General features: G+C 51.3%; 1 protein-coding gene across 5 annotated transcripts; it reads right to left on the reverse strand.

Annotated features, from left to right (window-relative positions):
• Window positions 1-23,415: 23,415 nt before the first annotated feature.
• On the reverse strand, window positions 23,416-120,661 carry KIRREL1 (kirre like nephrin family adhesion molecule 1). 5 transcript variants are annotated; one of them, XM_060297711.1, is made up of 15 exons: window positions 120,628-120,661; window positions 41,078-41,227; window positions 39,111-39,260; window positions 34,047-34,204; window positions 31,952-32,102; window positions 30,804-30,909; window positions 30,507-30,655; window positions 30,189-30,316; window positions 29,321-29,495; window positions 29,130-29,230; window positions 27,265-27,463; window positions 25,865-25,972; window positions 25,560-25,699; window positions 24,896-24,973; window positions 23,416-24,644 (listed from the first exon to the last, which is right to left on the reverse strand). In XM_060297711.1, exons 2-15 carry the CDS (start codon window positions 41,094-41,096, stop codon window positions 24,168-24,170), a joined length of 2,139 nt encoding a protein of 712 aa, XP_060153694.1. In that variant the 5' UTR covers window positions 41,097-41,227; window positions 120,628-120,661; the 3' UTR covers window positions 23,416-24,167. The 5 variants fall into 5 exon arrangements, with proteins under 5 accessions (XP_060153694.1, XP_030698141.1, XP_030698140.1 ...); XM_030842281.2 differs by lacking the exon at window positions 120,628-120,661 and adding an exon at window positions 120,272-120,564 and having other exon boundaries at window positions 29,321-29,447; XM_030842280.2 differs by lacking the exon at window positions 120,628-120,661 and adding an exon at window positions 120,272-120,564.
• Window positions 120,662-121,896: the final 1,235 nt, after the last annotated feature.

The raw sequence follows: 121,896 nt of genomic DNA on the forward strand, positions 1-121,896 counted from the left end.
GCACTAATAAAAATCAAGATGCTTTCATATTCCATCAGTTGCCGCCAATCTCTTGAAATATCATTACACTCATCACAACCTGGAAATTATGGTAGTTACTAGATCTGCTGCTAGACCTGGTTATTAAATGCATTGTTAAAGTAGGTGGTAGATTACTATGTCACAAATTTGGTTTTTGTGACTCTTTCAATAACAGTATTTCAGAATAATTGGCTTCCTTTGTAATCTTATGTATGTCAGTGTATGCATTTGGGAACGTTGTGAAGAGGAGCCCGAGGACTTCACCAAACCGACAGAGGGGTCCTGTGCACAGAAAGGATCAGGACCCCTGACCCACAACGTTCCTCAGAGTCCTCAAGGATGTCTGTGTCCAACCAGGCTCACAGCACCGAGCTCCCTGCCTATGGAGGGACACTGAAGAGAGGGCAGAGGGTGAGGTACCTCGTTTCTCCAGCCCCTACAAATACCAAGACTTGCTATCTTTAACTGTCACAGGGATTCAGAGAAGATGATCATATTCATATTTTTTCTTTTTTTTTTTTGCAGTACGCGGGCCTCTCACTGTTGTGGCCTCTCCCGTTGCAGAGCACAGGCTCTGGACGCACAGGCTCAGCGGCCATGGCTCACGGGCCCAGCCGCTCCGTGGCATGTGGGATCTTCCCGGACCGGGGCACGAACCCGTGTCCCCTGCATCGGCAGGCGGACTCTCAACCACTGCGCCACCAGGGAAGCCCAATATTGTGCATATTTTAAAGAGGAAGTAACAAGAGCCCACCCCCTGCTCCTCTGCCTTCAAGAGCTAGAGCTCCACGGAGCCCCACCCCATAACAATGAAGAGCTGGGCCTCAAGTCAGGCACAACCAGCTGTGTGACTGAGGGCAGGTCGCTCGACTTCTCTGAGCCTCCGAGGACTCACCTCCACAGTGCGGATAAAAACACCCGTTCCACGGGGTTTCCTTGTGGGGCTCCATGAAACAACATGTGTAAAGACCTTAGTGCGGTGCCTGGATCCGCTGGCCCTACGTACAGTGGCTGCCATCACTGTTACAGGGAAGAGACTCAGTCACTGCACTGTGCTTGCCTTACAGTCCATTTTAGAAAGTACAGGCAACTCTAAGGCCTCTCTCCCACCTCCAACTCTTCTCATCAGAAATGGCCAAAAATGTGTTTTTCTTTCTTTCTCGGCAACCACGACTTCTTAGAGGCCAAACGGATCTCCCCCTTCTCGCCAGCAAGGAACTCAGGCTGAAAGATGAAAGCAAACGTGTCAGGGCCGGGAGGAGGGAGGATGCGTATCTGGCCGGCGGGGGCCGCAGTGCAGGTATCAGCAGTCCTGGGCTCGCCTGAGCAGAGCTTTTCTCCCGGAGCTGAGCCGGCTGGGGGTGGAGGGCAAGACCGTGCCATCCGTGTCTCCGTGTGTATGTAATTTATTTTCTTGCATGGTTGGTGGGAGGTGGCTGAGGCTTCACAAGCTGTACCTGACAGATAATTACAGAAAGACAAATTGTGCCCTGCCTTCCCCTTCTCCCGGTAAGGGTCTCCAGACCCTGCGTATGGTGGAGGGGAGGAGGGCGCGGGGGTGCGTGGAAGAGTGGGAGGGGTGATGCTGAGCCCGGCTGACCCATTACTCATCCACAGCTGGGAGGACAGTGGAGCCAGGAGGGACTGCGGCGGGCTCTGGCTGAAGCGCAAAGGCTTTTCTGGACCGTGTTGTGGCTCTCTTAGACGGTGACAGACGCAGGGAGAGTCAGTGCCCTCCCGGTGCCTGGTCCAAAGCTAGTTGCTCTATGGGAAGCCACAGGCCAGACCCCCAGGGGCCGTGCGGACCAGACACAGGGTGCTCTGCTGCGCCCCCTGGAGGAGAAGACACCCACAGCCTGGAGGGGCCTCAACTGGCCCCCCTGGTTCTATTCTGGGAACTGATGAGAATTCCAGTTTCTCACGGGGGTGTCTCCCCATCTCCCAGGTTCCTGCCTGCATTCTCCCCACTCCCACTCTCTTCCCCTTTTTCCTTCCCCTTCCAATTAAAACCATTTCTATTGCATGACAGGATTTTTTTAAAATAAATTTATTTTTTTTTATTTTTAAATTTATTTATGGCTGTGTTGGGTCTTCGTTGCTGCTCACGGGCTTTCTCTAGTTGCCGCGAGTGGGGGCTACTCTTCGTTGCGGTGCGCGGGCTTCTCATTGCAGTGGCTTCTCTTGTTGCAGAGCACGGGCTCTAGGCACACGGGCTTCAGTAGTTGTGGCTCGCGGGCTCTAGAGCGCAGGCTCAGTAGTTGTGGCACATGGGCTTAGTTGCTCCGCGGCATGTGGTGTCTTCCCCGACCAGGGATAGAACCTGTGTCTCCTGCATTGGCAGGCAGATTCTTAACCACTGTGCCACCAGGGAAGTCCCGGATTTTATTTTATTTATTTTTTAACATTCACAGGAGAAAACGTGGAAGGCAATGTATATAGCCTACGAACTTCTCACACTTTTTAAAAAATATTAACATGGTAGTGATTTTCACTGTAATCTTGAATTTATAATTATTTTATTTTGACCAGGATGGAAGCTAATAAAAATAAATCAAACCTATGACCATATTAAGCTTTTCTTTTCTTTCTTTTTTTTTTAAAGAAAGAAAAACAGACTGCTCAAGCCCAGGGAAACTACGAATTTAGTTTTAAATTCTCTTCCCAAAGCTGAGAGAGAGCCTCGACTCCCTCGTCAATAAAATTGAAAAAAAAATTGTCTTCCTTGGAGGGGTCTTGCTTGGTGCAAGGCACGCTGCTTGGTTCAGTTATTTATTCATGGAGCATCTGTGGAGCACCAATGGAAGGTCTGGCACTGGGTGTGACATAGTTTGGTCTGTATCACCAAAGAGCAGAGCAGAATATGTGAGCGTCCCCTGGGCGGCCCACCAAGGCAAAGTGATTGACTTCCTCTGCTGAGGGGCAGGGAGAGCCCTCGTGAGGCTTCTGTGACCAATAATTCTCTCTTGGGCCACGTTCCTTAGCATTGAGCTTGGCCTCCTTGGCACCTCAAAACAGATTGCTACCTGCCACACTCCTCCTCTCACTGTATCTATATAGTATATCTAAGTCTTTTGCTCATTCTTCCCTGCGGCCTCCTCTGAAACCCCAGGCGAGATTAGCAGCTCCCCCCCACCGCCCCCGCATCTCATAGTGGAATTACCTGTGGTTGCATCTGCTCCTCTACCCTAAAGGCCAGAACTGCCTCTTCCTTCCCCACAGTGCCCAGAGCAGGTACACAAGTATTACTGAGCTGAACTGGGCTCTGTCATTCTCCTACTTGCCCTCTCTCTTCCAACCGCCTCCTCCATTTGGCGTCTCTCTCCCTCCGTGCTGTGCCTCCCCCCTGCTCCTTTGTTCTCTTTCATCCTGGTCAGGCCCATTCATTCTCCTCTCGCCACTGCACGCAGCCTGGGCCGGCTCCTGGTTCTCAGCCCTCCCTTGACTCCTCCCTCTTTCCCCAGAGCTGTGGCTGGACTCTGGCAGGTACTCGCAAGTCCCACGCAGCCCCAGCAGCAGCCCCATTCCTGCACAGTCCCCTGCCCCAGCCCAGGCACACCCCATCCCCTACACAGGCTCCCCTGTGCACACACTGGCCCCCACACAAACACACATGCCCAGGGTCTTCCTGACTTTCAATTAGAAGCCACTTATCCTTTCCTGAGAAGGAAGCGGCGATGCCTTGAGCATAAACCCTCAAGTTCTTTGGAGGAGGTGCCCCTGCACTGTTGGGAAGTCCAGCAAACCTCAGGGGACAGGGTGCTCAGATGACAACAGGCTTGGAGGAGATTCAGCAGCAAGGTCCAGGTCCTCCAGGTCCTCCACCACACAGCTCCCCCTCACTCTCCAAGCCACATGTCCTTCAGGCTCCTGTCCACTGTCCCTGTTCAGTTCCTGGCCTGGGCACCTCTTTGTTCTCTTCTTCCCAGCCTGCTGGGGCCCTTCTGGTTTTTCCTGCCACTCCCTCCTTGCTGCCCAGGAGCCTTTCGACTTCTCCCACACTGAGAACATCACCTGAGGTGTCCTCAAGCTCTGGGCTTCAGCCCTCCACCCCTTTACTTTCTAACCATTGCAGTCCCCACACTCTCTCCCTGTGGCTACACTTGTACCCCAGCTCAGCCCCTCTTCCCCTGCTTCTTTCAGACTCGGATCTGCCCCAGCCTACCCCGCCACCCCCTTCCACTCGTTCAGATGACTCACGGACTCCCCTTGCACAGGGAAACTTTCTGAATCATGAGCACAGAGGACATTCCCCTGCCTGGGGTATTCTGGGATAGTCTCTACCCCTAACAGAGAGTCATGGATTAGCACAGTTTGTAGATCTCTGACTCCATCCAATGCAACCTCCTTATTTTACAGATGAGAGAACTGAGATTCAGAGGGGAGATAAGCCATTAGGAGCACACAGCTCATTCACCTGAATGCAAATAGCACGCACTCACTGTTCCCTCAGTGTTCATATCCTGCTATGCAGATGTCTGCGTGGACACAAGTTCCACTGCCTGACCTGGTGGTGTTGATGGCGCAGGTAAAGGGCTGGGGGTGATGAAATCGGGGAATAATTCCTCATGGGGACCCCTGGGACAGACAGCTTCCAGCTTCTTCCTGAGCCTTGTGGAAGAACCTTACAGCTGAGAAGATGGTCAACTGGCTGATTTAGTCACCCCTCACTGGGAAGAGATCATCCCAGGAGGTGCCAGCTTGCCAGTCTCTCTCTCTCTCTCCTCTCTCCTGGGAGACTTTAGGCTTCAGGAAGGAAACACCTCTAGTGAATGAGGAGGCAATGGGCAACATCTCAGGAGAAATGGGTGCTCATTCTTGGGATCAGTCTTGATTTTCACCACCTGGATATGATGGGCAGGGTGCTGGGGGTGTCTTCCCATGGGCATAAGGACAGAGGTTAGGGTTGGCTAAGAAACTGATAAGGAGTATGCTAAAGGGAAAAAGAGAGGCAGAGATGGCCTAGAACGGGAAGGGAGTGAGACAAACTTCCTGGCGAGGCTGCGTTCCATGCTGGGAGAGATGACTGTTTTAATCATCCCTGTATCCCTCCTGCCCCTCTCACCCCCGGTCTCCGCACAAAGAAGAGCGTGATGGGGAAGAGACGAGGGAGAAGGAAGGAAACACTAAGTAAGGCTCAAGGAATATGAAGCCGAAAGACAGGGGAAATGGGAGAAACAAAGGAAACCGCTTAAGAAGCAAAGAAGGCAGCAGAAAGAAGGGTAGAGAAAAGGAGTCAGCCTCCTCCGCGCCGGCTTCGGGCTCCAGACGGCCGCTGGGGGGCGCTCGGCGCATCGCGGTCCCCGCTCTCCGCTCCCCGCTCCCTGCCCGCCCTGTTCCGGCTCCCCGCTCGCGCCTCGGCCCCGCCACACTCCAGCAGAAGCCATTACAGAGAACAAACTACCTTCTTGTCTCCGAGATGGGTCCCCGGGGCGGAAGGCAAATTGCCTGCCTCGTGCATAATAAACCAGGCGTGGAGAGGCGCGCGGAGGAGGCCGCGGCTGCCGGTGGGCAGAGGCAGCGCCGCTGCTACCACCGGGTCCGCAGCGCCGCCGGCGCCAGGCGCCCCCGGAGCCTGGAGACCCTGACCGGGTGTGGGTGGCTGCACCGGGTGCCCGAGGGGTCAAGGGCGCGGGGGGATAGGTCCGGGAGAATCTCAGAACTCTTTAAATACCGGGTTGCCCCCCGTATGCCCAACCTGCATCCAGTCCACAGACAAGTTTGTGACTGTTGGCTGATCCCAGGAAAACCATACCTAGAGCTCCGTATCTTTGTTGGGCCACTTCTGCCTGGAATGCCTTTCTTCCTGTGAAAAACTGGGCTGTCTTTCTCATCCTTCAAGTCCCTGCTCAGAGGGCAGCAGTTCTCACTCGGAACCCCCAACAGTTACAAGCAATAGCTTTCTCTTTCTGCTAAGGTGGCGCTGTGTTCAGATTCCTAGTATTTAGCAGTTATATCACATATTACATTTATTTGCATACAGATAGGTCTCTGCTATTGGACTGCACGTTTCTTTTTTTCTTTATAAATTTATTTATTTATTATTTTTGGTTCCGTTGTGTGTCCGTTGCCACGCAAGGGCTTTCCCTAGTTGCTGCGAGCTGGGGCTGCTCTTCCTTGCAGTGTGCGGGCTTCCGATTGCAGTGGCTTCTCTTGTTGCGGAGCACCAGCTCTAGGTGTGCTGGCTTCAGTAGTTGTGGCTCGCGGGCTCTAGAGCACAGGCTCAATAGTTGTGGCACATGGGCTTAGATGCTTCGCGGCATGTGGGATCTTCCCGGACCAGGGATCGAACCTGTGTCCCCTGAATTGGCAGGTAGATTCTTAACCACTGTGCCACCAGGGAAGCCCCAAGGACTGCACCTTTCTGAAGGACAGAAAGCATTATTTACTTATCTCCATACCCCAGAGACTTAGCACAGTGTCCAGTACTGAGTCATTGAATGAAAGAATGAATGAGTGTAAAAAATGAAACTAGAGGTCCAGATCAACTCATCACAGGTTCTTCTCCTCCCCTTACTATTGGCTTCCTGCAATTTCTGTTCTGCCCTACCTGAGATTCTATATAGGGCAGAGGGGCTATATATAGATGCTTTATATTAGGTGAAGCTGAAACAGGAGGGAAGGAAGCAGGGTACAACCTTTGGGAGAATTGCATAGCCATAGGGCATGACAAAAACTGGTTGGAACCAACTAGGTCCAAGATGGTGGAAAATTTGACTTCCAGTGGACTTTGAGCCTCATTATATGCTCATTGTAATACATTAGCATGCTAAGTGACACACCCACCAGCGCCATGACAGTTCTGAGGAGGACCATCAAAGACTTCCCAATTCCTGGAAGTCTCCACCCCTTCCTCGAAATAGTTGGAATAATCCTCCCACTCATTAGCCTCGGAAATTACCCAGCCCATAAAAACTAACCATGCCATATTTCAGGGCTTCTCGCCTTCTGAGATGGCCCATACTCTGTCTATGGAGTGTGTTTCTCCCAAGGCCTCTTGCCTTCTGAGATTGCCCACACTACGTCTGTGCAGTGTGTTTCTCTCTAAATAAATCCACTTCTTACCTATCACTTTGTCTCACTGAATTCTTTCTTCGATGAGACATCAAGAACCTGAGCTTCATTAAGTCCTGAGACCAGGTGTGTGATCTCAGTTAAAAGACTGGGGGTTCAAGTCCCAATCTGAGTTACACGGCTTCAAAACCTCCCCAGGGGAGATAAGCCATCCTCAGGAACTGTGTAGGAAGAAGACATTGAGAAGGGAAAAGGATACATGTGGAGTCCAGCCCCTGACTCATGAGGAAGCCATGCAAATAAACAGTGACAACCTCGCGTACTAAGTACATAGAAAGAGAAAAGCAGGGGAGCCAGAGTTTTTCCTGAGACAGACCAACAATCGCAAACTTGTCTGTGACCCTGGGTCCAGGGATGGGGACACAGGAAAGGAGCACCTAGGAGGAGCCCATAATCCAGACATGGGCAGGAGGTAAGAAAATCTCCAGGCAGGAGGCAAAGCTCAGGAGTTAGCTAAGAAAAGGTGAAAGGGGATGGACAAGTATTTCAAGGAGAGAACCCATGCCAAGGAGGCAGGAAATGGCATGGCCCACATGATGGGGAACTGTAAGTAGACACACAAGTGGTCTCCTTAAACCCCAGGAAGGGACTCAACAAGACACAAGGCTGGACAGAGGGGGTCAGCTCATGGAAGCCCTCGACTGACTTGTTAATGGGCTTAATTTTGTCCTGACCTTGACAGGGAGCCATGGAATGATTTCAGGGACGAGAGTATCACATCAGATTTGCATTTTAGAAGGATTATTTCAGCAGCCGAGTCAAGTATGGATTAGATGGGGTCAGGCTGGAGACAGAAAGATTGGATAGGAGGCTCTTATATTAATCCAGACAAGAAGTGAAGAAAGTCTGAACTAAGGCAGCCATAATGGAAATGGGGAAGAGCAGCAAGGCTGGAGCATAAGCAAGGAAGCAGAATCAGCAGGTCTTGGTGACTGATTGGATACGAGGCGTGAGGAAGGGGCAAAAGACAAGCCTGGCTCCCAAGGGTTTAGACTAAGCAGCTGGGTAAAAGGTGACCCCATCCAAGGAAGAAAAGGTGGGTTTCGTAGGTAGATCATGTTGTGTTTGAGGTGCTGGGGGGATAGTAAGAAAACGTAGGTCTGCAACTCTGAAGGAAGCTATGCTGGAGATAGAGGTTTGAGAGTCATCAGCGTAACTTTGGTGGCTTAAAGACAAAAGAATAGATGACATTACCTTCAAAAGTGTGGGTAGAGGGAGGAGGGAGAAGAAGATCCAGGACAAAACACTGGATACTACCTGCATTTAAGGGACAGATAGAGGAAGAGGAGCCCACTTCAGCAGAGAAGGGGTAGTCAGAGAGGTGGGGGGAAATTCGAGGTGACACCACAGAGCAAAAGGGAGAGTCTTAGGAATGGCCATTAGTGTGAAATGCTACAGACAGGACAAGGAAGTATCAGGAAAGACTTTAAAAGGGACTAAAAAGGTTGTTGGATGTCCTGTCTAACTTCCCCATCAAGGTTATCTCTGCTTTTCGTTGTCTATCAGCTATTTTACAACCCTCTAATTTGTAGAAAACCGTTAATGCAAAGGATTCTTGTCCATAGAAATGCAAATCAGTTGTGTATGGTAGAGTGCAACTGATTAGTGCCTTGTGGACAAAAATTCATTTCAGGGGGTTTCCCTGGTGGTACAGTGGTTAAGAATCCACCTGCCAATGCAGGGGACGATCCCTGGTCTGGGAAGTTTCCCTGGTCTGGGAAGATCCCACATGCCACGGAGCAACTAAGCCCATGCACCACAACTACTGAGCCTGCGCTCTAGAGCCCTCAAGCCACAACTACTGAGCCCACATGCCACAACTACTGAAGCTCACACGCCTAGAGCCCGTGCTCTGCAAGAAGAGAAGCCACCACAACGAGAAACCTGCTCACCGCAATGAAGAGTAGCCCCCACTCGCCGCAACTAAAGAAAGCCCGTGCAGCCCGTGCGCAGCAACGAAGACCCCACACAGCCAAAAACAAATAAATTAAAAAAAAAATTCATTTCAGAATTCCTGGTTTACCTATCTGGGTGTGGTACTTTGAATTTTCCTTTGAATCCGTTAAAACATTTTACTGGATCTCTCGTTAATTAATGGATTAAATACACTTTTTGACACATTCATTTTATATTTGTATGCAAGTCATGATTTAACCTTTGTTTAAAAATGATCCTATAACAGAAGAAAATAACTGAAAAGCGCCATTGGATTTGATGACTAGAGCAAGATCTCTTTGGAAGGTTTGGTAGGATCAGAAGATAGACTGTAGTGTGTTCAGGTGGGGAAGTAATAAAAATGAGGAAGCACAGACAATGGATTTCCAGAGACTTGGCTGGGAATGGAAGGAGAGAGATTGGGTATTAGCTGGAGGGCACCATATTTTGGAAAGAAAGAAGTATTTCTTTTACGGCTGGCACCACAATTCCTTTTTAAAGTGTCAATATCTTGGTAAGCTGTGCTGGGTATAAAAACATGACAGAAGCACAAATAGGGGGGCGCTAGAATGGGGTGCTATGGGATGACAAAAAAGGGTCACTTAATTTGACATGGGGGTGGAGGTCTTCCCTGAAAAGATAACTCCTGGTATGAGTCTTTAAATAGGAGTCAGTTGAGTCTTATTTTTTTCTTTTCTTTTCTTTGCTGTGATTATGGAGTCCCAGAAGGAGTCAGAGATGTTGTGCTGAGCCCATGCCAAGTATGAAGGAAACAAGCTGTGGTGGGAAAACCTTAGGGTCAAAAACTTCAATCCTTCCTCTTGCCACTGGTTTGCCATAAATATTATACAGAAGCCAAGGGTTCTGAGTGGAAAATGGTGAGGAGCATGTGTAAATGTACTGCCCTGAAAATCTGAGTTGCTTCATTGCCACCAGGTTGGTATCCATCCACAGAAGACATCAAAAGCATGGAATCCTGGTCGTTAGTGCTTAGAAGGAAACTCAAATATCAGTGGTCCAATTCCCTGCCTTGTAAAAATGCCATTCTGGTCGTGTAAGTTCACTGATTTTTGACAGATAAAAAGTGTGACAGATATAAAGTGTGAAGGTGTTTCCCTGCCCTCAGGGAGTTCATCGTCGTTGACAGACTCCAGCTCCCTGAACTAGAGCTGCACAACTAGCCCACAGGCCTGAACTCAAATATTAAGGCTTTTTGTCCTCAATAGACCAGAATTCCCAATGTTTCTACATTTGCCCTGAGGTTTTTTTCTTCCCCCAATGGAGTTTTTAAATCCAAGAGAAACCCGTGTCCAGTGCTGGAGGTGCTGTGTCCTCCCATAAGGAAGGGGCAATTCTTGAACAATGAGGTTTGTCTCTCTTTTCCTACCCTAGTGAGGGGCTGCCCTTTCAAAGGAGGATCTGAGATTCCAGCTCCTTTCTCTGACATACAGACAGACCAATAAAAAATTATTTTAATAAGTGAAGAGACTGTTAATAACCCTTTGGGTTATTAGAAGGAGAGAGCTGGAGGCCTGGGGGCTCTGAGGCCAGAAGTTTCTTGGGTCTATTTGCTGAGCTCTTCTGAACTGTCCCACTGGGTATTGGGATGGAGGATAGGGGAATTCCCTTTAAGGCCTAGCTTCAGAGGCCCATTCTTCTGAACGTTGTACATAATCACATTTATGAAAGTGCTTGGCACATTTACTTAATAAGTGCTAGCTTCTTCCCTATCCTAAGCACCCCCAAAACTTCAGGTAGTTTCATTGAAGAAAGGGGTCCAGGGAGCAAGAGAGCAAGGTCAGTGGAACTAGAGTGGTTAAGTGACAAAGTGAGGATGGAGGTGGGCAGGGGTCAGCTAAGGTAGGGCCTGCTGGAAATGAAAGGAGTGTGGATTTTATTCTAAGTGGAATAGGAAGCCATAAGGCCCGGAGCAAAGGAGTGAAGTGATGTGATTTACATTTTAAAAGGATTACTCAGGTTCTGTTGTTTCAGTTAAAGTTTAATTTTACAGTATTGATGGTGAAACTAAGAAGAGATTCTTTTTTTTCCCCAAGTAGGGTAACAGTTCCTTAGGGAATCACTATCAGTGCCCTGCTGTGGAGAACAGACTCTAGGGGCACAGAGAATGGAAGCAGAGAGAACACTTAGCCACTGCAAGAGTCTGGGCAGTGCCGAAGGACCATTGGACTAGAGGAGAGCGGTGGAGGCCATGTGTTGTGGTGGGTGTGGGGAAACATGCTCATTTAATATCCAATTGTGCCAGCTCTTCCCTCGGCTGATGAAGTAGCATTATTATCTCCATTTTATGGATAAGAAAACGGAGACTCAGAAAGTTTCAGTAACTTGTCCAAGGTCACATGGTTAATAAATGGAGCGTGGACTAGAACCCATATCTCCTGATTCTCAAATGGTACAGTTGACAGATCTAGATCCTGGAAGCCAGGTCTGGGACACTGTGATGCCAGCCATTAAAAAATTCCAAGTAGGCCCATCACACAGAGCACTCCAAGTCTTGGGACACCAAAGAACCTAGGCTGAGGTGCCAGATATGGCGATGGCCGAGCTGCTGGACCTGGGAACCCCTCTTATTCCATCTCCTGGGGATTTTTGTCTGAGAATCTGGCACTATGTCCCACGGCAGTGGAGGGGATGGTTCTCAGGGCCGTTGGAAGATCAAGGGGCCCCCACTCCCTCTTGAGGAAGAGCCAGAAGACAGTGTCTGTACTTATTGATGGTTAGGAGGTGAAGGAACGCAGAGAACCCTACTGGGTTGAGGTGGAGAACGCTCCCTCAGACTAGTGGGGTGCAATGGGGAAGGTTGTTTCCTACCAGTTGTTCAGAACTCACTCAGAAGGCAAGATGTGGAAGAGACAGGAAACCATATCATAAGAGAAATGGTCTGAAGAATCATAAGTATTTAACTCAGAAAAGAGGCATCTCAGAAGAGACATGACATCATGATAACTACGTTTCAATATCAAAAGGGTCGTTTGGGCAAAGGGGGTGGCGACTACAGACAGCATTGCCCTGAGGCAGAATTATAGCCATTGGGAGAAAACTGCAAGGAGGCAGATACATGCTCAGTAGAAGGAAGAAATGTCTTCCAATTAATCCTGCCAAAATAATAGAAAAGCCTGTTTTGTTTTGTTTTTAAGTAATAATAATAAATTAACAATACTGTATGTTTACATCTATTAGGTTGAACCATATAACATTGCTAATGTTCGACCATTTCTGATCTACAAAAACAGCAATTTCATATGGCTTGACTTACTACATTTTCCCATCTCAGAATAATTTCCAAAGTCCTTTTAATGGCCTACAAGCCCTCACAGGATCTGTTCGACCCCACCTTTCTTTCTAATAGGATTTCCTACCACCTCTCTCTACTCGCCCTGGACAGACCCCTTGCTGGGCCTTGAACCCTCTAAACTCATTTCTTGCCTCAGGGCTTTGCAGCTGCTGTTCCCTTTGCCTAGAATATTCTTTTTCCAAGTTTACCTTTCCTTTTATCTTAGAGGCTTTCTCTGACCACCCAACATAAAGTCAGTCCCCCACTGTCCCCTGTATTCCGCTCTGAGTCTCTTCAGAGTACTTACCTTTATCTGACATACACCTATTTGTTTATTGTCTATCTCCCATCATTATAATATAAATGCTACAAGAGCAGGGACCTTGCATTGTTCCCTGCTGTACCCCCAGGGTTTGGAACAGTGCCAGACATATGGTGAATGTTCAATAAATATTTTTTGCATGAATGAAGGAACGATTTTTATCAACGAGGAAACTGAGTCCCGAAGAGGTCAGATGATTTTCCCAAAGGCATAGAGCTGGTGCCTGGAAAAGCTGGAGGGAAGCCCAAACATTCAGATTCCAAAGCCCAGACTCCATAAAAAGCCACCCTGCTTTTCAGTCCCCTGATGGCCTTGACGCAGAACCCACTTGTCTCTGAGGCCGAATGGTGGCTCCTCCTTTGAGTCCACAGTTGCAGCAGATGGCCCCAGAGATGTCTTCAATTTCTGAGATTCTCTTCACCACAGGTAAGCATCTATTTTAGTGAGGGCTCTGAGAAGAGCAAGATTTTGGTCACCCCTCAGGCTATAGCATCACTGAGGATCCAGACTAGGAGGGTTGACACGATACTGTTTGCAAAGAAATCCTAACCTGTGTCTCTTTTGGGGAGTTGGAACATTTATCTGAGCCTCAAAATATGAAATATTCCCCAGTTTGCAAATGAATGCAGGATGTGTTTGCATAGCGACCGCCAAGAGAGCAGTATTATGTGGAGAGGAACAGAAAGACAAAGCCCCCGGGTTCAGTTCTGGAAACTGACAGGCTCTGCTCTCCCCGGGAGGTTGTCTCTGTGTAGCTAATTACAATGAGTAAAGGAAGTGGGAGAGTAAGTGCCGATGAAGTGATCATTCTCCTCCCCCAGGTTCCTGCTTTGCAAAGAGCTGGTCTTTTGGTTTTAGAACCCTGGGGACCATAAAGATGTTCTCTATTGTCCCAGCTGGATGGGCACATTCTTCCAATAGCAGGTCACTGTTAAAGCTGCCAGTATCTTGTGTGCACGTGTAGGGTTGGGGGGTACGGTTGTAGGAGCAATGTGTGTGGCATGGGATGCTGCTGAGTGGCGATGGTGTGGGGTGGGGGTGGGATGCTAGCGTGTTAATAGATCCAAGTAATCAACTCACATTTGAATAGCATTTAGCAATTTGCAAAGGGCTTTTGTGTACCTCATCTCATTGTGTGTTCACAACATTTTACAGATAAAGAAAAGGCAGCTCAGAAAGATGTGCCTACCTGCCCTGAATCCGAGTTCCAGGAGGCACTGCTGGGATTTTTTTTTACAATTTATTTATTTATGGCTGCCTTGGGTCTTCGTCGCTGCGCCCGGGCCCTCTCTACAGCGAGCGGGGGCCACTCCTCGTTGCAGTCCGCAGGCTTCTCATTGCGGTGGCTTCTCTTGTTGAGGAGCTCGGGCTCTAGGAGCACGGGCTCGGTAGTTGTGGTGCACAGGCCCAGTTGCTCCGCAGCATGTGGCATCCTCCCGGACCAGGGCTCAAACCCGTGTCCCCTGCATTGGCAGGTGGATTCCTAACCACTGCGCCACCGGGGGAGCCCCAAGCACTGCTGGGATTTTAACCTAAATCTTCTCATTCCAGATTCCATGCTCTTTTCATACCCCCTGGGCAATTGTTGACATCTTTAGCGATGTCTCTAAGGAGAGGGGCAAAGGGGAGGGAGGCAGATGCCCACTGTTCTTTCTCCAGGCTAACTCAAGCTAACATTTACTGAGTACCCAGGTGCTGGGAACTTCGCTAAGCACGTTATATGGGATAGGAAGTCTTAGTCTCTTTCACAGGGAGACAGGTGCGACACAGAGAGATAAAGGAACTTACTGTAGGGGAACAGAATTTGCCACCCTAAGATATGTTTTTAGCCTATTGTTATTTTCTGTGAAACAGTAGACTTGGGAAGGGCTCTGAAAGCCGAGTAGGCGTTGCCCTATTGTAAGAAATACATCTGTAAGGGAAATCTCCATTTGTCGGGATGCCTCCCTCCCTGTACCAGGAAGAGGAGGAGGACCAAATCTCTGGAAGTTCTTACCAAAGAAGAAGGCAAAGACTTACATCTGCATCACAATCACCCTTGTTTGCTGGGTGATTATAACCTCCCATAGCCGACTCTCCCCACACTCAACCTCGGTTTTTGTCTTTAGCTGAGGATGGTATTTAAGGGAAGGGCTTTGGTCATTTTGGTGAGTTACTCAGTTTTCCTGGGTCTCTCTCCTGTGTACGTTACTAAACTTTTGTTTGATTTTCTCCTGTTAATCTGTTGTTAATCTCCTGTTAATCATGTCAATTTAATTCTTAGACCAGCCGGAAGAACCTAAAAGGGTAGAAGAAAATGTCTTCATCCCCAACGTTATCCAAGGTCAAGCAGGAGCAAGAGGTGAAGCTGTGTATTAATCAGGATAGGACACACTATGTTGCAGTAACAAACAGGCTCCAAGATTTCAATATCTTAACAAAGATTCAGTTCTCCCTCAAGCCACATGTTTATCATGGGTTGTCAGAGGAGCTCTGCTTCACATCATCACTCAGCGGCCCAGGCTGAGAGCGACTCCACTTTTATGAAGCTGCACCATCTGGAATAAATGAGTTCCTGTAGCTACGGCAGGTGAAGAAAGAGCTGGAGGGTCTCACACTAGCAATTAAATGCTTTGGTCTGGAAGTGACATGTCATTTTTGTTTATAGAACACTGGCCAAAACTAGGCAGGCTGGCCTTGTCCAATAGCCAGAGGACTCAGATAGAGGACTCAATATTAGTGAGTACTGGTAATGTCTATCAGCTTGGCAGACTGACTTGAGAGCCCATGTTTTAATCACCACGCCATCCCACTTCCTCAAGGATGGACTCCTCCAGGGTAAATTCCCTTTATGCGTCATGTTTGTGGGTTTGGTTCCCTTCGCTCCATCCCTGCATTCCTTTAGCACATATTGAGCAACTATATGCCAGGGACTCTGTTAGATGATGAGCCTTCCAGTGCCCTTATTTTAAGAGGAAAGTACTAGTGTGTTATACACAAAACCCTGTGATCAAAGCAAACAGTTACAAATGAGATCGGTGAGAGGCAGCTCACCTGTCCTGAGACTTGCTAGGAGGGAGAGGAGGTAAGTACATAATGAACCAGGCAAGGCTTCCTGGAAGAGATGGCCTTTGAGCTGGGCCCTAAAGATATGCAAAATTTGGAAATAGGAAGGTAAAGGGACATGGGCATTCCAGGCAGAGAAAAGAGCTTAGACAAAAATCACAGAGGCAGCAAAGCGCAGGAGTACGCCAAATAAGGCATGATTCTGTCAGACTGTCTTGAAATGTTGGGTAAGTGAAAGGGAAGGCTGAACGGTCTGATCCTTTGGAAAGGTGATCTTGGGGTAGGTCTCGGAGGACTTTGAAGTTCACCCCTTTGGTGTGAAGGTACAGATGAGCACATTTGGGCCAAGGGCAAGAGCTCCTGCTGCGAGGCAGGAGACCTCCCAAGGAGGGAGTAGCTTGTTAAACTCTGCAAAGAGTGGTGATAAAGGACCTGTTGGTGTCATTACTGTTAGGGGAACAACTGACTGAAACCACCCGCCCTGGCCAGGCACCGTAGTAACCACTTGCATGAATTATCTTAAACAGGAGGTCCTGGTAAGGAATTCGGAACTAACAAGCTACCACCAGCCAGAATAATTCAGGAAAGGTCAAAAGGAGAGAGGAGACACCAGTCCTACCAACCTCCCAGAATCCTCCTCGCTGGAATCCATCTTGGCTGAGTGATGTGCACGCCACCAGGAAGGACCCTGAGTCACAACGATTGGCCAGAGACAGCCCAGAAACTAAGCCCATCACCATAAAACCCGAGACTGTAAGCCACGTGGCAGAGCAGTTCTCCTGGGTCCCCTCACCCTCCTGCTCTCCACCCAAGTGCCCCTTCCCAATAAAGTCTCCTGCTTTGTCAGCACGTGTGTCTCCTCCGATAATTCATTACAAGAGCCCACTCTAGGGACCTGGAAGGGATCCCCCTTCCCGCAACATTACTACTTGTCTTCAGGATGGGGGTGACTTAAGGGAAGGGCTTGAGACCCTGTCACAGGAAGAGGCCTAATACATGAGACAGGCTCCTGCAGCCTATCTAGTGCCTAGATATGAGAGTGGGTTCCCCCTAAAACCAAGTCCCCATCGAGCTTATGACTAACCTCTCCATCTAAAACTTTATTCCGTTTCTTGTCCCACCCCTGTTCCCCTCAGGATTGGGGAATATCAAAGAAAAGTGGGAATTGAAACTGAGCAAGACCCTGCAGGACGCTCCTGGGTGCAGAAGCATTTCTGTGTCCCTCATTTCTTATGTGTGGAAAAAAGCTTTAGTCTCCTAGGTCTTCCCTGAGTTCCAAAGAGCAGACTCAAGCAGTTACCAATTAGGGAAGTGAGAGGATGCAGAAACAAAGGAAAAGCAGTTAAGAAACAATAGTTCAGTGATAGACAGAGTCCTAGTTCCTCCTCGAGGGGCACACCTAACAATTTGGCACACATCTTTGAGTTGTTCTGTGGGAACGAAGATGCCCACCCAGGTGGAGGATGGTGACTACATGCTGACCACAAGTCCATAGACCCCAGACTGGTTGGAACCGGAAGGCTGATGATTAAGATTCCCAAAACACGACTCTGTTATCTCACCACCAACCAAAAAGAAAAAAAAGTCACGTTCCCTGCAACAGTCATCCGAAAATGCTGCCTTTCAAAACCTTACACCTTGGCCAGTCAGTAAGATGAATCCGAGAAACGTCTCCCATCTTCTTGGTCAGTGTCCTCTTAATCCATAAACCTTTCTCTGCCCCAAACTCCAATGTTTCAGTTTGTTTGGGCTCACTGTATGTAGGGCACATGAACTTGGGTTTGACAACAAGTATCGTGTGGTGCCCTGTACAGCTCACAGACTTGTCCCAAAGTACCTGCTGGCCTTGGGCTGGGCTCTGTGGATGCAGAGAGGAATACAATTCCTCCCAAGCAGATACAAAGCACAGGAAACACCCCATCTAACACTACTTGGCCTAACAGAATTCACTTGGCCTCCATGTTTGCACTAACTTGCTTCTTCTCCTCTCTCTCTCTCTCTCTCTCTCTCTCTCTCTTGAACTCTGTTTGCTTCTGGAGTCCAACTATCATGCCATATTTTACCTATGCCAGTTCAACTTACCTGGCTGTAGCCTTGAGATTCACCTTGCACGGAGGCCTCTTACTCCCATCCAGGTTGGACGCCCCTTGAGCTACCTACAGGCTCTGGTCCAGGACACACTCCACGAACAGCAGCCCCCACTGTGTCCTGCCCCCCCCCCGTAGTAGCTCTGGGTTGTGCCCTACAACATTCTTGGAAATGGGTTGCATTATCTCTAAAGTATTTTTTTTCAGCTCTCTTACATCCCCAGCTCTGACTGTGTTCTGTGTCCCTTGTGTACAAAAAGGCTACTGTGGACCATCTTTAGTTTGCTGGGTTGTTAACTGGATGAGGGAAACAATAAACCCTTGTATTTCTTTAGTGATTTATAGCTTTCTAAAACATTATCTGAAAACAATTTTTTTCCCCCGGTTATCCTCAAACACCCCTGTGAAAAGAGTAAAGTAAAATCTTTGCAAATTCTACTAAACTCTGAGAATTTAGAATTTCTCAGCAGGATGGCCTCTGTGTGTGTGTACCGCTGCACTATCTGAAAACAATTTTTTTCCCCCAGTTATCCTCAAACACCCCTGTGAAAAGAGTAAAGTAAAATCTTTGCAAATTCTACTAAACTCTGAGAATTTAGAATTTCTCAGCAGGATGGCCTCTGTGTGTGTGTACCGCTGCACTATCTGAAAACAATTTTTTTCCCCCGGTTATCCTCAAACACCCCTGTGAAAAGAGTAAAGTAAAATCTTTGCAAATTCTACTAAACTCTGAGAATTTAGAATTTCTCAGCAGGATGGCCTCTGTGTGTGTGTACCGCTGCACTATCTGTTTTTTCATTCTGTTTCACTTCAAGTTCAAAGGGTAGGTGACCTGGTAACTTTGCTTTTTACCCAAAGCACTGCATTTTAAATAAGTGAACTCAGTCCCGTTCATCCCCACACTCCCAAATCCTTCGGGATTTGGATCCCCGATTCATTCTCCCCCCCATTTCCTATCCCCGTAATCAGATTTGGCACAGAGCATTTGGATGTTGTGTTCCCAAAGCAGAGCCTCTGGCTGTTTATCCCTGAACTGCCATAATTGGCCTCAGGCTTCTGCAACAGACACAAACTGGTGAATAAAATGTGTTTGCCCCACAGCCTGGAGGTGACACAAATGTATCGTCTCTGCCATCTCAATCCAAAAATCTATCTTTTCCTCCAACTTAGATCATTTCACCCCGAATCAGGCAAGCTTTTAAGTAAGTAGAGTTGCTCGTGCATTAAACAACACAAAACATGGTACTTTTTAAAACATTTATATTTATATATATAAAAAAATTAAATATATATAATATATAGTGTGCTTGAGACTAAAAATATAGTACATAATATTTAAAAAAAAAGGAAAATGAAAAAAGGCAGAATAGGAAAAAGTGTGAGGGACACACAGATACACATTGCTAAAAATCTACGATGGTTTGTCCTAACAAAAATAATATTTTTTTTTCCTCTTCTCTTAATTATCATCATGGATCCATTTATTATCAGGGTTTGGGTGGAGAAAATTGTACTGGAGCCAGAAGCGGTGGTTGTAATCCCAAGAACAGTGGGGTAGAAAAGGGGACCACAGGGAGCCCTGGGCCTCATTCTGGCGTAATTGGAGGCAGCAGCTGGATCTCCTGGGTCACTATTGCTAGCAAGATTGCGTCGAGAATTTGATTGTATTGGCAACTTGGCTGCTCTCTCCCCAGAATTAGGGGTACTCCCAGGGGGAAGCATCTGATGATCCCCAGAAGTGAACAGAAGAACCCATGGCCCACCAACACTTGCAAAGGCCAGTGGTTGGGGACAGCAAAAAGCCAGGATCAGGGGACAGGAGATTGGTAGGAATGAGTGATAGCTCTATGCAAACAGAGTTATTATTATCATTCTTGTTATTATTTTTAAGGGCAGGCTTGTACCAGAACCACCCAGTATGGCCTGTGACTTCTGCGCAGCAATTATTCCTCCAGGGACAGGGCCTGGAGCTCCCTCACAGTGATGCAAGAAAATGGGATTCTGCCCCCCCCCCCCATCTGCCAGATTGAGGAGTCTGCCGAGCCACACATCTTTCCATCCTCTTCCAGCAGCACAGAAGTGGAAGGTCAGGACCCAGTTGATGAGTGAGGCCAGTGACTTACAGAAAGAGGCTGGCCTCCAGGAAAGGAGAGGCATCATGGGGGGATAAGGGGAGGCAGGGAGAAGGGGATGGGTTATTTAAATGCTAATTTTATAGCCTCTTCACAAAAATAAATGCCTTTCCAATTACATCCCTTGGTCTGTGCACTTCAATGTTCTATTAGCACCTCCTTAGGGGTCAGAAGCTTCACTAACGCCTTCCAGGGGATTCCCTCGACATGCAGAAGGGCCCGTAGGGGCACAGAGTGGTGACCTGACTCGGGACACACAGCACTAAGTTGGCAGAGAAGCCAGGTTTCCGAGGCTGGGCTGCTTGGGCGTGCAGCAGTGGGGAGAGAACCACCCTCACGGCAGAGTGAGGCAGTGACGGAGCCAGTTCAGTGCAACTGGGCTCTTGGATTTAACGTGGTTTTCTCCAAACCCGAATGGCCCAACACCGCTATGTACATGGGTCAAGTACACTGAGAGACCATCTGATTCCATTTGAAGGAGCCCAGGATTTGTGGCTCCCGACAGAACGCCACCCATTTAATGGGAGGGCACCAGGGCGAAAGAGACTCCAGGGCTCCATCCTGTAAATCAGAAAAGGCTGCCCTCAAAATGATAAGGGAAGCAGCACCTGCTGAGACAAGGAGAAGGTGCAGTGCCTGGAGACGGGGTGGGGATGGGGTGGAAATCAAACTGACCTCTTTCATCCCGTGCAGGACATCTGTGAGAGTATAGCGCTGCTCCCATCCCTGGCTGCTTTCCTTTCTGACTTATGGTGGATTTTGCCTCATGCATACTTTCAGGCTAGACTTGGAGGGATCTGGGATTTAGGATGCAAGCCGGGCCCTCCACAAGGAGACTGTGGGTCATCCAGAATCACAAGAACCTCTTCAAGATCCAGAACTTAAGTCAAAAGCTGCCGGACTCCCTCTTCACTCTACCAGCTGCCCTTCCGAACTGCTCCTGCAGAGAGGCCAGCTGTTCTCACGCCTTGCCCTCTGGCTCAAGGCACCTTAGCCTGCAGGCTTCCCCTTGCTCAGTTAAGTGAGGCTGGCTGTCCCCAGGCCGCGGGAGTGTTCCCGAGGACCGGGGTGGAGGGTGGCTGCTTTCATTTCTCCCTGCGGAGAAGGCTGCCTGAAACCTGGGTGCACAGCGAAGGATACTCACCATGCCCTGACCTAGCCAGAGACACCTTTGCAAAACCGTCAGGATTCTGAGTGGGGAGCAGCACAATGGCCAAAGGATAACCCCACATCAGTTTCACTGAGGTTTAGGATATGTTTTTTGTTGCTGTTTGGGATCAAGGGGTTTCTAGTGGAAATTCATTCACAACACTTCTGACAAGGTGATGAAGCCCATAGTGAAAGCTTCTTTCAAGATAGGAGAGACTTTCAATTCTCCCGTCTCTCCACTGCTCAGTCACCATTCCCAAATCCTTGCTAGGGATGGCAGGCCCTTCCACCTCACCAAATGAATGCAGCAAGAGCAGGATAATTTGAGGTTCGTGCAACTCTCCCCGCCTCATCTTAAAGACCAGAAAATAGGGGACAATGAACCTAAAGAGGTTAGGCCAAGGTCACTCAGTAAATGGCAGCTTCAGAACTGGGTCCCACGTCTCCTGGCCCCTTGCTCTTCCCACCGAAACTAAAATGGCAAAGGCAGTCAGGATCACCAAAGTGACCACATCAAGTCCTGAGGCACCATGCTGGGGGACTCCAGCCTCAGATGGCAACCCTCCATGCTCAAGGGCACCTGCCACTCCCCAGAAAAGCAATTCTACTGGCTTAACAGGTCGGTCCCGATTCAGATTCTGGTCAGACCAGAGCGCAACTTGCAGAGGGCAGAGATGGCCTTGGTCGCTGACGTCTCCCTGTGCCTCGCGTGGTGCTTGCTTGATACCCAGGTACTGTAACGTGTTAAGGAACAGAGAACAGGGAAGTGGCTCTGTATCTGGCTTCCAAAACCCATGGTTCCTGCAGTGTCAGCTGAGTTACCGAGTGACCTCAGGGCCTCCTCCTCTACATCAACGGAATGGACCCAGCACTAAAACCAAGAAGGAGTAAACAAGCGAATGTGGCCAAACCCCTAACAAAAGTAAATGTCTTTTGGAATATTCCTGTTTAAAAAGCCACCATCTTTAGATTTTAACTGTTTAGATTACCCATGGCTTCTGTGAAAATCATCAAAACATGCATGAATTTGCACAGGAACCTGCAACCTTAACAGACCTTGTCACTGAGCTCACAGAAAAGGAATCCGCAGGAAGGAGTCAGCTTCCAGGGGTGAGGGTGGAATAGCGCTGGGAGCCTGTGTGATGCCTCTGGAAGGGCCGGTCCTGGGGACTTGCCCCCGGTGAAGTGGAGGAGGATGCAGAGGCAGTTTGAGAGGCTGGAACTGGAACTACTTTCTTCCTGGGTATGAGCGGGTCCTTACCAGCCAAGGGATGGCGAGGAATGTCACCCCACAGAGCCATCGGCAAAGGTGGCGATGGCCCGTGACTGATGGGCATGTAACTCATTAAAGCGAACATGACTAATGAACGGCGACCAAGAGAAAGGGCAAAGCGCATTCTGGGGATTGCAACAGAGGACCCGCCCGCTCAGGGCCCAGCAAGGGGAAGAGCAGACCCTGCTTCTTGGGAAGGGGAGGCCGGGGCAGGGGAGTGAGTTCTCTTTGGAGCGCCGGTTCTCTTTGGTCAGGAGGTGGCGGCTGAGAATGTGGAATGCATGTGCAGGCGTGCGTGCATGCACGTGTGTAGATGGAGGTGAGGGTGGGCGTGGGGGGCCACCTGGGCCGTGGCTGCCTGCAGCGCCCTTCCACGTGACCTTACCAGGTCCGCCCTTCCTCTTACCAGGCCCCCTCACCTGTCTGTCCCCTAAACTCTGCAACACTTGGCAGTGAGTTTGCACTCACAATACCGGCTCCCTGCGCAGCCACCCACCCAGGGCCGGTCAACCAAAGCTGGACACTCAAGGCACTGAAACTGGAAGAAGGAATCTGATTGGTCCAAGAAAAAAACAGACGCTTAACAAACCAAAACCCGTCTAAAGAGAACATCTCCCATGGCCCCGGGAAGGTGGCCTCTCTAACCAGCTGGTTGGCCCTAGGGTAGGACAGCAGAGCATGACAGCCAGGCCCCCTCCCTGTCCTATCAGGGCCCATCGGATGACAGGTCTCACCGCCTGCATGTTTAAAAATGGATTCAAAGTGCTTCGAGATTGAAAGAGTAATGGAAGGTGTTGGGAATCTGGTGAAGAACAGATGCCCCCTTTCCTTTCCACTGGGACTTGTATTTGGGCGGGGGACTCCCTACAGCTTTTTTGCTTTTTTTCTCCAAATGAGGTGTTTATTGTTTTTTGTTGTCTTTGAAAAAGAGCCTATAGCACTCCCACCCTCACCCCACCACTCCCCAGGCATGCTAGAGAGTTAAAGCCAGGAAGTGGGGCAGACTGGGGAGGGGAGGGGGCGTGGGGGGGCTCACTCTAGCGTGGGTTCTGGAAACTGCTATATAGCCCCCTGCTGTCTGGCTAGTGACTCAGGACATGGTTCCTGACCTTTCCTTCTCCATCACGACCCCCTGGCTTATCTGGCCGGCCCAGCACAGAAGAGAAGCAAAAGGGGGCAGCACTACAGGACATACCTGGATCCCTCTGCAGGCAGACAGACAGGTGTCCCCATGGGCGGCCAGGACGACTGGCACTTTACTGCCAGCTGAAGGAGGGCTGGATCTGAACTCGGCGCCAGGACTAAAATAAATCCAAGGTCCTTTCTGCAGTCCCAAGGTGGGAGAGATGCATCCAAGGTATGAACGCAGACGACAGACGGACTGGCCAGGCTATCCCGCTTCCGCCTATCTGTACCACAGCCACCCACCCCTACACTTCATGCCCCCTGGGCCAAAGCCTGTTCATCTCCACATGACCCCCTGTCTACTCACGGGAGATCAGAGGGGTGGGATAGAAAAGGAATGCTAAAAAGTGCCCCCTCTGCTCTCCGCAACCTTCACTTTCCCCGTCCCCAGGCTGGGGCCAGGCGAGAGTGCAGGTCAGAAGAGACACATCCTCCCGAAGAAGAGGGAAGGGCAGGCCCAGGAGGCTGGGGCATGCACAGAGCACCATCCTTGGGACGGGGTGTTTCCGGGAGACCTGCTCCCCGCCTGCCACGGTGGGAGGAGGAAGGCTGGTCCAGGACGGGAGCAACAACGAGCAATGCCCCTGAATATCAGGGAACAGCTGTGAGAGCCTTCTCCTCTGCCCCGCAGAGATGCCCCGGCCAGGCTCTAGCCCTACACGTGCGTCTGCATGCGCTGCTGGAATCTCTGGCCGTAGTCCGAGTGCTGGGAGGTGTAGGAGAATCGCGTGGCAGTGGCGTACTTGCCAATGGGGTCATATGCCTCATACGGGGTCCGCTCCAGGCCGGACGGAGGGCCCTGGGGGTAGCCCAGTCGGTAGGTGGGGTACCCTGCTGCCCCGGGGAAGGGATGGGAATTGAACTTCTCATAGTTCTCGTAGGACAGCTGGCTGGTGGTGTCGGTGCCAGCTGGGGCAGCAGGACCTGGGGGTGTGGGCTCAGGGCCGTAGTCAGAGGCCGGGGCCCGGCTGTAGGTGTTGAGCTGGGCATAGCCGCTGGAGTGGGAGAGGCGGGAAGAGGGGCGGCCGTCGAAGCGGGCAGGGCCGGGGGCACGGTAGTCAGCGTAGAGCACTGCCCTGGAAGACGGGCGGTCTTCGTGGGCACGCACATTGTAGTAGCCATTGGTGGGATCCTGGGGGGCAATGAGAGAAGAGGATGGAGAAGGGGAGTCTCTCTTGCGGGAAGGGTGTCGTCTCGTCATGGCCCTCTGGGACTCCTTCTCTGGCTCTGCCCTGGGTTCTCAGCCAATAGCTCCCCACCTCCTGTTTCCTCAATAACCTCCTGACCGCTCCTCCCCAAACCTGCCCTCACCTCCACCCTGCAGGCCCTCAGAGCCCCCGTTCCCAGCAGCCCCCGTGCGCGGGCCCCTCCCCGCTTTCCCACCTTCATCTCATACTCCTCCCGGGTGTCGATGGTGTCACAGCGCAGGTCCTGCTTCAGGTCCACGTCATCCTTGAAGGACTGCAGAGCAGCAAGAGTGGGGCATCAGGAGACGGACACCCTGCTCTTGTCCTCCCTTGTCTACCCTATCCCCACACCCAGAGGTCACCTATTAAGGAGAAGGGTCTGGGGTCATGGGCAGCCTTGAACTCTGTGTCCTCTCCCAGCAGAGGCTCTGGGATGTGGCGGGAAGAGGCCAGAGACCTGGCTTCCAGCACCAATTTTGTCGCTAACATGCAATGCTTGGGTATGTCCCTGCCCCTTTCTGGGGCTCTTTCCTCATCTGAGCAATGAGGCAGTTGGGCCAGAAAACTTCTAGGGGTTTCCAATTCTGACACTCTGTAGGCGGAGACTGGGGTGAAGGAAGCCTGTGCAGGCCCCACCTGCCTGTCCTGTAATGGAGGGAAATTAGCCTGGGGAGCGTGGGCACGTGAATGTGGTCATGAATGTGCATGTGCACATATATGTATGTGTGTGAGCATATGGGGGAGGGAGCAGGGTCAAGGTAGGATGACTGAGGGAGGAGAGAGCGACAGTATTGGTGAGCTGGGCAGGAGCCGGTCCCAAGAGTGTGGGGAGAGCTGGGCCAGGGAGGAGGGACCCTTACGGAGTAGATGGCCTTCATGACACGGGTTGCCGTGGAGACGCTGGCAGCATCGTCCTCCCGGTCCGAATGCATGGTGAGTGGCTCCCGGTTCACTGTCTCCACCTTGATGTCCAGCTTTCTCAGGGTCACGTCTTTGCGACCTGGGACAGGAGGAGCAGCCTGGACGCTTTCTGCCAGCCTCTGCAGAGGCTGTTTCCGGACCCACCTGGCCTGGGGAGCGCCGCTGTCAACCCCCTCACCTCTCCCAGGCCCTGCCTGTTGGGGACCCCCAGGAGGGCCGCGGCCTGAGCAGGGCCCATACTCACTGCCTTTGCGGCGCCGGTAGAGGAAGAACACCAAGGCGATGAAGAAGAAGGTGAGCAGGGTGCCTGCGCCGATGGTGGCCCCGGCGATGATGCCCACAGGTAACACCTCTTCAGAGGAGGGAAGGAAGAGGGGGAGGGTGAGGATGGGGGCACACGGAGGAGCTGAGCTCAGTGCTGGCTGAAGGTGAGGACAGCCGAGCTCCGTGCGCCCCTGGATCGTGCCCAGGTTTTATGTTTCAGCTGAGCTGTGTTCAGTTAAAGTCAAGGTGGGATTTGAGAGGAAGTCGGCACTGTTTGGGTTTAGACCCGTGCTACAGCTTCATCAGAACTAGGATCAGCTTGACCCTGGCCTTGGTGGTCCATCTGGCCCTCTCTTGCAGCCCACCTGTCTGCGAGGCTGGTCTCTCCTTCCTGGGTTGGGCTCTTGTCTGAGATCAGCTGTCCCCACATTCTCCCATCTGCCATGTGTTCTGACCTCTTTCACTGCCTTCCCCACACACACCATTGTGACCGCTCCACCTGTACCTACCCTCCCAGGGCTCAAACGGTTCTGGTTGGTTCCCCCTGCTCCCCAGAGATGAGAAGGACCCAAGAATCCTGCCTCCAGCTTCTTCTCCCTTCCTGGCTGTCCTGGATGGATCAGATCCATGTAAGTCTCTTCTCCTCCAGAAAGCCTTCCCTGCAGAGTCCCGCCTCACTCTATTACTCTGTTCTTCTCCACCAACCCCTTGCTCTTGCTGGTGTCCTCAGCTAAGAAAGACTCGAGGGGACCTCCAGTTATTTTCCCCCATCTCCCATGTCAAATGGCTAGTTCTCATTAAAAAACAAAAGAGGAGCGGGGGAGCTCTTTCCTCATCAGAGTTGGGAGCTTCCAAAAACGTCAAAGGCGTGATGCCTCTTTCATCACACTAGAAGTGCCTTAAGGGAGGGACTATGTGTCTCCTACCAGACTAAGGCTTCGTGAAGGGGTAGGGGAACCGAAGCTTCCTGGGCACCTATTCTATGCCAGGTACTTCATGAATATCTTCTCATTTAATCCTCACACCAACCCAGTGAGGTAGGGAGTGTGACTCCCTTTCACAGATCATTTCATTTTTCTCCATCTGAAGTCATTTGCTACCACTCTGTAAGTTCTCCACTGCACTGAAAGTTCCCGGAGGGCAAGGACTGTGTTCGTTCACATCTGTCCCTGCAGTTCCTAGAGGGGGTGGCTGGCACATAGCAGATGCTCAATAAATGTTTAAAAATGCGAGTGGGTTTTCCAACTGAGCACCAAGGCCAGGCTCTGGTGGGCAGGCCCAGGAGGGAGCTGTCTCTCTGAGCCGTGCCCCCAGAGGGAAGAGGGAGCAGAGTCCCCAGGCTGCCCTGCGCCCTGGCTACACAGCCAGCACTGCTGTCACCTCGCTCTTCCAGCTGGATGATGGCTGTGCCTGGGCCGAAGCTGTTCCAGGCTGTGCAGTTGTAGTGGGTCTGAAAGTCGGCCTCCATGACGTTGTTGATGGTGAGCGTGGACAGGACCCCGCTGCCTGAGTTGGTCCTCTCCACCGTGTAGCGTTCCAGGGTCCCCACCTCCAGGAAGTTCTCCTTCCATGCCCATGCCTGGGGTGGGGAGGGCAGCACAGGATGAGGAAGAGGGAGACAGGTGGCAGAAACACCTGACCCACCCTCCAGGCATCCTCACATCCTCACCCCATGTGCTCTTAAGTCCAGCCCCACGCTTGCCCTAAAACAAGCCCACGTCGCACCTGCTGCCTCAAACCCTGGCATCAAACCTACAGTCTAGGAGAAGCAGCGGCTCCCAAACATGCCTGCGACATGTGCTGGGACCATTCAAATACGCTCAGAGACACTCTTTAACATGCAGATTCCCGGGGCTTATCTCCTTCATTTGACTCTCCGGGGGAGAGGCCCAGGAATCTCTATTTTGTTGCTGCTGTCTTTGGTGGGGCAAGGGAGAGCAATTTTATTCGGAAAGCCAGCAGGCCAAGAAGACGGTCGACTACTGTCCCAGAGACCCACCTTCTCCAAGTTGGAATTCAGGCTTCTTTCATTGGGAATCTCTATTTTTGTACCAACCCCAGCAGATCCAATGAAGCAACATGTGGGACCCCGGATGTGGTAAAACAAATCCTGGGTGGAGAGCCAGGAACCCTGGGCTCTAGGCCTGACTCTCCCCTCGAGCCCTGTGTAGCCCCCCCTTCCCTCTCTGGGTCTCAGTTTCCTAGAAAAGGAGAGGACCAGGCTAGAGGCAGACAGTGCTCCAGCTCTGCTCCAGCTCTCCTCCAGCTCCGATAGTCTGAGCTTCTAACTAAACATAACTTAACCTTCAACCTCACCTTTAACCACTCCACAGCTGGCCCTACACAGCCCACTGGCTCTGGAGACCCATCCACAGACCCTTATAACGAGTGGGAATTGGCACCGGAGAGCTGTCTCTCCCAGGCTCTTCCGTCCCCGACCCCCTAGCCGGGGCATCCCCCCCCGCTTTGTGTCCCCCTCCCTCAGAGTGGAACCCGAGGGAGGGAGAGCCACTGAGAACTGGCTCGTTTCCAGGCATCAGTCCTCCTAGCTCTGCAAGGAAAGCCCCCCCCGGGAGCCAAGCCGCCCGCTGCCCAGGTGGCCATGGTAATGAAGTGTCTCTGGGCAGCCGTGGAGTTAGCCAAATGGTCATTAAATGTGATGAGGGGTTTGACGGTTAATGGTCACAGGAGGAATTAATGGTTCATGGTGTGGGGGAGAGAGAGGGGGGTGGAGAGCGGCATGGGGGCTGGTAGGAGGAGAAAGGCAGGAGAAGGGAGAGGAGGGGATGACAGGGTGGGACAGAACTGAGGGGGCAGGGCGGAGGGGCAGAAGGCAGAGGAGAGGGCAAGGAAGAGATGGGGAGGCTGAGGAAAGGGGAGGAGACGAGGGAGAGGAAAGAGCAGGCGTGAAAGCCCAGGGGAATCAGCAGCATATCCAGGGGGGCTCCATCAGGCCTTTCACACGTGTTGCCACATCGCCTCTCACGGCAACCCTGTTTGGTAGGGATCACTGCCCCTATTTTACGGATGAGGAAACTGAGGTTCCCAATAACAAGGAACTGGCTCAGGGTCACACAACAAGTAAGAGAGGAGATGCCATTTGAACAGGAAGAGGGACAGAGGGACAGCGTCAGAGGATGAGAAGCACAGGGCGCAGGAAAGGCCTGGGGAAAGCGGGAGGAGGCTGAGACAAGCAGGGAAGCAAACGGCTGCCCTGCCGGCCCGGGGCCAGGCCCAGCACTCACAATGCGGTCTGGGGGTGGCGTGCTCCCGATGAAACACTCCACCTTGCCACCATCACCCCTGACGGCGTACTGAACGGCCTCGCTGGAGATAATGGGGGGCCCTGCAAGTAAGAAGACGTGGTCAGGGCCAGCTGGGACCTCCAGTGCCTGCCTCCCCCTCACAGGCCCCCCGCCCCCCTCAGGCCACTCACCATTCACATAAAGTGGCACCTCCCGCTCGGCCACTCCGATCCGAGGCACGATGGCCCGGCAGGTGTAGGTGCCGGCATCGGCCTGGGTCACCGACTTCAGCAGCAGCTGGTTGCTGTTACTCAGGACCTGGGCAGAGAGAGCAGCCTCGGGTGGGGAGCCAGGAGGCCTGGGCCCCTAGATCCGTGCGGGCCCCCGCATTGGAGGCATTGGAAAGAAAGCAGGAAGGGCCACAAGTGAATTCCCAGAAGGGAAACAGCGTCCCGAGTCTATCTGGTCCATCCCCCGACTCTAAACAGGTTGGCATTTAGACACATCATCTCTATATAAGAGCGGGCAGAAGTGGGTGGAGGCTCAGGAGGGCAGGCGAGGCTGCCATCGATCTGTACAGAGGATGCAGCCGCTGCTGGTCATCTGTTCTAATGCTTCTCTAGTGCCAAATGAGGTAGGAAGTTTCACTCTGAAATCCCTCTTTTTGCAACTGTGGCCCAAATTGTCCAAGGCAGGTCGCTGTAGAGCGGCACAATTCAGCCTTCTTTCCTCTAGTGAGTCATCCCAGCTTCTCCACCCTCCTATGCAGCATTCTTGTACCAGGTCTCTTGCCACTGCAGCAGTTCCACTCAGGGCCCCTGCCCCCCTCCCACCCCACAGGTCATCACGTCCCTCCCACTGCCACTGCAGCGGCCAGCTGTCTGCTGAGGAGGGTGGGGTTGACTGCAAGCACCGTCCTTCTCTTCCAAATCCTGAGAACTTGGAAATAGCCCAGGTTCAACTTGAAAAATAATGCTGCACCTCCTTTGCCCCCTCTCTCCCCAGCCTGTGGCCAGGCTCCTTCCTTCCAGCATCCCGGAGAGGCAGCAAACTTCTTACCATGTTTGAGTCCTTTTTGGTCCAGGTGAGGGTGAGGGGGGGATTCCCAACCCAGACACAGGTGAGGGTCACATCAGAGCCAATGTCTGTGGTCGTGGGTTTGGGGTCCACTACAATCCGGGGAGCAACTGAGGTAGAAAGGAACAGCCCGTGAGGGTCTGAGTCTCCCTGGGGGTCAGCTCCAATCTCTGTCCTCTTCCTTCTCCTGTCTGGCCTCCTCTCCACGCCCCCTCAGCCTCATGGAGCCCCCCCAACCCCACCCCAGGCCCTTTAAAGCCCCGGCCCTCTGTCCCCAACCCCGCCCCTGCAGCTACTCACAGTGGACATTGACTAAAGTGCTGACATTGGTGCTTCCCACTTTGTTGTAAACCTCACAGGACACAGGCTCCGTGAAGAAGGAATAATCAACATTCGTCTCATAGCGACTCTCGTGGGCGTCTTCGATCAGAAAGCCCCCCTTGGCCCACCTGGGGGAACAGGCAACACAGAGCGGGGTCAGGCCTTGGGGCCCCCTCACTCACGTCCAGTGGCCTGTCCTCCTCAGCCCCCCACTCCTGGCCTCAAGGGCCGCCCAGTATCCTTCCCCAGAGTGTGCCCAGCCCCTGCCCCTCCCACCTGTAGCCCAGGATCTCAGGGTTGGCTGTGGCCTGGCACGTAAAGACGACGCGCTCGCCCTCCTGCACCGTCTGTGGCTCAATGGACAGGGTCACCGTAGGAGGGTCTGCAAAGCAGAGGACTGGAAGTCAGGGTCTTTTCTGTCCCTCAAATTTCTTTTTCTCTCTCTAGCACACACACTCAGACCTCACCCGCGTGGTGACCCGGGAATTTGACTTTGCAGTGTACCAGCTCCAATAAACAAGGCTTCTTCACCTTTATTCCAGGAGCCTCTAGGGGCCGGCTAGGGTGACGACCAAGGATGATACCAGAGGGACAAATGACTCAGAAGGTGTATTGACGGATGTGACCACTAGGCGTCAGTGTGGGCTCGTTAGGCTCACTGACCGGGATGGGGGTGGGGCATCTCTCCCATCACTGCCACTCTCCCACCCTTCCCTGGGGAGTGGGAGTTTATTGAGCACTTACCAAGTAGCATACTCCATGCTAGATGCCCTTACACTATATCTCACTTAATGCTCACAACCCTGAGAAGCAGGTACAGGTCCACAACCCCTTATCTGAACCCCCTGGAACTAGATGTGTTTCAGAATTTGGGATATTTCAAGGGTTAGAAAGGTAACGGTGGGCACAGACCGTTTACTGTGTAAGACCCCCAGCACAGTCTGGGCAATATCCCACAGACACACGCATTAATACATCTGCAGTGAAATGTATAGCTATTCCAATTAAGTGGGTTAAATAAAAGACTACGAAGAGCCTCGGTTCAGGTTTTGCCACCCAAGCGCTTTTGGTTTAGAATTTCCGATAAGGGATTGTAGGCCTGCATTTTATTTTCTGCACGTATACCGAATTAGAAACTGAGGCTCAGAGAGATTATGTCATTGCCCAAAGTCACACGGTTTAAACCCGGGAACTGCCTGGCTCACAGCTGATGCCTCTTCTACCAGCCCTCAGGGTTCAAACCAGGGAATCCAAGACGATGAAGAAATGGAGCATCTGTCCCAGGGCGCCTGGGGGATTCTTCTGTGCTTCTCAAAGGGTGCTGCCCCCACCCCACCCTTCCCAGGCTCCTTCCCAGGACGCCACTCAAGGGGCACATTCCCCCCACCCCACGATCCCTGCCTCCACCCCAGGACCCTGCTCACGGTGCACGTCGAGCTCGATGGACGTCTCCTTGCCGCTCGGGATGGCCTCGTTCACGCTGCGGCAGGTGAAGACACGCCCAATATCCAGGTCTGTGGGGTTGATGAGCAGCTGGCTGATGGTGGTCTCCCTCTTCCCATCCTTCAGCAGTTCCTGGGGTGGCGGAAACAAGGGTGGGAGACACGGTTAAGCTAAAAGCCCCCTCCTCTGCTCTCAGGGTGACCCGCTCAGAGCTGGCTTGCTGGACGGGTATTTAACCTGAAGCTCAACCCTCCCCCAGCCCCTACCGCCTCCCCAGGTTTGGGTTGGTTTAGTTTTTAATTAATAGACTTTATGATTTTTTTAAGAGAAGTTTTACGTTTAGAGAAAAGTTGAATAGAAAATACAGAGAGTTCCTGTATACCCTCCTCTCTAGCCCCCCAGTTTCCCCTATTATTAATTAACATGATGCACTCGTGTGATACATGTGTTACAACTGATGAACCAACATTGGTAGCAATACTAATGAAAGCCCATAGTTTACATTAGAGTTCACTCTCTGTGTTGTACAGTTTTCCCCACGGTTTTGAGTCCCATTCCTGGAATCCCCTGAGTCCAACCCAAGTCCTTCCTCTTCTGGAAAGTCTTCCTTTGCTATCCCAGCCCTCAGGACTCTCTCCCCAGCCTGAACTTGTGCCCCTTGCAGGCAGTCTGTCCTCCACACCGCTCTGGTCACATCCGGCCTTGCCTCTTAGGCACCGTGCATGTGTGTTTCAGCGCTGGGTCTCTCCTGCTAGACCGTAAACTCCTTGAGGGCAGGGAAGGGACTCACAGGCTCAAAATCTCATACCAGCTCAGTGATATCCAACCTGAGGTCCCTGGACATGATCATAGGAACACTCGGGCTGTTTTCCATATTGTACACTGCCTAAGGGAAACCATACTGTTAGGCAAAGTAGGGGCCCACAGTTTGACAGCAATATATAGGCATCCTTGCTGGGCCCGATGTGGTACCGGAACAGCACCAGCCCAGTGCAGTAACACCAGCCCCCTCCTGCTGCTTCAAAGCTCCATCGTGTCTTTAACGAGTACAAAAAAGGGGGGTGGATGACAAATGGCCGTTAACCAATCAGTCTGTTTGGTTGCCAAAATATTCAAAACATGAAGCTCTAGAGGAAAAAAATAACGGAGTTCTTGGTAGTGAAAAAGTTAAGCACCACTGAAGCCAAACTGCCACTTGTCAAAGGGTGAATCGAAGGCCAGAGACAAGTGACTTGTCCAAGGTCATACAGAGCGTCAAGGGCAGAGCTAATCCGGGTACTCACTCCCTGGGGCCACACATTCCGAGGCACACAGGTGAGCATTCTCTCTCCACTCAATGAGAATTGTCTCCTGAAGCATCTAGCAAAGGGCTGGGTACATATGTGCTTGTCCCCAGCTGACAGGAGGAGCTCCAAACAGGAGATCTGGATTCTAATTCCAGCTCCACCGTCAACTTTGCCGTGTGATCCCGGGCAAGTAACTTGATGTCTTTCTCTGCCACAGGTGCCTCATCTATAACATGTACACGTAATCCCTGCCTCCCCAAGCTCTTAGTTGCGCCGACTGGGAACACATACCAACTAGAGGCTGGGGGAAGAAAGTCGAGGGGCTCAGTAGCGAGAGGTCACGTTCTGACGCAGGCACAAACCCCAGCTCTGCAGCATGTCAGCTTTGTGACCCTGGCAAGTCACTCAGCCTCTCTGACCATCAGTTCACTCTTTGTGAGTTGGAAATATCACCTAATTTATGAAACTCCTGTGAGGTTTAAGAGAGACCGTCCATAAAGATCTTAGCATGCACAGTGCCTGGTACACAGTAGGGGCTTAATCAATGTAGCTATTGTCAGCATTATTCTTAGTCTCTGCTAACTGTTGACTGGCCCTGTGAACCTGGGAATTCACTTCTTTTCTCCGGACCTCAACTTTCCCAACTGTTTAATGGGAGGATTGGACCAGATGGTCTCTGAGGCCCCTGTTCACATCTGTCTCCCCGAGTCTGTGGTCAGATCCATGTGGGAAAGGAAAGGTGAACTGGGATGTGGCCCAGGAGGATCTGGGGGAACAGGTAGGGTCTCACCGTGCTGGCTACGGCGCCCTCCTGCTGCGTCCCATCCCGGAACCAGATGATGGTGGCAGCAGGCTTGGCGTTGAAGGCTCGGCACGTGAGGTTGTGGGGGGCGCCTGCCTGCAGCAGAATCACAGGACCGCCATCGATCCTGGTGTCCTCCGGGGGGACTGTGGAGAAGAGCAGAGCAGAGTCAGTCCAGGATGCAGCCAACGCTGCCCGTATGACCAAAACCCCTGCCCCTGGAGGCATCTCTCCCTCTGCATGTCCACCCCTTGGCAGGGCAGGGCCATCCTTACCCCCTAACTTATAATCACTGTATCTGTTGCTCCTGTGGCCTGGGGGGCCTGGCACAGAAAGGTGGCTACCTCCACGGAGTTCCTTATGTCCATTCCCTCCTGTGTGCGCCTCTGCCCTGGGGCAGCCAGATGAGGGGGTCTATCACGGCAACCTCCGAAATGGACTCCCCGCCTCCAGTCCCTGGTGGCCTTAAGCCATCTGTCATGCTGGCAGGTTATTTTCTCTAGAGAGCAGGTAAGACTGTGCCACTTCCCTGCTCAAACACATTCCATGTCTACCAGCTGCCATGGGCGTGAGTTGCAAGCCTCTCTGCCTGCCGTCCAGGGTTCCTCAGGCCAAGTCCTGCACTTTCGCATCTCCTCGTCTCGTTTTTGGTGTTCTTTCCCTCAGGGCTTCTCTTGAACTGCTGTCCATCCTGTTCACATCCCAGCTGCTGCACAGGGCCCTCCATGCCACATCCCCCACAATCACCACCTTAGTGGTTCCCAGCCTGTCACTTGGAGCTCCAAGCACTATCTACCTTGTGTTTGCGTTACTTAACATGATTATCCATGCCCCCTCCCCAACCCAAACCGTCATCCCTGAAAAAGCAGGAACTCCATCTCACTAATGTTTATACAGTCTCCAGTGCCTAGAACATGACCAAAGCAGGCTCTGGCTAAATGCTTAAGGAACTGAATCCACCAGATGTCTGATACTAGGAAGTAGGGGGGTCTCTCCCTGTCCTATTCCCATAGGCTTCTAAATGCTCAGGTGAACCAGACTGCAAGTTCCCTGGGAGCAGGGGCTGCCTCTTATTTTCTCTTAAAGCCCCAAGATCTAGTGCAGAGGCTGGTTGATAGCACATCCTGGGGGATATTAGCTGAATTAGTGGCTAAGTGATTGATGAAATAAAGGCAGAAGGGTTTGGATTATAATTTTGATTCCCGGTCCACCTCATGTTCATTGGCCAGCAATGTGAAAGGGTTTTGTTTGCTTTTTGCTGGGAAAAACCAGAAAGACTCAGAGGGGCCTTTCCGAGGGAACCCTTGAGAGGAGACCCTGGGAGGCCCATGAGTCCAGTTGTGGGCAGGACGGTCCTGTAGTTTATGAAATGACAGTCTCCATGCTGGGATTTCTAAGAGAAAGGAAGCACTTGTAGCCCATCCCAGGACTCTGCTCAACTCATGCATGTAGAGTGGGAGGGTGTGAAAAGCATGGGTTGTAGAACCAGGCTGCCCCAGTTTCAAATCCTGGCATGTGTCACGTGATCTTGGGTGAAGCCCTCAAGTCACAGTTTCTTCAACAGAGACATACGGTGCTCATTCCCGGGGCCCTCATGAAGGCCAGATGAGGGCTGTACATGCACTGTCGTGTGCAGGGCACGCGCGCGTGATGTGTGCAGTGTGTTCACTTTACTGCTCGGACAAGAGGCAGCAGTGCCTCCAACTCCTGACTGGTGAATGATTGCTGAATCCCGGGCTCTTCCTCTTTGCTCACCAGCTGTACCTGGCTCCAATGCCAGATGGGCGCAGATTTGCAAACAGGGTGGAAAGGAGAGAAATGGATAAAGAGCCGCCACTCGGGGTCTCCTGGTCTGCGTGGGCCCCTCCAAGGTCACACCTTGCTGCCACACCCCAGGGGGACAGTTCTGGATGGGCAGAGGAGGGGAAGGCTTCTCCTTGCATCGGCTCTCCCTTCCCTTGTAAGGTTGACCCTCGCCCTTTGTTCAGGGAAGGCCGCCCACCTGTCTCCTCTGCCACTAGCCCACCTTTCTCTTCGTATCTGGGGCAAGAAGGAAATTAAGGCTGTTGAGGTGTCTGCTTATCCATCACTACCATGCTCAGTTAGGCGTGTGTCCCTGTGTATGTTTATGAACACATTTTTAGGACTTGTGACTTAAATCTCTGTATCAATATGTACATGTGTCTGAGGCCTCAGCTTCCTTGTTTGTAAAATTCAAAAAGCACACTGACATCTGTCCCCCAGAGTCGTTACTGTGAAGGTGAAAGGAGACCAAGGATATGAAGCCGACTGTAAACTGTAACGTGATCGACGGCATCTCCACCATTCACTGGACGCCCACCCCATGTCAGCTCAAGCGCCTCACGTATATACGATTTCATTTCATCCTCACCACAAAGTGTTTTTCATTAATCCTTTCATGGTAAATACCATTAACCTCCATTTACAGACAAGGTACTGAGGCTCAGGGACAGGAGAGTGAGCTGAATGTCAGGGCTGGGTGTGGACCAGGCCCGCCGAAGCCATGCCCATCACCACTGCACTCGAGCAGTTCTTGCTGTGAGTAATGAGGGAGCCATGGGTCTGTAGATAAATATTATGCCTGCGTCCGCATCTGCGAGGGAGTGGGAGGCAGCTTCTCCAAGCCCTGAGGCAGGAAGAATGAAAGGCCATTCTGTGACCTGGGCTGGGCTGGGGTGGGCCACTGAGGGGCATGGCTACAGGGGAGGCGAGGTGACGAGGCTGGCCGTGTGCAGGGAGGCTGATTCTGAGCAGTGAACACAGCCCACTCTCAGCCCTGCCCCGTCTCTGAGCCCCAGGCTGCCATGAACGAAGGCTGTGTGTAAGCAGGTAAGCAGGGAGGATGCACAGACGTCTTGCCTTCTCAGTGCCTCCACGTGGCTGCAGGAGGCAGGGAGTGTGAGAATTCCAGAGAGACAAGGAGGGGGAGGGAGGGGAAAGGAGTAGCCGGGTTCATCTTTCATCTCTTTTACTCTTGGGGCTTCCTCCCGTTCCCCTCATCCACCTAAATCACTCAGACACGCTACGAAGGCCCACACCCTGTGCCCTGCGGACAAGCCAGTCAGCTCCTCCCTCGCTGACTCGCAAGCTTTTGTAAACAAGGTACTCCTCCATCTAGGGTTCCCATCGATATTCTCCTCTGCCAGGAAGCCTTCCCTAATTGAACCAAGACACTGGATGCCATTATGAATTTCCTGGGAAATCTGGGGGCTTGGTTGGCCTCTACTCATCTCTCTCTATTTCTCCGCCTCTGTGCTGGGGTAGGAGAGGGAAGGGAGAGTATCAAGGGCCCCTCATTAGAATGGGAGTTCTCCACTCTAGAAGTAGCACCTTCCAGGATCCAAGCCAAAGCAGTTAGGGAGGGAAAAAGACAGAAGGTCTCCTAAGAATCTCACGTTCCCTTGGAATGCCTGGTCCGGTGTCGGGGCTCATACACTCTCCAACGAGGCATGGAAGTGGATGTCTTGGCATCCCATGCCTATAGCCCTGGTGGTTAGCGAACTCTTGCTTCCTAACCTCCATCCTGCTTCTTGTTAATTCTTCCCATTTGTCCTCACCGGAGAGGAAAAGCGAGTCATCCACCAGCCCTGAGTCCTAGTCCTTCAGGGTCTTTGCATCCAGAGAAACTGGCTGTCAGGTCCCTCCAGTCCTCACTTCTTCTGACACCTCACATCTGCCCAGACCTTCGGAGTTTACAACTCCCTGCTCAGGGAGAAGCAAAGCGGCAGTTGCTAAGAAAAAGCTGGCAGCCCATGTTACCGATGAGAAACTTGTCCAGAGGTTATGACCTCTTCCGGGTCATGGTGCCAAAATGGACCAGGTCTCCTGACTCCCATTCCAGGCCTCTTCCCACCACACTCAGATGACTTGTCATGTTCTCACCTTTCTCCCCCAAGTAAGAACACTCCTTGTGTCCACACTCACTCATCTCAGCTCCCCCCTCCTTTCCTTCCATCCCTCCTGGGGGCGTCCCCCACTTCAATGATTTCAGGGTTGGGGAGAGAAAATAGAGGGAGCAGGACAGATCAAGTGGAGGCAGGAAAAAAGAAAGGGACAGAGTGGACGACAAAGAGGAAGAAAGAGGGTCACAGGCAGACAGAGCCAGGCCGGAGGCAAGCAGAGCAGAGGCAGAGGCCCAGCCCGAGCACCAGAGCTTGAGGGAGACAGAAAGACTGATGGAGCTGGAGGTACCGCCAGGGAGGGGAAGGCACGGAACAGAGGAGGCGAAGGCGTGTCAGAGCTGGCCTCCTTCCGTACTGCGCGCAGGAGAGAATCCCCTCATTATGCAAATGGCCCTGGGTGTTGCCATAGAGGGACATCTGTTCTGTATCCCGTGGGCAGCAGCCGGGGGGTGGGGGGCTCGGCTTCCGAGACGAACCCTCCTCCAGCAGCTCCTGCAGACTCAGCCAGGACCCCTGCCCGCCCCGTCCCCGCACCCCGCTCTCAGCCCTCAAAGCCCCGTCCTGCTTCCCTGCTCCCTGAGGAGGGCTCTAGGTGAAGCAGGGAAGAAGGGGTGTGCGCTGAGCGGGGAAAGGAGGGAGCGAAGGGAAGAGGGGCTGAGTTCAAGGAAAAGGAGCCGAGGGGGTAGTTTCTGGGGCTCCGAGGCAGCTGAGAGGGAGAGGAAGGGAGAAGCTTCCAACAAGCCATCTGCCAGGAGAGGCCCGGTCCCCATGGTCAACATGCCCCCACTCTGGTGGGGAAAGCTTTGTATCCAGAAGGCTGAGCCCCGTCCCTGCGTGGCCTGGGCACAGGCAGGGGCAGGGAGGATGCCAGAGCTCACACAGTCCACGTGTCCAGCAGTGGGTGCCCACATGCCCATTTTTTCCTCTTCTATCTGAACTTGGCTTCGGAAGAAGTTTAAAGGATTTGGGGAGGGAAAGCTAGGGAGACAGTGGGGGCAGACATGAGGCCAGGAATAGAGAGGGAGAAGCTGGGAAATAAAAGAGGAAATTGGAGAAGGGGGGACAGCCAGGATGCCAAGAGACAGAGACAGGAGGCTGGGGGGCCCTGCAGGATGTCGGGGGTTATTACTGAGCACGGTGAGTTTCGCTCGCCGGGAGCGCAGGGCGGCCTCCGTGGCCTGGCACTCGTAAGAGGCGTCGTCAGAGAGCTCGGCATCTGTGATCTCCAGGTTGTACTGCCCGGCGTCTGCAGAGCCCACGACCCGGTACCGTGGCCAGGCTGCAGGAACAGAAAGGGCGAGCCCAGGTGAGCCCAGCCCTAACCTGGGGATCGACCTGGACCACCCTGCCCCACAAGGGTGCCTCCTCTCCCCACGTCAGGGTCCGCATCCCATTCCAGGGCCAGCACTCCTCCCTCCACCCTCTCCTGGGACCCCCCCCAGGGGCCCTTGACGAGGAAGAGGTCCTCATGCAGACACTGTGACGTCACAACCTCCTACAGTGAGGATGCGAGCCACAAAGCAGGAGGAGTGATGGGGGAGAGCAGAAGGGGGAGATGAGCAGAAGCAGATGAAATCTCCGAAGCTGTTTGCAGACAAATGTCTCTCATAATAATAGGAAAGAGAGAGGAAAAAAAAAAAAAAAAAAAGGCAGACAGCAGGGAGAAAAGGAGAGAAAGAGGGGAGGGTGTGTGGGCGTTAAGAAATATAGGCCATCGCAGCTCAGACATGAGCTCACCAGGGCCAGAGGGAAGCCCAAGGCAGGCTAAGGTCTCACCACCACTCGCCTAGGGAGGGATGCACGAGGCAGGGTCCTGCCAGCTCCCTGAAGGAGCCCCGAAACCAAGAGTCCCGTCCCCTGCAGAAGCCACGCCTCTGGCCTCTGCAATCCAGTCTCCCTCGCCCTCCGTCCTCCAGGCTCTTGCCCACCCCCTCACACTCTGTTCTCCTCTCTCGTGGTCCCCACCATCAGCTCCCTCCCACCATCTCCCTCTGTCCAGAGGCTATCGATTCTTTTCACTCCGTATCTATTGATCCCTCTCTCTCTCCCTGTTTCTTTCTCTTTCTATCATCAATAGGTCCGCCAGCCCCATCTCCTTCCTTCATACAGATGGCTCTATACAGACAAATTTCCCCTACCTGGTCTAATACACGGAACCCACAGCAAATAGTCTCAAACCCTGGACGACAACAAGAATAAAAATACACCATCCCTCCCTACTTTCACCATTACCCCGCTTTACAGTGGGCAATGTGTTTTCACAAAGCATATTCTCTCATTGGGTTCAAAACTCGCAAACGCATTTACAAGGCAGGCAGACCCACGGCTATTATGCCTGTTTGACCCAGTAGTAAACTAAGGCCCAGAGAGGTGAAGTGGCTTTCCTAAGGTCACCCAGCTGGGAGGAGGCAGAGGCAGGTCTTGACTCCCCATCCACTCCGCCAGGCGGCCTTTCCAAAAGTATCTTTACTTGTTTTGGAATATAGGAGGGTTTCCCCACCCCAGCACATTATGTTTGTTTCCGCAGGGGCTCCATAGTGCTTCATAAAGGCTTGATGAATGAATAAATACAGTGCTCAGGCTGATAGTAAAATGAATTTGTGACCACTGAGAGGACATTGCCTGGGCATGGGGCAGGAGAGAGGCTGGAGCAAAGCCAGCCTGGCATGGAACATAGGACATAGAAGTTACTGTGTCCTCCCCCTGCAAGAGCAGGGGGGCTCTGGAGTCTCCCAGCACCTCCTGCCTCACCTGGCTGCCTGCAGCTCCCCTTGTGGTGTCTGTCTGTCTGAAGCTCTCTTATGTAAAGGTCTCTTGGTTTCTCTTGATCTCTCAGGCTTCCCGTTGGCCTTTCACGAGCCAGTCCACAGCCAGGAGGAAAGGCAGAGCTGTGGGTTTTGGAAAGCAGTGGAGACAGAGCTCGAGAGGAGAGGCAGGGAGACTGACTCACACAGAAATGGGAGAGGGGAGGCTAGAGCACAGAGAAGAAACGTGGTGAGGAACGAAGGGATGTTGGGTCCAGGAGTCTCTGTTGGTGGGGGAGGGATGAAAAGATGGGGTAGTCTGGACGCTTGGCTGGCTGCATGGCCCACTCACCTTTGAGGCCCTGGCCCATGCCCAGCGCCAGCCCATCCTTGGTCCATTGCACGATCCCCGAGTAGTTGAGCAGCACGCAGGGGAGCACGGCCCGCTGTCCAGCCACCACAGTCTGGTCGGCTGGCTCCTGGCTGAAGCGGGTCTGGGTCCCTGGCAAGGCCAAAGCGGTACTGGGTAAGGAGATGAGTGAGGACAGAGGGCTCCACTAAGAGGCCGAGCCTCCCAGGCTTCCACTCCCACCCTGCACCGGGCCCGAGAGAGACAGCTGAAGGCTGGGAAGGTGGACCCTCCAGCCCCCGTCCCACTTCACCCTCAACCCCTTCCCTCCAAGATGCCGTGTGCTCGCCCTGGATTGCTTCCTCCCTCCGTGGCCCATGGGAATGGGTTTCAGGAACTGAAGTACTCAGCAGGCAGAGAAAGTGGTGCAGTGTTACGGAAAGGCCTTAGAGACCAGGCTAGTCCAACCCTCTCATTTTACAGACGAGGACACTGAGGCCCAGAGAGGACGCTCACTTTCCCAAGGACGCCCAGTGAGTTAAGGACAGAGCAGGGATAAATCCTGAGCCTCGCTCCCCTGCCCCCAGCCCCCTGTCAATGGGTGACACCTTCATAACACATGCTGTGGTGATGCCACGGTCCCCCACGATTCCTGAGACAAGAATATACCACCGTACCCCTACTTGGACTTGTGTACGTGGCCAACGTGAGGTCGCGCATGTGTGTACAACTATGCCAGGTACAGTTCCCCCTTGAACACATCAGGTACATAAAGGCAGGTTCTACGGGACAGGCACGTCCACATGTACGCATATAAGCTCCCTGGATGACGATGAATCCTAAACAAAGTAGCTCTGAACCCACTTCTTGCACACTTTCCCCATTCCGTGTGTTCACCCCTTGCTCCCAAGCTCCGAGGGCATGAGTGCATACACACGGATACACCTGCTCACGCCCAGCCTCCCGCCCCGTGGGAGCTGACAGGCCACGTGACTTTGTTCCGCTCTCCCTCTGGCTGCGGGAGCTACACATGGCTGCCCACTGGCAGCTCGGCCGGGAGCATTTGATCAGAGAACTGCAGAGTAATTGCCTTTAATTGTGGAGCCTAAATGGAGCAGGGAATTGGATTGCGGGTTTCTTCTCCCCCCACTGCTCCCACCCACCCACTCCAGCCAACGCTGGTCAGCCCGGTGGTGGGGCAGTCCTGGCACCATGCTGTGACCATCAGCTTCCCGCGCTGGGCCCCAGGAAATGGAGGGGCTGCGGGACAGCACAGGGAGAGGTCTGGGGCTTCCCATGCACGTCCCCAATCTGTCACACACTGTAACCCAAATCAGTTTTGCCCGGAACTCTGGGGACTCCTCCCCCTTCTTTCCCTCCTCAGCTCCCAAGTCTTTGCAGAGACCACAGTTCCCAGATCCAACTCTTCCCAAACCCAGCTTTGCAAAATCTCTCTGATCCTCCATCACTCCCGTGTGTAAGCAAACAGAACTGTCCCCCCGCCATTCCAAGACCTCCCTCTAAGACACCAAAATCAGGACCCTCGTCTTCTCATCGCCTCCCTTCTTCTTTTTCCTCCTCCAGCTCCATCTCTCCCCTTCTTTCCAAACCTGCCTCACATTCCCTTCACCCAGGAAGCCCTCCTAGGTTGATCTTTACCTCCAGCTTGTCCCATCTTTCAGCCCTGCTGTCACAGTTCTATCCATGGCATTTCCTGTCTCACGCTATCAGTCTATGCCCACGCTTTTGTTTGCCATGGGGTAGAAGGCAGCTGGTGGGTGACGGTGTTTGCCCTATCTGTTTCACTAGAATGGGAACCTCTCCTCAAGGCCAAGGGCCATGCTGTCTTTTCACTCTGAACCTCCCTGGACATTCGACAACGGGATTGGTAGTTGCACATAAAGAGGACTGAGAGAGGGGGCGCAGATAGGAGTGGACTGATGCAAGCATATGGTTTAATACAAAGGGGCAGCCTCTTTTGGTTAAGTGTGCAAATCCAGCTCTTTGGGTTTGCAGGGGGTCAAGAAGTTAGAAACAGCAGCTCCCCAACTCTGCTGACCTGACGGCCCATCCATGTCTTCTAAAGGAAAGGAAAAGGCTCACCCTTATTTCCTGGGATTAGGGTGGCAGGAGCTGAGATCCTGGGGGAGGGGTGGGTCAGGTGAGTAAGCCGGCATTACTAATTCAGGCATTGCCCTCATTATTATTCAAATTTATTCATACCATTGCGCATTTCTCTACTGCAGCTACAGGCTGCGAACTCTCCACACTCACGTTTCTCCTTCCCACAGCCCCCGGAGCCCAAGTCAAGGGCTTGCGAGTAGAGTGGCCTGTGAGCCCTGGCTCAGAGATGGAATTTATATTCACAGCTTTTCTGCGTGGGGCCTGGACACCCTGGTGTCCTGTTGAAGTCTCCCGAGGACAGTGAGAAGCTGGTTCCATCCACTGGGAGCGAGGAGGCAGCTCATCCCGCAGCAGGATGGAGTCAGAGTCAGCGATGGGCATCTTGCTGGAGGGAGGGGTGGTGTGACCTTGGGCTGTCACTGTCCCATCCCAGCCTCCTCCGTGTGCTCGCCTGTACCTGTGACAAGTCTAGACTAAGTATTGCAAACTCCCTTTTAAGAGCAGAGGTTTAGGAAACAGACTTAGGTTTGCATAGTGCCTCTGCCACTTCCTACCAGTATGACCATGGCCGAGTTACTCTCTAAGCCTCTTTCTCCTTACTGGTAAACTGGGGGATGATGACGCTTACCTGGACTGCTGAAGAGTTAAATGGGATGAGCTGGATGACATGCCTGGTACATTCCCTTGCCTGTGCCCACGGAATGGTAGCTACGACCCTATTTATCCTGGGCAGTTAGATAATCAGAGGGACCGGTGGAAACATGAGCAATGACATGACAAAGAAGGTATCTGTCGTCCTGCGGATTTTGAAATAGGTGCCTCTTGGCATAGGCCTGGTTGAAGCAACTTGGAGACGGGGGAATGGAAGCAATAACCCAGAAGAGAGTCCAGAGAGGAGGGGAAGCAAGGGGTCTCAGGAATTTAACGTGATGGAAAGGCCGTGTAGATCCTGAGCCTGCAAAAGAGGTAAGCAATGTTGGTTGGCCCCAAAACAGCCCCTGCAGCCAAGACAGTATCCGAGAGAGAGGCCAGATGCCACGGGTTGTCCTGACCTGGATCAAGATTAAGAGGAAGCCCCAAGCCTGCCATGGCCAAGTCCCACTCTCCCTATTTTGCCCACTCCAGGCTTTTCTCCTTGTCTCCAGGTCCCTACACAGGCCTTTCCTGGACAGAACACTGCTCCCCCCCTTTCCCTTGGGATTCAAATAGTCACCTCCTCTGTGAAGTCCTCCTTGCTTGCCTGCATGCCCTCAGAGCTCTCTGTACTCACTTCCCACCTCTGCTATAGTAGGTCCACGCTGCATTGCCCACCCCTGCCCAGCCCAGGGGAAACTCCTTGCGTCTGGACTGTGTCACTCAAAGCACCAGTCCCATCACCCAGCACAGGGCCTGGCTGCCAGGCCCACAGCAGGTGTTGCGAATATGTCTGTGGATTGATGGAGTGAGAGTGAGCAAATGCTTGAGTGAACAGTCCTGCCTGCGCAACCCCATCGAGGGAAGGAGGCAAAACGCCCCGTTCCCCGGGTCAGGCTCACAGACCGCGGTAAAGGCAGACAGGGCAGGAGAGTGGAGGGGCGGGAAAGGGCTCTCCCTGCTGGCGGGGGAGGAACGGTGCTGGGGGCACTCCTGGGAGGCTCCCTGAAGGAGGGAGTGTGGAGCAGAGCTGGGACAGGTAGGGGGGAAACAGAACTCTGGAAGTTTCTGGTGCAGTGATGGGTATGGGTGAAGAGGGGATACGGGGATTGCTGAGAAAGAGAGCCTAGAAAGTGAGCCATGAGTGCAGGCATCTGACAGGCACAACAGGAAGGGCAGAGGTGGCGTTACCAATGCAAAGGGTACATGTCAAGAAGGCACCAGGAACCATCATCAGTGATCTTACAAGAACACACACAAATCAGAGAACACACACATGCCTCAGAGGTCCCGGTGGCCTGGGCCTTCCACCGGCCATGACGTCTGCGACACCTGTGACACGGAGCAGAGTCTGCATTGGAACTGGGGGGTAGGGGTGGTGGTGAAATGTCAGCCCCATCCCTGTACCCACACCCCACTTCCAGGAAATAAAACCAGGGCAAACCAAAATGCAGGGGACTGGCTGGATGTGGGATGGGACGCGGGAAGAGCCTGAACACAAACAGAATGGTGACAAAAGACCAGCCTCCAAAGCAGCAGCGGCAGCACTGAATCAGCAGCCTTGCCTCCCTGGCAACTCCAGTCTGGGGCGAGTGCAAATCCGCGTGTGTGTTTTTAAGTGAATTCCCGCCTGCTTTCATCCTGCTGCCTCCCTGTCTTCAGACACCATCACAGATGTTAGTGAGCTCTCAAGCAGCCATTGTGAAGGCAGACAGAGAAGAAGTGTGCTGTACACAGCCGCACGGAGACTCACACACTTACAGACTGATGGGGAGGCTGGCAGAGGCGCCAATGACACCGGGAAGCGGAGACAAAGACAGACCACGCAGAGGGAGAGTGAAAGAGAGAAAGGAGACTGGAGGAGAAGCAGGAAGGGAAGAGGAGATCTCAGAAAGAGGCCAGGAAAGAAAAAGACACAGGCCCAGGGCAGAGAAACAGAGAGAAAAGCACTGGGAAAGGCCCGGTGATACAAAGACGCCCAGGCGCCACAGAGACCCAGGCCAAGGCAGGAAGGTGATGGTGAATGTGGCCACAGGGGGCCAGGACCTCATCTCCAGCTCGGTTCCGTCCTTCAGACGTGTTGCCAGAAGGCTGGGGGGTCTCAGACTCCAGATGGGTGCCATGGGGTGGGGCCTCTGGGCTCCTCCCCTATTTCCCACCAGCTTCCCCCCAGCCCTCCTTCCTTCTAGGTTAACCCTGGCCCTCACCATCCCACCCCAAAACACAAAGCTCGTCTGGCCTCCACCTTGGAATGGTTCCCTCCCCTCTTCTTATTCCGCATTGTTTGGGCTTCTGGTTATAGCACTGATCACAGCCTGCCTTGGATTAAAAGTTACTCATGTGTGTGCGTTTCTGTCTTTCCCGGTCTCCTGGGAGCCCCTGGAGAACAGAGTTGCTTGGATTTACCTTTCTTGTCCCTTCAGTCCCAGCAATGTTCCTTAATAATGCTAACTCCCAATTAGAAGATGCTGACTATGTACTGGGCACCAGTGCAGATGTCTTAGAGACACCGTTTCCATCATTATAATCCAGGGCACAGTGGCGGTTATGGTCTCCATGTTACAGTAAAGGGAAATAAGACTCAGACAGGAAGTGGCAGAGATAGTGCTCTAGGCACTGTGCTGTGCTGTAGGAATATCCAAGAAGTATTTCCTGAATACACTGGACTCATGGCCTCCACCCCAGAGAACTTCTGGTGCCCCCAAGCTCTGCGCCCATCTGCTACTTCTGATCTCCACTCTATACTCAGACTTGCATCTTCACTGTGTTTACCTCCTGGGAGGGCGCTGCTCCCTCCTGAGATCTGGGGCCGGCCTGTACCCTATAGCCACGCAGGACTTGCCCCACACGCTGCAACCAACCATCGGAGAAGGCTTGATGTAAATATTCCTACATGAAGGGAGAGTGGTTCCAAAGGCTGGCAGGACCATCAGTGGCACCTAAAGAGGTTTTCAGTCAATCGCAAATGCCACCTTTAAGCCGCCAACGCCCACCAGTAGAAGTGGTAGCAATAATATAGCCTCTGCTTGTGAAGCACCGGACATTGTGCCAAGTACCTCACGAAGACTAGTTCACTTAATGTACACAACAACATGATGAGGTAGGTACCATTAGTATCCCTAATAAGGACCTAAGGTTCAGAGAGATAAGCAGCTTCCTCCCAGGCACACAGCTGGTAAGTGTCGGGGCCTGTAAGCAAGGCGACGGGCCGGAACACCTGGCTCCCCTGGAATGCCATCTCGCCAGCGTGGCTACTGCTGCCTTCCACCTCTCACCACCCCCTGGGCCTCTTAGCTCAGACTCTGGCCATTGTGCAAACTGGGGCCTCTCTGTCTCCCCTCGACGCTGTCCCCTCACTAGGACAGCCTCTCCTCGTCTCTCAGCATCACCCCCCTCTCCTTCCCAACGCTGATCTTCCTGGGGTGACACTGCCTTCCAGCTCTGCTTGCTCTCCTACTCCCTGCTCCATCCTCAGCACAGCACAGGAGAGGCCACCTATCCCCATCTCTGTGTGTGAACACATCTCCTGTTCCTGCTGGGCCTATCCCCAGGGTTGGGGACTAGGTTCCCACAAAGGCCTGGTGAGGACAGAGAGGTTGAATCCCATTTTTGACTGAGAACTAGGAATTGACCTCTACATCTATCGTAGAGAGGCTGGGAATGCTTACAGATTCTCAGACACAGCTGTGGAGTTCTTGTGGACACATATGTACCACAGCACATAAGCACACGTTCACTGGTGCACGCGTACACACGCACACACACACACACACACACAGTCTTTTGCATCTTTGCATTCAAGTACAAGTTTCTGCACCCATGTCTTGGCACATGTACCTTGATGGTCGTGTTCCCGGAGCCTTGCCTGCTATGCCAGCTGGGAACAAGAGAGGGAGTGGAGGCAAACACAGGAGATGCCAAGGAAGCCAGGCTGCAGGAGACAGGGGTGGTGGAGGCCGAGCCCTGTCTCCCCGGATTTATCAAATGAGAAGTAATGAACCCCCTGGGCCGGAGCAGTCCCCATGCTCTCCACTCCAGATCGCTGCTGGTTCAAAGGGAAGACTTTGATTCGCACCGACAGCTTTCAGATGGAACTAAATCTCTCCACACTCTACTGTTCCTTCTTCCACTCTCCCTCCCTCTCTCTGCCCTCACATCTTCGCTCTCCCACCCTCCCCCAAGAGCTTCTCCCCCACTACCCCAGCCATCCCCTTCCTGCTCTATGAAAAATACAACAGCCAGAGAGGGCCCCTCCTGTCCATTGGATTCTCTCACGGAGAAAAGAGGATTGCAATTCTCTGGGCTGGGCCAGCAAAGGGGAAAGGAGAGGAGGAAGGGAGATTTGCACTTTTGATAGAGGAGGCAGGGGAGAAGGGAGGAAGGGAGATTGGGGTGGGGCGGGGGGGGCGGGGGGGTGGGAGGAACGAACTGGCTGGGGCGGGCAGAATGAGGACGAGGACAGGAGAGAAAGGCAGAGACCCCGGCTGCCCACAGCAGAGACATAGAGGCAGAGAGAGAAGCAGGTTCAGAGCCCTTAGACCAGAAGCTGCCAGAAGGGAAGTACCACGCCTGCCCAGCCGACTGGTCATGAGGGGTGTGGGTCTGCTGACTCTGCCTTATACAGAGCCCAGCCCAGAATCCAAAAGTGTCCAAATGCGATGTGACCTAGAGACTGTAAGCCCCTCCTCTGAGAGGTCAGGGGTCAGGGGTCAGAAAGCTGCACCGACTTGCTCCCAGCAGATAAGCTCAGGCTTGGCTGTGAGTAGAGGTCTGTGATATGGACATCAGACGAACACCCCAGAGACAAGTTCCTCAACATTCAAGGACTATTACGGCCCCCACTCTGCTGCCCACCAGCATTTACCACACCAAAGTATCTCACAGTGTGAAGTGAAAAAGACACAGTGGGCAGCAGGGGCCTCAGAAGCGGACACCTCGGCTCCACTGGCCCACCTACCTTCACCCCCTTCCCACTTTTGGTCCTTTCTCAACCCAGGAGGCCAAAGCCGTAGGCAGGAGAAGCAGTCTCTCCCCCCTCCCCACAAACTGCTTGGCCAAGCCACCCCGATGTCCATCTCCAAGGCTGGGGTATGGTAGGGACAGCTGAAGGGGAACCTTTCCAGGGACCAGATGGGCTTTTACAAGTGGCCACAATCTGGCCTGGTTTCCTCGCATTGAACAGACCAGAGAGGCTGGCTGCAGAGGCCGGCCGTGGGGCTCTGGTATTCATAGTGACAGGGCACAGGAGTCCATTGGTCTGCGCCAGTGTGTTACTCACCGAAAGAGGCAAGAACAGAACCCTGAAAGAGGCCAGGGCAACTGGCCCAGCACCACCTGGCAGCAGAGACAAGAGCACTCCGGGCCGGAAGTCAAGAGGCGTGGGCTTATCTGGTCCCGGCTCTGCCCCACCCAGCTGCGTGACCGTGGGGGGCATCACTTCACTTCTCTGGGTCTCAGCTTCCTTAAACCGTAATGAGAGGGGCTGAAGTACTAGGCACGGAAGGACCTTTCTGGCTCTGATGTTCTCACATTCTACTGCATCTCCTGCTTTCCTGGGGCCTCAGCCAGACCTTGCTGACACTCCCAAGAACTCAGCCCCGTACCGCAGACAGTGCGAGAGCTGGTGTACCTGGGGCCATCCTGGCATTTCCTTCCAGCAGGACTGTAGAGGGAGGGCTGCAGGTTTATGACACTAAGACAGCAGCTGAGAGAACCCACAGGATGCATCCAGCAGCGGAAAGAAAGGCCATTCTTTGATTTCCTCTGTAAGGAACTCCCCATCAGAGTTCCTTGCGTCCCCTTCCACTAGGTTCATGGTGGAAAAAAAGAGGATAGAGGGCAGGCAATCCTGAGTCTCCAAAGTGACCTGCCAGCCCAGACCCACTCACAAGGACGCTGAGCTCCTGGACTAAAAAAGACAGGCAGGTGCAGCTGGAAACGCTCCCTCCACCCTGCCCCATTTGGGCCTCCAGCCCCCTCTGCGCTGCCAGCGGGAGGCACCGGGGCCAGACCTGATCTGACAACTTTATGCAAATGTGCCCTGGCAGGGGACCCTGAGAGTGTTTTATGGGAAGGACGATGGCATTGTGAGACAAAGTGGGGTTGGCTGGAGCAGGTATGACAGGCAGGAGGAGAAAGGGGGGTGGCAGGGATGGTGGACAGTTCTGCTGAAAAACTGAATTTCCATCTGGCTTCAGTGGGCAAGGGAAGGGCAGTGCGGGGAGAGGAGGCAGGTGGCCGGCAAGGACTTAGTTCAGATAAGAGACAGAGGATAAGAGGAAAGACAGCAAAAGATGAAGAGAGAGAGGGAAGGAGAAGAGAGAGCAGGACAGTCACAAAGTCAGAGGAGGCTGAAGGAGACAGAGCAAGGCCCCAGAGGGCTAGGGTCAGGAGGCAGGAAAGGAAGGAGACCAAATGGAGGAGGGGCCCAAACGCCTGGCTCTCCAGCAGTCCTCAAGTCCTAAAAGGCAGGACGCTGAAAGAGATGGCCCAACGTGCAAAGACAAAATGAGAATAGAGAAAAGGGTGGGGAGAGGGAGTCAGACAGAAAAAAAGAGAGCGAAGCAGACGATGAGAAAGCTGGTGGCAGGAAGAGTGACAAAGAGGCTGTCAAAGAGTGGGTTTTTTTTTTTTTTTTTTTGCAATACGCGGGCCTCTCACTGTTGTGGCCTCTCCCGTTGCAGAGCACAGGCTCCGGACGCGCAGGCTCAGCGGTCATGGCTCACGGGCCCAGCCGCTCCGCGGCATGTGGGATCTTCCCAGACTGGGGCACGAACCCGTGTCCCCTGCATCGGCAGGCGGACTCTCAACCACTGCGCCAGCAGGGAAGCCCACTGTAAAAGATTGCTTTAAGGGAAGGAGGGAAGGAAGGAAGGAAGGAAGGAAGGAAGGAAGGGCTGAAGCGACACTGGTATAAAAGGGACAGAGGGGGGATGGGGGTGGGGAGGAAGGAACAGCAAGAAAGAAGCTATGGAGAAGGCAGGGACGATGGATACAAATGGGGAGTGAGAGTCAGGAAAAGAAGTACTGGGACCATCTGGGAGCGGAAAGCGAGGATGAAGATAAGGACACAGGAGGAGGAGGAAAGAAATCGGAGAAGGGCAGGGGGCAGCACAGCTTTGGGGGCTGTGCAGGCAGGTGGGCGGGGAGATCTGGGGTGGATCATCTCCCTAGGGCCTCATGGGAAGGTCTTGAGCATTTAGGTCAAAGGAAAGGAGTGAAATCCTTGAGAAATGGAAGGGATTTTTGAAAGGATTAGCCAAGGCTGGGGAGGAGGAGAGGATGAGGTGGGCTGTATCTGAGGTAATTCCTAAGGCAGCCGAGGGCAAGGCCCTGGTGTCTCCCCACAAATGAAGTGGGGCCCAGGTAGCTGCTGCCCCTCGTCTCCTTCCCACAGGCGCCCCGGGGCGGCTAGTGCATCCTCGGCCCAGGCAGCAGTGTGCCCACCAGGAAGGTGACCAATGTGCCACTCCTCAGCCCCCCGCCACCCTGCCTTTCCCCAGGCAAACAAAAAGTTCATCCTGGGGTCTGACCACATTCCCCCTTCCGACAGTGCAAACCTCCCCTCTGGCTCCTCCTCAGGCAGATGGGCGCAGGCACCCTGCAAGTTCTGCTCTGAAAGCTCCCTCAGCTGGCTTTAACATTCTTAGTTACCATGCTATGAATATGGCTTCAGAGTACAATCTGAGAGTAGAGAGAACTGTACCCCTGAGAGCCCCCAGCAGGCTCAAAGCCCAGGAAGAAATGCAGGCTGTTCTCCAGACCCTGTCCATAGAGGTCTCCTGGCACTTTTAGGAACAGTCTCCAGACTAAAGAGCCTTAACTCTGAGAAATCCAGAAAGGTGCGGGCTGGGGCAGCAGAAAGGAGGGCATTCTCTCTTTTCCGCTGAAACCAAAAGAGCCGGCAGGAAATCCGGGTCTTCTGAGGCCTGACAGGAGCTCTTAGGAACACTCCTCCGTTTCAAAGTTTAATCAGCTTTGTTATATGTCTGCATCACCTCAGACCCCTGTTCACCTCAAAATAAAGGGGAAAGAAAGGAAGGAAGGAAGCGAGGGAGGGAGGGAGGAAGGAAAGAAAGAAAGAGAAAGGAAAGAAAAGAAAAGAAAGAAAGAAAGAAAGGAAGGGAGGAAGGAAGGAAGGAAGGAAGGAGGGAAGGAAGGAAGGAAGGAAGGAAGGAAGGAAGAAAGAAAGAAAGAAAGAAAGGAAGAAAGGAAGAAAGGAAGAAAGAAAGAAAGAGAAATAGCAGCAGATCAGATCCAGGTGTTAGATCTTAATATCCTTCCAGAGTCAGGAACCCTTCATCACAGATGACTTTGCAGATTTCTCTAGGACTTCCAGATGGACCATCTGACTCTATGAGCCAGGTGAGCAACTAATTTGGGAAGGCATGGGGCTCTGATGAGTGCTCTCAACGTTGGCCCTGGCTCTGCACTAGTGCCTCTGAGAAAGTCTGCCTTGGCAGACATGCTCCACGACCCCAGGCCCCATCACCGAGCCCTCCTTACAAACCCCCAGAACAGACATTAATGGCTGTGACCCCTGGGGGAGCAGATTTTTTAATTCATATAAGAACTATCTAATAGCACCTGGCAGTGAGCTCCTGTCACTAAAAGTGTTCAAGATAAGGGTGGATGACCACCAGACGGCAATGTTCCAGAAGGCCCTGGGTGATACTGAAGATCCCTTTCAATTCTGGTGCTTTATGATTCTATTCACACACCTCATATATTTTCTTCTTACTTTGGACACACACCTAACAAATAATCAATTTATAACAGTTTGATCAAGGTGGACTGAAATGGTTTGCAGAACTAAAGTTTAAAGGAAGGAATATCTGAACAGAGCCATCTACAGGGAAAAGAACAGTTCAAAAAACTGTCTAGGCTGGCAGTCAAGGATATAAATAAGACTTTGGTCCCATGGCAATTAATCAGGAAACTTCAACGTTTCGTGTAGTTTGAGACCTGTAGTTTCATCTGTGGCTATACTGTATTTTGTTCTGGCTTGTAAACTCCTTGAGGCAACAGATGTGATCTTAGCTGTGTGTCTCCCAAAGTGACTAGTACAGAAGTGCTTTGCACACAACAGGTGCTCAGTAAATGTTTGTCATTTGATTCTCTGAATTAATGGATAAGGCACCTGCACCCAGAGAAAGTCAAGTCAATTCAACATTCATTCATTCATGTAACAAATATTTTTTGAGTGTCTACTACAAACCAGGCACTGTCCTGGGCTCTGGGATGTGAAGTGAACAAGACAGACCTGGTCCTGCCACCACCCAGCTTACAGTCTGGTGGACACACTCGCATATCCGGGCAGTATGGCATGATGAGAGTCCTGATGGAGTGATGTGGAGGAAAGGGCATTACATCAATGGATAGACTGCATTTTTTTCACATGTCTGACTTCCACCCTGGTCTTCCCTTGGGCCGAGACCCCTATCTTGTTGGACTTTGTTAGCTCTCGGTCCTTTCTACATCATACAAGTTAAACACTGGACACCTTGCTTGGCACACAGTAGGTATCCGATAAATACACATTTACTGATTAGAACTGCCTTGAGCCTTGAAGACAAGAAGGATTTCAACAGCCAGAGAGCTGGGGGACAGGGCATTGGAGACAAAGGGAACTGCATGAACCAAGACATGGAGACATAAAAGACCAGCAAGCAGTTGGAAGTGGCTGGAATTCAGGCACATAAAGAAGTTAGAACCAAGGTCATACCTCTTTAAAAATTAAACACTTTCTCCTTCTGGGCATTCCTCAGTCTCTGCCCTCCAGAAACTTCTAGGCTGCTGACAAAGACTGGATACAGACATAGAAAGAGGTCCAGATTCAGAAAGACAAAAGTGGAAGTTGGGGCTGATCCAAGCTCCACAGAGCCACCACGTGTCCACCTGGTAAGGTTCGGGGATGGGCTTAGAAGAATCAGAAGGACTAAGGCGGCCGTTCGGTGGTGTGAGGGTGTGTGTGTCCTTGTGTGCATTCCTGTGTCTAGTGAACTTGTGCGTGTGACTGCACCTCTACATACAAGTGTTGGGACGTAGCCACCAAAAGCGAGAAGGGGGCACTTTCTGCCTGTAACTAGGACATTCGAGGCTTTTCCAATTAATCTCCGTTAAAAAGATTTCCCGCAAAGGCGCTTCTAGAGGCCCCAAGTTGGGGTCACCTGGATCAATCCTGCAGAAAGTAGAAGCAGCTCCAACCGGTAGCTCCATCGATCCGTCTAACTCGGTTCATTCTGCACGTGCAAGGGGCACGGAACGTTAATTTGCTGCACGGGGCTGAGGGAGCCTGGCAGTGGAGGCTCTGTAATTAACAGCCGGAGGGGCGAGGTCTCAGTATGGCAGCATTCAATCGGCAGCGGCCGGCATAGGGCAGGAAGCACCCAGAGGTAGGTCTTCAGGGCTGATGAACGCTGGTTTCACGGTTTGCTCCTCATCTTTCCTGTTCCACCTGACTCAGTTTGCTTGTCAGCTGAAACACAAATGCCCCAAGAACAGGGGAAGCACAGGGACACCAAAACCATTCATCTAACCACTGTTGGAAGTTTACAGGATATTGATGGCGGACATGGTGCTGATGACCAATTGGGAGTCCAGGGCAAGGGTCCATGGAGAGACCTTCTCCTCAAGGCCATGCAAACTGATGTCTGTTCCTAGGACCCCAAAGCATGTGAAAGCCAGGGCAGCTCTATGGTCTTATTTCCATGAATGAGGCAGGAATTTAGCAGAAAGGGGAGAGTACCCTACATGTATACATGCCAACCACCCAATCATCTCCTAGCAGGTCTACACCTACAGCCATCCAGTGTCTGCTACACACCTACACCCATCCAGTGTCTGCTACACAGCCTTCAAATCCCTCTCCTCCAGGCAGTCTTCCCAGAGGGGTTGTAAAGAAGGTATTGATTTTCTTCTCCCATCTCTTCCAAACCAGACACTCTGGCCTGTGCCCGCATCAGCTTCTCCTACGTGCCCTTTTCAACTTTTCTACTACAAAATTTCACTGACCTGGGGACACCCAACCCTGCTCACTTGTCTCTTTGTCCTGTGTTCTGTGTCAGCCTCAGGACGGCCCAGACACCGGAGGAGATGCCAGGAGCACATCACTGATGGAGGTACGGACATTCAGGTATAGGAGAAACCTTGGAGAAAGCAGCCTGCCTCTCTGTATCTCTGATTCTTCCCTTCCCTTTCTGATCTCCCTGTGTTGCCCCCCAGGGACATGGGGAGGTGAAAAGGGGAGTCCTCTCCTTCCCCCACTTCTGTTGTCCCTGGTCTCTGCAATAACCTAATGATTTCTCATTTAGCTGCCCAGCCGTGGATGGGGAGAAGCTCCCCCTGATTGCTTGTGACACCAATCTCACAACAAATTTATCACCTCGTTTCCTGGACGAGCCAATATTCCTCCTCGATTATCTCCCTGTGAGGGGGACAGGGCGCCGTGCATTCCAACAAGCGGCTTATGCCTTCCCCGGGTATCAGAGTCAATCAAGCTCACAGCCCTGGGAAGGAAGGATGGAAGTGTGGGGTGGGAGAAGGTTCTCATGGGAGCACAGGAGGGCTCCAAGAGCAAGAAAAAGACAGGGAGGACAGTGGGGAACAGATAGAAGCCTCTGGAAACCCGGCCCTCGTCAGGTTTATGTGCAGATTCTCTGAAATGGAAGCTGGTGATGGGAGCGGTGTGACCTTTGCTCAGATAATTCTGGAACTTCCTTCTCAAGCCACTCCTGAGATCCTGGCATTTCATCCAGCCACCCCCTAAATCTTGCCATGGCGCTAACGACGGAGAGAGGAGAGTGATGGCCCTGGAGTCCAGCTATTTCAGCCTGGAATGAAACAAGGGAGGAAGAGCCACTTGCCTACCCCATGCCCCGACTCCAGCATTCCTCAGCCCCTTGCATCCCACGGAAATGACTTTTCCTAACAAAAATCACTTGCTCCTGGCTGGGCTGCCAGAAGGAGCAGGTGTCCTGTGAGGGAACGGCCCCACATGACTGATGAGGCGAGATGAAAAGAAATTTCTCCAGCCCAAGAGGCAGTGAGTTGGAGGGATGGGGCGGGAGGTTCTCTGAAGGGAATCAACAGAGAAGGAAGGGCAGAGTGAAATCAGAGCCACAGGGGACTGCTGACAGGACCCTGGAAAACGGATCAAAGGAGAAGGAGGGAGGGAGTCACGAGGAAATGTTGCTTAAGGGCAAGAGAGGAAACGAGAGGAGGCCAGAGAATCATGAGAACTCCACTGGAGACAGAGGGTCCCACATGTGTGAGCACAGAAGTGGGAGAGCCTGGGCCAGGTGGGCAGTGTACGGGGGAAGGAGGGTGGGGTGGGTGCCTATGTCAGGGAGATGGCGAGGGACAGAGACTCCCAGGACATGAGCCATGAGAGAGGACAGGAATATCAGGCCCCCCCACCCCCCAGGAAGGCAGGATGCAGGACCCCCGCCAAGAAAGGTAGAAGGAGGAACAGAAGAGGAAAGGGGGGGGGCTTCCCTGGTGGCGCAGTGGTTGGGAGTCCGCCTGCCGATGCAGGGGACACGGGTTCGTGCCCCGGTCCGGAAAGATCCCACATGCCGCGGGGTGGCTGGGCCCGTGAGCCATGGCTGCTGAGCCTGCGCGTCCAGAGCCTGTGCTCCGCAACAGGAGAGGCCACAACAGTGAGAGGTCCGCGTACCGCAAAAAAAAAAGAGGAAAGGGGAAGGGGCTGATCACCAGGAGGGGTAGCAGATGGTTGCTGTCATTAAACGGATTCCAGTAAGTCCGGGATGTCTTAGACAGCAGGGACAGGCTTGGGTAAGCAGTGGGAGGGGGGAATTTAGGAGCAGAGCCTTGGAGGAAGGAACTGACACAGGAGCCACACATCAATCTGTATGATCACACAGCATGTAACCCTCAGTTCTCCTTCAACACTAACGCCAAGAAGGAACCCCGAACCCAGCCACAACCCAACACTAATTCCAATCCAGACCTGTCCTAACAGTCATTCTAACCCCAAATCTCAACTAGAGCATGAGCTTTTTGAAGGCAACATGTCTCCAATTCCCTCAGGGCTTGGTCAGCAGAAATGATCCACAGATATTTATTGAATACGTGAACACAGAAACCAAACCTTAACCCTTGCCCTTAACAGTCACCCCTGTTTCCAGCCTGACCCCTACTGAGCACTGGTCAATCCCAAGTCCCCAGCTCTCACTATATCCCTATCCCAATCCTAAAGGCCACCATTCTTAACTACAATTTCACTTCATTAACTCTAATCTCCGTTTTTTCTGCCTCCACACCTCTGGATAGATGGTTCAAATTCATCTGGGCAAACAAAGGTAGAGACAGACAAAAGACATCAACTCAACCTGGAGGCCAAAACAAGGTGGGAACATCGCCCCTGAATTCTCAGGCTAATTCTGGATGCTTTTGGCTCTGGCCCAGCTGCCCAGAGCTTTCTGCCCCAGGGTCCGAGAAAGTGGGGACGGAGCATGCCTAGAAGGTTCGGGGCAAAAGGAACCTAATGCTTGAGACCCCAAGAAGAGTGATCGATTCAGATCTGAAGAGGCAAGAGTGAGCAGAGAGAAATGCGACAGAGAATAAGTGAATGGACTCCAGCTCAGGAGCCAGAGACCCGCTCACAGCTCCGACCTTGGGAATCCCTTGTCCAGACACAGGGTGCAGGAACCCTTCATAGGGTGCCTGTGGGAAGCCCTGCAGCAGGGAGGGTGCTGTGAAGGTGCAGAGCTGCTTCGGAGACTCTGCCTATTTGCCACCTGACTCTGGAACAGGGACAGCTCTCTCTGGGCTCTCCTCCCTCCACCGGGCAGGACTCTCCCCATCTCTCAGGACCTGTCGCTGTGGTGCCTGGGAGAGGAGCTGAGTGTTCTGCTCTGTTCTCGCTGCAGCCAAATCTGACTATGGGGACAGTGTGATGGGTGAGCTGGGTTCGAACCCACAGCTCAGGGAGTGAGACGATGGAGTTAGCCTGTCCCTCTTTCCCCAGAGGATGAAGCATCGGGTCCCCGATGTCATCTGGAACGTGCACACCTCTGAGATGTCTCTCTAACCAAGATCCTCGGGAGAGTCCTCTCCAACCATTTCTTGATATAAAGACTTCCGAGCACTGAAGCGCCTGCACAGGCTCCCCAGGTTCTGCCGAAAGCAGGATCGGAACCCCGGTGTGAGAATCCCCAGCCCTGGGTGAGACCTAGTGCCTCTGGCCAGCTGCTGCACCTGTGGGGGCCACTTTGAGGGAGGGAGTGGAAAAGCCTGCCTCTGCCTGGCTGGGGCCTCCAGGCATTTCTCAGTGACAGCCGTGGGCCTTGGAAGCCTGGGGCAGGGCAGGGAGGGAGGAGGGAGAGCGACAGTACAGAATAATAATGAAGGATTTTTAATAACTCATCAGCTACGGTGTCAGCTCAACAGCAGCGGCAGCGCAACCTGTTGGGAAAACTTTGTGAGGAATTGTCTTCCTGGTAAGTGAGAGGAGTCAGAAGGGCTGAGGGCAAGGGGAAGCGTCCTCCTCATCCCCGGCCGCTCAAAGCTTTGAGTTAGCATCCAGCCAGTGGTGCAGGATGAAGTGCAAACAAGGTCACAAAGCCCCAGGCCTGGCTCTCTGGGAGATTCCACTCCGGATCAGACCCACGGGTCACAGACAGGACTGAGAACAGGAGCAATCTATGAAGTCACTGCAGACAGAGCACAGGCAAGCCACCCTCCAGGAAAACACAGCCCCCCAACTTGCTCTCTGAAGGCAATTAGCTGCAAGGCAATTACACACTTCCCGAAGGGCTCCTTCTCTTGACCTAATAATTCACCAAGGAATTGTTTGAAGTAGGGGTGTCATCAAAGACACTGTTAGAGAAAGCCCTTCCCAATGGCCTCATTTTCCTGATGAGGACACTGAGGTCCAAAGATGTTACAAAGACAGCTGATGGCAGAGCAGGACTCCTAGAAACGAGAAATCCAGGTCTCCAAAAAATAAATATGATTTTATAAAAACAAGTTCCATATACTTTTCAAGGGCCAGCTGCTACAGAGAGGGCAGTACCCTGGGACTCCAGTGTGTCAAGGGCAGCTATCTTTTAGGTGAGAGCCATGAGGGAACTTGGGGTAACAATCATAACCATTATATGCCTTCTCTTTTCCTCAGATCACTCTAGGAAAGCTTCCTGGAAGCAGTGGCTATGGATGTGGCCTGGGAAATGGAGAGATTTCCCAAACCCTTGGAGTGATAAGTGCAAAAGGGTTCAGTGACATGGATAGAGGGGAATATTCTAGGTCTATGAAATGCCTTGGAAAGGAATGAAAAGATAAGGCTATTTATCAAACACATGTGAAAGGCACGGGGGCTGATGTGTGTGGGCTCAGAAACGTTCCAGTTCTTGGGAGGTCAAGGACCCTAAAAGCTTAGTGGCTCTGAGCAGACCACCAAAGACAAAGCAGGGTCTCCCCTCCAAGTCCATAGCAGTGAGTTAGCTACTGGAGGCCTGGCAGCCTGCAGAGAGCATCCCACCCCCCCCCATATCCCCAAAATAGAGCAGAGGGGAGGGTGGGTGTCAATCCCTCAGTTGCTTTCACTTTAGGCTGCAGTGCTGGGGGGGTGGGGACTTACACCTCTATCCCATCCAATCCCAAGAGCCCCCATAGACAGTAACATCTCTGCATCCCCAGCCCTGGCACAAAACAGTCCTTTAACCAGCATTTGATGAATGAAAAAAGAAATGTTGGGGGCTTTCTAGGAGGCGATAAATGAAGGAGAAATGCAGGTCTGGAAGCAGGGGGTGGGGTGTGACAAGGGGAGGCACCTCCATACCTGGCAGAAGGCCAAGACTGTCTCAGAAAGAGAAACGAAGGCACCAGGGAGTAGGCATGTGCTCCAGAGGAGAAGTACCGAAATGAAAGTCGGCACCCAGCCCCACGCCCGGGCTGCCAGCCGCCCCCCTACTCAGCCAGCCATTCTGCAAGATGTAAAGTGCCGTCTACACGTGATGCATTATTAACACTTCAGAAATCATATTTCACAGTCTCCTGGCTGAAGCTGGGAAATGAATTCTTCCTCCTGCTCTCCAGCAGGGGAATGATTGTTGGAACCAAATGTGACAGCAGTGACATGTGACTGGGGGCCAAAGGAGGGCATTGAGGGTGGAGGTCCCAGGTGCTCCTCCTGTGCCTGGGGCCTTGAATCAAACACTCTGGCTCCGCCCAGGCAAGGCAGCCAAGCTGACCCCTGCCTTTCCCACCTGATCAACCTTCACGAGTCCCTGGCAGAAGGCAGACAGAGGCTGTGACCCAGCCCCTCAGCCTGGGACACCGCTGAGCACCTCCTCAGGTGCAGGAGGAGTTACAGAGGGTGGAGGATACTGCAGTCTGATGAGAGAGGCAAGTTCTCAGGATGGACACACAGGGGCAGATCTAGAAGGACGACGGGCCCTAAGTCACTACTGCAGGAGCTACACGGAAGAGGATGGCAATGGAGCACGTTGAGGAAGGAGAGCAATGAGGACCTGGGACGAGTGTTCTGGGTCGGATGAGAGGCCTCTAGGCAGGTCCAGATATGGAAAAGAGAACCATGTTGACAAACAGGGAGGTGTTTTGCCCGACTGGGCTGGAAGGAAAGGAGCGGGCAGGATGGGGGCAGTGGGAGGAGTATGTCCTCGGCAGAAAGGAGGAAGCAGGCGGTGAGCTGCATCCTGTCCTCACTGGGAATCACCAGCCATGAAACAGGGAGGGAAGAGGGAGGTGAGGGAGAGTCCTGCCTGCAAAGACCAGTGTCTACTCATCAGTAAGAAATCAGAGGGCCTCACGTGGCAGACGTGGAAGAGGAGAAGCTGCCAAAGTCACTGCCATCCCCATCCCAGGACCCAGCCTGCTCTTCCTGGAGGGTGCTGGGCTTGTGTCCGTGTGCTCCGTTAGCAGTGCAGGTGGCTTGTAATTAGGCATGGGGAACAGACGAACCGATTTTCAATTAAAACCTTATCTACAGGGTGCAAAGATATAAAGGCGGGTGGGTTTGATTCTTTTCTAAGCCAGCCTTCAATATTTGCAGTAACTGGAAGGAGACGAAAGGAAGGCGCCCAGGCAGCCCTGGCGACATATAAATTCTGCTCATAATTACATGACTTTCAACACCACGAGATGCCAATAACATATTTGCAAGGCACACAAATTAATGGCGTGTTGGCATTCCCTAGGAGGTGCTTGGATGGCCAGGGCACCGGGAGGGGCTGCCGCTCTGGCCAAAAGGTTGGAGGAGCCCAGGTTGCTGATGCAAACTCCTCCTCGGTTCTTCCTCAAAGCTGTCTACTCTTCAGGTCCCCCAGACCAGCCAGTTTCTCCTCTTGGAACCCCCAACTCTGTTAGGGTCGCAGACGTAAAGGAAAAGAAACACAACTTAAAGCTGTGTTTCTTCCAGAAGGAAGTGGACGAGGGCCTAAGGGTAGCAAGGCACACGGAGCTGCAGAGCTGTGAACAGCTGCTGGGGACGACAGCAAATGTCAGGCTCTTGGACCTCAGGAAAGGCTCCCTCCCCTCCCCGAGTGTGGTCCCTTCCCTAGCTCCCACCTTTTTCAGGTGGGCCAGCAATAGGCTAGGCAGCCCCAAGCTCCCTCCTTCTTTTTCATCTAGAGGGGAAGGCAGATGGCGCCATGGCAAGTTCTTGGGGCTTCAGTTCCATCGAGTGGCAGCTCTGCCTCCCGGAGCCCGTTTCATCAGTGGTCAAACAGGGATACTGGATGGGCCGGGAAAGGGGGCAGCAAGACAGCCCAAAGAAATGAGTCTGACGATGCAACATGAAGTCCTCTAGGAAAGGAAGGTCCCCTTGTGTGCCCCCCATCGCACCCCACCCCCCCACCCACAGTTTAGGCAGTAAACTTGTCAGGATGAGGAACTTCATCTTCCCCATCTCTCTCTCTCTTGTTTCAATATTCCCCAGCACAGGCTGCTCTGCAGGAGTGGATACTCCATAAAATAAATATTTATTGAATTGAACAGAATGGAGGAAGATAAGATGACGAGGGACTCTCACAGCCATTTGGTGGGGGCAGGTTTTAGTAGAGGGAGTAGCAAAAAGTGCATCAGCTGGAAATCAGAAGAATTGGCTTGAACTCCAGCTCTGCCATTTACAACCAGGGAGACGGTGGTGGGGCCAGCACTCCTCTCCAGGCCCCTGACCCTCATATATAGAGCACGGGCTGGACAGAAGATCTGTAAGAAGCCTTCCAACCCCCGAGATGGTAGGAGGATGGGGAATGGGTTCCAAGAACCACCGTGAGAAAGTGTCATGAGGAGCTCCTGGCACGGGTTTAGGTTGGCCATGGGCACGTTGCTCAGCACTCAGCGTGTTGTTTGGGAGCGTCAAAAATGACATAATAGCAATAATCATGCTTCCATAAGCAGCCACAGGCGACTCGTTGGCAAGAAATCCTATTGGGGAAGAGTTTCTGTCAAGTTGAAGCAGTCTGCCCCTGGTCCCACCCTCACTCACCCTCAGCTCCAACCCATTCCTGCCACTTTGATCCCCTTCTGCCTGTGATTCCAGCCAAAACTGGAAGCATCCTGAAACCTAAGCAGTGGATCCAGTTCAATTCTATTCTATTCTAATCAGCAACAAGTACTGGGGACCTACAATGTGCCAGAGTTTTACCATAGAGCTAAGAGGACTAACAAGGCATCGCCTTGCTCTTGAGGCACTTATAATAAACCGCTTTTAGTTAAATCTAAGGCCCAGGGCAATCAGCAGCTTTGGTGTTTAGGAGAGAAGTGATTAATTCCAATGGCAGGAAAAGAGGAGGGAGTGCAAAGGGTAAAATGAAGTCCCGAACCAGCAGGTATGGAAGGAAAGAGATTCTGGGCACAAAGCACACTGAGGACAATGGCAGGGAAGAGTATGGTGTGTCTGGGGAATATTCTGGTGTGGCTGGAGCTCTGGGTACTTGTGGAAGGGCAGAGCTGTGAGGATTAAAAGTGATAATCCCCTTAAATGCACTCGCAAGCTACATGTGCATGGCAGTTATAAGGGGCCGTATTTTTACTGTTTATGGAACATAAGAAAGAATAGGTAGACTGGCATCAGATTGTGGCAGGTCTTGAATGTCATTTGTTCACTGATCCACTCACCATTTAATGCTCATTTATCCTATTAGGTGTCAGGCATGGTGCAGGGGGCTGGAGACGGCAAGTAGAACCCCACGTGCCTCCAGCTCTCAAGGAATTTGCAGGGGAGTCAGACTTTAACATATGAATGCAGCATGGGGTTATGGGTGCAATGATGAAAGAATGGAAGGGATGTAACGGATGCACAGAGAAAGAGTCAATTTGGTCTGGGCAAGGGGGGTGGGGAGTGGCGATCAGGAAGGCTTTACAGAGGTGATATGACTTAGACTAAGATTTGAAAAATGGGCCCTAGTGAGGGTCAAGGAATTCATCCAGGCAGAAGAGCAAGGGCTCAGAGGCAAGGATTTTTGGTGGACTGTGGTATCTGCAAGAGGTTAGTTTTTTTTTTTTTTTTGGCCATGACTGGGGATCGAACCCGTGCCCCCCCTGCAATGGAAGCGCGGAGTCCTAACCACTGGACCGCCAGGGAATTCCCTCTGCAACTGGTTCTGATGAGGGAGGGAGGGAGAGAGAGAGAAACAGAAATGGGGCAAGGGAGGTAGGCTGGGGCCAGATCATATAGAGTTCTACACGCGGGATCGAGAGTTTGGATTTTAACACAGTGGCTGAGAGGAGTAAATGAAGAATTACAAAAAATTCTCTGCCAGTTGTTGGGGAGGGTGGACCCAGCAGAGAACTGCATCACTGCTCCCGGAGAGAAATTATAAGGATGTAAAACGAAGACAGTGGATAAACTGAAATGGAATAGATATGAAATAGGTAGAAACAGCAGGATTTAATGGTTGGGAGAATGCGGAAGCTGAGGGGAAGGGAAACCATGTTGAGTTTGGGGAACCAGAGAGTGGGTGAAGGCAATTATGGGAATCCTGGAGAAGGAGGGTGGGGAGGTGTGGATGGCCGGGCAGCCATGCAAGGTCATTCTAAGAAGAATGGACTTTATCCTGTTGATGATGGGGAGACACTGAAGGGTGGCGTTTAGAAAAAAATGACTCTTGCACCCATCCCAGGGAAAGAGTAAGCAGGAGAGGGGAATGAGTTAGGAGGAGGGAGGGAGAAGACAGTGGGCCTCCACTGAGTGTGCCCCTCCAAAGAAGAGATAACCGGAGGTCAAGTGTAGTGACAGTTACCCTAGTGTTGGCATTACTGTGGCTATGAGTTGGTTATTGGTAGTGTCAACAGTTGTGAGGATTAAAGGAGGTATACACAGAGTAAATACTTTAAAAATATTAGCCATTGTTATTATTTCATTAACATCAACTGTGTCATCTATAGGTATTTGTTGTGTGGCCATGACCAATAATAATAGAAGCTTGTCACCTGTGACTGTAGATGACCGGAGCTGGGAGTCAGGGTTCTCACGTCTCCCCTTGCTTCAGGAAAGGCCATGGGAAGGAGCGGGAAGAGCATGAACACAGGCACAGAGGCGGAAGGACCGTGAAGGTACTGAGTGTGAGTGTGAGCGAACTTTACAGCTGCCGTGTTCTCCTTGCTCTCTGCACGCCAGGGCCCTCCCCATGTCCACCCTCAGAATAGATAAGGACACTCTTTAGCCAACAATGAAGGCTGAGAGGACGGAGCCTTTGTTCTGAGCAAGGGTGAGCAGATGTTCATTCTCCCCAACAAGTGTTATGCTGAAGCAGGAGAAATAGAGTGTAGACATGAAGAAGGACTTCCTGCTCTCAAGTTTTCAAGAATCAAGAAGACATAAGATTTTGAAAAAGTGTAGATAGTGCGACCAGGAAAGGATCAAACGGGCGGCAGTTATCTGACTGCATTCTTTAGGATCACGGAATTTTAGAGCTGGAAGAAACCCATATGAGATGATCTAATCCAATCCTCTTATTTCACAGATGAAAAACCTGAGACCCAAAGAGGCGAAGTGAATTCTCCAAAGTCAACAGCAAAGCCAGGAGCATAACTCTGGTCTCTCTGGACTCCTAAGAATCAGGTGCCTTCTCCATCCCCCTCCCCATCCCAGCTCCCTGTCACCATAAAGATTTCTTGAGAACTGAACCCTCTGTACTGCAGTGCTGAGTAGCCTCTCAAATTTAAGTGATTCCTTGCTTTAATAAGCAATATTCTCCTATATTACTGTGAGCCTCCAAGCGCTCTATCTGATATCCCTGACCTCTCGCAGAACCCTGGGATGGAGGGAATTGGGATTGATTCTGTTCTCACCAGGAGGCTGCCGGTGCCATGAGTGTGTGCGGGGCAGTGCTGCTGCCTGAGGTGTAAAAAAACATCAGAGGTGCAGGGGTCCTTGAAACTCAGGAATTCCTGGCCAAATGTTCTAGATACTCTCTCCAACCAGGCGCACACACACAATCTTCTCCCCGCCCACCAACACCCACCTCCAGACGCTGATTTTTGGCTTTAAACCTGAAATACTGCCAAGCCCTTGGTCTTCATCCAAGGATTTCTAGGAATTGTTCGCCAGCACTGGAGACCAGCTCAGTCCACAAAAGCTGTGGACTCCGACTCTGGTTGACGAGCGGGCGGTGGCTGCTGTGGTCTCGGCATCTTCAGCCTCAGCTCTTTAGGCCTTCTGCTCCCCGACCCTGCGATCTTCCCACCCTCATCTGAACCAGGCACGCATCCCAGATGTTTTCTTCTCTCTTACCTCGTACCAGGTGCCACTCAACACCCCTCCTACACAGGTCTCAATCCTCTCCCTCCCTCTCCCACGCCGACTCCCTTGGTTGAAGTCTTCGCCTTTGATCCCCTGGACTATTGCAATAACCTCCGAATGGGTTCCCCTCCCCCAGCTCGCTCCCCTTAAATCCATTCTACACACAGTTGCTAGAATGAGCTTTCCGAAAGGCAAATCTGATATCATCGCCCTGTGTAAAACCCTTCAGTGGCTCCCCAGTGACTTCAGACGAAGTTCTAAAATTAGGTTAGGTCCTGTCCGACCTGGCTATTTACCTCTGTAGCCTCATCTGCTCTCTCCAATGTGCCCTTTACTTTCTAGAAATCCCAGATGTCAGAGATTTCCGAGCTGCATCCCGCCTCAGCCCTCCACCTTTGCGCACTCCCCTCCCCCGCCATTTGCCTCACTCTTCTCCAGCCTTCAAGACACAGTTCAGGCTTGGTGCCCCAAGAGTCTCCCCTAAACCCACAGCCTGGGCCAAGACCCCACCCCGAGCTCCCATGGTGCTTGTGCACCCTACGACTCTGAAGCACTGAACTATATAAGCTCCTTGAGGATAGATGCTACGTTTTTAATTCATCCTTATTCTTATCAAGGATGCCTGGCTTGCTCAACTAACAGCTGTTGAATTGAACTGAACTCAGAAACGTAACTTTCTCCTCCATTTCCACCTCCCACACCACCTTGTCCTACAAATATTTTATTGGGACTTCCCTGGTGGCACAGTGGTTAAGAATCCGCCTGCCAATGCAGGGGACACAGGTTCGAGCCCTGGTTCCAGCCCTGGTCCCACATGCCGGGGAGCAACTAAGTCCGTGCACCACAACTACTGAGCCTGTGCGCCTAGAGCCTGTGCTCCGCAATAAGAGAAGCCACCGCAATGAGAGGCCCGCGCACCGCAACGAAGAGTAGCCCCCGCTCGCGGCAGCTGGAGGAAGCCTGCGCGCAGCAACAAAGACCCAACGCAGCCAAAAATAAATTAATTATAAAAAAATAAAAAATATATATATTTTATTCATTCTACCTCCTCACTTGTTAATCCAAGTGTTTCTTCTTCTCAAGTGCAACACAAAGGTCCCCTCTTCCAGGAAGCCTTTCCTGAGGAGTCCTACCTGTCTGCTTCTTTTGATATCACCGAGCTCAGTTTGGGCCGCATCACTTAGCATCGCTACCTTACCTTTCACTTCTCTTTTAAAAGTAAGCTCTACTCCTACCAAACTGGACTGCTCGTTCTTTCTCAAAGCTTTCATAAGCGCTTTACACTCTCTCGGTCAATGTCATACTATTTCCTATCCTTGCGATTCCCCGCCAGCTGAGGGTGGCAAGGACTTTGCCTGCCGCCTGTGGCAGAACCCAGCACCCAGATTCCCTACCACAGGTGCTTGGCTGCGATGGTTAAGGGCCTGCGTTGAACTGCCGACTTGTATGCTTAATGTTATTTTTGTATGTGGGCAAAGGTGTGTGTTCCCTTTTCCATCGTAGGTGTTTTGCTTCACCCGCCCCCCACCCCATGTCCCAGTTTGGACATCTCTGAGATCCTTCCCGCTTTGATGTTCTGTGGTGCTGGAGCTGTGAGTTCACGGAAGGCAGGAACTAGATCTATTTCTTACCCCGTAGCTTCAGCACCACGAAGCCTCAAAAAAATCATGCTGAATGAAAGCCTTGCCGAGTCTTTGTTTCTCTCCTCCTTTTTCCTCTTAAGCGAGGCAGTAGAGCACAGCAGCTTAACAGGTCGACCGAGTAACCAGCTCTGCTACTCAACCTGGGGCAGTGGGCTTTACTTCTCTACAAAAGGTTCCCTACTTGTAAAAAGGAGATGATATTAGTATTTCCTCACAGGTAGTAAGCCCGAGGTAAGTTGTTATTATTACTATTGCCCTATCTTTCCTTCCATCCTTCTTATTTACAGTTTTTGGCTATCTCAGCCTCTTTGTTTGGACTCAATAGGTCTCATCAACATCAGAGGAACCCAAGGACTGCTGGTCTAGGAAGTCGAAAGAATCCCATTTTAAGCCACTCTTGGTTTCCAGAGATCTCCTGGAAGTGAGAGAATGATAAAGTAAGATCAAGAAAAGGGGAAGGGTCAGGGCCAGAGGGGAGAAGCAGGAGAGAAAGTCCTGGGCCGAGGACAGGAAACTGTCTGGTATAATCAGAGCACATTATTTTTGTGGGAAGCAGACTGGGGAAAGCTCCAAGGAATCAGGGGAGGGGGCTCGTGTTATGAAACATTTCACAAGAGACCCAAACCCTGGCCCCAAAGTACTTCTGTGCATGGGTCAAAGCAGGTTGTAATCAGCATGGCTGAGCACTTGGCAGCCCTGGGAAGGGTGTGCACATTGGACTCGTGAACTTGGTTCTGGCCCCAGCTCCATCTTTGTGATAATTATGTGACCTGAGGCAAGGCTCCCTGCTCTGAGCCTCAGTTCGCCCAACGATAAAACGGATGGATGACAGAACGATGTTGGCAGAGCTGTTGCGAGGGTTAAACGTGCTCTGTAAATGATAAAGCACACCCACCTACCAGCCATCACTTTTATTAGGGCTGTATCTGTATGGCCTAGTCATCCAGAAAACGGACCTGATGACGGAGGCTCAAGTACCCTTTTAAGCCTCATTTATTTAGGCCAATAGGTTCTCAGTTATCAGAAGGTGGAAGATCCTCTGTGAACATTTATGACTCTCCCGCCCGGCCTGACCTCTCTCTGAACCCCCATTCCCCACCCTGTGCCCATCCCCAGTCAGACACAGCGGCCCTTGTCAGCACTTTCCACGTGTATTACAACTGTCTGCCCGTGTCATTCTCATCCGCTAGCCAGAAGACACCGAGTCTCCCCATGACTCTCTCCCTGGTGCCCAGGCCAGTGCCTGTCACAAAGCAGGCGTTCCACATTGATTTCTTGAATGAGTAAATAAATGGGGCACAGAATCCTTATTTAGGCACCGCCACAATCCTCTTCTTTGCAGCTTCTAACCCTCCCAGCTCTTCTCTCTGGAGTCACATTAAATGAATCTCATTCTCTTCCATATGACAGTCCTTTAAGCACGTGAGGAGTTATGACATGCCCCCAGAGTCTCCTCTTCTTATGACCAAACATAGTTTCTTAAACTGCTGTTTCCTCTCCATGGGCAACCGCATACAAACTTCTCTGGTCAAGGTCACCAGCAGCCTCCAAGTTGCAAAGTCCAACATTAATCTTCCTTAGTCCTTATGTGGCTTGATGGACCAGAAGCAATTGTTACAGTTGACCAATGCCTCCCTGGGCTTGTAGGACCCTGTGCTCTCCTGGTTCCCTTCCAGCTCCCCTGCCCCATCCAGTCTCCTCTGCTGGTTCCTCCTCATCTTCCAATGGGAGTGATCCAAGGTCCCAGGGGCTCTCTTCTCTCTCCCCATTCACTCCCTCAGTGAATTCATCCAGTTATATAGTTTAAAATGTTTGCTCGCGTCAAACGTTTTACCTCTACACTAATGTTCCAGCAGTTCTGCCCAGCTCTGATTGCTCCCTCACACTCCAGCCACACCTGTCAAACTGCTTATTTAACATCTCCAAGTGGATGTCTCATTGGCATCTCAGACTTAACATATCCAAGACTGAGCTCCTGAGATCTTCCACTCCCGAACCTGGTCCTCTCGGTAAATGACAACTTCATTCCTCCAGGTCCTCAAGACAAACTTCAAAGTCACCCTCCGCTCTGCTCTTTCTCTCTTACCCTGCATCCAGTCCAGCAGTGAATCCTGCTAATTCCAGAGATGGACCACTCCACACGGCCTCCATTGGTACCATTGTTGCCCAAGCCATCATCTTGTGTCTGGATTACCGAAGGAGCCTGTGAGACTGTTTAGTCTCCCTGCCTCCACCTTTTCCTCACAGTCCATTCTTACCATAGCAGCCAGAGTGACTCTGTTAAAAAAGACATTATGGGCTTCGCTGGTGGTTGAGAGTCCACCTGCCGATGCAGGGGACACGGGTTCGCGCCCCGGTCCGGGAAGATCCCACATGCCGCGGAGCGGCTGGGCCCGTGAGCCATGGCTGCTGAGCCTGCGCGTCCGGAGCCTGTGCTCCGCAACGGGAGAGGCCACAACAGTGAGAGGCCCACGTACCGCAAAAAAAAAAAAAAAAAAAAAAAAAGACATTATATCTTGTCACTTCTGCCCAAAGCCTGTCACTGACTTTCCATCTCATTCAAAGTAAAAACTCAAGTCCTTGGGATTCCTTCAAGGTCCTTGTCCTGTAATAATCTCTCAGGTCCTTGTCTTGGGTTCCTAGGATAGGATTCTAAACCCTTGGAATTTCCTAAATGATAAGAGAGTCTTTGTTATTCATGGTGGGCATTTGGATCCCACCTGGCTTTAAGCTGATAAAGTGACTCTGGATGGGGCTGGTCTTGCTGGAAAGACCAACCTATTAGAGGGTTGGGGCTTTGGGACACTGATATCAGCCAGACATGACCTGCTCACTTCCAGGGAGAGGGTAGGGCTGGAGACTGAGTTCAATCACACGCCCAGTGACTCAATAGTAAAAAGAAAAACAAAAAACTCTGGGCACTGGGGAGCTTCCTGGTTGGGGACTATCTGGATGCTGGCTTTTTTCCACAGGTAGAGGACACAGAAGTGCTGCACCTGGGACCCTCTCAGACCCTGCCCTATGTGCCTGTTCATTTGGTTGGTCCTGATTTGTATCCTTTAAAAGTAAAACTGTAACTAAGTATGGCACTGTCCTGAATTCTGTGAGTTCCATCAAATTACTGAAATTGAAGGGGCTGTGGGAACCCTGGAATTTGTAGCCAGTTGGTCAAAAGTATGGGTGGCCTGGAATGCCTTCTCCCCTTAATATGTCTGCTCCCTTGCCTCCTTTAGATCCTTTCTCAATGATCACCTTCTGAGTAAGTTTTTCCCTGAACACACTACTTAAGATGCACCACTGCCCCAGCACATTCTGGATTCCCTTTCTGTTACTTTATTATCCCCATAGCACACATCAATATCTAACTTACCATATATTTTACGTACTAACTTATGTATTGTCTCGCTCCCTGACATGAGCCTTATGAAGTCTATGAGGGTAGGAATTTTTCCCACTGCTTTGCTCATGGCCGTATCCTCACCATTTAGAAAAAAGTACCTGGTACTTTAAAAGTACTGAATGGATAAATGAATCTGTGTGACTTCTAGAAGCTTTACCACTGTCCCTTAGGGAAGCCCAGTTTGTCCACTTCCCATTAAAGTTGGTGTCCAGAAAGGATGGAAGCTCTCCTGGCATGGACCTTCCAGTGCAGTTCAGAGGACCGTCCCCTCCTCCAGGGAGAAAGTTACAGTAAGCTCTGAAGCAGTAGTTTTGGGTGTTACCTCCTTGCCTTTGGAGGCAGATAGAAGTGGGTTCACCTCCTGCTCTGCCACTTTTTTTTTAGAGCTGCCTTTTACATCATGCTTCCTATACATGGCACTGATCACGCCTTGCAGACATTTCTCATTCTCAAAAAGGCAGGGTCCATAGCCACTTTGCTCACTTTTGTAAGTCGAGCATGGAGCACAGTCCTTGGCATCAAACTGGCACCCAGTTCACATCTGCTAAATGAATGAATATTCAAAACATCAAGCTTGTCATTTTGCATGGATTATGTCACTGAATCCTCAACAGCTACCTTTGTGATACATATTATTAACCCCATTTTACTGACAGAAATGTGGAGTCTAAGAGAAATTAAGGAATTTGCCTAATGTCACAAAGCTAGGAATTTGCAGTTCTAGGGTGAAAAAATAGGATTAAACACTGGCTCTTTTTGGCATCAAAGAGAAAGAGCCTAACCTCTGTGCCGCACTGCCTAATTGGTAATGTACGGGTGGACAAGTGAAGTTACCCCTCTGAGCCTCAGTTTCTTTCATCTGCAAAATACGACTGCAAAGATTAGAGGAACTAAAGTATGTAAAGTGCTTAGCCATACAAATCCTAGGTAAATGGTAGCTATTAGTAACAATTAAGACTGTAAAGTGACAAGTTGCCTTAGCTCTACCGTCACCCACACCATGGCTCTCCAGGCACCTTAGGCTAGTCATGGGCGCCTTCCCTTCCCTGGGAGGAAGTACTTGTACTCACAGGAGGGGGCCCTCACAGGAAGCCCCTGGCCAACAAGCCTGGGCTGCCAGAAGCCCCAGCCTCTAGGCACCTGCAGCGCTGGTCTGGGAGGGGCCAGGGGAGGGGTGTGACGGAAGAGGCCTCATCTCCATACCTCCCAGCTCCCAGGCCCCGCCTCCTCAGTGCTCTACAGAAGGCACATTTTCTGCTCTGTTTCCTCCTCTCCCCCTAAGCAGGGACCCAGGGAAGCAGAAGCCTCCTCCACAGCCCCTGGAACCTAACTGTCATGGGGTACCCAGGCCAGGGGAAGGGGATGAAGAGAAGTGGCAGTGGGTGGAGAGAGACAGCGTTTATTTGGGGAACCCCGTCTGACTTCCCAAAGCTGCCCCTTGGGCTCCTCTGAACTATCAGTGTTCCCAGACACAGAGGCCCTGAAAGGGAGCAGCCAGGCAGAAAGACAAAGGCCATATCTGATCCCGGCTGGGGTGGAGGCCACAGGTCGGGGGAAGGGAGGAGTGCAGAAGGGGCCAAGCAAAAGGTGGAGGAAAACAGGAGCAGGGAGCGGGGATGGGTGGCCGGACACAGGATTCTTTCTTTCTTTTTTTTTTTAATTAATTAATTAATTTATTTTTGGCCGCGTTGGGTCTTCATCGCTGCGCACGGGCTTTCTCTAGTTGTGGAGAGCGGGAGCTACTCTTCGTTGAGCTGCGTGGGCTTCTCATTGCAGTGGCTTCTCTTGCTGCAGAGCACAGGCTCTAGGCACGCGGGCTTCAGTAGTTGTGGCTCGCGGGCTCAGTAGTTGTGGCTCGCGGGCTCTAGAGCGCAGGCTCAGTAGTTGTGGCACACGGGCTTAGTTGCTCCACGGCATGTGGGATCTTCCCGGACCAGGGCTCGAAGCCGTGTCCCCTGCATTGGCAGGCGGATTCCTAACCACTGCGCCACCAGAGAAGTCCTGGAGATAGAAGTCTTATTCCTCCCACCGTAAGAGGGGAGATGAGATGCCAGCTGGTCACCGGGATGCCTTGCACTTGTGTTGCCATTTTTATTTTTGAGGACTTTTCCATCCACTCTTTTCCCAATGTGGATCTCAAGGCTCACTCCGCATACAGCTTCTCCCCATCTCCCCACCATCAACCTCCTTACAGTAGGTGTTGGAGGGCCCCACCATAAGTAACAATCCTTTACATGACATACAATAATATTCCACACAGAGACAGGGCAGCTGATGGTTAAGAGCACAGGCCAGAGCCAGACTGCCCGGCCCGCTGCACAACCTGTCTGCATCTGTGTTCTCACCTACACAACTGGGGAGGACACCTGCTCCCACCTCAGGTTCATGTGGCAGCGGGCACAGAACAGCACCTGGCACTTAAGTAAGCACTCCGCAAACACTAGCTGTGGTTAAAGCAATACAGAGCCTTGCAGATTATCAAGTGCTTTCATTTCCAGAGTCTCACCTCATCTCAACAGCCCTGTGAGGGAGGGACGAGCATCCCACATTACACATGTGGAAACTGAGGCTCAGGTAACAGGCAACAGCATAACCAAGGATGCAAATGCTTCTGGGCCCATGTTAAAGAATCCTTTGGAATAGGCTAGCTGCCTCTCAATGAACCAGGAAGTGGTTGGAGGACACAAGGGTCACCCACCCCACCCCCTGCCCTGAACATCCAGGCTGGGGCCCCTCTTACCTGCATGCTCACTGGAAGCTTTGCTCAGTTACCAATTCTCTCAATTTCACACACGCGCGCACACACACACACACACACACACACACACACGTCCCCTGGGGAAGGGCCATACCATCACACAGCTGACAGCTCTGGGAATGCTGGGCAGCGCAGCAAATCCTCTGAGCTTCTGTGGAGGCCCTTGAACTTTGTTCTCACCTCCTTCCCCAGAAAGAAGCTCTGAGACTGACCAACTGTCTTAACAGTCCCGTCTCCAGCTCTCCAAACTCATTTCCTCTGCCCATCCAACCAACCTGCCGCCCACAATGATGACGGCCAAAATCCCATACCAGCCGAGGGTTTCACAACGTACAGAAGCACTTTCCCCTATTATCCCACAGCACAGATAGGAGGTGGATTTGTTCACTGTCCTGCACGCATTAGGTAATGGGGCTGAAGCTGGAATCTGGCTCTTCTGGGAGAGGATTAACTCAAGGAATCTGAAGAGGCAGGAGAGGGAAGTGAGGAGAAATCATCCCCTCCTTGGGGTTAGGGTCTAAAACGATGAGAAGAGACATGTCAGCCAGCAGACGGAAGAGCCCAAACCACAGTCCCTGCTCAAGGCGAGTCTCCCCCAGCAGAGATGCTGAGCCTTCTAGCCACTCCCACCAGGGGCTCTACCACCATTCCTGTCCCTTATATCAGAGCCTCAGTACCTTCCTGAGGGGACTGTTCCGTAGAGGGGCACAACCTCCTCCCCTTCCTCAATCCTTACCTCAAAGCAGTTGTCGATTCCAACTCCAGATTACTTTTTGGAGTTAAATGCCTCCTCTCCTGAGTTGTTGCTCCCTTGGTTCTAACTCGTATTCTCGTTCTCGTGGATAAGTTCAATACCAGGACAACCGGGTGTAGCTGTCTGTGTGCATGACGCCTCTGGGCGCTGTGTCACGTGTGCACATCCATGCGGATGAATGAGGGGCCTTGTCCGCAGCCTTTTTGATTAGCTGTCTCTCCACTCAGGCCTCCACAGGACCTGTGCTGCTCTCTAGCAAAACCCTTACCACAACTTAGTGTGTTCCTCATTTCTCTGTCACCCTCAGGAACCTCTTTATGTTTGTATCCCAACGCTCAGTAGAGTGCCTGGCACACAACAGCTGCTCAATAAACGTTTGTTGAATGACTGTCTATATTCTCTCCCAGGCCCACACTCACCCTGCTATCTCTCCCCTACTCCGCTCCTACTTCCATGCTGCCCCCCGAAATTATTACCCTAGAACACAAAGTCGATTCATACTACTTACTGCTTAAATACCTCCATTACACCCCTGCTGTTTGCAATAAAATTCAAAATCTTTAGCTGAACACCCGGGGCCCTCCATCACCAGATGCCTGTCCTCCTCCCCATCTTTCTTTTTTTTTTTTTTTTTGTGGTACACGGGCCTCTCACTGTTGAGGCCTCTCCCGTTGTGGAGCACAGGCTCCGGACGCGCAGGCTCAGCAGCCATGGCTCACAGGCCCAGCCGCTCCGCGGCATGTGGGATCTTCCCGGACCGGGGCACGAACCCGCGTCCCCTGCATCGGCAGGCGGACTCCCAACCACTGCGCCACCAGGGAAGCCCCCTCCTCCCCATCTTATCTCCTGCCACGACCCCACAGCACACACTCTAGCCCTCCTTCTCTGAAGAGGCCAGGCCTTTTCCTTACTAGTGTTGAGTTAAGGAAATGGCTCTTCCCACTTCCTGGAATGTTCTTTTCCCCTCCATCTCCACCTGGACAACTGCTGTCTGTGCTATAAGATCAAGCTCAACAACCACCTCCACTGGGAAGCACTCCTAACTTCCCCAGGCAAAGTGAGTCACTCCTTTTATATTCTCCCAGGCGTGGAAAAGAGGGGTCCGTATTTACAGGGCCCTGACAATGTACTATCCAGCTTAATTCTCCTTTACAGCAACCTCAGAAGATAGACACTGTCACTGCACTGAACGTGGGCTCAAGAAGGTCACAAAACCAGTAAAAGCTGGAGTCAAGATTTGAGCCCCAGTCTCTGGTCTTCTCCACCACACCACCTCTTACTTCTGTTATGGGGCCTCCTTCCTATGCTTCACGGCATATATCGGTCTACATTTCCGTTTCCCCTTTTAGACGTATGGCTAGAGGTTGGTTCTTATATTTACATTCCCAGAAGCCAAGCCCAGGAGTAGTTTCATAGAAGACCCTCAATAAACGTGGTTAATGGAACAAATAAATACATGAATGAATGAACTGAGGATTGCATCACTCCCCCAGGCGTGAGCAGCAATGGAGGAATGGCCCGGAGGAAAATAAACACAAGGGACACCCAGTCTCACGCTCTGAGCAGAAGAACCCCTTGAGCATCAACTATCTCCTCTCTTCGGAACTCTGCTCTACGAGCAAATCATCAGCCCTCAAGGAGATAGCATGGTTCCCGAAAAACAAAACACCAAACACGTCAAAACAAACCAGAAAACATAACAACAGCACCCAAAGGTGACAAGCGCAACTCCCTATAAAGAACAAGACAGACACATCCCTGGCCTTTTGGGACCTCCCTCTGAGACCGACACACCAACACAGGTGGCAACATCTAGGCCATTTGGAAAGAAGGCCTAGAAGTAGAAAATCAATACGTGGCCAGACTGTATTTACATCACCGGCCCATTCAGAGACGTGAAGGAGTGGGGAGGCCAGGGGAACCCTGCGCTCAGGCACAACCCTGCAAGGTAGGGGGCTCGGGAACAATCGGAGTGGTTGGAGGAGAAGCAGCTTGATGACTTGGTGTGGGCATGGGATGGGAGGTTGTGGGCATATGGCGATGTGAGCGCCCGCTTGTCCTGGCCCTCACCACCCCAGCCTGCCCGGCTTCCGCAGCCCGCTCGCTCAGCACTGCCTGCTCTCCTGTCCTCCAGACCACGTCTCAGGCCAATGCTGCTAATTGTTTTCTCCACTGGCCAACTGGTGGGAATGAGGGGCCATAAAGGAAGCAAACAGCACAGGCCGTGTGTCCAGCAATTTTACTCTTGGCAATTTGATGCAGAAAAATAAAACAGGGACAGAGTTGCAGGGTCAGGGAAGGGAAGTCTATTTCCAAGTGATTTTTCCCTTGCAATGCAGAGCAGTCAGGGCTCCTCTTCATGGGCAATACTGTTGCAAGCAAGACACAGGCATTGTCAGCAAAGTCCGAACATTCATGATGCGACACCGGGCAGGCTGGGCCTGGGAAGAGGTGGTGACAGAATGGCACAGCCTCACTGTAGGAAGGGACGATGGAGGTCACCTTGCCCAACCTCGCCTCCCAATCAGAAGTCCGCAGTCTGTTGTGCCCAGCATGTGATCATCCTGGCTCCTTTTGAACCCTCCTGGGCTGTGGGGTTCACTGCCTCCTGAAGCAGCCCTTTTGTTTGCTGGACAGCTCTGGCTATTAAGAAGCATTTTTTTTTTTTTTTTGAATAGTCTATGAAGCCCTTTCTCTGTGTAATGTCCACTTCCATTCATCTCAGCTCAGCCCACCGGAGCCAGCCAATATTCACTGAGGACCTACTATGCCCCACTATTCTAGATTCCGAAGTTAAGGTGATGAACGAAACAAAGTCCCTTGGAGTGTTTAAATCTACTGGGCCAGTCCACTGTTTCCTCCACATGACACAGGATTTTCCCTTTCTCCCCAGACTCTTTGGAGTCCTATTCGTGTTCAGTTTTCAGTTTGTGAGGTCTCTGAGGCCTAAGTGAAGTTTCTCCTTGGAATTCTCTGGTGGTCCAGTGGTTAGGACTCCGCGCGTCCACTGCAGGGGGCGCAGGTTCCACCCCTGGTCAGGGAAGATCCTGCAAGCCGCGCGGCACAGCCAAAAAAAAAACAAACAAAAAAGAGAACATTTTCTCCTATTATACACCAAGAAGCACCACTTGAAAGAGGAAAGTTTGAAAAGGATTGGAAGATGTCAGCCTTTTTCATGTCACCTTGTTTATTTTCACCATAATAACATTTATTCTTCGTTGATATATTCTTTTTTTTTTTTTTTGCGGTACGCGGGCCTCTCACTGTTGTGGCCTCTCCCGTTGCGGAGCACAGGCTCAGCGGCCATGGCTCACGGGCCCAGCCGCTCTGCGGCATGTGGGATCTTCCTGGACCGGGGCACGAACCCGTGTCCCCTGCATCGGCAGGCGGACTCTCAACCACTGTGCCACCAGGGAAGTCCCGTTGATATATTCTTGTTGATTTACTTATTGGACCGCCATGAACCAGCTCGTTCCCGCTACACCAGGGCAGAGTCTCGTTTGCCTCATCACTGCTGATCACCAGGGCCTAGGACAGTGCCTGGCGCACAGCAGAGACTCATGCACAAACCTCTATCCCTCAGGCAGCATCACCTTCCTGAGTAAGAAACAGCTGGCCTCCCACCCCGCCAGCCAGGCAAGAGGGGTGGCCGCCCCAGGAGAGCCTCCCAGGAAGGCCTGCAGGCACAGAGCCAGCCCCCAACACAAGCAGAGCTGCTGAGCAGCTGACTTGCTGGTCCGGCCTGGTGTCTGGCTAACACAGAGCCTGGGAGACTGTTTCCTGATAAGGAAATGGGAGTGAGTCACAGGGGGTCAATCAGTCAGGCACCCCCGGGCTTAGCCCCATGTGCCACAGGCAGGGATCTGCTCTGGGCCCCGAGGAGAGACGTGGGGAGAAGAGGAGCTGGGCCATTGCTCTGGAGACCATGTTTCTAGGACACTCAGGACAAGAAGCCAACAGCTACCCGGGAACCCAAAGTGAGGCCACAGGAGCCCAGGTTCAGCATGCAAGAGCGGAGTCCTATAAGCTTCGCCAGAGAGTGCTTCCTGGAGGAGGGGAATTGAAAATAAGGTTTGGAAGGAGAGAAGTGGCTTGACAGCTAGCAATTTAAAATAATGTTCATTTCTGGGAATTCCCTGGCGGTCCAGCAGTTAAGACTCTGCGCTTCCACTGCAGGGAGTGTGAGTTCGATCCCTGGTTGGGGAACTAAGGTCCCGCATGCTGTGTGGTGCGGCCCCCAAAAATAAAACAGTGTTCATTTTAACACTTAAGTATGCCGGGCACTCTGCTAACCACTTTATAGACACCGATTCATTTAATGCTCACAACCTCCAGAGAAGAAGATATTTACTCCTTTCACAAGTGGAGAATCAGAGCTTAGAAAAATGAGGTAACTTGGCTAAGGGCCAATTGAAATTTGAACCCATGTGTCAAGGACTTCAAACGTGACTTATTGCTGCATGTCATCAGAGGGCCTCATGTCATCAGTGCACATCATGGCATAAGTGGGTCCCATGGCATCCTCTGAGATTTCTCTATCATAGGAAAGCCAACGCTCAAGGGCAAAACTGAGACTGTACCTGACCTAGAGCCCATCGAAGTACAAAGCTCACAGAGGTTCACTGCAGACCTGCCAAGGCTCCTCAGACCTGTGGCGGATCAAAGCCACACTGTCTAGCCCGCTAACCTTCACCACCCTTATCCCCAGCCTCCTTGCTTGTGTTTGACTGCCCTTGAGGGTCTGCCCTCCTGGTCTTTCCTGTCCAGCCAGCCTGCTTTCCACCTCAAATCGCCTTCTCTCCTCCCCTGTCAGCCTTAGACCAAGGCATATGAAAGCCATCAGGAGGCCTCGGCAACATACAGCCCAAAGCCCTCACTTTACAGGGGAGGACATCCGCCCCAGCGGGCTGACTAAGGTCGCGCCAGGCTCCACGGTCAGTGGGATGTCTGTCCCCTCCATCAGGCTGCCTCCTTCACACGGGCTGTGCTTCATGTGGGAGAACTTACCGTCTTCTGCTCCAGGCACCCTCTTACTCTCCTTCTTATAGGTTCCCATTCTCTGTGTCCCTGTTATGGGCTGAATTGTATCCCCCTCCAAATTTCTTCTGTTGAAGCCCTAACCCCCAGGACCTCAGAATATGACTGTTGTTGAAGATAGGGCCTTTAAAGAGGTAATTAAGTTAAAATGAGGCCATGAAGGTGGGTCCTAATCCAATCTGACCAGCGTCCCTATGAGAAGAGGAAATTTGGACACGCCAAAGATATGCCAGGGATGCGCCCACAGAGGAAGGACCATGTGAGGACACAGCGAGGAGGCAGCCTTCAGCAAGCGCAGCAGAGAAAACCCACCCTGCTGACACCCTGATCTTGGACTCCCAGTCTCCACAGCTGTGAGAAAATGAATTTCTGATGTTTAAGCCACCCGGTCTGTGGTATTTTGTTACAGCAACCCTAGCACACTATTATACCCCTTCACCATTTGTAAGTACAGGTAACCCAACAGATGGTCTTGTTACCTGAGCATGAAGCATGTTTCATTGTGCCCAGGTCTGCGAGGGAGCTGTGCGTTTTTCACCCTGACACAGCTTCCTAAACCACCTAAACTATCTGCCACGGCCCCCGAACACCTCCAGCTGATACGTACACTCAGCACTACAAGTTCAACGCAGTATCCATCTCAATGAGTCAAACCAGAAAATAAGTCCGGAACAAGGACTCATAAATGAATGAATAAATACACATTTTGAAATTCCACACTCTGATTCTGTGCTCCAGGGGGCGCCCTGTGCATTGCAGTCTGTGTTATTGATGCCCCTTGTCTTGCAGTGTCAAGGCCCCCAAGGTTCCTTCTCTATCAAAAAACAACTTGGAAAACGATCTGAAAATGAATATATATATATATATATATATATCTGAATCACTTTGATGCATACCCGAAACCAATACATTGTAAATCGACTATACTTTAATAAAAACAAACAATCCACAACACTTTGGGATTATCCCAGCATCCCTTGGTTTTCATGGAAGTATCTCCTGACACTTTGCGTCTTCGAAATTTTTGAGGATTGCAGGCTGACAGTACACACTGTCAAAGCATAAACCTGCCCCCGGAAACACCAGATCCCCTTGGCTTTGTATGGTTCTGTAGGACTCTGTAGATTTCTGGGACTCTGGGGTAGTAAAATGTCTTTTTAAGGGGTAAAGGAATGTTCTTCCCAAGTTACTGGCACTACTGCTACAGGATATAGATTATGGTTCTGTCACCCAAACGTCCAGTTACGGTTATCAGCCACTTAGTCTCCATCTAGCAGGGACAGGGCCTGTCTCCTTTATCAGAGTGGTTTTCTGAGGCCCTGAAAGATGGTGGACTGGCCAAAAGAGCTAGGAATCTGGGGTCAGACAGGTCTTGGCTTAAATCCCAGCTCCACTGTCACCTAACTGAGTCTTAACACCTCACCCAGAAAATAAGGTTACTTAATAGGGTTCCGTGATAATTAAATGTAATGGGTCAACAATAAGTAGAATATTTAGCAGAGTGTCTAGTGCAGAGTAGGTACTCATTGTGCATTAATTCTCTCCTCCTGATTTCCCTCCTTCCTCTGTATCTACCCTCCTAGTGTGAAGGTCAGGGTCTTCTCGTCTCCCTCCTGATACCCTTGCCCCCTCCACTGGTGGATGGGGGATGCCAGAGACGGGGGCAGAACTCTCTGCAGTCCTTGCTGTCGGCATGGCATGTGTGCATGTAATCACAATGGTACATCAGCAACACAGACTTCCCTTCTCTGTGACACTCACTGCCCGGGGCTCCAGTCCCAAGGGGGCTGTTCTAAACAGGTTTCCTTCCAAAAGAAAAAAAGAAACGGACGGATGGTAAGCAATTGATCCCTTACAAGAGGTAGGGAGGGTGCCTGAATAGCTACCTAGCCAGGAGGCAGGGGTATGGCTCCTACCAGTTCCTGCTTCAATTCCAAGATGCGATGCATACCAAAAGAGGTGGAAGAAAAGGATGTAAGAAAAGCAAAACAAGGGCAAAAATAAATACAAACATACACATGGCTCAACTTCAATGTTTGTTAGGTAGAAAATACAGAGAGAATCTAACGTTGGCTTTCCCTAGAAATTTCATACATTTCTTCCATGCAAAACTATACTCATCTATATCTGGTGGGATGAAAAACAAATGGGTGATCTGCAGTAATAACTATGCAGCCCCACATTATCTGAAATATGTCGACTCTAACTCTCCAACTTGTGGATTATCCAAAAAAGCCTCCAGTCCCTTGACCCCTATGGACTGGATAAGGGACAACAGGACTAACATAAAATTAGCAAGAAATAAAAACGCCTTCCTTCTGATGAACAGCTTTATAATTCACAAATCATTTTCATTTTACTTTTGAATCACAAAAACTCAGCCCTGGGAAGCTGAAGCTCAGAGAAGTGACCTTACAGCCCACTTACTACCCCAAGTTCTTACAGCTATGAACTGGAGCCCACATCTCCTGACTCCTAACACATGCACTCAGGTCCCTAGGGAGAAACATAACATCACGTACCTGTGGCTTACACGCATGTGCACGCACTCCACAAAGTAAAACATCCAGGTAACTAGAAAACAAAGATTTGACAACGACCCCCTTCTATTTTAGGCATTGCTCAGGATCCTATTAGAGCTTGGGGTTCATGGACACGAAGAATGCCAAGCACTTGGCTACGAAATAGAATGGAAATTGGGAGAGGCCAATCTATGGGAATCTGAGGCTCCTAGAAGCAGAGAGAAGGATGAAGAAAAACTTCATATCCTGTCTCTGCAGTGTTAGCTCTACAGCCCTAGTGACCATTTGTTCAGGGCCAAACAAGAGAAAACGGACTCATTCTGTGACAGTAGGCTTTGAGACAACGATCAAACAACTTCCTGATTGGGGTTATGGTGGGGACCAGCAATAAAACGAGCTGCAAAGCAAGGGAGAGAAGGTACCATGGAGTAATGAGATCAAAAAGCTCACCATCTGGCCTGGAATCGGGAGGAGGTCTGTGAGAGGGAAGGTGGCCACTCAGGGAAAGCCATGAAGTTTCCTATTAAGGGGAGTGATAGGGATAGTGATGGGGTCCTCTCAGAAGGGAGCAGGGACCCCCCCACCCCCCATCCTTGGCTGGGATGATCTGTAAAGAGATTGGGACGACTACTGAAAGGGTGCTTGGTGCGGGGCGAGGGGCCCTTGTGCTTAGTAGAGCAGGCGGATCTGGAGTTAAAGAAAGGGATATCCAGAGCTCACTCCTCCCCAGACATGCTGGGAAGACTCTGAATGGACTTCCTTTTCCACACTCTACCCTCTGCATCCCATTCCTAAGGAAAATAATTTTACAAATCTGTCTTCAATACCCTTTTGACTCCTACTGACCCCAGAGACAGTGAATGAGGTCCCAATTCCCTGACAGCTCACCACATCACACCCAACTTTATACATTCATTCCAGCACCTAGGATGCTCCAGGCACTGAGGTGCTAAGATAAAGTCAGTGGTGCCCTCAGGGAGCCCCCCCAACACACAATCTGCCCCCTAGCTACACCAACCTCATCTCCCTGCTCCGGGTCGACACTTCCTGCTCCAGCCACATGGACCCAGCCTCCACCCCATCCTCTTCAGGCCTCTGTTAAGGGGCTTCCTTCCCATGGCAAGAAAAACGTCCCCCCTCCCCCCAACTTCTCCTTCCTGCTCTAGTCTCCACAGAGGACACCCGTCCCCCAGCTCCCATCACAGGCCAAGTATTTAATACCTAGTTTTATCCCATCTTGTTCACATTTGCATGTTTTTAAGACCTTTCAGGCTTCTCTAATCTCTCCTCCAATCAAATGGGAGGCCCTCAAAATGGGACTCTTTTCCCTCTGGTTCTTTCCTCTCTGCCCACAGGGGGCGACCAGTAACCAGGAATTCACTGCCAGGCCACAAAGTGTTTCCAGATGTTGGGTCCTTTAGACTCAATAGATTATCTATTGAGTACCTACTGCATACCGATGGGACTCAAGTATTATATACTATATCTTCTGATGAGAAAACTAATGTCTCTAAAAGATTCACTGACTCATCCACATTGAAACATGATGAGTGAAAGAAAGGGTTGGAATTGGGGTCAGGTAGAGTCTCTTTCTATCCCCACCCTGGCCCCAAGCTTAAGGACCAGGCTACATGGGAAGTACCAAGGTCCACTAGGCAGTCCAGGATTGTGTGTGTGTGTGTGTGTGTGTGTGTGTGTGTGTGTGTGTGTGTGTGTGTGTGTGTGTGTGTGTGTGTGTGTGTGTGTGTGTGTGTATGCACATGCAGCAGAGGAGAAAGAAAGGAATAAAGAGAAAGGAAAATGAAGACAAAGGAGGCAGGAAGACAAAGGTATCTTCCTTCAAAAAAGTGGTGCTGGAACCAAAGGGAACCTTCCTCCTTATTACTGTATATTAGGGAAGACATCCTACTGTTTGTTTCCCATTACTGCCTTCAATTCCCTTCTCGTTCAGGGGACCTGAAGCACAGAGCTGGCTTGTTGATTGGTTGAGTTTAATTCATTTGTGTAATATCCCTGTTCAGAACAATGTCTAATTAACACTTTTGTTGGGGGGAATAAAACCTCCCATAATCATTAATGAACGGGGGTGGAGGGGAAGCTTTCCCAGGCAGGAGGCTCGAGTCTACCTGCTGTTTGCTGGCTCCATTCTTCAGGATGTCTTAATGAGACATGTCTTAATAACGGGGTTATCACTCACTGTGGACCAGGACAATCAGATGGCGCTGAGATTTGATGACGGGATGCTCAAGGCTACATGAGTAAGCACTCATACCTAGTACTGAGGACCTCGATTCTAGTGTCAGCTCTAGAGAGGGCAGCATGGCTGGACAGCCTCCACCAAGCAGGACGGGTACTCTCCCTGCCAGTGGATAAACTTCCAAGTACGAGTTTACTTTCTGTTTGCTGCACTCCCTCCGGGCTTTGCAGGGAGAAATAATACCTTAGATTTGTTTATAATTTCACAGTTTGCAAGATGACTATACATGTTAGTAGCCAACTCTTTGGGAGCAGAGAATATCAATCCCATTTAACAGATGAGGAAAGTGAAGCTCAGAGAAATTAAGGGACTTGTCTAAGGTCACAAAGGTAAGACGTGAATGGTAGGAGTAGAACCTAGATCTTCCGACTCCAGAGCCCTGGGCTTCTTGGGGAGCAGTCTCTGTTTGCAGGTCACTGAGCGATGTGCCATTGCTCTCCAGAGAAGTCCCATAAAGCTAAAACCCTGTTGAGGATATAAAAGGTGCTGGGATGGGTAGGGCTTCTACACAAACCATATAAAATTATATGTCAGAATGTGAATAGCATTGGGGTGGGGGGGAGGGATCAATGGCTTTCATAAGATTCTTGAAAGAGTCTATGACCTCAAAATCACAAGGTTCAGCAACTTGGGGCCCATCTCTGACCATGCCTTCTAGTGTGAAATGTGGAGTACAACAAGCTGGGTTACTAATAGGAGGACCTGGGTTTTAATCCCACCATTTTCAAACTGTTTAACCTCTCTGGGCTTCAGTTTTCATTCCTAAAAAACAGGAATAATAAACCCTGCCCTGCCTGCTACACAGAGATTTTGAGGATCAAAATACACAAGGAGAAGAGAAATGGTGGCTAGAAGACAACAATGGGAAAGAGATTTTCAGTTTACCCTTTTGCGTTAAAAAAATTTTGTACCATGTGCGTTACCTACAGAAAATACGTCAAAAAATTTAACAAAAATACATTTGATCATCAGGTTATAGAGTGCTTTATACACACAATCTCACTTAATTCTCTCCACAGCCCTGCAAGGCAGAGATAATTTTCCCAGTTGCACACGAGGCAACTGAGGCTCAGCCAGATCAGATAACTTGCCTGATGCCATGAATGTGACTAAATGTTCGCAGGTCTAGGATTAAAATTCCTATTTTTCTGATTTCAGAGTTGCTCTCCCTCTCTCTCTCTCTCTCCCCCCGGCCCCATATTACAGGTGCTCAGTCCATCTCATAAAAGCTCAGTGTTAAGAGATAAATTTGATGTATATGGGAGGAGAGTAAAATTGTACTATATTGCTACAAGAGGGCTAAAAGTTTCCCCATCATCATCTAAATATAGGACTCCCATAACTACTTGCCTTACAATCAACCCAGTTGTTCACTGGCAGTCTGAAGAATTATACATGTGCATGCATGCACACACACACACACACACACACACACACACACACACACACGCTTTTGTTATCGCAAGAGGAGAAAGAATTAGGATGGATATTGAAAAGGCACCCCTGTGGTCTGGCACTGTGGAGAACTGCCCAGGAAGCTTGGCATGAGTCGTTCATCCTGTCCCACCCCTAAAACATACTCATCCTTGCCTTGCACAGACAGTCTTTAAATACTTTGCTGCCGATTCACGTTAGGTTATTGTTTTCATTCTGCTACCTACATGCCCTGTACAGGTTTATCCATGTCAGTGCCTTGGCATAGACTATAGCCCCCAGAGGGCAGGGCTTGGACCATACGGCCCTCTTTATACTGCATCTACTCTGAGCCAGACACAGTTATGCGGTTAATAAAGGTTTGAGCAGATGACCACACAGATAAAGGTTGTTTATTCCAACTTAAAGAGAAATGAAGCCTCCAGGTAGGGTAATTTTCATTAGACAGTGCTGTGCAGTGGAACATGCACTAGTACCTGGAGAAAGAGCACAACCTTCCTCCTGGCTCTACCTGGTTCTACCCGGCTCCAGAACAAGGGAATTATCCTCTCTTGGTAATAGTTTGTCCACCTATAAAATGGAGATAATAGCTATTTCATGGGTCTGTAATGAAAATTAAAAGAAGGGATTGTGAAATGCTTAGTAAACTGAAAAGTGCTATATATCTGCTACTTAGGAAGAAAGAGAGAAAAAAGTAACAAAAAAAATGACATCTGAGGGACTTCCCTGGTGGTGCAGTGGTTAAGAATCCACCTGCCAATGCAGGGAAACGGGTTCGATCCCTGGTCCAGGAAGATCCCACATGCCGCAGAGCAACTAAGCCCGTGTGCCACAACTACTGAGCCCGTGCGCCACAACTACTGAAGCCCGTGTGCCTAGAGCCCGTGCTCTACAACAAAGAGAAGCCACCGCAATGAGAAGCCCGCGCACCACAACGAAGAGTAGCCCCGCTCGCTGCAACTAGAGAAAGCCCGCGCACTGCAATGAAGACCCAACGTAGCCAAAAAGAAATTAAATAAATTAAATAAATTTTTAAAAAAAGGACCTCTGAGCAAATCCCAAGGTTTATCAGGGGAAAATGCCTCCTGTGCTTTCCACTCCCCAGCGACGGAAACTATCTTGTTCACAGCTCCCCTGTGCCTGGCTTAAGGCCTGGCACACCACTAGCACATGGAATGAATATTCCAGAGATCTTTGCAATTGCTGGTTGCTACAATGAAAACTTGGATTTTCAACCACCTTTGGAAACAGCTAACGAGAGAAGCAGTAGCCAATTCTCCCTAAATTTCATTTAAGTTGTACTAACCCATCTCTAGCTATTCTGGATGGGATACACACACAGCTACACATTCCTCAAAGTTAGGGAGGGATTGTTCAAGCAATAAAGCAACTAGTGCAGATGACCACGCAGTTCACTCTGATGGCCCAGGGTCGGGGAGGAGACCCTGAGCAGCAGAAAAGGCAGATCAAGTCACAGTCCCCACTGGAGTGCTGAGGCTGGTTTTGCAGGAGGTGAAGATCAAGGGTAGGCAGCGGAGTGACAGAGGGCGTTCCAGGTAGTAACAACAGTGGCTTGTTCCAAGCCTGGAGGCAAGAGTGAGCTGGCCTTCTGTTAGGGACTTGGCAGTAGTTGCGGGGGTGGGCTGGTGCGGGAGGGGCCGTGTAGGGGAGAAGGAGAAACGCAATTAGAAAAACCAGCGTGTGGGTGGAGTGGGGAGGCAGGAGTGTTGGTCCTTTTTTAAGTGGTCTCTGGATTATCATTCCCTCCCTGGGGGCGCCCTTGCCCTATCCCTAAGACTGAGCTCCTATTAATTCTCCTTGACGGTCAAGCCTTCCCAGGACACCCTAATAAAGAAGTGAGTTGTCTATCATATTATATTGCTTATATGTGAATCAAGAAAAAGGGTACAAGTGAAATTATTTACAAAACAAAAGTAGAGTCACAGATGTAGAAAACACACTTATGGTTACCAGTGGGTAAGGTGGGGAGGGATAAATTGGGAGAATGGGATTGACATAGACACACTACTATATATAAAATAGATAACCAGTTAGGACCTACTCTATAGCACAGGGAACTCTACACAATACTCTGTAATGGCCTGCATGGGAAAAGAACCTAAAAAAAGAGTGGATAGATGTGTATGTAAAACTGATTGACTTTGCTGTACACCTGAAACTAACACAACATTGTAAATCAACTATACTCCAATAAAAATTAAAAAAAAAAAAAAAGACATGAGTTGTCCTTGCTCTGAGCTTCCTGGCTATGCCACTCACAGGGCAATTTAGCATCTACTGCCTTGGTCCGAGAGGACACAAAGGTATTGAGGACCTAGTGGGTGCTTAATGCTTTCAACTGATCTCCTCCCCACAGCCCTGCACTCAGTTACATTATCCCCATTTCAGAGAAAGGCCTTAGAGCATGGTAGTTAGCAGCAGGATCTCCAGGCCAGACCAACTGAAATCTCAGCTACTCTGTCATGTCTTAGCTGTGAGACTTTGGACAAGTCACTTAACTTCTCTGTGCCTCAGATTCCTCTTCCGTCCAATAGGGATGACAAGATACGTATCTCACAGGACCACAGAAGACCATTAATGCATAATGCATAAATCCACTAATATCACTCAGAAAGGTGCCTGGCACATGGTAAATACACAAGGAAACTGATGCTTGGAAATTTGTCCAAGACCTTATAAGCTATACAGCTGGGATTATAACCAAGTGTGTTTGACTTCAAAATCCATGCTCTTTCCACTTTTCCCCACAGTCTCCCTCCCTTGGATTTCTCTACGTATACTGTCCCCCATCTCTCACAAGTCCCCGTTACATTGTAAACCACTCATAGGACACTGGTGGTCTCCCACTCGCCCCTCTGTCCTCCACGGCACCTAGAGGGTGTATGATCCCTGTGAGAAGCAGGTAAGTGAGTCCAGGTGTTAGTATATGAAACTCAGCTCCTATGATACCCAGCAGGACAGGAGTAGGGGGGAAGCTGGAGTGGCCTGAGGCTAGAATTTCACCTGCCCCTGGTTTACTTTCGGTGCCTTTGAGATTAGAGGTGAAGCATCAGTACCAGGCAGTAATACTGGGCAGGGGAAAACGCCCCATGGAGGTGCTGGGGAGAAGAAAGCCCTAGCTGCGGCTCCTTCCTTTCCTTCCCCCTTCTCATGAGGTCTTTGGCTTTCTTAGGATGTCCCCAAGAGGACAACGGTGCCACAGGGCCAATGGAGATAGGTGTGCCTCCTCCCACCACCCATCCTGGGCTGGCAGCGTGCCCACCACCAGTCCACGGGAGGCACGATTAATCAGGGGCAGGGGCCCCATCTGCCATCCTGCTGGCTCAGCACTCCTTCCTGCCCCTAGCCCCAGCCCTGCCTTCTGCCACCCCTTACTCCCCCTGCCATTCAGCTGGGCGAGGGCATTTCTTCAGTCCTCCTGACTGGGAGGATGGAGGCATAATTAGCACGCTTCTGGGGAGTGGGAGAGGCAGAGTGGCTCATTAAACCGGCCATGCATGCCTCTTCTGCGGCTCCCTCCCTTTCTGCCTGTTTTCCCCTGCCCTCTCCTATCTCCTTTTCTCCCATCCCCTCATCCTTCTGGCCTCCCCTCCTTATTACCTTGTTCGCTCCTTTTTCTCTTCTGTACCGCTCTTGGCTGTATATCTCCCTCCTCATCTCACTGTTTCTCCCCTTCTTTCTCTGGCTATTTTGCCCCCTGGCCTTTCCTTCCTCCCATTTCCCAAGATCATCTTTTCTTGATTCCTGCCCCCCCTCCCCACCCAGATTTCCCGGCCCTCCAGTTTCAGGTCTTAGCCACTTTCTCTGGGCCACTTGCTCTCCCTGCTGCATCCTCAGAATCCTTATTTCCTTGCCTCTCTTGTTCTTTTGCTCCATTTCTCTCTTCTGCTTTCTTTATTTTCTCGCTCCCCTTCCTGGGCCCATTTCTCCTGTTTCTCTCTTTCCCCTTGTCTTACTGTGTTCCCTTCTTTCTGGCTCTTACTCTCTCCCCCTCTCCCACTCGGTACCTCCACCACACTGAAAGAAACGTGTAGTTTGAGGAATTTGTATACGTTCTGTTCCTTTCCTGGTGGGAGGAGAGAATGCGGGGAAACCTGGGGGAGGACACTTGTGACTTGTCTCATCCTAAGTGCCTCGCTGCATTCACAATCCACTAGTTAATTCCCAACATGAAACCCAGTGACAGAGAATAGCTTGTGGAGGAGCAGGGCCAAGGAGAAGAAATTAGACAACGGCTTCTCTACACAGAGGAGTCAGTTACAAAAGGGACACACTTTCTGGAGGAGTTACCATGGGCCACCTTGGTGACAGGGTGCCTGCCAGCCACACCTGGGCGGCCCACAGATGCCGGGGGGACCTCTTTTTGGTCTGATTTCCTCAGCTGAGGGTAAGCAGTTCCAACCTTTGAGGAATTACTGACTTGGTTTTGCCACACCGCCTCTCTCCTTCTAAAAATGCAGCTGGTGGTGAGCTGCCTTTAATTCTGGGGTCAGGGTGGATCCTGAAGAGCCATGAGGGGACGCTCACCTTAGGGAAAATATCGGATTCCCTCTGCCAGGTCTGTTTCAAGTTCCTCTCTATAAACCGTCATGATCTTCTAAGCACTGGATCCAAAGGCCATTCCACACTCACCCTCCAGACCTGCCAATTCCTATACTACTTGTTCACAATATCTTCAAAACCCTTTGTCTCCGCTCTCTGCCTCTCTCCACCCTTTCCCACCTCTATTTTTCCCAGATGATACTGCACAGCAAGGATGCCTTTCCCAGCACAGTAGCTTAATTCCCTCCCCCCACCCCCCCCCATTTTTCAAACACTGAAGTTGTACTTCTTCCAGGAAGCCTTCCTGGATTGATTCCATCTTAAAGATGGAAGTGATCTAAGAAATTATTTAATTGCCCCTCAATTTAGAAGTAGGATACTGAGTGCCTGAGCAATTAAGTGATTTGCCTGGTGCATATAGAGTATTAATGGCAATGCTGGGAGAAGACACCCAAGTTTCCTAACTCCTCTTCTTGTGCTCTTTCCATTGTCCTGAAGCTGCCATCTCCTCAGAGAAGGGAGAATAGTTGGCCTGGTCTGCTGGTTGGGGATTTCCATAACTGTTCCTTGTTCTCTATCCCAAAATACCTTTCCCTGTAGTCAGTCTCTTTGCTATGTCTGAGATAGGTGGTGTTGGTCTTAAATAAAATTTTACTCAACTGTGTGCTCCTGGAAGGCAAGCAACCATATTGTATTCATCTCTGTTTCCTCAACACCGAACAGTGCCTGGTACTCAATAATTGCTTGACAAATTGAAACTAACTGAAATGAAAACATACCGTGGACCCTCTGAAACTGCAGAGCCCTCACCCTCAATAAGATAATGGAGGTTTTTGTTGACAAGGATGATATCGCATAGCCCTGTCCATCTGGGGCCAGCTCTCTCCTCTCACTCTGTACCATTTACAAAGGACAACGAGGATATAAAACCATCACTTAGGGGCACAACTTGCACCTTTTGGCCTTTCCAAAGCCAAAAGGGAAAGGCATAGGCTTCTAGGCCAGGAACTTTGCAATTCATTGGGCCACTTCATGGCTGCAGGCCAAACGTGTAGAGAGGAGATTGTAGGGGCTACACAGGGCTCCAAAAAGAACTCCAGAAAACACCTGTGGACCCTAACATCTTCTAGGGGGGTCACTCCTGGCTCCTCCTCACTCCTCCTGGACCAAATCCTAGGTCTCTCCTCACTTGCACCCGCACTGGGTAGACACAGGTAAGAGTCCACGGGAGGAAGAAGCAGGCTGGAAACAGGGCCTGCGGAGCTTTAGCAGAAGGCCTGCAGATGTTCTCACGCTGTTCAAAGGAATACAGATGTGGAGGGGCGAGAGAGGAGCCCAGCAGAGCAGTACTTGCCTGCACACTTGGATCCCCTCCCTCCCTCCCTTCCAATTACGTTATTGGGCAATCCGTGCTGGAAGCTGTGTGGGGAGTTTACATCTCAGGGCCTGGGATTCTGGCAGCTGGCAAAAGATCTGGGGCAAGTCCTGACTTTTGACTGTTGGGCACAGCCCATCGCTTGCAGAGCTCCTGGGATGTGTTAAGGTCACTCTATATCCAGTGGAGCTCCTCAGGCACTACCTGCAAATTTAACAGGGAAACTGAGGTCAAGGAATATGGGTGGTACTTAGCTGTCGTAGAAAAGACCACTGGAATGAGAATCAGGAGTCGAGGTTTACAGCCCTGGTTCCACCAGAATCAGCTGTGTGGAACTGGACTGGTCCCATCCCTTATCTGATCTTTAGTTTCCTAATTCATGGAATAGGTCACCTCCAGAACCGACAGCCCAGAACACAGGAGGTGTTTAGCGTAAGTTAAATGACTGAATAGATATAATTCTGAGACTCCCTTCCTCCAGATATTTACAATGTTTTCCATACCACTCACATCCCACTGATCTCATTTGGATGATAATGGCCCCTTCAGCATCCTCCCTGCTTCTTGCTTTCCCCACTTCCAATTGCCCAGAAATCTGAATGCAGCCTCTCAAACTGCATTATGTTGACCCACTTCTCAAGAAGCCACAATAACTGTCTACTGAGAGTCCAGGTGCACAAGGCCTTAACAGCTGTCCACCAAAGCCCCACCCACAACCGCACCGGCCCACACACCTGGACTGGATTTCTTTCTTCCCTTGCAATCCATGCCATGTCGCCTCCTTCTGAGCCCTGTTCCAGACTTACCTCTTTAAGGAAGTCTGGCAAAACTAGCACCATCTATAACCACACCCGGTATTATTTCCTGTCCCTTCAGTATTTAACGCCTCGGGTTGCGTTATATTTATCCGTAGTTTCTTTTATATATATCCTGGTAAGTAAAGGCATAATTTACCCCTGAAACCTGACAAGTGAACAGAAGGCACTAAGGAAAACCCCTTTCATAAAACCCACCACAGCCTGCATGCTCGACATCCACGGCCCTCTCTCTCAGTCTTCCTCCAGGTAAGGGAAGAAGGTTAAGAACATAATAACTTCATATATAAACACAAAAGCTACCGTTGAAAAGAGCCTCTGCTTTTTTTTTTTTTTTTTTTTTTTTTTTTGTGGTACGCGGGCCTCTCACTGCTGTGGCCTCTCCCGTTGTGGAGCACAGGCTCCGGACGCGCAGGCTCAGCGGCCATGGCTCACGGGCCCAGGCGCTCCGCGGCATGTGGGATCTTCCCGGACCGGGGCACGAACCTGTGTCCCCTGCATCGGCAGGCGGACTCTCAACCACTGCGCCACCAGGGAAGCCCGAGCCTCTGCTTTTACCTATCCCAACTTCCTCATATTAGGGGAGACTGAGACCCAGAGAGGTTAAGCAACTTGTTCAAAGTCACACAGCTCATTTAGTAGTCAGGAAGGAAACCAAGATGGGGTAATGCCTCATGCCCCATGATCCTTTCACCAGCTGACTGAATTAGCCAAACCAAGGAGTCATTTTGACATCATACAGCCAGCTGAATTGTTTTTTTGGTGGGGAATCCACATTCAAGTGCAGTGAAAAACCTGCACTTGCCACCCAGTAACAACATCTGACAACAAAAGGGGACACAAAGGTCTGAAGGAGAACCAAAAAGGTTTTATAATCCTATCCCAAGAAAGAATTTCACAGCCCTAGAATGAAATCCAGGATATGGCATTTTTGACTGTGAATTTTTGAGGTTTTGGTGGAGCGACTTCCTTGACGCCAGCCCACAGTGGCCATTTTTAGGCTGCTGCTGAGGGCGGGACCACCAGTGCTAAGTGCTCTGGACAAATCCCAGGATGCACAACCACTGAGAAGAAAGAATTACAGAGGCCGAGGGCCACTGCCCCTTCCTCCTCCAACCCAGTGAAATCAACTGCCCTCTACAGTGGTCCCATCATCAACGATGATGCAAACATTCACATCTCAGTTCTTTGTACCGCTGAGGAAGACTGGTGGTGTAGATAATGCAAAAGTCATTTCTTCTTGGCTTTGGAAAGCATGATAATGGATTTTTAGTGGCACCTAGTTATGTTCTACTGAAGATAATATTAAAAAAGTGTTTGTATTCTCGGAGCACATATTAAGTGATAGGGAGGAACAAAAGTGGTTAGCTGGAAGAGGAACCAGACTTCGAATTAAAATTTCATTATGGGGACCTGCCAATGACCAGAATATTCAGTCAATGAGCATGTGTGTGTGTGTGTGGACTTACTGTGTGGCAGGCACTCTGCTGCGTGCTGGGGAGAAGAGGAAAGAGAGGGAAATTACAAATAGGAACAAGACACACTCTTATCCTCCAGGAGCGTTACAGTCTGGTGAGAGAGGCAGAGGTAAACAACTCGCTATGATTAAGACAGCATATAAGTGCCATATCGAAATTCAAGCCATTTTCCTTGGAAGCTCAAAGGAAAGAATAGTTTTTTGGAGGGAGTAGAGGAGACTACCTTGAGAGGCACTAGAAGTGCAACTTGGAGGCAAATCCTGATTTCAGAGGGCATGGGATGGGAAGAGGGGTCACCAGTCTGAACGAGCACGGAGGTTGAGAAGATGTTTGGGCCGTTCAAGGAACAGTGTGAGGAACAGCATCGGCTCTCCCTTCCACGCCCAATGCTGCAGGAGGCGACCTGATTGGCCTCCCCCTTTGAGCAAAAGGAAATTCTGTAAACCCCCAAGACGCCTTTTAATGTACTCGCTGCTCCACCATCCTTTATTTCAACAAGATAGTTCTTGCTTAGGTCCTACTGAAGGAAGTTCCCTTCCACCAGTTATTCCTCAGAGCTTTAAAAAAAGAAAAAAAAATCACCCTGGGAAAAATTCCTGTCCCGGTCCACAGCAGTCTATTTTCAACCTCAAACTTACTTAATCCAGGGCCAGTTTCTCTGGGATTCCCAGACCTGGAACTTTTCTTACATGAGACTGTTATGTTTGGGGCCTCTCTCTTAGCCATCAGCCCCGCTAAACCCTTCTAATTTGCTGCTGCTTTAAAACTGTGAAGGAAAAAAGATGGAGAGGAGGCAACCCTCTCCGCCTCTCGGCCTCTTTCCCTTGCTCTGCGGTTACGCTCAGCAGTGATCCTACAAGCCTGGAATTTGAGGAATTTCCTGCCCTGTGCTCCCTGGAAGAGCTGAGAGAGACCTAGCAATTAGGCCTGGAGTTTCCACTCCTGCCTCCCTCCACCCAGATGAAGTGCCCCGAGTGAACAGCTTGCTCTAAGGGGGGCCACTTGGAGCTCAGCCTGGGACGCCTGTGGCCTTAACATTCTACACGAATGTCACCCCCGCTGCCACCCACTCCCTCACTCCTCCCCCACCACCCAAAAAGTCTCTGCCAAAAAGCTCCACAGCCTCTCCTTTGCCCACCTTAGATCGTAGCCGTGATAATACAGGACATTCACAGAGTTAATTCCTTCCTGAATCCATCTCGTTCGTCTGCAACTGCCCCAGGATAATGCCGTACTTTTTTTTCTTTCCTTTTTTTGCTTTCCACCATCAGAGGAGCCACACTTTGCCTCAGCTCTTTATTCCCGCCCCCTCCAGTCTGCCCCTCCCTCTCTTGCTGTCTTCTGCCCCTTCTCCCTTTGCTTGTATTGCATTATGCACTGATCTATTTGACTTGTGCCCTTGTTCAGTGTCCTTCTACAGGCTGAAGGTCTTAGATCTGCTCCCAGGCAGTGTGTCTGTCTCTGGGACTTCCGGAAGGCAGGTGCGGAGGCTCTGGGCCTCTACTACTTTGTTCAAGTCAGAGACCTGGGGACGGGAATGGGGAAGATGGTCCCAAGTCATTTGAATGAACCTTATGTAACTGCTTTGTTGCAGCAGCCAGAGCTGCAGAAGCAAATTTCTCTTCCTAATTATGTTTTGTTCAGGCTAATATTAAAAACTGGTTCATAGTCCCTCGTCACACATCAATTGATGGCTGGATACCAGGTGCTAGGGCAAAAGCAGCCTGGGGTTTAAACACTTGCCACAAACAGTTCTCACTCAAGCTGGCCCATGTACCGCCCCCAGCATGGCCTCCAGGGAAGGTCGGCATTTAGATGCGCTCAATGAATGATTGGTTCCTGTCTTCTCTTTGCACGTCCCTCTGGTCCAGGTGTCCAGCTTTGTGTTTCCTTCCTCATTCTAGTCTTTTCATTCTTGACACTCCTTCAGTAATGCCCCATGTTACCCTGCTTGCACTGCTCCTCGATTCAAAGGACATTTCTGAATCTTTTCTGCCCAAAGTCCTAGAGAAGTTATGACCAGGTGGAACTTTGTTTCCCCGCCTTCCTTCTCTGTCCACATCACACACACCCTCTTAGATTCCGTTCCTAGGTGGGCAGCTATCTCTCTCCATCCTGCTTCCATGACAACACTGCCACGTGGCTGCCCACCTGCCCACAGGTCGCTCCTAAGGTTTCGCAGTGTATCAGTCCCCCTGGGCCTCTCACCATGCCTCCACTCTGCTTACTCTCTTCTTGTTCCCGCTCTCAGAAAGTACTAAGGCTGGGCAGCCCACTGCGGTCTGAGGTTTCGAGGCCTAGGCTTTCTTTTCAATCATCCCGACTCTGACTCTTGACAATTCTGACCCAGGGTGAAATTAAAACAGTAGTTTCCTGCTTCCCTTTCCTTCCCACGCCCCAATCCTTCTCTGCATATCCTACGAGCCTCAAAAGGAGAAGACTCTGGTTAAAAAGGAAATCAAAGCTATTCCAATACTTCAATGGGAATGCTCACTATCTCTAGCTTCCCTTCAAATCTCAAGATATTTTTTGCCTTTTGAGGTTGAGAGTTGCTAGTTGCCAATTCCCCCCTCCTCCCCCTTCACATGCCCTTCAAACAAAGCTTTTCTGTCAGGTTTTTGACCCTGATGAAGATTTTTTAACTGGAATCCTTTTTTTTTTTTTTTTTCCTTTTCCCCCTTCCTCTGTAATTCTGAAGGATCTTTTGTCTTCTGAGCAAAAGAATTGAGAGATTGGGAGAGCTGCTGAGGTTTTTTTTTTCTTTCCCTTGTAAGTAATTGGGAAAGAGTTTAAAAAAAAAAACCCTGAAGGAGAGAAGATAGAAGAAAACCCAATATAAAACTATTTGCTCTCTTAAAAAGTTATTTTAATAGAAAAAAAGAGAAAGGTCTTGAAAATATGAAAAGAAAAGAAGGACTTTGAAGAGGAGAGGACCTTGGAGAGGTAACAGAGAAAATGAGGGAGCGCTGGAGAGAAAGACCTTGAGGAAACAAGAGAGAAGAGCTTATGGAAGATGGACCTTGAGAAATGCATGAGCAGAAGGGGAAAGAAGGGATATGATGGAGATGCCCGTTCCCCAGGCTGTGTATCCACTGGACAGTTTCTCCAACTTAGAGGTAACAGAAAGAACTAGAAGTCCTCCCTGAGGTGGTAAAGAGAGCTCTCTTCTCGCACACCCACGGCACTTAACAGTGCCCAGTACAGAGTAAATGCTCAATAAATGCAGGGTGGAACAAAACAAGGCGGTTATGGGTGATTGCGTTTTTTGTTTCTGTTTTTTCTTCTTCCTCCAGGACCCAATGAAAGGTTGGTTGGAAAATAGATAAGGCAGAAACAAAGAACTCAGGCCAACCTCACCTGATGGAGATCAGGTTGTCCCAGGCTCACAGAGGTCACACTCTGTCAACCTCTTCCTGTCTCACCCGACCAACTTCCCTGGGCTTAGTTCTCACCCTCGTCTGGCTGGGCATCACTCATCCAACAAAACGCTATCCGCGCTCAATTACTCGCACGTAGGTTTCTCACTTTGGAGATTATCCATGGAAAAATCTTAATCCCAAGCAGGTTGATTCCCTTTGCCACCCAGAACGTCTCGGTTGTCAGTCTTGGTGTGAGCAGGGAATTAGAAACTCATTTAAATAGCAGTCCAAGTCAACTCTAATAAGCAAGGCAAATCTGATTATTATCATCATTATTGCCACCATGATGCATTCCGAAGTTAAAAAAACAAAAGATTAAAAAAAAAAATCAGTGGCTTTCCCCCTCTACTGGGTCAGTTGGGAGTTAACTGTATTTACAGATGGCCTTTAATCTGGGGGACTCAGCTCTCCACAGCCTCTGGTCCATCTTTACAGTACCCCTAAAAGGAAGATTACAGACAATTTATATTATCTGTTACTTAAAATAAGAGCCGACATTTTAGTAGCTGCTGGCCTACTATGTGCCAGGCACTATGCTCTATGTTTTATATATTTCAACTCATTTAATTTATTACAAAAAAGACTTGAGGCAGCATACACAGAGTCAATGATATAAACAATAAATTAAGAGATAACCCGAGACATTGTGTGGGGATGGTGGTGATTAGGCCAGCAGGGAAAGAGAATAAGCCCAGGAGAAATAAACTGAGGGTGGGGTAAAGTCCTAATACTAAATATATGCCACACGATCCTGGGTGCCTCATCAGAGATGAATGGCAAGGTTAGCCTTGAGCTCCCAAGCAGCACGTGGAAAGAGGAAAAATTCATAATTAGTGATGCAATTTACAGTACCCATAAAATAAAACCTAACCGGCGCCTTAGGAAAAGTACCCCTACAGAACTTTCTTCTGAGGCTCCTCATACAAAGTCGCTGTGATGTGTTGAGCCCTGTCCTGGGCAACACCCCTAACCATAAATACAATAAGGAGATTCACAGTGCTGCCCCTCAGAACATTCCTCGGTGCAGGCTGATGGCACAGTGCCAAAGGCTCAGCTCAGTAAAAGCAATTCTTCGAGGGGCCAAAACCGTTCAGTCTCAGTTTGCCACTCTCTGATGGTCTGGCTTAGTCTAAGGATAAAATTTACAGTATCTGGAGGAATGGACTGGAGGTGGGTGATAAGAGTGGAGAGAGAGGGGTTGGGAAGCTGCAGATGTAAAACGACTTAGCTATTCTGGCCTTCGGTTCAGAACTGCATCCTGAGATGAGAGGAAGAAAGAACATCACAGCCTTCTTTGATATCCAGGATTTCTTGGGAGGCATCTGAAGGCAGGGGAAGGCGGAACTCAAAAGATTATTTCCCTGAGGACACCGGGCAAGGGGCCAGCCAGCTGTTGTGATGTCTGGTGTGGGAGAGAGGTGACTCATTTAAAATATGAAAAAGAACTTTGGCGTTTTCTTTCTTTTTTATTTCTGCAGAGTATACCTAACCCCCAAACTATCAGCTTAGCTTCTGGCCATCGTGAAGCTTGGGAAGATTAAGCCTGCTGGAAAAAAATCCTAAGGAGAATTCAAAGAGGAATCAGAGGTAGAATTAAACACGGTGAAGCAGCCCCAGCAAAGCTCCCAGACTAGACTGTACCTCCCCAGTGAAGGAAGAGCCCAGGTGCCCCAGCACTTCAGAGACCCAGAGGGCGACAGTCAACACAGAGGTCAGCCTGCCTGTGACATCTGCAGCTCTTACCCTTGAGATGGTCCAAAGGAAGAAAGTCCACAACTTAATTGTCCATCTAGTAATTTAGCATCCACAAGTTCTTCTGTCTATCTGACCAAAGGCTTTTTTGTTGTTTTTCCCTGCCAAGACTGTATTTTTCCTAATAGTGCAGGAGAGAAAGCTTGTCCAGCCTTGGTCTGCGGAGCTGGCACTGGAGTGAGGGGGCCAGTCCCCAGTTAAAGGGAAGAAGATTGGAGGGAGGGTTGGGGCTCCCTGGCTGCTTCTTTGAAATCCTCTTGGTGAGTGAGGACAAGGATGAAGGCGGGGGAGAAGGAGAGGTAGAGCAGGCTGGCATCTCAGGCCAAGTCCCCTGACAATGGGCAGGAGTCTGGAACCTGCAGCCTGTTACTTAATTATCTCTGAATGGTTTTTGTTCCTGGCTTTAAACATTTACCCCTATTGGGTTTTCACGGCTTCACAAGCTCTCTATCTCCTTTTCTTTGCCGTTGCCATGGCAACGACTCCAGGCATACAACTGCTCTCCGATTTTAAATAAAAGTTGAGGTTTCTCTCTCTCTCTTCCCTCCCAGCTCCTCCCTCCTTTTCTCTCCTAGGATGGATGAGTTTTCTCTCATCCTCTCCCTTCCTTTCACCTTCCTCTCTGCCCTGCTCTCCCCCCAACCCAGCTCTGTTTCCTTATCATCACCTCATTCTCTCATTTCCTCCTTCCACCTGCCTCCGCTCTAAGCCCTCTCCCCTACCGTTAGGCTTCCTAGCTGGCCCTAATCCCCTGGTTGCCATGACAGCAAGAGTAGGCCCTTTAGGAGGGATGGGGGCAGAGGTTGAAGGATAAGGGCATGTCTGGGGAAGGTGGGGGGATCTGCCTGCAGTCCCAGGAGCAGTGTTACTCAAGCTTCTCTGGGGACCACCACCTTCCTCTCTGGGCCTCAATTCCTCTAGCAATTAATGGAAAATAGATTCCTTATCTCACCATTTCCCCTCCACCCCCAACCAAGGAAGGACTTTTCGATCTGTGCAGTCAGGAATGGGGAGGAGAGGCAGGGAGGTTTGTGGAGGTGAAGCAGTGGTTTTCCAAACTGCTGAAGGTGGAACTTCTAGCGTCTGCTCTGGGGCACTGAGTCACTTACACTCTTGAGTCTTGGTTTTCATTGGTATCTATCTTTTCAGGGGTTGGATTAAATCTGTGATTTTTCTGTACTCTGAGGTGCCCTAGGCCCTCAGAGCCGTCTCAGCAGCTATAGCTGGGGGGAAGGGGGGTGAGGGGAGGGGAGGGAGGTGTAGCAGGTGCCTGAGACCCAAAACAGTTAGTCCCTGGTGTCTGGCACCACAGGGGACGGCTTTTATCTGCTTAAGGCAGAGAGAGGGTAGATCTCCCAGCAATCCTCATCCCAAACTTCGTTTCTAAAGGAACTCAGGGCCTCCATTCACTCTCCACTAGTGGATTGTCCAGGTGGCTGTCTTTGCCACCTGTCTGCTCCTTCCCTGGTCCCCCTGTCAGTAAGTTATGGTTTAGGTGGAAGCCTAATCATTTCTAAAATGGGCTAGAGATTGAAATACTCTACTCACTCCTCCATGACATAAACGTCTCTCTCCTAATTTTATGATATGGGTCAAGGTTAAATACTTGGGTAAAGGGAGAAATAAACAACAATCTGACATTTTAGAGAAAGCTATGGATTGGGAGTCAGAAGACTCGATTTCTAGGTCTAGCTCTTCCTCTCGTTGGTTCTGTGGTTCTCAATCAGTGTGATTTTATCCCAGGGGACACTTGGAAATGTCCGGAGACATTTTTTATTGTCACACCGGTGGGTGGGGTGTGCTACTGGTTTCTAGTGAGCAGAGGCCAGGGAAGCCGCCAAACATCCTACAGCCCACAGCAGCCCCCCGCGCCCCAGCCCCGCACGCAACAAAGGTTAGCTGTGTCCATCTTGAGCAATTCATTTTCCCATTCAGAGCCTCAATTTCCTTGTTCATCGATTAGTACCTTATACTCAATCATTCATGTAACACACACTTCCTGAGTGCCTAGGCCAGGCACTGTTCTAGGCATGAACGGTGGGGTAGATGCAAGACCAAGAGAGAAGATCCCCTTGTCCCCAAAGACTTATCATTAACATATTCACAACTTGAAACGAAATTGTACAAGGTCACACAGAGAGTCAGGGAGGAAGCTGGAACCTGAATCCAGGTCTTCTGACCACAAATCCAGGGCTCTTCTCATTACTTCATACCATAAAATGTTAGGGTTCAGCTTAGCAATAAGAGCTAACACGTACCGCATACTTAAAGCATCTCAGATACGTTTGCCAAGCATTCTACACAGATTATTTAATGCAATCTTTATCACCACCCTACGAAGCAGATGCCACTGTTCTTCTATACCAAGGTGAAGGGACTTGCACAACAGGGTCATGAACCCAAGCAGTCTGAACTCCAGGTCCTGCTCTTTCACCCAGAAGGCAAAGAGTACTTCCGGGACCTCAGGCATCACCTAGTGAGCTCCTTGTTTTATGGCTGAATAAACCGAGGCCCCGAAAGAGCACGTGACTTGCCCAAGAAGAAACAGCCCAAGAAGAGTCAAGGCGAAAATCCAGGTCACCGGACTCCCAGTCTAATATCAGATCTAATATAGCCTCGAGCTCTCAATGTTTGTAATCTTACTGGGGGAAGGAAGTGGGAAGCGCATTATAAGAAACAAAGTCTGAACATCCCAGCATCGAAGTTTGAGGGCAAGAGGGTTTGGGAAACTGGGAGAAACAGCTAGTGGTCAGTAGAATGGAAAAAGCTGCCTCCAGATGGAGAAGGAGAAAGAGAGTCGGGGAGCGGGAGGCTGAGGGAGGAAGCTCAGAAAGAAGAGGGGTTTCCCTGGTGGCGCAGTGGTTGAGAGTCCGCCTGCCGATGCAGGGGACACGGGTTTGAGCCCTGGTCTGGGAAGATCCCACATGCCGCAGAGCAGCTGGGCCCCTGAGCCACAACTACTGAGCCTGCGCGTCTGGAGCCTGTGCTCCGCAACAAGAGAGGCGCGATAGTGAGAGGCCCGCGCACCGCGATGAAGAGTGGCTCCCGCTTGCCGAAACTAGAGAAAGCCCTCGCACAGAAACGAAGACCCAACACAGCCAAAAATAAATAAATAAATCCTTAAAAAAAAAAAAGAAAGAAAGAAAGAAGAAAGATGCTGAGCACACAGGGAGGGGCCAGACTAAAAAAGGAGGAGGCTTCTGAGCATGGCAGGTGACAGGGTCTTCCCTGCCCTCCTCCTGATTCTTTCCAGGCTAACCTCAGGCTCTGCTTCACTCTGTGCCTCATCACCCATCACCTGGCCAGGCTGATGAGATTTCCTGATTCACTCCCTCACCTAAAACCCACTCTTGCCCCCCTGGCCAGGGAAAGAGCCTGGAATCCCCCCACCCACCAGTGTCCAGGGGCTTCGCCTGCTGCTTTTCCGGACGACGAGCCCCGACCCTGAGGGAGGGGGCAAGAAGACAGGACAGCCCTTGAGAGAATCCTAAAGCAGCCAACACAGAACACTGCACAGAGGAGGCACCCGGGACCTGCCAGGCTCCCTCCCAGCTTCCCAGTTCCTTCAGGAGTTTCTTCCAGGCTCAGCTCATCTCTTCAAATCCATGTTACAAAGGACGAAAACAGGCCCAGAAGTTTCTCTGGGGGCCCTGACCCTCACCGAGGAGGCCCAGGCATGACTTATGAAAGAGGCCGAGGTTTGTTGTTTGTTATTTTTGTTTTGTTTTTAACAAAGCATAATCCAGGGCCTTGGGGAACTTGCAATCTGGTCGAAAACTGAAAGGTCAGTGCTTGAAAACTGAGTATAAACTGAGCCTGTGAAATGAGATAAAGGGAGGGTTAGTCAGGAAAGGCCCTTGGAGGAGGTAACCCTTCTGAGCATCAGAGGCAGGAGGTGGAGGGCGCAGACCGAAATTCCTGGGCTCTGGCTCCTAGGAGAGGGCCCTGGTTTTCATTTTTTCCCTTCCCCCACGGCTCAGCTCTGGTCGGCCTCTGAGATGATTAAAACCAAAAGAATTTTAAATGCCTGGAATTCACTTTTCACCACTGATGCCATTTGCTTATTTTCCCTCTCTCTCTCTCCTCCCTTCTTATAATTTCTCCTCTTGGGAGAGCTATCTGTTTGCCTCACTCCTTTCTTCTGGCCCGGTTTGCTCTCGATGATTCCCAGTACCCACCAATTCACTTTGTTTTCATCGCGGGGAGGAGGAGAGAGGGGGTTGGGTGTCTCAGGCAAAGGGGAGGGAGGATGGGAGGGTGGAGGGGCCTTGGTCTTGCTGGCTAAAGTTCCCAGAAAAAGAAAGGAGAAGAAATAGCTTTCAGGGAAAGAAATCTACCAAATGTTTATGTTCCCACAAGACTCTGCGAAACCTTTTCACAGACCAAAGCTAAAGTTCAGGGTGAAGCCAGAGCACGTTGCTTAAGGAACAAACTCTTATCAACATGGAGACACAAGAACCCGCATGCTTGATCCAGGGTCTCCCACCTTCCCAGAGCGGACAGCAGAGAGAGAGAGAGAGAGAGAGAGAGAGAGAGAGAGAGAGAGAGTGTGTGTGTGTGTGTGTGTGTGTGTGTGTGTATGTGTGTGTTTGTGGGGAGAAGGGCACTCCAGTTGTCCTCACCTAGAGTCCAGACCAGATCTGAAAAATGTAGAAAACGTTTGCTTCCACCCTGGTTTCTGAGCAAATAATCCTTCTCCTGGAGCACCCCAGCTCTGGCCCTCTGAAATCAGTACCTCCGGCCTTGGCTGAAAAACCAAATCAGAGAGATCCAGGGCCTCATTCAGGAAGAACAAGTCCTTTTTTTGAACTCCCACCGGATGGCAAAGAGTCGGAAAATGGCACAGCCAGAAAGAATCTTGGAGATTAACCTTCTCGTTTTATGATAAGAAAACAGGCCCAGGTCAGTGCATGAGGCCACTCCCTGACAGGCACAAACGGGGCTAAAATCCACAGTGCTCCTTCCATATTACCTCCTGAATATAGACTTTCCTACTGTAGTGCCTGGGAAACCAGAAGTTGCACGTTTCAAGCCACGCGAGACTGGACACATTTAACCCTTTGGCACAGGGGCTCTGCTGCAGGCGGCAGGAGCAGTGTGCAGTCTGAGGCCTGGAGGTCAGCAAAGGGACGACCAACCCTGCCTGGAGCTAGAAGCCAATAAGCTCTGAGCTGGAAGCAGCCCCAGCCAGAACAGACAACTTATTTGTGGAGAGAAAAATTGCACTGGGACAGAGTGACCTGGGTTGTCAAGGCTCAATAGCACATCCCAGAAAGAACACAGGGTAGAAATTTTGTGCCCTCCCTTACTGAGGAAGTCGAACAAAAGGACCCTCTTTTCGTCACCAGCTTTTAAAACAATTAACTTGTTTTATGTGGTTTCTAAGGGCATGGGCTAGGTGCTTTCATGCGTAGTGGTAATGACAATAGGAGTAGTAACAGCTACCATTTGTTAAGCACCTGTCATACGCCAGGTTTACGCATACCATCTGCGGTCTTTTCAAGATTCCCATTTACCAATGAAGAAACAGACTCAGGTTATAGGACGATTCCAAGGTCTCACAGCTAGTTAACAGCAAAAGTTAGTAGGATCCAATTTATTTCTTTCTCGAGATCAAGCACATTGTTCTAGGGTCATGAAAGAAAATTCAACATAGAGAGGGGAAAAAATGGATGTTCCCTCATTCTCCACCACTTCCTGTGGACCAGAAGCCCAGGCCACAGAGACATGATGAAGAACAGTGGTGGGGACGTGAGTACATTCTAGAGTTTTGGGTCCGAGTCCAGCTCTGTGTCTAACTCTCGGTAAACTCTCCTGTTTCTCGAGCCTCTCAAATCCATCATCTGGACATCTTCCTCTCTGTTTATTTTGGAGTTGGAAGCCCAAGGAAAGCCCCGAGGTCTGTGGTGATGCCAGGGCTGACGGCCCAGTGGGAACGGTGCTTTCTCTCTGCCTCACCTCTTCTTCCTGAGCCACAGTTTTTCTCATCTCTGAAATGGGTATGATGAGCATATCGTCAGACCCCTGGCACAGCACCTACAAGGCACAGGTGTGAGGAAGTGCTAGGCTTTCCCCTCTTCATCCAATCACATTATTTAGTGGCCATTCCCTAGTCATGGCCATGGGATTCAGCCCCAGGGTGTGTGCCCTGCTCTCCTCAAAGAAGAAAATTTCCCAGACCAAGACCTGGGTGCTAACTGGATGGTGGTCCTGTCCTTCCTTTCCCTGTCACCATTCTCACCCCAGCTTGCCTCACTTCCCAGCACATGGTTGAAGGAACTTCACTTGGGACCATCTCTTGCTCCTCATTCAGCTTTCTGGCCACCAACCTATGCACATCTCCTGATGTACCCCACCTCACCCCCTGGGAGGCCAAGGGAGCCGGCGAGTACAGCTCAGGCTGTGCCAGCACTGGTGGACCAGGTGGGGCCTTCCCCAGGGAGCAGGGCCATACTCCCCGCCCACTGGCAGAGCCTCCTTGGGACTGCTGGGTTGACCAGGGGTTCTGGTCCCCGTGCCCACGCTCAGCACTCCTTGTTTCCACACTGCCCCCCCACCCCCGCCCCGTGCTGCTGCCCAAAGTCCTTTTCTTCTCCTCCCTTGTTCTCAGGTACCCGCTACCTGCTGCCCGCACCTCCCTCCAGCATCTCTCTTCCCACTCTCCTCTTCTCTCCCGCTTCCTCCTCCCCTCCCCCGCTCTGCTGCTGGCTTGGAGCAGGAGGTTATGAAAATGAGCTTCGTGCCCAGGAGACTGTAATTATCTGCTAAGTGTGAAAGCCAGAGTGATTAATTAAGAGATAATAAAAAGAAAAGGAGGGCGAGAGGGGGGCCTCACGGCTTTGCTTTGATGATAGAACCTGAGGTAAGCCAAGCAATTAGGGGAATCTTTATCGAGAGTTAGCTATAATCCACAAATTATCAAGCACCAAATGCTCCAAGAGCAGGGCACATTTCACTCCTGCCGAGTGACAGACCGACAGACAGGGGAGGACAGCAGGAGGAAGACGCCTGGGGATCATCGGCTGGGGGGCAGGGAGAAGCCCAGCACAGCGGAGCGTGTGTCTGTGCTGGTGGACAGATTGTCCCGTGCCAGGCCACCGGACAGCACTTCCAGGACCCCGGGCCATGGCTACCCTTGAAAAAGGGTAGCAACCTCCCCCCGACAAAGACACTCTGCCCCACAGGCAGGCTCCACGCTGCAGCCAACTTGGAACAGCCCCGCTGACTCCTCTAGGCGGACCAGAGGGCCAAGCTCCTGTCTCCCCACCACACACATCAGCTCCTCCTGTTCGAGGACTTACATTCCGCCCCGTCCTCCAGGAAGCAGGAGCTGCTCTACCGCCACTCCTCTCCCGGCCTGTGCGTGTGGGAGTGTGTCACACGGCCAGCGTGAACGTTGCAGGGGCCACGACTTGACAAGGCGACACCACAGCTCTCAGCTCCCAGAGGCTGCAGCCCACACTGCTCTAGCTGGGTAGCCCTACCCCCGGCCCCCACTATTCTCCCACCCAGCCCTCCAGTAAGAGCCGTCTCTTCTACCTTCTTTTACACCGGGTCCTGCCCTACCAGTCCTTCCCACTGGGTTCCATGTTCCCCTCTTGCCCCTTCCTGGAAACCTTCCATAACTGATCCCGCAGCTCCAGTACCTCCTTTTCCATCTTCTCCTGTGCTGATGTACAACAGGGTTCAAAATCCTCCCCTTATTTATTTTTTTATTTTTATTATTATTATTTTTTTGCGGTACGCGGGCCTCTCACTGTTGTGGCCTCTTCCGTTGTGGAGCACAGGCTCTGGACGCGCAGGCTCAGTGGCCATGGCTCACGGGGCCCAGCCGCTCCGCAGCATGTGGGATCTTCCCGGACCGGGGCATGAGCCTGTGTCCCCTGCATCGGCAGGCGGACTCTCAACCACTGCGCCACCAGGGAAGCCCCTCCCCTTATTTAGATGATCTTTCTGTGTGTGTAGACCCTGAGGAAGATGGGGAACCTATCTCCTCTATTATAATTAGCTATCCGATAGCAGAAATCAAGTCTCCACCCTCAAGTTCAAGCTTAGAGCTAAAAGTCTGCACTGATCTAATACAGTCCAGGATCCTCATCCGTACTCCGACAGATTAGTAGATCTCCAAAGGCAGACACCCTATCCTCTCCTTTCTCTGCCCACACTGATGGCACTTGGGATCCACCCTGTCCACCCAGGCATGGTTGAGGACATCCCTGTGTGATTCCAAAAGGAAAATATTCCTGCTCTGAAGCTAGAACGGGGCCTGACTGTGGCATAGGCCTACCTCTGCCATCTCCCCTGCAGGCCCCGCTTTCCTACAGGTACCAGGTGTAGCAGCAGATGCCAGGGCCTCCCTCTCTCAGCCTGGCCCCCATGGAGGGAGGAGGAGAGGCCCTCAGGCCATCAGCCAGAGACAGCGGCCCAGAGCCCTCCAGCCTCCAGCTGCTCCAGCCGCTGAGAAGGGGAAACTGAACAAGTAAGGGCATGGTGACTCAGCCAGGTTCCTGGGAACACTATCCTTCTAGCCCTGACTGGGGACACTGGGAAGATAGCCTTGGCAGTTTGTTGGAAAGCAGATCTGACCCCTAAAGAGACAACCGGCTCTGCCTCAACTGGGGCCTCAGAGACAGTCTCACTTATGACCTCTCTGGGCTTGCTTCTCTATCACAGGGAGCTTTGCCTTGCAGTGAGAGAAAAATGAACCTATTGGGGAAAATGTTATTTTTCCAGACAAAAAGAATACCGGACACTTATTCAGTTACAGTCTCAAGACAGTTTTTTTTTTTTTTTATGCAGGAGCAAGAAGGGTTCAGGTTAGACACAAAGAAGAACTTCCTGCTTGCCAGGGATTATTAGATATGAAAGTGAGTAAGCAGAGAGAGCGAATGAAATTCCTTTCTCTTCAGAAGAAGGGCAAACACTGACGTGTCCAGGTTGATTCAAGTTAGTCTTACCTGACTAAAGAGAGAGATCTTGAGAGTCCAAAGATGTTAGGATTCTTCCAGAATCATCTCTCCATCTTCACTCCTGACCCCAGGCTCTATGTTCTAGGAAGCCCCATCTGATTGATCCCACCTCCTTCTTTATTTACTCTGAAACCCCTCAGGATGGATGCGTGCAGTTTGCATATGTCCCCACTTGCACTTGGAGATGGCTGAATGTGCAGTCAGTTTTCTGGGGGGGCGGGGGGGGGATAAGGGGAAGTAATGAGAGTTCCTGTTTCCCCCAGTGGACAGGATTCCCTAGATTTAAGAACCAAGCTTCCCCCATTGAATCAGAACTCTGAAGGCAGAAGCTCTCTCTTCCCAGGCCTGGGGATCTTCCTCTAAAGCCTGAGGCTCTGCACACAGACAGAGAAGGTAGGGAGAGAATGAGTTAGCTCATCACGTTGCCTGAACAACCAGTAGGTCTATGTGAGTGTGAGAAAATGACCTGCCCAGGGATGGTCCTCCATTGCTCCCCCCAAATCATGCCCTCGGTTAGGCCTATGACCCACCTTCCTTCCCAAACCTCAATTTGCTCCTGACCAAATTTTCAAGCCAAAGCCAACAAGGTCTAGGCCCTGGCTAGCAGCTCTGCCAAAATATTTTCCCCCAAAACTCCACCAAATGACAGCTGGATTTTGAGGACTCTTCATTAAAGAAAAAAAAATTGAGTGGAAGTGACTGACTGGGTCGTGCATGGAGGCGTTTCCACCAACATACTAGCTAGTTGCTTTTCAACTTTGTAGCTGGCAGCTGTTGGCCTGAGTGAAGACTTGGTGGGGTGGAGTAGGGGCGACTGGGAGCTTGGGAGGTGGCAAGAAGGAGGCTGGTCAGGTCAGGCTTGGGCCCGAAGATGGACACGCTGGCACCCACTGCCCCCTCTTCCGTCCCACAACCTGCTTCCCTAAAACAAACATATCGACACTCCTGAATCAACGATCCATCCGGGCTCTGTTACACAACTAAGCTGGCTGAAAAGCGAATTCAGGTAAACAAATTCTATTTTCTCTTGCTTCCCATTAGAATGTTGAAGATCTATTTCCCTAGAAGAACACATCCTCTAACGCTTCAGAGTGCGGTCCAAGAAGCAGCAGCATTGGCGTCCCCTGGGACTTGGTGCCAAGGCATAACCTCCACCTGAGGACTTCCCTGGTGGTACAGTGATTAATAATCTGCCTGCCAAAGCAGGGGACATGGGTTCGAGCCCTGGTCGGGGAAGATCCCACATACCACGGAGCAACTAAGCCCGTGCACCACAACTACTGAGCCTGCGCCCTAGAGCCCGTGAGCCACAACTACTGAGCCCGCATGCCGCAACTACTGAAGCCCGCGCACGCCTAGAGCCCGTGCTCCGCAACAAGAGAAGCCACCGCAATGAGAAGCCCGCGCACTGCAACAAAGAGCAGCCCCCGCTCCCCGAATCTAGAGAAAGCCAGTGCGCAGCAACAGAGACCCAACGCAGCCCAAAATAAGATACATAAACAAATACATTTAAAAAAAAAAATTGCAAACAAATTAAAAAAAACTCCACCTGACCCCAGATCTTCCACATCAGAATCTGCACTTTTTAACTAGATCCCCAGGTGCTTCATAAGCTTGTTAAAGTTTGAGAATCGTTGTTCTAACACACTGAGTTGAAATCTTGTGGCGCGACAAACCTCCTGGTCACGCTTACTGTGCATTGCCAGATGATTTCCCAGGGCTTCAGGTAAGAGGTAAGTGGCTGTGGCTGCTGTCACTCCATTTAACGCTGAGGAGACTAAGGCTCACGAAGACGAAGAGACCACTGAACCTTCAGAGCCAGGACTCAGACCTAACTCTAAAGCAGGGAGCTTTCCATTAGGTTTGCTGCCATCTCAAAAGTCCCACCGCACTGCATTCCAGAAACCGTAAATTCAGGGATTACCACCATCACTGGCACAGTTCACAGAGACTCACCTGTCTTTGCACCATTATTTGTTCTTCACTCATCCTACCGTCTGCTCTCCTCAGATCTGCCTTGGACTATGAGTTATAAAAAGCCGGCACTGTGCAATAGGATTTACTGAATACCAGCTGTGTTCCAAATCCCATTTCTTAACATAGATTCCTTCATTCAGTCCTCATAGCAACCCTCTGAGGTAGGTATTACTGTCTCCATTTTATAGATGAGAAAACTGAGGCTCTAGTGAAATGACTTGGTCTTGATCACACGGGCAGCGGCCCCTCTGGGCAAGTCTGGCTTTCCCATAGGCCCTCTGGTAAGGAGGTCCCGGGGTACTTGAGGGGTTATCCCACTCCAAAGATGTGTTAAAAGAGACTAGTCTTATGACATGACCCTGGTATGAAACCAAAGGCAACGTGCACACACCAGACCCCTTACATACAGGCTTTACAGGCTCCCCTCTCAATTTTCTGCACAAATGGAGAGCAGCAGCAGTGCCGATAATACAGAAGTCGTTTTAACTTAGCTTTGCAATGCATTCGATTTTTTTTTTTTTTTGCCAAGTCAGATTTTCCTTTCTAATTATATTTGGCTCCAACAGACATTAAAATGATTTTGTATTCTCACTTCACCCACGGCCTAGTAAGGGAAGAATTCCCAGATGTGTGCAGGGTGATAGGCACATTAGTCTAGGATCAAACATCATCCAGGCAGTAGCTAACTTGGGGGTGGAGGCTGGAGAGTTGATAGCACTGGTAGCAGGAGTATGTGTGTGGGAGAGGTGGGCAAAGAGGGAGTGGGCTGCAGGGGCCTCTGGGAGTCCCCCCATCCCATCTCACAGTGAGGTCAAGCTAGTAGATTTCCAGGGAGGTAGGGACTGAGGCATAGAGCAAGCAGCATGTCAATTGCTCAGGGTTTGGGATTAAAATGCAGGAGTCACTGGATGACTAGGGAATCAAGATGAAGAAAACCCCAACTCCTCTCTGGGGCTTCACCCTGTCAGCCTGCCTTCTCCCTCTCCCTTGTGTCTCTCTCTCTCTGCCCCCATCTGCCCATCTCAGCTTCCTTCCTTTTAATAACCTCCCAGTTAAGAGAGTCAATGGTAAGAGCAGTTAAAAGCACCTCATGGCTTGACAATGCTGGGTAATGGAGCGAGCAGGGCCCCAGGCTGTTCCTGGGAGAATTCAGGAAGGAGGGAAAAAAGAAAAGAAAAGAAAAGAAAAGAAAAAGAACTCAGCTAAGCAGATTACAAGGACAAAGTTAATTTAGAAATCAGCTCCATTGGGTGGGAGCTGGGGTGGGGAAGAGGGAACTGGACACAGGAGGTTGGAGATTTGGGGAAAGGGCGCTTTATATAAACTGCCTTTGTTCCTGGAAATCATAATCCTTGGGAGGGACCTTGCTCACTCCTTCGGATTCCTCAACTCCTTCCATCCGGAGCAGGGGGCACAATCAGGGATTGTCCAGAGCCGGGATATCTTGAGTGGCGCTGCATTCCAGAGGCTCCAGCGCAGCCCCAGAGCCTCACATCTGTGGCTGTGCCCTCCCCCTGCCAGGCTGCCTCCTCCACTCCCCCCTCTCCGACAGCTAGACTTCGGCATTTTTCACATACCTCTCTCCCAACATTTATCTTAGAGTATTGTCAATATGTGTTTATACATCCTTCTCCCACACCCGCCCCAGAGTGTCTTGAGGACAGGGACCAAATCTCACTTACCTTTGTACCTCTAGTGCCTAGTTGAGTGCCTGGCCCAGCCCAGCCACTAAAAGCACACTGACTTAGCTGGACACAGGCACTCACCACCCTAGCAGGAAACTTCTTCAAAGGTTTCCATTTGAAAAAGCAGACCTGGCTTCCTTGCAGAGGTTTTAAGAATCTCTAGGCTCAACTCCCAAGTGCACACACATCTCTGGCCACTGACCAGAGGAAATGGCCCAGGACTGACCCTGCAGGGACTAAATCCAGATTGGCCCTCTGATGGAACCAGGTGGTTCCCCTAGACTCTGGGCAGTGCAGACCTGGCCTAAGCTCCCAGGGAACGTGTGACAAAGAGCCTGGTATCCACCAAGCTGCAGGGCTCTCCACTGAACTCTGTCTCCGGGCATCTTTATCATATACCTGAGGGTTCACAGAGAAAAAGAGATCTTCTCAACATTCCAAAGCCTCCCCAACTCAGGTCACAGATCTGAAACTTCCCAAGGCAGAACTGATTTTCTCTAAGGTTTTCTGCTCACTTCTGCCTGGTCAAACTCTGATCATCTGCCCATTTCACCTTTTTTTTTTTTTTTTCCAATTGAATGGGCTGCAGATCTCTATAGCAGCGGAAGGGGAGTTTAAGAGGAGAGGAGGGTTTGGTGAGGAATGAGGTAGGGATCACACGGGTTAACACTTCCTGTGCTTCAGAAACAGAAATCCCTGGCTCCCCACTTCTTACAGGACAGTCTCTGGCCTGGCTTTTCAAGGCCTTCTTGGGTCAGGCCACAGTCTACTGTTCTGGATCACCTCCATTATTTTGCCCTGACCCAAATCCTGAGCTGCCACCAGCCTCAATGGACCCTGCACATTCCGGTAGCCACACCTTGACTCGGGAAGTTCAGTCGGTCTGGTAATGCTCTCCCTCTTCCTGCCACAGCCACATCCTGTCCATCCTTAGACCCACTTCCTCCATGGAGCCTTTCCTGGCCTCTTCAGCCCACAGCAAACTCCCCAGCTCTGATTGCGCACACTGCTATCCTGACACCAACTACACCCAGCCTGGCACTACCTGGAATCTCTGCACATGTATGCGCATCTTAGCTTCTTGGAGGGAAGGGACCATACAATTTTGTGGGGGGTTTTTTATTCCTCATAATGCCTACCAGTATGTTTTATATATAGAAATATCCATTTGCTGATTTGAAAAAAAAAAATTAATTCTCCCCATTTTATGGAAGAGTAAACTGAGACCTACCAAAGCTAAGTAATGTTTGCACCTAAATCACAAAGTGAGACCCTTAAAGGCAAGGACAGTATTTTATTCTTTTTGCAGCACTGCTGCCTGGCACATAGTATAAGTACACAACACATTTCTGTGGGATGAAGGGACTGAGTCCTTACTCTCTTCCCACACATCTTCCAGTGAGGATGGACTCCTCATATCGCTTCAGAAGGAAATAAGAGGCAGAGAAGAAAAGCATCAAAGGGCCAGTCTGGAAGAGGAATGTATGATTCCTAATCTGGCCTGGAGTGAGGCAGCCTCCAGGGACTACCCTCCAGGCACAGAGCACTCAGGTCCCTGCTGTCCCTTCCCTACCTCAAAACCCAGTCCCCGTGGCCTTCTGGGAGATTCTCCCATCACCTTCCCAGAGCCAGACCTCCAGAGGAATGAAGCAGCAGCAGCATCTCCTGGGAAACTAATGGAATTTGCTAGGGAGTACTAGAGAGTTCCACCCTGGATTTAAGACCCTTAATCCTGAGGAGGCTGGCTGGCTACAAGGCACATTTATTTCAATATGATCCCAATTTTGTTAAATGGACTCAAGGAGGGCAGAGAGGAATGAGGCTTCAGCTCCCAGAGGCTACGGAAGTTAATAAAAGTTGCTGGAGAAATTATGTGGAGGGGGAGAAACTGGGAGTTTGGAGAGAGCTGATGGGGGGTGTGGGAGAGTGGGATGGAAAAAGAAAGAAAAATGTGATCTTTGGCAATGTCTGGGAGCTAGAACAGCTTTCATCCTGGGAGCTCAAAGAACTCTATCAGGTTGCATTGTCTGTGAATCAGTAGTGGGAAAGTGTAAGAGCTGGGGTTGCAGGATGGAGAGAGACCAGAGTCACAGAATGAGGAACCCAAGCGTTCTAACTTTCTTAACCTTGCAGTGTGTATATCTTCAGAGCACGTGAGACAAGACAAAAATTAGTGCCTTCAAAGACTCTTCAAAGGATGGCTGCCATAGCTGGAAGGGGAATGGTACACAGAAACATGGCAGTGTTGTTCTGGTGAATGGAAGGACCAGGGGAAAGCCAGAGATATCTGTCCATAGGTATATGATATGGGGATGAGAAATAGCTGCGTGTGCGAGTGCACAGGAGGCCACGTGGGAACCTATGCGCGTGCCTGTGGGCACACACACTGTGCAGTGAGACTTGCATGCAGCAGCCGTGTGGAAGAGGTGGATATGACCATCTTCAGGGGCTTCCTTCTGGGAATCATGCCGCCCCGCCCCACTCCAACTTCCCTGCTTGGGATCTAGTCCTGGCTCTGTCACTTCTAAGATGTATCACGTTGGCCGATCTGCTTAACATCTTTGAGTCTCTCTTTGTCCACCACAAAATGGGGATAATGACTCCTGCATTTAACAGATTGTTAGTATTAAATGAGTTACTAATGCACATAAAACACAAAGCACGTCCTCCACAAAAGTGAACAGCCTTCTCTCTCACTTGGAATGAACTCATTCTGTTTCCTGACTCCTGAGACAGCCTCTCCTTGATGCTGCATTTCAGCATCGAGGACCAAGGATGTGGCAGCCTCTTTCTCCCCCACTGCTGACCACTGCCTCCTCCAACCCCTACACCAGCCCTTTCCAGGTCAAAGCATCCTCCAGGACATGGCCAAGTAAAGTGGTCTGGAGGCCTTGAAAAGAAACCAGGCAGGAGGTGGTAGGTCGGGAAGGGGCACAGCTTTCTCAGCCCTGGGCACATGAGAGGAATTTCCCTACCCTTAGCTGGAAACAGTCCCCCCAAATTGGGGTGACGGAGGAATTTGCCCCCTATCCCTTCCCTCCAGCCCAACCTCCCCCCTAGCAAGTCATTTCAACTCTCTCGGACTCTGTTTTCTCATCTGTTAAATGGAGCAGTAATAACTACCCTGTCTGTATCACAGGACAATCACAGTATCTCTATTAAATGAGATTGTACGTGTGAAAAAGTTGCTAAAATTGGAAAGTACTATACAAGTACAAAGTTAAAAAGACTCTACAGGTGGGAAGAAAGGGGGCTTTACTAACCTCCTTCTCCTGACAGACAAGGAGTTCCCATCCCCACTGAATAAAACAGATGACCCTGAGAGCAAAGCAGCAAGATGGATGTGCGCTAGGTGTGATGGGCTGAGCCCTGGGGGAGAAGGCTGAGCAAGGTACCAGGAGAAGCCTGGCCATCGCCGTGGGGAAGAGGAGAAGGAAGAAGGCCCCTTCTCCCCTCCACAGCCGCCTCAGCTGAAAGGAGGCACTTGCACAGGTGGCTGAGACGTGGAGGCAGCCTGGCTTTGTAGTAAGACAAAGAGTTGAAATCGGGGATCTAATACCCCAGGGATGGCCTTAAGCAAGTTAATTAAACTCAGCTTTTGTCTCCTCATCTATAAAATAGGGGTAATGTTATCTTCACAAGGTCGTTGTTAAAAGGAATAAAGAATGATGAATGTGAAGAGCACACGGTAGGGATTCAAGAGGAAGTAATTTTGACGCTTTGGTAGGGAGCCCACCTCCTACAGTCACTCTGCCCCACTCTAGGGCAGGCAGGGCTTCCCAAAGCAGATGGGAACACCAGATCCCAGCCTCTGTGTCTGCCAGGGACTGCGCTGAATTGGAAGCTAACTGTCCTGGTTTTCTCCCCAGGCCCCCACTCAGCACTCCACCTCTTGCCTCGCCACGATTCTCCAGGAGTCAGCCTTGCATGGTACAGGGGTAGTGCCCAAGTTTGTAGCTCATGGACCTATAACGCTGTGTCTAATCTTAGAAACAAACACAGGTTGCAAACCTTTAGATTTGCCAAGTAAAGGGCTTTTAAAAAAAGTCATTTATGGGCACTGTCGTATCATCAAAGAAAAACCATTCAACACCCAAAAATGTAGAAGGACAGAATCTCAGAATAAAGGATGAGTTTTAAGATTTGAGTGAGTTTCCATTTACGAGCACTCATTCTCTTTTCCTCTTAGTTCTCCTTTGGCTCTGAATCAGGAAAGACCCTGTCCTAGCCCAGCATCTGTCCCTGCTGGCATGTGGGATCCCAGGCAAAGGGGAGGGGCGCAGGATTTGAGGTGGGTTGGTTCCCCCAGCTACCATCGAGATACCTAACCTGTCTAAACCTCGATTTCTCATCCATGAAATGGGGATAATTACAGAGCCAATCTCAGGGGGCTGTGGTACAGATTAAATTAGATAATGCATATCAAGTAGTTAGCACAAGGGCTCAATAAATGATCTGTATTATTTCCAGACTCTGAAATGCTGCCACCTCGGGGCTAGTGTTCCTCATCTCTCCCAAGAGCTCTAGCTCCTTCTCACTAGAATGCTGACCTCTTCCACTTGGCCCTCTCCTTCTCCAGAGCTTTCCTGAGGTCTCCAACCAGGGGAAGGCTGGTCAGCTTCCCCTTCTGGATCCTCTACAACCCAGTTCTCTCCGTGAGAGATACAAAGCAGAGGTACTGAAGCCCAGGACAAAACATCTGGGCAGTTGGAGCAAGAAAACAAAAAGAGAATCATAAGGAGAGCTGGAAAGGAAGCAAACAACTCGGCTTCCTATGTCCAGCCACAAAGTCATAACAGAAGCACTTACTGAGCACATCTCTCTGTGCCAGACACTGTTCCATGCACCTTACACGGATTAACATATTTGACTGCCATCGACACCCTATGAAATGTTATTCCTAACCTTACTTTCCAGATGAGCAAACTGAGGCACAGAGAAGGCACATACCTTGTTCAAAAGCCAACACAACTACCCAGTGGCCAAGGGGGAGGGAGTTTAGCCAGAGAGCTGGACAGGAGTCTGTGATTTAAGCACCCTTTAATACTGCCTTCTTCCAACATCGTAGCACTCTCATCAAATCAATCAATTGATCCGATATTTAAGGGCACTTACCAAGCGAGTGTGTAGCACTGTGTCAGAAACTGAAAGGATAAAAGAGAAATTAAGATTTGGTCCCCGAGGATATAAAGAGGGTCTACAAGAGCTTCCATCAGCACTTGGTTCTCAAGTCAAGGGGGTAAGAGCCGGGGACAAGGCTGGGCTTCCTCATCCTCACCCCATCAGAGAACCAAAGGCAGAGCAAGACAGCCAACCATGCAGGCAGCAGAAGGTGGGAGGACCTAGATGCCTCCGCCTCCTGATCCAGGGTCTTCTGGGGTCCAGAGCTTAGCCAGAGGTAATTCCAGGCACTAAATACTGGGTTCACACCCTCCCTTTGGGCCTGAGCCGAAGTCCCATCAGGAAAGTCAAGAAGGGCTTCCTTGGTGGCACAGTGGTTAAGAACCTGCCTGCTAACCCAGGGGACACGGGTTCGAGCCCTGGTACAAGATCCCACATGCCGCGGAGCAACTAAGCCCGTGCGCAACAACTACTGAGCCTGTGCTCTGGAGCCCGCGAGCCACAACTGCTGAAGCCCACACACCTAGAGCCCCGTGCTCCGCAACAAGAGAAGCCACTGCAATGAGAAGCCCGCGCACCGCAATGAAGAGTAGCCCCCGCTCGCCGCAACTGGAGAAAGCCCGCGCACAACAACGAAGACCCAACGCAGCCAAAGATAGATAAAATAAATAAATTTATATATAAAAAAAAAGAAGGTCAAGGAGAGGGACCTGGTATCCTGATTTCTGCCATGTCGCTCCCTGCCTCTTCCCCAACCTCAAGATCCTGCTTTGGGCTAGAAGGGTGGGACATCTGTGGGGGGTGGGGGTGGCACAGGGAGGAGAGAGTCCATTCCCAGCTACTCTTTTTTTCCAGACTCTTGTTCTCTGGCAGGATGTAGCTGTACTCGGCAGCTGAATACTGGGAATTTAGGAGGCCCTCTTCCCTTCACTCCTCACCGCCCTGCCAAGCGGTGGCAGGGATGCCCAGGGGACTCTGGGGGCTGGGGGGACAGATTTTCCCCCTACCTTCACCTCTACCCTCCCTTGGGCAGCTCCCACCCTGGGCCAGCCTGTCATCCCACATTGCTCTGATTAGCTATAATCTTTCTTTTTCAATTTCTCCTCCCTGAGACTGGGGAGTGAGAAAATCTCCCAGAAAATGAATAAATATTTCAATTTTCGGTGCAATCAGTCTGAGGAGCCAGCGCATGCTGGAAACAGGGGGAAGGATAATGGTTTTCATTTAGATAAGATACAGAAAATTATTTAGTGAAAAATGAAGATTGATGAAGCCCATTGAAATTCTTTAAAACGTGATTTTTATTTCTCTGCCTAGGCTGAACGTCCCCTTCCCCTCTCCTCTCCACTCCCCTCAATTCAACTGCCTTCTCCTCCCACCTTCTCTCCACCCTCCCTCAAGCCCCTGGCAATCCTCCCACCTTGGTTTCCCCTACCACTGGCCCAGTCCCTGCCTACAACTCTTTCTTTCTAAGGATGGGGGCTGAGGAGAGAGGTCCTGCCGCCTTCCCCCACCCTGAAGAGCCCCAGATCCCCACTCCTTCCCCCCCTGCCTCCTCCCCAGTCCTTGCTCAGCTTCCCAGGAACACTCAGGAATGACTTCCTCTCCCCTCCGTTCTATCCTCTCCTTTTTATTTCCCTTTGGTAACCCCTCCCCCCATCCCAAATACTTTTGCACACTTTCCTCAGGTCTTGCTTTCACCCACGCTGGAGGATGGGCGATGGGAGCTCAGCTAACCCCTAACCCCTCCCCCGCTTTCCAAAGGGAGAAAGGCACACAACACACTTCTCTCGGACCGTTTCTGTCCCAATTCAATCCACATGCCTCTCCTGTTTGCTAACTGCAGCTTTTGTTCCTTGAAGCTCGTTTGTATCCACGTTGCTGACACATGAGGGCTGTGGGGAAAGGGGCAGACAGAAGCTTGCGCCAAACGCATATCAGTACAGACCCAGCTGACCCCTCCCTCACCACCGTGGGCCCTCCCCCATCTCCCCCTTCTCTAGCAGCCCGGCTGAACAAAGTCAGAACTTAAGTCATCTTCCCAACTTTCTGCCAAGTGGCTGGCTTGGCCTGCCAACCCCAGGGCCAGGCCTCCTTTCCCCCAGCACCACTTCTCACACCACGGATGTGCGCCCTTCCCAAATCCTAAGTGTGTGTGTGCGAGGGGGGGCATGGATGCCCTATGGGGAATGATGGATCGACAGACCCGCCCCCAGCAACTCAGCCAGGCTTTGGCTTCGGAGGCAGGCAGGCGCCTGGCCAGGATTGGAGGGGAGGGGTCCAGCATAACACCCCACCCCTAAACACACACCCACCGGGCCTGGAAGGGAACTGAGAGCAGGGCAATGCCTGAGGGTGCTCAGTCCAAGCTAACTTCCCCCTTCCCAGATCCCACCCCCCACCAAAAGAAGGAGACCACCTCCTCCATTTTGTTGTCTGTACATCTCCGTAAGTGTCTGCCTATATGAATATCTGTTCAAGTTTCTTTGTTTGCTGGAGGGTTGGTATCCCTGGAAGGGTTTCAGTGTGTGTGTGTGTGTGTGTGTGTGTGTGCGTGTGTTGTGTCCTTGTAAATGCCCGCCTCATACATGTACTGTGTCTGTGAGTTTTGTTATGTTTGGGTGCATGAACGTGCACGCATGTGCCGATACGGGGGAGGAATCTGTCTTCCTCAGATGTGTCAGTGTCTTTGTGTATATGTGTCTGTCTCCGTGTGGGGGATGCTCGCGGGTATGTCTGTCTCAGTAGGTGAATAGTCTGTCTCCGTGTCTATGGCTGGTTTTTGGTGTTTGTATGTCAACATCTGTGTGTCAGCTCCATTTTGGGGGGGTGGGGGGAGCTTGCTCAGCAGGATTAAATCTTCCTTAGAGTCCGACCCAGGAGACAAGAATCCACGCCCACAGACCCCAGTCGGGGCTGAAGTCCAGGCCCTTGGTTTCTTCAGTTCCCCCGCCGCCCCCCAGCCCAGCCTCAGGATACACTAACATCCTCATCTCTCTCTCAGCCTCTCCCTCATCTCCCAGCCTCTCCCCTGCCAGTCCCAAGTAGGCCCCGACATCAACACTTTCCTGACCCCCCGTGGGTGTGAGCCCCGCCCGCAAGTGGCCCCTTCCATATCTAGCGGGCCCGGAGCTGCCTTTGGAACTCCACTCCCCACCCGGAGCCTCCGCGGGCAGGGGTTCGAATCCCCACCAGAGGCCCCGAGGCACCGCTCCCTGCCTTTGAAGGGGGCAGCCCCAGGCAGTCGGGAGCCGCCGCTCAGACTCAGCCCTCCCAGGGGCTGGGCTGGAAGGAGGACGAGGATTCCCTTAGCTGCATCTTCCGGAGCCTGAGCCCCCAGCTCTCCGCGCACCTCCCACCCCCGAATCTGAAATCCCACTCTCTTCCCAGCCTTCCCCCGGCCAGGACCCGGGCGTCCTGACTCCCGGCCTCGGAGGGTGGAGGTAGGTAGGGCTGCCAGAGGCTCCGGAAAAGACTTTGAGCGTTCGGATCCCTTTTTCACTCCGACCCCCGGCCCTCGCGGCCCCGATTCACCGGTCTCCCGCGCAGCCGGAGGAAACAACTTGGGCAAATCAACGGCAAACTCCTCCTCGCCAGCCCCCGTTACTCCGCGCCCCCTCCCCCAGGGCTCCGCGCCGGGACCCAGCCCCCGCCTCGTGGCGTCCAGACCCCGGGGGACCGGCCACGGGCCGCCGAGCCCCCCAGTGTTCCCCGGGCTGCCGGGGGTCGGGGCGGGAGGGGGGGCCCTTACCTTGGGAGAAAGTATCGGAGAGAGTGAGGATCCAAACGAGGAGGCTCAGCATGCTGTCCGCCCGCCGTCCGCCCGCCCGCGGCTGGGGCCCGGAGTTGGCGAGCGAGCGAGACGAGCGGGCTGGGGAGGAGGGGAGCCCGGGAGCCCGCCCCCCGCCCGCCCGCGCCCGCCCCTGCACACTCACACGCACACGCACACTCACTCACGCGCGCAAACTCACTTCCCTTCCCTCCGCTCCTCTTTATTTCTCTTTCCTCCCGGTCCCGTCGCTCGCTCGCTCGCTCTCTCTCTCACTCTCCCTTTCCCTCTTCTCCACCCCTCCTTCCTCCCCCCTCCCCCCTCCCCCCGCCTTTTACTATTTCTCGCCTCAAGCTTTATCTCTCTGGGTCTCTTTCGATCTCTGCTCTCCCTTTCTCCCCCCTTCTCTTCCTTCCCTCTCTCTCCCTCCTCAGTCCCTCCTCCTGACGTCTACTCTCCCTCCGACGGCGCCTCCCTCCACAGCCCTCCTCCTGCCCCCCCACTGCGCGCGCACACGCACGCACGCACACACACACACACGCACTCACACCCCTCGCTAGAACTGAGATGGACGGAGCGCCAAGAGAGAAAGCGGTGGAGGGCAAAGGGGGTGACTAACGTGACAGAAGCGGGCGCTGGAGCTGGGACGGCTGGACCCCTGCCCCCGCACCTCCCTCTCATTTATATATACAGCCCTGGTCCCGGGCTAAGGAACTAGGCAGTAGATTGGGGAGGCGGGGCATGGGCTGAGGACAAGCCTGTAGCCCAGGGGATGACTGGTGGGGAAGGGTGTGTGAGTGTTTGGGTGTGTTTGGGTGTGTGTAAGCGTGTGTGGGAGAGGAGGGGGTGGGCAGGTGGCTGTTCATGGAATCAAAAAGGATAAAATCCTTTTTTTTTTCTTGTAAATTCCACACCCAGAATCTAACCCCTACATCCCCCAAATTGGGAATTCTCAATTGACTGATGAATGCTGGAGGTGAGGACGGATACACTTCTCTTCCCACCTACAAAACCCAAAGCTGAAGAATTCCAGCTGCTTCCTGGACCGGACTGAGGCCCCTGCCAGGGCGGCCTCACCCAGCACACAATGACACCAGGCTGTGTTGGAGTCCTCAGCTGGTGGGGGAGAGGCGCAGTTGACTCCTTCCTTTGTTCATCTTGGGCATCTATCTACCCATCCAGAAAGTAGTCAACTAGAGGACTTCCAAAGGCCCAGGAGAGGGCAGCCACAGGAGGAGCTCCAAGCACAGAGTTTCAGATCCTTTGAGGTTGAGGGATCTGGGTACTGGGAGGGGAAGGAATTCCTGGAGATTGACGAGGTTCTTCTCTTTCTTAAAGAGCCCAGCTTGACAACCAGCCTCTCTCCCAGCCCCTAACCGGATGCTTCTGCTCACAGGATTGGGGGAGCCTCGACCTCTGGGTTCTAGGGAATGAGTTGAGGAGAAATATCAGAAACTGCACAGAAATTGCACAACTTTACAGCCCTGTATTGGTCCAGAGAGGTCTCCACTTCTTTCCTCCCGGATCCTAAGTCTCCTGGGTCCCTAACTACCCGCCAAGATTTCTGGATTTCGGGCCCTGAGCAAAGGCACGTGGCTATTTGGTGC

The sequence above is a fragment of the Globicephala melas genome, chromosome 1 (assembly GCF_963455315.2).
Source record: "Globicephala melas chromosome 1, mGloMel1.2, whole genome shotgun sequence".
Taxonomy (NCBI): Eukaryota; Metazoa; Chordata; class Mammalia; order Artiodactyla; family Delphinidae; genus Globicephala; species Globicephala melas.

Excerpts from the sequence above, each read along its gene's own strand:
- KIRREL1 (XM_030842280.2), bottom strand. The coding sequence starts at position 120,323 with ATGCTGAGCCTCCTCGTTTGGATCCTCACTCTCTCCGATACTTTCTCC. Across the intron at positions 34,205-39,110 it reads AGCGAAACTCACCGTGCTCA|TCCCCCCGGAGGACACCAGG; the intron begins GTAATAACCCCC and ends TCTTCTCCACAG. Across the intron at positions 24,974-25,559 it reads TCATGAAGGCCATCTACTCC|TCCTTCAAGGATGACGTGGA; the intron begins GTAAGGGTCCCT and ends GCTGCTCTGCAG.